The 103,573-nt window shown below is 42.5% G+C and overlaps 3 protein-coding genes and 1 pseudogene across 4 annotated transcripts; 1 reads left to right on the forward strand and 3 right to left on the reverse strand.

Annotated features, from left to right (window-relative positions):
* Window positions 1-42,028: 42,028 nt before the first annotated feature.
* Window positions 42,029-50,227, forward strand: ifngr1 (interferon gamma receptor 1). Its single transcript, XM_068321197.1, has 7 exons — window positions 42,029-42,271; window positions 44,664-44,781; window positions 45,061-45,242; window positions 45,317-45,465; window positions 46,224-46,386; window positions 46,989-47,113; window positions 47,213-50,227. Exons 1-7 carry the CDS (start codon window positions 42,208-42,210, stop codon window positions 47,591-47,593), a joined length of 1,182 nt encoding a protein of 393 aa, XP_068177298.1. The 5' UTR covers window positions 42,029-42,207; the 3' UTR covers window positions 47,594-50,227.
* Window positions 50,228-50,378: 151 nt separating this feature from the next.
* Window positions 50,379-74,785, reverse strand: ltv1 (LTV1 ribosome biogenesis factor). Its single transcript, XM_068321196.1, has 11 exons — window positions 74,637-74,785; window positions 73,468-73,599; window positions 73,109-73,297; window positions 72,737-72,824; window positions 66,420-66,552; window positions 65,733-65,952; window positions 62,591-62,718; window positions 62,313-62,452; window positions 55,905-55,957; window positions 52,491-52,691; window positions 50,379-50,754 (listed from the first exon to the last, which is right to left on the reverse strand). Exons 1-11 carry the CDS (start codon window positions 74,637-74,639, stop codon window positions 50,644-50,646), a joined length of 1,398 nt encoding a protein of 465 aa, XP_068177297.1. The 5' UTR covers window positions 74,640-74,785; the 3' UTR covers window positions 50,379-50,643.
* A 5,318-nt stretch (window positions 74,786-80,103) lies between these two features.
* Window positions 80,104-83,014, reverse strand: LOC137599933 (zinc finger BED domain-containing protein 4-like; annotated as a pseudogene).
* Window positions 83,015-84,809: 1,795 nt separating this feature from the next.
* capn9 (calpain 9) lies at window positions 84,810-103,273 on the reverse strand. 2 transcript variants are annotated; one of them, XM_068321184.1, is made up of 20 exons: window positions 102,994-103,273; window positions 102,176-102,245; window positions 101,961-102,079; window positions 101,247-101,380; window positions 100,176-100,344; window positions 100,005-100,088; window positions 98,816-98,901; window positions 98,409-98,486; window positions 97,852-98,012; window positions 97,574-97,731; window positions 96,933-97,141; window positions 96,762-96,798; window positions 96,599-96,679; window positions 96,407-96,464; window positions 93,048-93,112; window positions 92,848-92,916; window positions 87,129-87,207; window positions 86,592-86,708; window positions 85,652-85,710; window positions 84,812-85,444 (listed from the first exon to the last, which is right to left on the reverse strand). In XM_068321184.1, the coding sequence occupies exons 1-20, from the start codon at window positions 103,198-103,200 to the stop codon at window positions 85,418-85,420; spliced, it is 2,067 nt and encodes a 688-aa protein (XP_068177285.1). In that variant the 5' UTR covers window positions 103,201-103,273; the 3' UTR covers window positions 84,812-85,417. The 2 variants fall into 2 exon arrangements, with proteins under 2 accessions (XP_068177284.1, XP_068177285.1); XM_068321183.1 differs by having other exon boundaries at window positions 84,810-85,444; window positions 100,005-100,344.
* Window positions 103,274-103,573: the final 300 nt, after the last annotated feature.

Below are 103,573 nucleotides of genomic sequence, written 5' to 3' on the forward strand. Positions count from 1 at the left end.
ACGCCCACCCAGCCTTAGACAGCAGAAGCCTGAGGAGGAAGAGGAGGAGGAGGAGACGACATGGAGGGACAAGCCCCTACACGGCATGTACCACCGTCAGATAGAGGAAGTGGCTGATATCAAGAAGACCTACCAATGGCTGAATAAAGCTGGACTGACAGAGAGCACAGAGGCACTGATCATGGCAGCACAAGAACAGGCCCTAAGTACAAGGGCAATAGAGGCCAATATCTACCACAGTAGATCTGACCCAAGGTGCAGGCTATGTAAAGAAGCCCCAGAGTCAGTCCAGCATGTGGTAGCAGGGTGTAAGATGCTCGCCAGCTCAGCATACATGGAAAGGCACAACCAAGTAGCTGTGATAGTGTACAGGAACATCTGTACCCGGTATGGACTAGAAGTACCCAAATCCCAATGCGACATGCCACCGTCCAGCTGATGCCAACATCAGGAAGAAGGAACATGAAAAGATTGAGAAATATCAAGGGTTGAAAGAACAGCTGGAACAGATGTGGAAGGTTAAGGTTAATGTGGTCCCCGTGGTAGTAGGAGCACTTGGGGCAGTGACCCCAAAACTGGAAGAGTGGCTCCAGCAGATTCCTGGAACAACATCTGAAGCCTCAGTCCAGAAGAGCGCAGTCCTAGGAACAGCTAAGATACTGCGCAGAACCCTCAGACTCTCAGGCCTCTGGTAGAGGACCCGAGCTTGAGGATGACACACAGATACCACCCTGAAAGGGTGAGAGGGACTTTATATATATATATATATATATATATATATATATATATATATATATATATATATATATATATATATATATATATATATATATATATATATATATATATATATATATATATACACACACAGTGATACCTCTGTACTCGACCATAATCCGTTCTAAGGTGGTGGTTGAGCACCGATTTGTTCGACCACCGAAACCAATTTTCCCATAAGAAATAATGGAAAGTATTTTAATCCATTCTTACCATTTAGAAAAATACCTAAAATATTATAAGAACGTGTATCTAAACAACAATGAATACGTAAATGTGCACAAGCAGTACATGATAAAGATAAAGCATTATAAACCATTTTGTATAATTTACTTTACGTTTTAGAGAGTGGTTGATGGCACTAGCGTCATCATGGAAGGGGAATCCCTTCCATGATGACGCTAGGTAACGCGCCTTCAGGGGTTTTCTCCCTTCTCTCTCTCTTCCGTGGAGGTGAATCTGGCTGGGCAGTAGCCTTCCTCTTTTCTTAAGAAGGAACCTGTCCATTGTCAGGTGCTTCTGCTTCTAGATAGTGGAAATGGCTCGTACACCACTTTCATATTTTGCTATAATTTCCGTACGTCTTTGCGTACGTAATTTGCGTACTTAATTTGCGTACGTGTTACTCCGCTGGCGGTCTGAGTCGAACTGACGCTTACCCGCTGGCCGAGGAGCGCAGCCGAGGAGCGTGTTCGGGTCGACTCGGCTAGTCGAGTACCGAAAATCTGTTCGGGGTCCGATACATTTTGTACTCGAATTTTTTGGTCGAGCACCGATTTGGTCGAGTATAGAGGCGGTCGAGTACAGAGGTATCACTGTACATATATATACATATGTAGCCCAGTTGAGAAAAACGAGAGGTTTAATCTAAAGGAGCCGTAAATTTAATAATGTAGTATTTAAGGTCCTAAGGTAGTCATTTTAATATTAAAAAGACTGATTTAAACAGAGATTACGGAGGGTGGTCGAGTGTGGTATGAGTGGATGCTGGGGATTGGTTGTGAAGGTGTTCCGTTCCGTGCCACCTGCGGGCATTGGCTGGGGGGGGCGGAGGAGATGGCGGGAAAAGAAAGGAGGAGGAGGAAGGAGAAAAAAAAGAGGAGAGATGGATTGTGGGGAAAAAGAGAGAGAGTGGACGAACTACTACTCCTAACGTTGAGAAAAAAGTTACTTTTGCGGTGGGCAAGTAGCTCATTGTTTTGTGGAAACGGTAACAGTGAGAGGAGTAAACACAGGGTCCCGGTGTGTCAGCGTGGATCAGCGGAGCGAGAGGTGGACTGGCCGGACGACCCTCGCATCTACGAGACGTCAGTTTGGAGGAGGTTGTCGCGGAGAGACTGTTTCCCTTCACGGTGGCCGTTGGACACGTTTGGCGCAAGTACAGTACAGTATGGAGAGTTGATGCTGCAGTGTCTACGAGAAGCTGTGAGTTGTTCGGTAACTGTCGCATGCTACTGAGGACCGCGTCATCACCACACGGAGCGACACACAGGCCTGCATCGTGGGTGGGGTGTGTGTGTGTACGGTGTGTGTGTGTGTGTGTCTGTGTGTGTGTGTGTGTGTGTGTGTGTGTGGGCCCACAAAGTGTGTTAAAGGTGTAAAGTTATTTTTTCAAGTCCATTTCAATGCCATTATACAATTTATGGGTTGGTAATATCATTCCTTTGATTGAGATAAAACAGATTGTGTTCAATCTTTAAGGTTTTAAAGCCTTGGGTCATATACTGGGCATTTCATCGTATCTTTGCATGTCATTTAATATTTTATTTTATTACGTTCCATAAGGGAGTTTTCTTTTTAATTTTAAAACAAAAAACCAAATATAATTTCAGTAAAGAGATTCCTTTAAATTTAACAGCTGTTGTCTGGGTCAGTCATTTCGTTATTATTCGAACTCAACCCACCCCATGGCTACATGGGGCGCTACACATATATATACATATTTATACACACACACACGTCGATGTGATCGAACATTTCTTTGTGGCAAATGGCATCACAGACACTGGAAGAAAGCGGGCTATATTGTTGAGCTCAGTTGGCAGCCAGACATATAGTTTAGTGAGGAACTTGTTAAGTCCGGAAAAGCCTGGTGATAAGTGCAATATGAGTTGAGTTAAATCAAATGCTACAGTTGTACTACAACCCGAAGCCAAGTGAGATTGTCAAGAGATAAGATAAACTGAAAGAGATAATGCACGACAGGCTGATGTGTGGAATTACAGACGACCACATCAAGTGGAGATTGTTGGCGGAGCCGGAGCTGACTTTTGAGCGGGCATTGAAAGTCGCACAAGTCATTGAGACTGCAAATAGGGACTTGCTGGACCTACAACAGAAACAGGACAGTAATGCAAGTAAGCCCTCAGCTCAACTGCCTGTGCACACTGTGAAAGCAGGACAGAAGTGGCAAGGAGAAACGACTAACATGCTACAGATGTGGAGGTGAACATATGGCACGGGACTGTAGGTTCGTCAATGAAAAGTGCCATGGCTGTGGAAAAACGGGGCATCTGAAAAAGATGTGCAGATCTCCACCTCCTCCAGGGCAGAAGCTGAAGGGGGGAGGGAAACATAAGCAGTTTGTAAAGGGGGTAAAGAAGGATTAAAAAAAACATGGCATCTCCTCATATTCAGCGATGGGCTGTAACGCTGAGAGAGTATGAGTACGAGATTGTCTATAAACCCAGAAAACATCATGGTAATGCTGATGCCATGAGTCGCCTACCTTTGCCACAACCTTCAGCCAAGGAAGAGCAGGAGGAAAGAGTGCTTATGATGGAGACTGCAGCTGTTGTGTCAACAAGGGAAGTGAGCAGATGGACAACCAGACACCTTGTATTGTCCAGAGTTACACAGTTTATCCAACATGGCTGGCCGACGCACGATTTAGATCTAGGTTTTCAACCGTATGCTGTGCGGAAAACAGAGTTGAGTGTACAAAATAAGTGTGTATTGTGGGGGTCACGTGTCATGATGCCACCACCAGGGCGGGAGGCCATGTTACAGCAATTGCATCACACTGGTGGATGAAAGCTTTGGCACAAAGTTACCTCTTGTGGCCAAAGTTGGACGCAGACATTGAGAATGTTGTCAAGTGTTCTGTCACATGCCAAGAACACCATAACCTTCCTGCTCCGGCACCACTTAACCCATGGGAGTGGCCAAGCAAACTGTGAGATTGGAAAAATGGAAAAATGTTATGTAATTGCACATAAAAACCACAAACATGCTGATCAAATTCATTTTGAACTCTAAAAAGGATGCCATAGGCTTCTAACATAATTTTATAGTTTGTGTCATTTGTGCCACTCTTCAAAGGAGTTTTTTTGGGCCCAAATAGACACAAAGTCAAATTCGAAAGTGGAACAAATTGTATTTTATTGTACATAAAAACCCCAAAAAATGCTCATTGAATTTGATTTTGAACTCAAAAAAGGTTGCCATAGACTTCTAACATAGCTATATGTAGTTTCTGTCACTTGTGCCACTCTACAAATGAGTGCTTCAAAGTAAGAGTATGCGCATGCGTCATGCGTAAATCGTGCGCGTAATGGTGTGCGTCATTCTGATGTTTACGTCACGTAACAAGATGCACCAATCATGGTACGTGTTTGCATCACATGACAAGCATGTACGAATCGCGAAACATGTTTACATCACGTGAATCACTTGTATAATGGCGACTACATGGAGAGAAACACGGCGTCGGCCGCCTGTGGATAAGGAGCGCTTTGAAGCGCTTTCCTTTGTTCTTATGTAAATGATCAGATCTCCGGTTTTCCGGGGTCAATCGGCTCCAAATAAAAACCGGAAGAAAGTTTCACATCTATACTGTCACGGAAACATGACCACAGCAACCCACATGACAGACTTCATTAGTTAAGAAGGGTTTAAAAACACCATGCGCTCTGATCACGCCGGCGTGATCATCGGGCTTTAAGGGTCTACACATCATGGAGCTGAAAGGGACTATCTTTCAAGAACCAGCTCAGCCAAACGACGATGACCGGCGGAAAAATGCCGACTGCTACGCCAAATTGGTAAGGCTAATTGATGATAAGAGCCTTTCGCTAATCAGACATGAGGCTGCTGAGGATGGCAGAAAAGCAATCAATATATTGAGAGAACATTACGCTGGAAAAAGCAAACCGCGAATCATAAACATGTACACATCGCTTACGAAGTTACCCATGTGTGAAAAAGAGACTGTGACAGACTACCTGATAAGGGTAGAGAATATTGTTACACACTTCAATGAAGTCATGAGTCCATAGAGGTGTGGTTGGATTTTGATTTTACTGGACAGTCTGCAACACAATTCGTACGCATACACCATGAGACACGTTCTGTCCAGCCATCTCACTCAATACAACTACCGCGCGTACTGACTTCTTCATTGAGTGACTGAGTGACTAACTGGACAACACTAACAGTTATCAAATAGTATTATTAATCTATTATGGCATATCACCATCACGGTGCGTTTTTACATAACATTAATATTACACACATACACACTGTTCTGCTTAGGGCCGGCTGCAGTTTACCTTACTGTTAGCATTAGCTGGCTAACCCGCTAGAATGAAGCTAACTGCAGTACACTAAAAGATACTGTGGGCACCGATGGCCATCCTTCCCACTATCCTATCCTATGCCCCTCTCCTGCAGTATACTGTTGTATTTATTTATCTAGATAAACCCACTTATATCTGACCTGCAACACAATTCGTACGCATACACCATGAGACAAGTTCTGTCCAGCCATCTCACTCAATACAGCTACCGCGTACTGACTTCTTCATTGAGTGACTGGCGGTAATCTGCTACTCACTGGGGGTATCGCCCTCTTGTGGCTCAACGGTGTTATAGCGTTATGTTCTTGGCAGGGAAAACATAAGAAATACTATTTGACTATAAACCATTACATAAATCACTTGCAAGAACTGTCATGCCTTTTAACTATTTTTAACTTGCGATCTCCTCGTGAACCTGAGCGGGACCAAACACAATGACCCAAAACAAATGACCATAAAATAAACACACACAAAAAATAGGGGGTGGCTTTGCCTTATCTTACAATATCATTACAGCGTTAAGAGAAGCAGGTGAAACCCTGAGTGATGGACTGATTGTGGCCATGGTACTAGGCGGGCTACCAGACTCATTCAAGCCACTAGCTGTGCATGTGACACAGAACGAGGACAATGTCACTTTTGCCGACTTCAAGAGAAGACTGCGAGTTTATGAATAGTCTGATATAATAAGAATGACTGAACCCAGTACAGATAACGTGATGAAAACGCACGCAAGACAAAGCAAAGGCCAAATCAACAGAAAAGATGAAGATGCGGATATCACGTGCTTACAAGTGTGGGACAAAGGGACACATGGCGCGAAAATGCTATAGGAAAGTGTGGTGCAATTACTGTAAGAATGCCACGCATGCAGAGTCAACGTGCAAGAAGAAGAATGGACGAGATGGCGCCAGAAAGTTTGTGGAGAAGCAAGACGGTTACCACGATTCCCTCTTCATGGCCAAATACGTCCAGAAAGAAAGACCACTGGATAATGTCAACATGAAAGGGATTATGGTGAACGCAGGAGCAACTTCACACATCGTGAACGACATCAGCAAATTTGAGAGCTTCAACCACTCGTTCGAGCCAAGCTCTCACTCCATGGAGTTAGCAGACGGAAGCAAGTGCAACGGGATGGCGCAACAAAGAGGCACCACGGTGATCCACCTGCTAGAAAGCGATGGACAGCAACGCAGAGCGCAGCTACGGGATGCGCTCTACATGCCTTCATACCCACACAACATCTTTTCAGTGTCAAGAGCAACCAATGGAGGTGCGACGATGATTTTCGAGAAAGGGGACAGTTGCATACTTACCAAAGATGGTCGCAGGTTTGACATGCATGAGAGTGGTAACTTGTATTACTTACCAACTGTTGAAAATTATGCTGACCAATGTAAAGTGTGCCATGACGTACAGACCTGACATCAGATATTAGGTCATTGTAATTATGAGGATGTGAAAAATTTACAAAGAGTGATGAGAGGTATGGAGATTAAGGAAGGTTCACCTGGATTGAAACAGTCATGTGAGGTGTGCACGCAAGGAAAATTGACACAGACGCGAAATAGAGTGCCAGATAGGAAAGCAAAGAAGCCCCTAGAGCTAGCACACACTGATTTAGCAGGCCCCATGCGAACTCTGAGCATGGAAGGACATCGATATGTGCAGTGTTTTACAGATTATTCTGGTACTATGTTTGTGTACTTTCTCAGGTCCAAGAGTGACACAGTCAAGGCCACAGAAAAATTCCTGGCAGACACAGCCCCATATGGGCAAGTCAAGTGTATTTGTTCGGATAACAGCACTGAATTTAAATGTCACGATTTTCAGACAGTGTTAACCAAAAACAGGATTAGACACGAGACGTCGGCGCCTTACTCGCCCCACCAAAATGGTACTGCAGAAAGAGGTTGGCGAACACTTTATGAGATGAGTAGATGCCTACTAATTGAAAGCGGGTTACCTGATAACTTGTGGAACTACGCTGTTCAGACCTCTGCATATGTGAGGAATAGGTGCTACAATAGACGCACAAAGAAAACAGCATATGAGCTGTTCACAGGTAATGTACCCAACCTGTCCAAATTACAGAAATTCGGACCTACGTGTTTTGCTTACAAGCAAGAGAAAGGCAAAATGGAATCTCGATGTGAGCAAGGAGTTTTTATAGGCTATGACAAAAACAGCCCAGCGTATGTAGTGTACTACCCAGATGCAGAGAAGGTCCAAAAGTATAGGTTGGTGAAATTCACAACTAAAGTGACAAATGAAAAGGGAACGCATACAGCTGAGTCACAAACAGCTTATGGGGATATATATACCATGGTTGACAACACTGATGAGAGGGTTGATGAAAAACCTCAAAATGCACAAGGCCAGAGTGTTCAGAGTGGTGGTGTTAGTGCTTCACCCAAAAAGATTGAACAGATGCAGCCAGGTGAAGTCACAGATATTGTAAACAGAAGGAACCCACCAAGAGTCAAAAGGAGACCAGCTCACCTACAGGACTATGAGACAGGTAACACAGAGGACACTCTAAACACTTGCATAGACTTTTGTTACAGGGCAGTGTGCGATTTGCCTCATACTTACCAAGACGCTATTGCGTCAACCAAAGCAAGACAGTGGAAATCTGAGATGGTAAAGAGAGATGATAAAGAAAGATGGATTGTGGTTATCTCCCAGCCATCGCTGGTGTGGTCTGCTCTGCGGGCTTCCTCCTCCTGCCGCGTGCGACACCTCGATCCTGCTCTCTGGTAGGTAATGTTTATTTGTAACTTTTGTTATTTTATAACCTCCTATATCCATATTTTAATTAGGTTAACTTGTTTATTTTGCAGTGCGCGGCCGTCATTGCCGTTGTGAGCCTCGCTGCTGTTTTGGCTCTTTCTTCGTTCTTCTTTCTCCTTCGTCTCTGTGTGCTCTGGGGTTTGGCTCGTCTGGAGACTTTGGTCACCGTAATTCGGCGCTGACTAGGCTCGGCATCCACAAAAACTTTCAACATGAGCCAAGAGAAGGCGTCCCGACCCTCTCATAGACGCTGAGCCATTACCTCTGGAGAGTGGCAGCGGTTCCCCTGGTGGTGGTTCCTTATTCACGATTTTTTGGTTTGCTGTGTCTGTGTATTTTTGGATCTCTCCCCTTTTTGTTACCGCTGTCGTGGTAAGCCCCAGCCCTGTCCCTTTTTTTGGTAATTCCTCATAACACTCCTTATAATCATATTCATTAGTATTAATTTAGTCTGTTCTCATTTTAAAATAATTGTTTAATAAAAGTCTTTTTATAATTGGAAATCACACTCTCGTCCTGTGGAATTTTCTCGAACTGTGTGCCTTGGACCAAATTGAAGCCTGGTTATCTGTAAATCTTGTTTATGTCCTGTGGTGAATGCCCCCAGGTGGTGTTGTCAGCAACTGCTTCACACCGCTTGCCTTGCCACACTTACAAAATAAATAATTTAGGTAAAACATAGAAGGCGCTATATGAGAAACATCCATCTACAGTACCTGCTCAGTTCCCTCCGTGCGTCAGCTCTATTTTCTCTTGTCACTTTACCTTTCCGATCGTATACGCACTGAAAGTAGAGGTAAGATCTTAAGCCCGAATCCAAGCCCAGAATTCGGGCCGGGTTGGGCTCAAAATTTCAATAATTACATTCGGGTCGGGTCGGGCTTTAATACCGTCGGGCTCGGTTCAGGTAGGGCTGGGTTGGGCTTCAATAACCGCCGTTATTGTGTGCTTTATAAATGAAATTCAAAAGAAAAAAGGTCAAGCACATCAGCAAACCAATTAGGCCAGGTGCATTTCTCAAAAATGGAATACAAATACAGTTAAATAAAATAAATAAAATTCAGAAATAAAATAAGGCTGAGTCTGAAACAGGCACATAAGCAGACTTTCAATCAAAATGAATACTAAAGCTGACTCAATACAGCAATTCAAAATGAATTGTATTAGATAGATAGATAGATAGATAGATAGATAGATAGATAGATAGATAGATAGATACTTTAATGATCCCAAGGGAAATTCAGGACAAGGGAAATTCAGGTTAGTATTAGTATTATCAGTATTATTATTACATTATTATTATTACTATTAGTATTACATGCCTCTAAATAAGGCAGCATCAATAGCAAGATAACATTTCCTTTAAAGGGGTAAGCTAATGTTACAGGAACTGACCACAGACCTGTGTCCTTGACATGTTTTGCATTTAAATGATACGTTTGGCTGGAGCTGCTTCGGTGATACAAAAGGTACAAATCACTGCGTTTTTGTTGATAGTCCCGTCTTTGTTCTTTTTATAAATAAACTTTCCACTCAAAGGTCTGAGTGGACTTGCCTCGCTCTCCTGTCCATCTCTGTTGTCGGTCACCCTGCTTTTGACTAGCGGCGCAGGTACGAAGTGACGTGCCACTGCAGCCTACGGGTCCCTCAATGGGCCAAATTTAAAATGCTTGCGCATTGACTTGCCACTAATTGCGCATAATTGCGTTAAGTTTTATAGCGCGTTAATTTGCAGTGTAATTAATCTAATTAACACGTTAAACTGACATCTGTTTCTTTCTTTATGAGTCATAAGTTTATGTATTTATTTATTCATTCATTCATTCATGTTCCTCGCCAAAGACGACGACGCCAGTTCTGGGTCAGACCGGGATGCGCTGGCTGCTGGTCGGAGAACTCTGGTGGGTGCACTTGGTTTACAATACCAATACCTTTGTTTTCATATGTGTTGTATGAAGTCTGATATTGTTTTATTGTGGAATTTCCACGGGTTCCCGCTATAGTGTGTGTGTGTAGTGCGTACACACACACACACACACGCAGGCTGGCAGCACGAGTTATTTAGTTATGGATTCTTCATAGAGTGGAGTAAGGTAGAACATGAATCCACGAGCCTAGGCTTGCCTATGATGAACTTAACGGTAGGAGGCGTCTCACTTCCTTTATGGTTGATACCGGCACTCGCTACTCCATTGTGCAGGCCCTGCCGTCTGGTTCCCTCCTTACCGGAGATAACATTCCTCTCGTTGGATTCAAGAGTGAAGACATATCCCTGCAATTGACCTGTCGAGTGACTGTACATTGTTTCTCTCAAGTTTTTGATCATTGTTTTGTCCTTGCACCTAACTGCCCAGACAATCTGCTAGGGACATTTTGATCGCCACATGCCCTCTCATCAAGTGTGGCCCCGATGGACTTACATATGATGGGAACTCATATGCGTGTTCTGTCACTGACTCCTCTTGTCCTACAGTACAGATGCCTCTACTGGAAGATTCTCCTGTCATGTGTGCCTCCGCTGACATCTACTGGGCCTAAGTGAACGTTGAGTAGGACAGCTGGTGTCTAGCTGAAAACATTTGTGTAGCATGGTCGCCTTGTGTCCACAACCTCAGGCCCTATGATATGGTATCTGACTCATTGAATTGCACACAGACATGGTGATGAAATCTATCGAGATGACTTTCAAAATGTTAAAGGTGACATGTGGGTATTGTGCATAGGTGACCTCTTTGTAGGTAGACCAGGTGTTGCATTCCATGTGGATTTGACCTCAGAACAATCTAAATGGTACATGATGAAGGATCCTCTTGATCCCACTATGCCTCCGTGCCATCCACATGCCTCACTAATGGTCTCTCCTCAGCACACACAGAAAGATCTCGGTCCCTTTGTAAAAGACTGTTTCGACGCTACTGATTGGCAACCCACTTGTCACTCTGAATTATTTTTCTCGCCTTCCTTGGAGGCCTATTAGCTTCAATCTCAGCCATTTGCCCCTTTCAGGAACTGAGTCGACTGTTCTACCACTGGGGCGGCAGTGGCTCAGCTGTAGAGCAGATATCTCGTAGACAGATCACTCCTGCCATGATGTCACCAGGAGTGTGAGCTAACGGTGGGAGGTGTCAGCTCACCTCCCAGCCACTGCCGAGGCGCCCTTAAGCAAGGCGCCGTCCCCCCTACAAGCTGCTCAATTGGGGTGCGTTCCAGAAGCCACTGCCCGTCACTCTGCCTCCTAATGTGTGTAGTTTGATGTGTATGTATTAACTGCATGCTTACAGGCCCCCTTGTGTACTGTGTTCAGGGAGCCTGTATACTGTTAAAAATATACTAACCTGAGTGACCATGAAATTTCTCCTTGCGGGATCAATAAAGTATACTTCTTCTTCTTTCTCCACTCTCTAAAACCATCTACTTGACAGACTAGACGTGAAACCGCTGACAGTGACCATACTTCTAACTGATTGACTCCCTTCCCTCATCTTTGTGGGCTATTGATTCTACTGATGTTGGACGCTGTGATGTTCCACCGGTCACGTTTCAAATGAAGCCTGGTGCAATATACGTATGTTCCCCAGTACCCCGTCAAAGAGGTTGGGGTGATTGGTGTTTCTGAAACTATCAACGGACCTCTAAAAGCAGGGGTCTTGACCGAAATCGCTGGATCCGAGTTTAATACCCCTATCCTTCCGGCCGAAAATAAAGGCACAGGCAGATTTAGGATGGTTCATGATTTAATAATAATAATAATAATAATAACAATAATAATAATAATCATCCTTTATTGTCCCACAGTGGGGAAATTTGTGTGATTGTGGCAGCGGGGGAGGGGGGTCATACATAAATACTTAAATAATACATATTAACATATGCAACATATGAAATATACATATTCACATATTGTAAACATATTAACGTATCATATCAGAAATTTAGTTATATTTACAAAACTATACACTACAGACTGCAGAACTGCAGATTACACTGGTCATCCAGATTTAGAACTTTTGTTCTTTGAGTTCTTTGAGGTCTTTGAGTGGTCTGCTGGGAGGATTTCTGGATATACAGTCTGATGGCCGTGGGCAGGAAGGACCTGAGATAACGTTCCTTCACGCATCTTGGGTGAAGCAACCTATTGCCGAAGGAGCTCTCTAGTGATCTTAGTGTGCCCTGCAGAGCGTGGGAGTGGTTCCTCATCATCGATGACAGCTTGGCTGTCATCCTCCTCTCCACCACCACCTCCACTGAGTCCAGGGAGCATCCTAGGACAGAACCCGCCTTCCTAATCGGCCTGTCCAGTCTCTTCCTGTCGGCCGCAGTGATGCTGCTGCCCCAGCAGACCACCCCATGAAAAATAGCTGAGGCTACTACTGTGTCATAAAAGGTCCTTAGGAGTGGCCCCCACACTCCAAAAGATCTCAGCCTCCTGAGCAGATAGAGTCTGCTCTGACCCTGTTTATAAAGTGAGTGTCTGTGGGTACTCCAGTCCAGTTTATTGTTCAGGTGAACACCCAGGTACTTGTAAGAGGACACCACCTCGATGTCCATACCCTGGATATTCATCGGTTTGACCGGGCAGAGTGATCGCCTGCGGAAATCCACCACCAGCTCCTTGGTTTTACCCGCGTTGATGTAGAGGCGGTTCCGCTGGCACCAGTCCACAAAGTCCTGGGTCAGTTCTCTGTACTCTCTGTCGTCCCCATCGGCGATGAGGCCGACGATTACAGAGTCATCAGAGAACTTCTGCAGGTGACATGTGGGGGAGTTGTAGGAGAAGTCCACGCTGTACAGGGTGAACAGGAACGGAGCCAGAACCGTTCCCTGTGGTGCCCCCGTGCTGCAGACAACCGTTTTTGACACACACGAACTGCAGGCGATTGGTCAAGTAGTCCAATATCCAGTCCGTGAGGTGATGGTCCAACCCGGTGATCTCCAGTTTGTCCCTCAACAGTGCCAGTTGTATCGTATTGAAAGCACTGGAGAAATCAAAAAACATGATCCTCGCAGTCCTCCCTGGCTTCTCCAGGTGAGACAGTGCTCAATGCTGAAGGAAAATAACAGCATCATCCACCCTGATGGCAGGCTGGTAAGCGAACTGGAGTGGGTCCAGTGATGGGCTCACCAGGGGGTGGAGATGACAGAGGACCAGACGCTCCAGGGTCTTCATAAGGTGGGATGTTAGCACCACCGGCCTACAGCTGTTTAGGTCCTTTGGGTGCGGGGTCTTGGGCACGGGAACCAAGCAGGATATTTTCCACAGCTGTTGAACCCTTCTTAGCTTCAGGCTCATGTTGAACATGTGTCCAACAATCCCACACAGCTGGTCTGCGCAGGATTTCAGGGGCCTGGAGCTGATGCCGTCTGGACCCGCAGCCTTCCTGGTCTTAATCCTCCGGAGTTGGTTTCTCACCTGGGATTCACTGAGGGACAGGGTGGGGCAGGGGCACTGTGTGCTGGGGTGTGTGGGTGAGGGGGGTGGGTTGAAGAGGTGAACCGTAGGGGGTGGCTGTAACATGACCTGAGCAGTGATTGTTGTCAAGGGGGAGGGGATGTGGTGTGGTTGGAGAGGGGCAAGGGAAGGAGGAGGGGGCTGCAGCGGGCTGGGCTGGGGGAGGGGTGGATGCCTGATCGAATCTATTGAAAAATTTGTTCAGGTTATCTGCCCACTTCTGGTCCCCAGTGACCTGGTGGTCGGGTCCTTTATGGCCTGAGATGGTCTTCAGGTCTCTCCACACCCCGCTGACATTGTTCTGCTGCAGCTGGTCCTCCATCTTCCTCCTGTACATGTTCTTCCCCTCTCTGTTTTTCCTCCTCAGCTCTTTCTGGACAGCCTTCAGCTCGTCCTTGTTTCCAGACTTAAAGGCCCTTTTCTTCTCCTTAAGAAGGGCCTTAATGTCAGGGGTGATCCAGGGTTTCTTGTTCGGATAACACTGTACAGTCATGGTGGGTAAGGTGTTATCCACACAGAAGTTAATGTAATCTGTGACGGCGTTTGTGAGACCGTCAATGTCATCCCCGTGAGAATCACAGAAAAACATCCCACTCTGCTCTGTGGAAACAGTCCTTCAAAGCATCTTCAGCCTTGTCGGCTGTGAGGACCATCTCCTCACAGTGCGGGTTGCCTTTCCACAAGAGGCTTTTAGACGGGCAAGAGATGAACCAGGTTGTGGTCTGATTTTCCCAGTGGGGGGAGGGGTGATGACATGTATGCCTTCCTGGTGTTGGCATAACACAGGTCCAGTATTTTACTGTCTCTGGTGAAACAAGTAACATACTGGGTGATGGTGGGAAGAAGGTGGGCATTGATTGCGAGCAATCAATGCGGCTGTCCGAACACAGACTCTCCCAGTCCCGAATCCCCACTCTGCACTGTCCCAAATAACCTCCTCTCACCTCTACTTTACCTGCATAAATCTGGCTAATGCCTTCTTTAGCATTCCACTTGATCCTTCCATGCAACAATTGTTTGCCTTTACCTGGAACGACAAATGTTATTCCTACACTCATCTCCCTCAAGGTTTTGTTTTTTCACCTGGATTGTTCAATGCTCATTTAAGGCAGCGCTTGTCAAGCCTGGAGTTTCCCCCCGGTGTCCTGATGGTGCAGTATGAAGATGATCTCCTACTGGCCGCACCCTCTGAGTCATCTTGTCTTGAAGCGACCTACTCCTTGCTGCTTCATTTGGCCAAAGTTGGTCTGAAGTGTTCAAAATCCAAACTTCAAATAGTCAGACCCCAAGTTTCTTTCCTAGGCTAACTTGTTTCTCGACATGGCACAGGAATGGCACAGAAGGCACAGAAAGCAACATCAACTCAGCCTCACAAAGCAATGTCTTTCCAACAGCGATTAATAATAAATTTGACCAGAAATAACCCTTGAAAGGAATAACAAAATGAACATTAATAAAATTCGGACTCTTCTCAAGAACAGATAAAGAGGTGTGCAAAGATGCCCGCCTAAATGGACGGATCAAAACAACAATGTACCAGAATAAAATAATTGAAATTGATTTGTGACATGCAAAGTATGTATTGGTTGACAATGTGCTGTAATGAGAGAGATGTTGTTGATTTTAGGGGACGGGAACTTTACCCGTCTTCTACCCGTCAACCCTTTTTTTTCTTTCGGATGATGTTGTTGATGTCTCAACACTGATGAAAGTAAAATCTGTTGCAATAACATGTCTGGAAAGAAGAAAATAAACTGAATAAATAAATAAATAAATAAATAAATAAATAAATAAATAAATGTCTCCTACTTATAAAGATGACATCCTTCACCATCCCAAACCTGTCATTGTGAAGCAGATGCTCGCATTTCTTGGACTTTGCAACTACTCTTGTCACCATGTCCCGGACTTTGCTGAGTTCACCTGTCCCTTGCGTGTGATGGTAAACAACCAAGGCATGAGGAATTTGTCCAAAGCCCTTCTTTGCACTCTTGAGGCTTCATTGCGTTGAAACAATGACTCTCTTCAGCGGCTCCTCTTGCTGTTCCTGATTATACTTCCATGTTCTACCTTGACGTGTCTGAAAAGTCCAGCAGTGTTTCTGCTGTACTTTATCAGAAGGGGGAAGGAGGTACAAGACAAATTTGCTTGTATGCGCCAACCCCACTTGAGAGCTACGAAAAAATACATCCTCTTTGTGCCTCTTTTGCATCGGCACTAGCCAGACTAATACAGAAAACTGCACACATCGTCCTGCATCATCCTTTGACCATACGAACATCTCATAGTGTGGTTCAATATGTCTCCAGTCAGATGTTCACAATGACTGGGGGAAGACAAAGAAAGATTGAAACGGCATTACCGCAACCACACATTCTATTCACTCATGAAGGAGTCAACGTGGCGGAGAGACTCCTGGAAGGAGAACCACTTTGGTGTTCTCAAAAGGTTCAAGAAAAGAACTGTATGAAAACACCTCTTACATACCCAGACTTGATTCTGTTCACAGATGGATGCTGTTTCAAAGGAACTGACGGGTTGCAATCTGGCTTTGCCGTAGTTCAACAAACAGAAACAGGATTCGAAGACATGTGTGCTGAAAACATCACAAGTCCCCAGTCAGGACAACAAGCAGAGATAGTGGCAGTTACAGCAGCACTTCAACTCGCGGAAGATAATAAGGTGAACATTTACACTGACTCAGCCTACACACATGTAACAGTGCATGTGGCACTGAGTGAGTGGCAGAGGAACAACTATCAGACTGCAGCAGGAGGTCTAATCAAGCACTTCGAAGATATCATGAATCTAAAAAAGCACTGATGTTACCTAAGGCAGCAGCCATTGTTAAATGTAAAGGACATTCACGATTGAACGATTTTGTCTCAGCAGGAAATGAAGCCGCGGATCGGGCAGCGAAACGCGTTGCGGGATATCGACCGGCACTCCATCTTTCAGTCAGTGAAGCAGGTAACAACCGAGGTTGTACGAGAATGGCAGAGACAGGCGAGCCCAGAATAAAGAAGCATGTGGAAGTTGAAAGGGTGAAAGAGATGAGAAAGGTCTATGGGGAAAGGAAGGTAGACATCTGATCTCAGAAGGCCATGGACCATACCAACTGATGAAACACTGAGACGACTCAGTTCCTGGTGGAATCCGTTCATGAGAACAATTGTGAAAAGTGAACTGCAGGACTGCAGTGTTTGTAACAGGTATAACAGTATGCCAATGACAAAACCACCACAGGGAGTTCACGATCCGGACATGAATGCTCCTGGATAGGTGATTTCGATGGATTTCACCGACATGATTAAACCAGTTTCAGGATATCGTTACCTTTTGATGATTGTTGATTCGTTTTCAGGATGGCTGGAGGCATATCCCTGTAAATCTAAAAACAGCGGCTGCTGTTGTGAAACATTATAAACATTAAGTGTAATCATAATATTCTAACTCATGGTTTTCCCGGAAAAATCAGGTCAAACAATGGAACTCATTTCAAAAACAAGCATCTACAGGCAGTTGAGAAAATGTTGGGCCTGAAGCATCATTTTGGGTCTGTCTATCATCCGCAGTCTCAAGGAAAGGTAGAGAGAATAAACAGAAACATTAAAGAAAAGATGGCAAAGGCTTTAGCCTCCTTTACCCTGAACTGATTGCAGGCTCTTCCTTTGGCACTAATGAATATTCGAATGTCTCTGAATTCTTCCACAGGCTGGACTCCTTTTGAATGTCAGTGTACGCACGATGCCGGAACTTTTTGAAAACGCAACTTTTTTGTTGCATTTACGCCTTCTGTCCACACGACAACGCAGATATCCGGAACGAAAACGCAACCTTTTGAAAACTCTGGCCTAGGTGGATTTTTTTTTAAAACGCTGGGTCTGCGTTGTCGTGTGTATCCGCAACTTTTTAAAAACGCTGACATTTGGCCTGCGACGAAAACCTCTGTGACGTCATATTTATGGGCCCCTGTTTTGTGACAACAAAACACGGAGGATTCCTATTGGATAAAATTTGACTCAATACTGCCACCACATGGTTTGGCATGCTTATAGCCATCTTCGAAAACGCACTGATGCGTTTACGTGTGGAGGGAGAATTTTTTGAAAACGCTGTCGTGTGGATGCTAATCGTTTTTGATGCGTTTTCAAAAAAATCCGTCATCGTGTGGACAGGGCCTAACAGACCTTTTCCAGCCCCAATAGCTCCACTGACGGTGACTCCAGAGACCCAAGGCCTGCCTGGTCTGAGGCAATTAACGATCACTTTCTCCCATCTCACAGAAAAACAACCCAAGGTCTCCAAGGAAATGAATGCATGTGAGAGTGTGTGGTTGAAAGTAATTAAACGAAAGTGGTCTCAACCTAGGTGGACGGGTCCCTTCCAGGTGACTGAGTGAATGGGAACTGCAGTCCGTTTACTGGGAAAGGGGGACACGTGGTTCCACATCTCTTCGACCCGACCTGCCAGATCTCCAACGGGTCTGGCCATTCCTCCACCGGCTGGTGAAGGACAAACTCCAGACATCGGTCTGGACGTAATCGCTGAGAACTACTGAGCCAAAGAAAGCTCCTCACTTGAGGAACCAACGCTGGCAACTGCTTGCTGATGACGTCAGCCGACAGAGGTTAATTCACTTTAAGGCAGAATAATCCTGTGAATAACCTGGGACCAGGCATTCCATCCTAAGGTCCTGAAGAAGCTGACATCGCCCCAGCTCGACTCCACTCAACTCTTCTCATTTCATCCCAGAGAAAAAGGTGCAAGACCTCCCTCTTAAAAGAATACCCGACATTGCAATGAGACTCTTGGCAAAACCCAATGTTTGACAATCATTTAGTGCTTCGCGTGGCACCTAACGGTAATATAGAAATCCGTCTAGTCCAAGTCACTCCCTGTCCTGGCCCAGCTTCTGTCATAACTCATCTTGCGCCGATCTATCAAGGTAGTTACCATTACAAGCGTCTAGGTACCCTGCGTCCTGTCCCTGACTATCTAGCAATCCTAGCATTCCGACACACCGTCAGCGATAACAATTGGAACTCGCACCAATAATGACGATTCTCACATTGATGCTCCTCTTAGCTGCAGTACCTGTACGATGTGGTGGTGCTTCTTCCTTCACTATTAGCACAAAGTTTGGACTCAATTTAGATGTCCCAGGTAACACCAAGGTCACCTTTGAATTTGACGCCTGCAAATTTTATGCATGTTCTTGGGCTCAGAATCATCACTGTTATTTGACTTCAGCAGTCTGGTATTATTCATCAACGGTGAGTTGTTCAGGATTTGATTGGAAGGGTTCATGCTGTTCATATCCTTATCCCACAGAGTGTAGTCAGATAGCTCAAGTAATTGACCTTGTGCGAGTAGGTCCACTGGGAGCAGGTGATGCCCGATTTAGTTTTTCCGTAGATTTGACTTCCCCTCAACATTTCATCCCTCAAGATGGCAAATTGCTTTTTTGTGGAAGGCCTGTATGCCTGCATCCTTCAGGACGCAGTTTATACTTGTGGCTAACCCCATATACCAGAGGAGTTGAGTTCACCCCGATTAAACTTTGTCAGCAGGTTACAACCACACTACCCAACCATAGACCAGGTCAAATAATTACAGGCCAACCTGAGGGGGTAGGTGCTCAATATACAGAAGATTTGTCAGTTGCAGACTCCATTGGATTTGATTCAGGTGTTAGGAACATAGGCGAGCAACTCGTGGATGGAGAGAGCCGCTGCAGCTTGCACAGCATATCCTGATGCACATTGCATGGTTTGTATGATGGCTCGCCCTGTAATGTTATGGATTTTGCCACCTATTGACTCACATGCCAACTATTCTTGTATCTTACCCGTAATGTCTCACGGCGTTCCCTCCGCCCAGTGTTCTTCTTGGGATGCTGTCCACCCTTTGTCGTCCGCAACTGCTGCAGTGCCCATTTTCTATGCAGGTCATGTGTCCTTAAATGCCACTTGTTTCTATAACATTTCCTCAGCGCTGGATCACGAGGTTAAGGTAGGCTTGTTAGATAGAAGACATTGCAGGACTGTCATGATTACTACCCGACAGGATGGCTCGGAAGCCCTAACTAAAGGTCTTGCGGATTTTTGGTGGTTTTGTTGAGGTGTGACCTTGTACAATATCCTGCCCTCACATTGGACTGGTTTATGTGCACTTGTATCTGCCATTTATCCTACTGTTGTAACCCCGATTGGACAACATACTACCTTACAGGCTATAACGAGCCAGGCAGTAAAAAGACGACATCGTCTTTCGTTAAGTGAAAATCACCCCTTTTTTAACGCGCCCGTTTATATTGATGCTATTGGAGTTCCCCGAGGTGTCCCTGACGAATCCAAATTAGCTGATCAGATTTCCGCAGGGTTTGAAGGCCTCCCACTTATCACTTATTTTCCTGTGACCCCCAATAAGAATGTCGATCGTATCAACTACCTTCATTACAATCAACAGTGTTTGGCCAATTTCACGTGCGATGGCTTTCAGGTGGTGCATGAGCAATTAGCAGCTACGTCACTGATGACCTTACAAACCAATATGGCAGTAGACATGCTGGCTGAGAAAGGAGGAATTTGCTCTATGTTCGGTGAGCAATGCTCTACTGTTATCACCAATACACCCGCTCTAGACGGATCTTTGACTATCATCCTCAAGAAATTAGAATCCCTCTCTATTGAAATGAAATCCCACTTAGGTATTGACTCTTCTATGTGGGACAGTGTGCTTAATGTCTTTGGTAAATACAAGGCCCTTGTAACCTCCATTCTGTTTCCATAGCTGTGTTCGCGGCTCTGTTAACCCTATGTGGCTGTTGTTGCATCCCATGTATCCGGTCTCTTTGTCAAGCGCCTTATTACCACGGCCATTGAAAAGAAAGACATCAACGGTCCTCCTCCAGCCTACATGATGGGAGAACTTATTGCGCCGCCAGGTCCTATCCTTGATGTTTCACTTATCCCCGATGATGATCCTGCTGGCGCTTTTCTTTAATTAAAAAAAAAAAAAATTATAATAATAAAAAATAATATAAGATAAAATGAAATAACTCAAATAAATGCTTTTCTTTCCAGGTGTTGGACTCTGTCGAGTCCAAAAGGGGGATTGAAGTGTGTAATTCACGGTATTTTGCTGTGTGACTATATTTGATATATTTGTGTAATTTCCTCATGTTTCCAGGAGAATTGTATTGAGCGACAGATGTTCACCTCTAGACGACCCTCGCTTGCGAGACCTTGCTGATATATGGAAATATCACTTGTGAAACTGTGGTTACACCTTGAGTGAAGAACCAAGTTGTATGATATTAGTTGGAACCGGTTCCGGTGGAACGGAAGTTTATTACCTAATGGAAAGTCTCAAAGATTGTGCAGTGGTTTTCAGTCCCACCCATTTGAATGTATAAGTACTGTTTGATTCCTTCTAAGATGTTGCACTTAAGCTCTGTTAGTCTGCTTGTAAGACTTCTGTGCCCAGAATATTCTGCAATAAAGCTTCGAAGAACTGTTCATCCGTTTCCAGTCCTTATTCGTGAACCAACATTCTCAAAACCCGAAATCAAACAAACACGCAGAGGACGGAGAAGAGGTTCGCCTTCAACAGCGGGTTGGCTGCGGTGGGCCTCTGATAGGGCTGCCTGGGATGGCCGGCGGTGTGCCGGGGCTGGCTGACTCTGGTCAGCTTTCCTCTGTGGGCGGCGACGCTGGGGGGCTTGCAGCCTGCTGGGGATCTCTGCTGTATCTGGTGGGTTGGTGTGGTCCCTAACTGGTCTACCCTGACTTGCGGGAGGCCTGACATGCATTTGGGGGTGCAAGACCCTATACTCGGATTGGGGGAGGCTATGGAGGGGGTTTGGTCACATGTCGCTCGGTCACTGCGGCTGGCCCCATGGGCATTCCTGTCTACTGGGGTTGGGGGTTAGTGGGATGTGGGTGTGGTGGATGGGGGTGGGGGAAGTGGTGGTGGGGCACCTTACACCATGTCCCTTGGCCCTGTCCCGTGCACCCTTTGCGGTGGCAGCCGCTGCCTCCTCTCGGTCTCCGAGTCTGAGTGTTTCTCGGTACCGCCGGTGGCTCTGCGGGTGATGGCTTCTGGATGCTCCTGGCTGGCAGGGTTACGGTTTCTCAGCTAGCGTGGCCCTGTTGGGTTCTAGTAGCCTATCTGGGCATTGGTTTCCACCACACATGTATGTTAGTTTAGGGCTTACCTGCTCCTGTCGAGTCCTATTATTGAGAACCATTGGGTCCCGTCAGAATGTGATGAGTCTCACTTCAGACATCACAGTCTTTTGCCCTCTATCTTCCTCCTACACTGTTTTCTTCTGGTGGCCTTTTCTATACTGTCAGGACCTCCACTAATCTGGTGTTTTATAACATTGGTATTAAGGTACCAATTTCAGAAAACATATGATTATACATGGTTGAATTAGCCAGTAGGCTAGTTTTCATCTGTAGTCCCCTGGCCATGATGTATAAAAAGCAGTAAAATAGTATAATCAGTAAAATACATCTACAATATAGCAAAAATATACATAGTCAAACACTTAATGTACAATTAAAAGAGAATAAGGCATCACACATAACACAACATAACATTTGATCACAACATCAAAACATAACTGGCCTGTCGTTTATTAGTTAAATTTTAAGTTACATCTGGCCCTTGGAGGACAACCATTATGCTGATGTCGCCCTAGGTGAAAATGGGCCCGTTTCACAAAGCCGGCTTAGTGGAAAACCTGGGTAAGTTAACCCTGAAATCAGGGAAAACCAGGCTTTCCGGTTTCACAAAGGAAGGTAACTTAACCCAGAGTCAGAGGAGTAAACCTAGCATGTGTTACTAATGCAGTAACTAAAGATTAGCACAATAATTCACTTGTCTGCATCGTTTAATCAACTCTAATGAATCTACTTTCCATCACAGGAGAGTCTGATGGTTGTTTTCTGCGGTACAGGGGTTACCCATGCCAACCGAGGCTGCTAACCCCTTACTAACCCAGGCCTCCAACAGAACTTCAAATGGGTTCACTGCAGGACGAGAGCCCGGTTGGAGATGACCATAGGCCTGCTGAAAGGACGTTTCCAGTGTCTATGACACCTCAGGATGATTCCTGAGACGACCTGTGATGCAGTTCTGTTCTTCATAGTATTGCCACTATCAGAGGAGAACAACACCCTACTCCACAAACTGAACACCCCGATAATGACCCCATCCACCTGCCAGCTATCAAGGGTGGCAGAGCAGTGACTCAATCTGCCAGACTCATTTCAGAGTCTGTCTAACTCACCATCACCACAGCGGGCAATAAAAACATACAATATACATTTCATTTGGTCATCTTTATCACTTACAAATACAAAGTTATTTCTTAGATCGTTTCAGTGGTGAACATTCTAATATTCAACATGATTCACTTGTGAACAACACCCACCACTAACTTGTGCTCCACAATTTGTATGTTCAAATCTGCCCTCCTAATCTGGAGGTCCAAAGAAACCATTTTCTATCTGTTGTCTGTATTTCATAGAAAGTGAATTCGATAAACTTCTTTAACAAATAGCTGGAAATACATGAGGAGGACATCAAAACGTACAGTTGCATATGAATTCCACAGAATGAAACGCTGGTGTTCACTGAGCCTCTATCTGTTCAGTGGATGTGACGGACTTTTCAGCTTGCTCTGTTAAAAAAGGATGAGAAAGTGTTGATCCTTAAGTGGAGGCTAAATGTCACTTTATTGCACCAGAATGTTAAGCAATAGGAATAATTGGTAACACAAAATATTTGACGACCTTTCTTTTCTTCAATTTCCTGTTCATTTCTTCTTCTTTTTATCAATTATGTATTATTTGACTAAAAGACACAGAGAATTAAACATGGAATGCCTAAAACCAATTCTAAGCAGTAAAATGCCACCGTTATTGACGTAAGAACTGAATTAGTTGTACCTATTACTGTGTCAAGGAAACCATCCAAAAGGACTAGATGTCAGTTCTTCATGTCCGTTCTTAGACAATATAGGTATACGCGACGGTATGACTATTCTTTTTTTCAACTGTTTTTATAACGTGCATATGCCGATTTACTGTTTAAATTAGCTAACATGAAAACGTTTAAAAACATTTCCTTATTTAACAGAACCTGATTTAGATGAGAGCACATTTTTGTGTGTGACAAGAGCGTTCTGTTGGCGATAAAATAACTGAAAAGCCGAACGTCCACTTATTATTTACTGTACAATGTCATTATTCTATAATGAGGAAGAGGAGGATCACTAACGAGATGATGCAGAAGTCTGACCTGTGTGAACGATGTTTTTAAACTTCGTTCTTGTATTGTAATGTTATTAATGAAAAGTCTCACAACTTGTTATCAGGTTCAGTACTCTTTACTGCCATGTGAGATCTGACGTACGTTCATTACAGCAACCGTAAATCATACCACACCCCGTCACTTTATGAGTTACTGATATCAGTACATCTTCCCCCTTTAGGAACACAATATATATATACTTTTTTTTTTTTTTAAATGTCCCTCTCACCCTTGTGGGGTGGTATCTGTGTGTCATCCTCAAGGTCGGGTCCTCTACCAGACGCCTTGGAGTCTGAGGGTTCTGCGCACTATTTTATCTGTTCCTAGGACTGCGCTCTTCTGGACTGAGGCTTCAGATGTTGTTCCAGGAATCTGCTGGATCCACTCTTCCAGTTTGGGGGTCACTGCCCCAAGTGCTCCTACTACCACGGGGACCACATTAACCTTGACCTTCCATGTCTGTTCCAGCTGTTCTTTCAACCCTTGGTACTTCTCAATCTTTTCGTGTTCCTTCTTCCTGATGTTGGCGTCAGCTGGAATCACCACATCTATCACCACTGCTCTCTTCTGCTCTTTGTCCATCACCACTATGTCCGGTTTGTTAGCCAGCAGCTGTTTGTCGGTCTGGAAGCTGAAGTCCCACAGGATCTTAGCCCTGTCGTTCTCAACCACCTTCGGTGGTATGTCCGATTGGGATTTGGGTACTTCTAGTCCATACTGGGTACAGATGTTCCTGTACACTATCACAGCTACTTGGTTGTGCCTTTCCATGTATGCTGAGCTGGCGAGCATCTTACACCCTGCTACTACCACATGCTGGACTTACTCTGGGGCTTCTTTACATAGCCTGCACCTTGGGTCAGATCTACTGTGGTAGATATTGGCCTCTATTGCTCTTGTACTTAGGGCCTGTTCTTGTGCTGCCATGATCAGTGCCTCTGTGCTGTCTGTCAGTCCAGCTTTATTCAGCCATTGGTAGGTCTTCTTGATATCAGCCACTTCCTTTATCTGAAAGTGGTAGATGTTATCTAGGGGCTTGTTCCTCCATGTTGTCTCCTCCTCCTCTTCCTCCCCATGCTTCTGCTGTCTGAGGCATTCACTGAGCAGTTCATCTGTTGGGGCCATCTTCCTGATGTACTCTTGGATTTTTGATGTCTCATCCTGAACAGTGGCCCTGATGCTCACTAGTCCTCGGCCTCCCTCTTTCCGCTTAGTGTACAGCCTCAGGATGCTGGACTTGGGGTGAAACCCTCCATGCATGGTGAGGAGCTTTCTCGTCTTGATATCTGTGGCTTCTATCTCCTCCTTTGGCCAGCTTATGATCCCAGCGGGGTATCTGATGACCGGCAGTGCATACATGTTGATGGCTCGGACTTTGTTCTTGCCATTCAGCTGACTTCTCAGGACTTGCCTTACTCTCTGGAGGTATTTGGCTGTGGATGACTTCCTTGCGGCCTCCTCATGGTTGCCGTTAGCCTGTGGGATTCCAAGGTATTTGTAGTTGTCCTTGATGTCTTCTATCCTGCCCCCTGGTAGGTCAACCCCTTCAGTTCTGATCATCTTGCCTCTTCTTGAGACCATCCGGCCACATTTGTCTAATCCGAATGACATCCCTATGTCGTCGCTGTAGATCCTGGTGGTGTGGATCAGTGAGTCAATTTCTCGCTCATTCCTGGCATACAGCTTGATGTCATCCATGTAGAGGAGATGGCTGATTGTTGTCCCGCTTCGGAATCGGTATCCGTAGCCACTCTTTGTGATGATGTGACTGAGGGGGTTCAGGCCTATGCAGAACAGCAGTGGTAATAGTGCATCCCCTTGGTATATGCCGCACTTGATGTTAACTTGGGCAATTGGCTTGGAGTTAGTCTCCAGGGTTGTCTTCCACTTCCCCATTGAGTTCTTGATGAAGGCTCTTAGTGTCCTGTTGATCTTATACAGTTCCAGACATTCCAATATCCACGTGCGTGGCATTGAATCGTAGGCTTTCTGGTAGTCAATCCAGGCGGTGCACAAGTTGGTTAGCCTATTCTTACAGTCTCTGTGTACTGCTCTGTCCACCAGTAGCTGGTGCTTGGCTCCCCTGGTGTTACTACCAACTCCTTTCTGTGCCCCACTCATATATTGATCCATGTGCCTACTCATCTTAGCTGCCATGATGCCTGACAGGAGCTTCCATGTTGTACTGAGACAGGTTATTGGCCGGTAGTTGGATGGGGTAGATTCCTTCTGTGGGTCTTTCATGATCAGGACTGTCCTGCCTTCAGTCAACCATTCTGGGTGCGTCCCATCCCTTAGCAGTTGGTTCATCTGTGCTGCTAGGCGCTTGTGGAGTGCTGTCAGCTTCTTTAGCCAGTATGTATGGATCATATCGGGGCCCGGTGCTGACCAACTCTTCATCTTTGACACTCTTTCTTGGATGTCTGCCATTGAGATGGTTACTGGTTCTTGTTCTGGGAGGCATCTGTGGTCAGTCCTTAGGTCCACTAGCCACTGAGCATCGGTGTTGTGTGATGCTTTTCTTTCCCATATGCCCTTCCAGTATTTCTCCACCTCAGCTCTTGGTGGGTCTGGCCGGATGCTATTTCCCTGCCACTGAGAGTACACCTTTGCTGGTTGAGTGGAGAAAGTCTTGTTTATTCTCCTGGCCTCAATCTCCTTGGTGTATCGCTTCAGTCGGGTAGCCAGAGCCGTTAGTCTCTGTTTGGCAGTTTCGAGTGCTTCAGGTATGGAGAGCTTGCTGTATTTCCTGGGTGCCCCTTTATTCACCATGTTCCCCTTCTGTAGCTCGGCTAGCTGGCTGACTTCTCTCCGTGTCGCCTTTATCTTGGCCTCTAACCGTCTCTTCCATGGAGGGTATTGTTTGTTATGCCCTGTGTTGATCTTATATCCCAGCATGTCGAGGATTACTGTTGCTGTACTGTGGATCAGCTTGTTGGTCTCAGTTATGTCCCCTGTGGGGATGGTTCTTATTGCATTATTCACATCTTCTAGCAGATCTTCTGAAGGTACTTGACAACTTAGCTTCGGTATTTGTCGGAGGCTCCAGGTTTCCATTTGGGTCACGATCTTCCTTCGCAGGTCAGCAGCTCTTGTATTGAGGCTGTCTATGTCTCTTGGGGCTTGGTACCCAATCACGGATTGTGGGGGGGGTGATATCCCCCCGCTGACCTGGCGTCCTGGCTCCCCCTTGCCGTAGCATTGTTGTTGTATTTCATCGATCTGTAGTTGTGACAGCAGTTTTCAGTTACGGATGTTGGAACACTAGGCTAACAGCTGTTTCTTCGTTAGCCTTGATTGTGGGTTTCAAAGCATCCATTGGTCCCACATCCGCCCCATATATCCCCTCTCTCTGGGATTACTTGTGTAGTAGCATATATATATATATATATATATATATATATATATATATATATATATATATATATATATATATATATATATATATATATATATATATATATATATATATTTATAGTCAACGACTGTTCCAGTCTCTGTAGTCTCAATTACAGGTCGAGTTTAACAACAGGCTTTCTGGCCCTCTCTGATTTGCGTAGCTGCATAGACTGTTCCATCATGTTGGATGTGTCCTCTATCATCCCACCAACATGTCTTTGGGGTTCCGTTACAGTGTCACTTCTGTGTTCTTCATCTCTTCCCCTTATTTCCTGCTCACTTAGCCTGTTCTCCTGCCTCTGGTCATCCTGTCTGACCACCTGTGGTTGCCATGGCTCTGTGGTTTTCAACAGATGTCTGCTGTTTCTGTGATACACATCACCATTTTCAGCGATGACATCATATGACCTGGGAGCAACTTGCTATAACACGACAGCTCTTCTGTCCCACGACCCAGGTCCCTCAATGCGAAAGACATCCTTTTTCCGTAGTGGCACCACAGCCCTGGCACTGCGATCATGACACGCTTTTTGTCTTCGTTGTAATCTTCTGGCCTTTTCTGCCCACACCTGATCTCTGTGTTCAGGTGTACGTGTGATGTGACTGGGCAGTCGAGTACGATTTTTCACCCCAGCAACAGCTCAGCTGGTGATTTGCCACTTTCCAGTGGGGCTGCTCTGTATGACATCAGAGCCAGGTGTGGATCTTTATTGCTGTGCGCTGCCTTCTTAAACAGTCTTTTCACAATCTCTACTCCTTTCTCAGCCTTACCATTGGCTTGTGGGTATAGGGAACCGAAGGTTACAGGGTTGAACTCATACTCTGAAGCAAATGCCTGAAACTCATGAGTTGATCAATGTCAGAGATCATTTTTGACCAGAAGAGGACTTCACATGCTCTCCTCTTTGATTTTTCTGCACCCAGGTGCCCTTCGTGTATTCTAGTGAGCATTTCTCTGCGCATAGATGTGGGTATGACAATCCTGTCACATTTAAGCAGCAGTCCATCAACCACAGAGAGCTATGACTGAATGTGATAATATTGTTTACAAGACCCCTTTTTCCACCCTTCTCCTAGATTTTTCATCACTTTCTTTAGAATGGGGTCCTTTGCAGTCTCTGCGGCTATCTTTAATAGCTGTTTTGGAGTGCCTTGCAACGCTGCACAGACCATGTTAACGTGTTGAACCACATCGTCTTCCTCATCAGTGTCCTGAGTGACATTATAAGCAGCTCTTGATAGTGTATCTGCAATGAACATCTGAGTGCCGGGTACATATGTGAGTTCATAATCATATCGCTGCATCCGTGGCGACATGTCACAAAGGTTTTTCTTGGCAATCCTGAGCAAGGGCTTGTGATCTGTTTCAAGGATAATCTTAGGGAGTCAATAAATATACGTATGAAATTTTTCACAGCCAAAGGCCAGACCAAGACATTCTTTTTCTATTTGTGCATATCTGCACTCTGTTTCTGTAATTGAGCGTGATGCATACGCTACTGGATGCCATGCCCCCTTGTCCTCCTGGAGGAGGACGTCTCCCAGACCGTCTTTTGAAGCGTCTGTAGAAACTTTTGTTTTCTTTTCGGGGCAAAAGAACTTCAGTAGGGGTTCGCTAGCTAGGACACTCAACAGTTCCTTCCATTCTGCGTCATGCTCATGTGCCCACTGAAACGCTGTCTTATGCTGTTACAGCTTTCTTAAATTAGCAGTTTTTACAGCTAAGTTTGGCACAAATTTCCCCAAATAATTCACCATCCCAAGGGCTCTTTGCACCCATTTTCTGTCCTTTGGCTTCTCCATGTCATGTATTGCTTTTACTTTCACCTCATCTGGTTGAACTCCGGCTGCAGTGATGTTGTCTCCTAGGAACTTGATTTCACAGATACTGAACTGACATTTTTCTCTGTTCAATTTGAGGCCATACTGCTGTATCCTCCTGAGTGCCTTGTCCAGTCTGGTGTTATGCTCTTCCTGTGTGGCACCCCACACAACCAGATCATCCACGTAGACCTGCACGCCGTCCAGCCCCTCAATAATTTGCTCCATTGCACTGGTGAAAGATTTCAGGGGCAGAACTAATTCCAAAAGGCAAACGTTGATATGAGTACCTACCAAATGGAGTATTAAAGGTGCACAGCTTAGCGCTCTTTTCATCAATGTTCAATTGCCAGAAGCCATGTGAGGCATCCATCTTAGAGAAATACTTTGCTCCAGTCATTTCACTGATTATTTCTTCCCTTTTTGGAATTTGATAGTGTTGTCTTTTAATGTTAGCGTTAAGGTCCTTGGGGTCCATACAAACACAGTTTGTCATTTTTATTTGATTTGACACAGACCATAGAATTTGCCTAGTCTGTGGGCTCTTCTACCTCTTTATGACAGCCAGGCTCTCCACACAGTCTAGTTCTGCCTTTAGTCTGTCACGTAGAGCTACTGGAACTCTTCTGGGTGCATGGATTACAGGTTGTGCGTCCCCTCTCAGTGTGATGGAGTATGTGAATGGAAGTGCTCCAAAGCCCTGAAATACATGTGCATATTTGTGTATTATGGCATCCTGAGACTGATCTGCATAGCTTATCGGGGAACGTTGCACATTTACCATTTCATTGATGGCATAGACTCATTTAACCAAGCCCAAATCCACACAGGCTCTGTCTCCCAATAATGTCTCGTGTCTATCAGGTACGGCAGTGAACATCAACTGGTGAAGGCGGTTCTTGTGCTTAATCGTCAGCCTGCATGTTCCTTTCATCTCTATTCTCTGTCCATTATATGCCTTCAAAGCTACTGTTTTGGTTGATATCTTGGGTCTCACTTTGAGATTTTGTGCATCACTCCAGCTTATTAGGTTTACCTTAGCCCCTGTGTCCAGCTTAAAGGACACTATGGACACTATGATTTTTTTCACCAGCAGAGCAGCAGTCCAAACATCACTCTCTAGTTTCACTGCGTGCACTTCTCTTCCACCTGCAGCCTGTTTCACATCACTTTGCACTGTTCCAATTGACAGATCTTCTTCTGTGTCAACAGCATGCACTGTTTTCTTACTCTCATATTTTTCATCTTCAAGACCAGGGCTTTGAACCGGTTCATGGAACGAAAACGATAACCGGGAACTTTTGGTATTTTGGCAGGAACAAAAACGAAAACTTTGTATTTTTTAATGTTCTGGAACAGAATCGGAACTGAAAATAATTGTAAACCGGTTAATACCGGGTTTTTTTTCGTTCTTGAAAAAAATATTTGACCTCATGTTTTACTTTCTGTCATTCACTCGACGCGGGATGAGAGCAGGGAGAAGTAGCGGCCATCAGCAGCAGTTAAGAAAAGGGCAGTCTCCCAGTCACCATTTATTCATAACAGGTAATAAATTATGTCAATCTTAAAAATGTGTGATTTAGACATTAACTCATTGGCTGCAGTCATTTTCAGAGCAGTGTGTCCCCGTACTGTCAGCGCTTTGTAGCAATATTGAGCTATGGGAGAAGCACAATGAAGATCTACTGTTCAGCAATAAATGACTTGGCGGAAGTTATTCTTGTCTTATTTCATGTAGTGTCTAAGTAGGAGGCATAAGCCTTAACTACAGTGATATAACTTGCATAAAGCAGGGGTGTAGGGCTGTGGTGCCGTTTACTGTAGGGTAGGGACATATCTATAATTATAGTATATAAACTAATTGCTTTAGTTGCCAATTTAAAAGTCATTAAGTTAGCGTATTTTGCGCACTAGTCGGCTCATTGTATAAAGAGGCACAGTCAAACTAATGTACTTTAACAAGACACACGGCGCACCTTATTGGTCGGTTCATGTTAGCTAACGAAATCAAAAAGGTGAATGTGATTGAACAGTGTTGTACTACGTATTTAAATTTCAAAAAATAAACCGACATTATTTTTTAAATATGTTTTTATTTCTTTATTTTTTGATAAATCTGCTAAATCCTTCGAAGTCCTCATCTTCGGTCTGCATTGAATAGCTCGGCAATTTCTCTATCGCTGACCGTCTGGTTTCCAGGTGTCTGATGATGCCGGCTTTTGGGAAACATTGGACAAAAGTCGAAGCAGACACGTTAGTCCAGGCATCCGCAATCCACCACATATTGTGGGGGGTGTAACCTGCGGTGTAACTTGCTCGGCACTGCCTCCAGTCCAGGTAAACTTGCGTTCACGTCTCTCATCCATCACTCCACGACGCACGCAGCTTAACTTTAAAGGCTCTGTTTACACCGATGTCCAGTGGTTGGAGTTCTTTCGTTAATCCTCCCAGGATGATGACCAGCTCCGAATTCAGCTGCTTGACGTGGTTTTTTACAGAAGCGGTGTTATGGGTGTGCATGGAGTCACAGATCAAGAGAGATGGCGAAGCGTGAAAAAGCCACCCGATCTCTTTACGTGAACCGGAACAACCGGAACTGATAGCCTGGAGTTTACATGTTGCGTCTTGAGCGTGTCTCTTCGCTGACGTCATTGTCGGGGGTCTTTAGCCAAACAAATACGGTTATGCAGCATACCTGCGTTACAGCACTGGCATACACTGTACTGTATACCGGTACCTACAGGAGGTGTGCCGGACGTAGCCACACGTCATGTTCTCTAAGTGGTCTATAGCTGCTGGTGTACGTAGTGACGTAATACGTCCTATGTCGGCGGACATTGGTCGAGCTGGCAGATCGCTTACTGAAGTCACACAAAAACATTTTTACAGATTTTGGAATTCAGTGTACACATAAGACGCTTAATGTTAAAAGGCGCAGCGTTGATTTTTGAGAAATTTTAAGGCTTTTAAGTGTGTCTTATGATGCGCAAAATGCGGCACCTACATATTTATATTTACAAGGAACGTTATTACCCTGTTCAGGAACTTTATTTTTTTGTTCTAACCGGTTCAGGAACGTCAATTTATGGGTGGAATGCAAAACCGGAAACGGTATAATTCCGTTTCTGTTCGGAACGAACTGATTGGCAAAAAATTCTGGTTCAAAGCCCAGTTCAAGACATATCTTAGCAAAGTGATTTCTGCACATATTTTACCATATGCCGGACACCGTCGAGCTGTGTGTCTGTTTCCGCACCGTCTGCAATCATAGGACATAATTTTCTGTGGCTCTGCACGTCCTTCCGTGTCCTTTTTATTTATAACATCTACAGGGATGTCCTCCTGTCCCAGAGTGCTTAAACTGGCCGCTGTGGTGTTACTCTGTCCAAAAGTTTTGGCATGCATGGCAGAAAGTTCACTGGCGTTGCACATTTTCATGGCGCCGTCTACAGCGAGATTATTGTCGCTTAACATCTTCTCTCACCCGCTTGTCACGCACACCACACACTATCTGATCTCGTATCATGGAGTCTTTAAGTTCACTAAATTTGCATGTTCGTGCCTTCGTCTTCAGGTCAGTTAAGAACGCTCCTTGCTTCTGCATACAAGATCGGAACATGTACCTCTCATAAACTTCATTTTTTCGGGGTGAACAGTAGCCATCGAAATGCCCCAGCACCGTGTTCAGATCATCTGTCTTCTCCCCTTCCAGAAACGAGAAAGTATTTAACACCTCTATAGCCTGCGGGCCAGCCACTGTTAACAGCAAAGCAACATTGCGTTCTCCTGAATCAGACGCAGCCCCAATCGCAGTGAGGTAGAGAAGAAACCGCTGCTTGAATGTCCGCCAATTTTCGTCCACGTTTCAATCCAGCTGCAGGTGACCGGGCGTTTTTTATCCCCTCCATCATCTCAGTTTGTCCTTGTCATAAGTTCGTCAATTCCTGGTACCATGTATTGTTATGTTATTAATGAAAAGTCTCACAACTTGTTATCAGATTCAGTACTCTTTACTGCCATGTGAGATCTGACATACTTCCCTGCAGCAGCCATAAATCATACCACACCCCCTCACTTTACAACAGTTACTGATATCAGTACAGTTCTCAGGTGTTGAAATGTGCGCTTCTCCCCTGCTGGATTGCATCTACTAAAATATTTTAATAAACTATTATTCAAGCCGTTTACCTCCGTAATTTTACCATGAGTCCAACGGACTACGTTTAGACTTGAGCAGCAGTCTCAAGTTATTTATTTATTTATTTATTTCAGGCAAGGCAAGGAAAAACAAAACAAAAAACAAACAAAGACAACAACAAACAAAACAATTAAATAAGCAAATAATAAGCAAAGATTATAACTCAACAATACAATTCTGCCTGAAAGGGAGTGGGAAGAAGAAAATGTATGTAATCCCACCCCAGTTCCTGATTCAGAGATCAACACACTGAGCTTCACTGCTACTTCGAAGATTCAAGGATAACCACACAATAATTGCATCATGATGGCATCACCATGGGCAACAATGAAATTATCACATTGCAATTTCAATTCCACACAACAATGTAAGGAAGGCACGATATACCAACAATGGTAACTTACAATATACCAACAATGGTAATGGACAAATGCCAACAATAGTAATTAACAAATACCAACTATGAGCAAGAAACACTGAGCACATGTTAACAAACAGAACATCAGTTTGAGTTAACGACCCTCATCTCTATATTTTGACCAGAGACGGTGTTTATATAACAGTTTGAATTGATTAGTACTTTGGCATTTCTTGTGTTGTAGTCCAGATTGTTACATAGTTTCACTCCGCACACAGACACACAAAAACGTTTATGCGTGGTTTGAGCTCTCTGCAAGGAAAAATATACAAAACCTCTCAAGTTATGAGCCCTGACTGGAGTTATAAAAAAATCGTTGGAGGTTTGGTGGTAATAATTTGTTGAATGCTTTATATAAAACTATTGTACTATTGAACAAGATCATGAAATTTTAGCAACTTCGACTGCGTAAACAGGTTATGAGTATGTTCAAGAAAACCAACCTTGTGAATGATCCGCACTGCTCTTTTCTGTAGTATGATCAGAGGATTAATTGTGTTCTGGTATTTCCCCAAACTTCAACACAATATGTAAATATGGGAGGACCAAGGTGCAGTATAAAGTACAGAGTGCATTTCCATCAAGGTATAGTTTTGTTTTATTTATAATTGAGAGGGTTTTGGAGATTTTTGTTTTTATGTGTCTGACATGGGGTTTCCATGACAATTTACTATCAATTATAACTCCTAAAAATTTATTTTCACTTACAAATTCAATTTGAGTGCCATCAATACTTATTTTCTGTTCAGACATTATGTTGCGATTTCCAAACATCATTACCTTGGTTTTATTTATATTCAAAGATAATTTATTTCCATCCATTCTTTTATTGTGTTTAGTTCCCTGTTTACTGTGTTTACAAGCTCAAAATAATCATCACTACTGTAAAATATATTTGTGTCATCTGCAAATAGTATGAGTTTCAGGACTTTGGTTGTGTTAAATATGTCATTTATGTACAGATGAAACAGTTTGGGCCCCAACACTGACCCCTGGGGGACACCACAAGCAATGCCAAGTACATCTGATGAATGTTGACCCATTTTTACGAACTGTACCCGCCCTGTTAAATAACTTTTTAACCAGTCCCCAGCCAACCCCCTAAATCCATATCTTTCCATTTTATTTAGTAATATTACATGGTTAATAGTATCAAATGCTTTTTTCAGATCAATGAAGAGACTAACAGCATACTTTTTCTGCTCCAGTGCATTAGTTATTTCTTCAATAGCTTCCGTTATTGCCATTGATGCAGTTCTTTTGGTTCGAAAACCAAACTGACCTTCATTAATTATGTGATGTTTCTCAAGAAACTTTTCAAGTCGAGAGTTGAAAAGTTCCTCTAAAATTTTTGAAAATTAAGGCAAAAGTGAGATTGGTCTATAATTATTAAATGCATGTTTGTTTTCATTTTTGAAGAGCGGAATTACTTTAGCAATTTTCATTTTGCTTGGAAAACAGCCAGTCTGGAATGACAAGTTATAGATATAAGTTAAAGGTTTGACAATTTTTTGTATAATTTTTTTAACCAATGACATGGTAATGTCATGACAGTCGGTGGAGATCGTACACTTCTGCACGATCTTTGTCACTTCCTGCTCATTTGTAGCTGAGAGGAAGAAAGAAAAGGCATTGTTTTCAATAGCTGACTTTGCAATTCCACTATCAAGAATACCAGCAGCCAACTTATGGCCAACATTCTCAAAAAATTTGAAGAACTTATTTACTACATTATTCATATTATAATCTTCACCATTTTCATCAATAAAGTAATCAGGGTATGTCAACTTTGAGGATTTTTGTTTGATTAGGCTATTCAAAGCATTCCAAGTGCCTTTTATATTGTTTTTATTTTCATGCAACTTTTTTTGATAGTATAATCGTTTGCTTGTTCTTATGTTCTTATGATTATTAATTTATTTTTGTACTTCTTATATCTTTGTTCCACTTCTTTTGTTTTCATTTTGAGAAAAGATTTGTAGAGATTGTTTTTCTTTTTGCAGGCATTGATTATTCCTTTGGTAATCCAAGGGCTTTTGTGATGTTTTCCTTAATAACATGATCTTTTACAAGGCAGTGATTATTATACATGGAAGTGAAGATGTCTAAAAAAGTACAACAAGCACTGTCCACATTAGGGTCACTGCACACTGAAGTCCAATCTTGGAACGCCAAAGTATTGTTTAGGGCTTAGATCGTTTAGATCGTTTCATCAGTTAATATTCGTTTGGAGATTTTCGGCATAATGTCTTTAGTTTTCTTGAAATTACCATTATACAAAGTAAAAACAGGTAAGTGGTCAGTTATGTCACATATAAATAGGCCACTAGGGATTTTTCCCATAATATTAGTAAAGATGTTATCAATGATTGTGGTACTATGTGACGTTATTCTGCTCGGTTTTGTTATAGTTGGATACAGAGATAAGCTGTACATTGTGTCAGTGAAGTCATCAACAGCTTTGTGCTTGGTTGGATTTAACAGATCAATGTTAAAATCACCTCAGATAAATATGTTTTTTTGTTTGACAGTTGAAAACAGTTCACCAATCCAGTCAGTGAAAGTTTCTGTATCTGAACCAGGTGCCCTGTTTACACAACTCATGATGATGTTTGTCTTTTTATCATTTAGAATTTCTACTGTTAAACATTCAAATAATCCCTCCACAGCTGTTGTCATATTAGTTAAAACTTTGAATTTAACAGATTTGTGAATGTATAAGGCAACCCCCCCTCCTGTTTTACCTACTCTGTTTATATATCTTAATTCATAGCCATCAAGACAAAAATCAATACCTTTATCATCATTGAACCAGGTTTCAGTTATTGCAATGATGCTAAATGGACGAGTGAAATGTTGCAAGTAGTCTTTGATAGGCTCAAAATTCATGTACATGCTTCGACTATTAAAACGGATTATTGACAGGCTATCTGCTGAATCTACACTGTTTTCATAATATTCTTGGGTGAAATAATTGCAGTTTTTGACAATGGCAGAGAGGAAATGATTATCAGGGTCTATTTCAGTGTCTGTGGTAGTATGCTCTTGATACTCAGTGCACCTCGCGTTGAAACTTTTAGAAGAAGAAGAAGTACACTTTATTAATCCCCGCAGGGAAATTACATAGTCACTCAGGTATTTTTACATGTTCTTTGTGTTAGTTTTATGACAATCAGTGTATACACAGGCCCCGTGAAACACAGCACACAGGGGGGCCTGTAAGCACGCAGTTAGCAGTTAGTACACACATCAAACAACACACATAGGGAGGCAGAGTGACGGGCAGCGGCTTCAGGAACGCGCCCCAATAGAGCAGCTTGTAGGGGGGATGGCGCCTTGCTCAAGGGCGCCTCGGCAGTGGCTGAGAGGTGAGTTGACACCTCCCACCGTCAGCTCACACTCCCTCCGAGGATATCCTGGCGGGAGCGGGATTTGATCCGCAGATAGTTGGGGCGATCTGTCTACAGGATATTTGCTCTACCGCTGAGCCACTGCCGCCCCAAGTTTACCCCAGTTTTTCTATTTCCCTGGTGATAAACTCGTCAGAATCATCAAGGAGGAGTTCCACAGGATTGCAGGTGAATGATGTAGAAATCTGATAAATGAATTTCAAATGATATTCTCTTAATGACATTGTGCTACAACCTCAAAATTGGATAATTAACTTTAATTTCTTTTAGGATTTCGCAATGTAATTGGCTGCACAGATGGTATCCACATTCCCATCAAGGTACATGTAGACTGAACACTGTTTCAACATGTAAAAGACTGCATCACAAGTAACATCTGTCAAGATCATGTGTGATGCTGGAGACTACATTTCTGATGTGGAGGTCTGGGTCTGTTCCTGACTCTTGGATATACAGTGATACCTCTAATTACGAATGTCTCTACTTACGGAATTTTCTACTTACGAAATTTCTCAGCAGGAAAATATTACCTCTACTTACGAAAGAAATTTCGATTTACGTAACGTAAAACACAGTATTAGCTGATACTCAAATCTCCCACAGGTTCCTGAACACAACATTCTCTTAGCTGCTCTGCCATTGGCCATTGCCTATTACGTATCTTCCTGGCATCCCATTGGGTAAGAGGGATGCCACTCCTCCTCTGTGTGGAGCTAGATCGGTGCTTATGGAGTGTGTTCTGCATTCGGCACTCGACCCGTGAGGTGTTCTGATAGTTTTGCACAAATATAATAACTTTTTGAGTACGTATTCACTATGGAGCCCAAGTAAGTGACGGAGACAAGAGGAAAAGAAAAGACGAAGAAAAGAGTTTTAGAGTACTTGGTGTGTCATCTGGAAGGAAAGTAGATAAGGAGACTTGGTGGTGGAATGAGGAGGTACAGGAGTGTATACAGAGAAAGAGGTTAGCCAAGAAGAAGTGGGACACTGAGAGGACTGAGGAGAGTAGACAGGAGTACAGGAAGATGCAGCGTAAGGTGAAGGTAGAGGTAGCAAAGGCCAAACAAGAAGCTTATGATGACTTGTATGCTAGGTTGGACAGTAAGGAGGGAGAGACTGATCTATACAGGTTGGCAAGACAGAGAGATAGAGATGGGAAGGACGTGCAGCAGGTTAGGGTGATTAATGATAGGGATGGAAGTCTATTGACAGGTGCCAGTAGTGTGATGGGAAGATGGAAAGAGTACTTTGAAGAGTTGATGAATGTGGAAAATGAGAGAGAACAAAGACTAGAAGAGGTGACTGTTGTGGACCAGGATGTAGCAAAGATTAGTCAGGATGAAGTGAGGAGGGCATTGAAGAGGATGAAGAGTGGAAAGGCAGTCGGTCCTGATGATATACCTGTAGAGGTATGGAAGTGTCTAGGAGAGGTGGCAGTAGAGTTTCTGACTGGGTTGTTCAACAGGATCTTAGATAGTGAGAAGATGCATGAGGAATGGAGGAGAAGTGTGCTGGTGCCCATTTTTAAGAACAAGGGAGATGTGCAGAGTTGTGGCAACTACAGAGGAATAAAGCTGATGAGGCATACAATGAAGTTATGGGAGAGAGTAGTGGAAGCTAGACTAAGGGCAGAAGTGAACATTTGTGAGCAGCAGTATGGTTTCATGCCAAAAAAGAGTACTACAGATGCAGTATTTGCTTTGAGGATGTTGATAGAGAAGTACAGAGAAGGCCAGAGGGAGCTGCATTGTGTTTTTGTAGATCTGGAGAAAGCTTACGACAGGGTGCCCAGAGAGGATCTGTGGTATTGTATGAGGAAGTCTGGAGTGGCAGAGAAGTATGTTAGAGCACTGCAGGACATGTATGAGGACTGTAAGACAGTGGTGAGGTGTGCTGTAGGTGTGACAGAGGAGTTCAAGGTGGAGGTGGGACTGCATCAGGGATCAGCTCTGAACCCCTTCTTGTTCGCTATGGTGATGGACAGGCTGACAGACGATGTTAGACAGGAATCCCCATGGACTATGATGTTTGCAGATGACATTGTGATCTGTAGTGAGAGCAGGGAACAGGTGGAGGAGAAGCTAGAGAGGTGGAGGTTTGTCCTGGAAAGGAGAGCAATGAAGGTTAGCCGCAGCAAGACAGAGTACATGTGTGTCAATGAGAGGGACCCAAGTGGAAGAGTGAGGTTACAGGGAGAAGAGATTAAGAAGGTGGAGAATTTTAAGTACTTAGGCTCAACAGTCCAGAGCAATGGAGAGTGTGGAAAAGAGGTGAAGAAGCGTGTACAGGCAGGATGGAACAGGTGGAGGAAAGTGTCAGGTGTGATGTGTGATAGAATAGTTTCAGCTAAAATGAGAGGAAAGGTGTACAAAACTGTGGTGAGACCAGTGATGTTGTTTGGCCTAGAGACAGTGTCACTGAAGAAAAGACAGGAGACAGAGCTGGAGGTAGCAGATGAAGATGCTGAGGTTCTCTCTGGGAGTGACCAGGAAGGATAGCATCAGGAATAAGTACATCAGAGGGACAGCACATGTTAGAGGTTTTGGAGATAAAGTCAGAGAGGCCAGACTGAGATGGTTTGGACATGTCCAGAGGAGAGATAGTGAATATATTGGTAGAAGGATGCTGAGTTTTGAACTGCAAGGCAGGAGGCCTAGAGGAAGAGGTTTATGGATGTAATGAGGGAAGACATGAAGGTAGTTGGTGTGAGAGGATTCAAAGGACAGGGTTAGATAGAGGAAATTGATTCACTGATGCGACCCCTGAAGGGAAAAGCCGAAAGGAAAAGAAGAAGAAGAAACAAAGCAAGAGATAATAGAAGAGCATGCGGATGCGTTTGGTTGATCTTGCCAAAGAATATGGCCAAAAATCTATAATCGACACGTTATTAAAACAAAAAGAAGTTTAAGGAGTTTAAGGCATCACATGGGTGGTTGGAGTAGTTCAAAAGGAGGACTGGAATTCACTCTGCAACATGAGATAGGAGCGCATGAACCAAAGAGGACAAAAAACAGTGGGGACAGCTGTTAAAAGGTAAATGACCGTCATTATTATTCTTTACTCTATTCTTTGTTTTTTATGTTATGCACAACTCTCATTTATTGTGTAATAATCTAATCGTAACGTATTTGTTACATGTTTCGATGCATTTTTATGCTCTATAAAACATTTATGTTGGAGTTTTTGTGGGCTTGGAACGGATTAGGGCATTTGCATGGAAAACGCGTCTCTATTTACGTAATTTTCTACTTATGTAATTTCTTCCGGAACCAATTAATTTCGTAAGTAGAGGTACCACTTTATGGTCTTACCCGAGCAGCAGACTGTAGTGTGGTCAGTAACCTAAAGATTTGCACAATAATTCACTTGTCTTCATTGTGTAATCCAGTCTAATTAATCCACAATACATTACAGGACAGAGCCTACACACCTCAGGATGATTCCTGCTATCCAGGACGGCAGAGCAGTGACAAACACCATCTGCCAGAAAAATTTCAGTCACCATCATCACCATCACAGTGGGCAATAAAAATATACAATACACATTTCATGTTGTCATCTTTATTTCTGACAAATACAAAGTTAGTTTTTGTATTGTTACAAAACTTAACATTCTAATAGTTGACATGATTCACCTGTGACTATTACCCACCTCTAACTTGTGCTCCAGTATCTCTATGTCCAGATCTGCCCTCCTAATCTGGAGGTCCTAGATAACCATTTCTATTTTTGGTACTTCTTTAGAAAGTAAATTCTATACACTTCTTCAGCAGATAGGAATACATGAGGAGGACACAATGCCACAGCCACTGATGTAAGAACTAAAGCACTTTTGGCTGTTACTGTATCAAGGAAACACTGCAAACGAGCTACATGTCAGCTATTGATTTCAGTTCTTATATAATATAGGTGTACGCAATGGTATGAATATCCTTCTCAACTGTTTTTGTGACGTGCATATGCCAATTTACTGTTTTATTTACTCAACAACGAAACGTTTAAATATATTTCCTTATTGAACAGAACCTGATAGATGAGAGCGCATTTATGTGCGTGAAAAAAGCATTATGTTGGCGATAAAACAACTGAACAGTCAAACGTCCACTTAATATTTACTGTACAATATCAAACACAATGAGGATGAGGATGATCCCTAACGAGATAATGCAGAAGTCTGACCTGTATGAACGATGTTTTTATACTTCATTCTCAGCTGCTGACGTGCGCTTCTCCCCCCACTGGATCGCACCTAAATAAAATAAATTAATAAACTATTATTGAAGCTGTTACCTACGTATTTTTACCGTGAGTCCAACGAACTACGCTTAAACTTACGCATCGACTTGAGCAGCAATTCACTCCCAAGACATCTCGCTCTTTTTTACAGCTGCAATGCTGTTCTCTTTCTTTTGAAAATGTCCTCAAAGTCTTCATATTCATAAATTAAAATCTGTACTCCGACTGCCGTAAAGCGCGCCTCGTCCGTCGTCATGGTGAATCGTCGAATCGGGGCTCCATTGATGATGGCTTTTTTTCGAGTTGTCGTGTCTGTTAAACTGCGGGTCAACTTACTCTGGGTTAGAAAAACTAACCCTGAAATGCGTCTGTGAAACCGAAATCCCTGGTTTTTCAAAGTTCAGGGTAAAGCAACCCAGATCCACAGGTTTACCTCAGGGTAGGTTAACCCTGCCTTCGTGAAACGGGCCCAATGAGTTGGACGCCCCAGCGGCTTATTTTGTTTTCCTGTTTCGTTACAATTCTATTCCACTAGGTGGCGGCATTTCTTAACAACATGGAAAGGTAACAAAGGCTATGACATCATCAAGGTGGGCGAGTAGGTAAAGGAATGTCTGCCCACATACGTTGGACCTTGTGACTTCAAGCAAACAGGCATAATTTTGTGGAAATCAGAAAGGAGGTGATAAAAAATGTGATCAACACATTTGCAATGACAGATACTGTGATTTTGTATTTTTGTTCTCATTTCACATGGTTTCGTTCATGCTGAAAAAGAAGCCGGTTCGATAGTTTCAGCCATGCTACCTGTGGACGTTTGGTTTCTTGTCTTTGTCCTAATCAGTGGAGTTTCTTCTGTAAGTGGTAAGTACCTGGATTCAGAGTTCAGACAGGACGTAGATTTCATCAGACTTCTCGTTGTTTGAAAAGTTGAATCGGAAGTGGCTGGATTGCTTATTATTATGGCGTCATTCGAGAGATTTCTCCGGTTTTAACTGACAGTGATTGAGGTCACACTGTTAACAGTCGAGTCAAGAGCATTATTATGGTGTTACACATACTGAAAACATGAAGTGTTTCGGACGTTTGATGTTCAGAGGGGCCAGAAACGGACATGAATGGTCAGGACTCACGTGATGTCATTACCAGATCTACAAAAACCTGTGAAAATCAACATCAATCAATACCAACATTATACTTTTGGAAAAATTATGATCTTATATAGATCATTTAGATTTAGAAGATATAGAAACATTTATTTTTGTTTTTACTTAATTTTCTACGTGGCTCAAGGTATTGCAATGAATAGGAAAAACTCTAGTGGTGTTGTCAGTATGTTCAGGGTCCAGGTTACATCCATTTATCATGGATCAAGGTTGTTTCCGCTGTTTTTATGCCTATGTCATAAAGTTTAGTCAGATGTTAATAAATAATTTTGTCTGGGTATTTTTTTCTCGAAACATAACAAAACATTTCTCTCCCCTTTAATTCGTTATTACAGAATACTGTATTAAATATCTGGCACTCCCCTAATATCAGATTGGATTTTCATCTGTTTTTTCTTGTCCAACTTTTTCTGTGTCATTTACATGTACAACAAGAACTCCACTTTCACCCCCCCCCATACAGGAGCAGCAGTGTCCTTCCCAAAGTCTTAACTATTACATTAGAAAGAGAAAAAGAGATCATGTGACAGTGATTATAGTGGAATTGCTCGTAATAGTATTAACTCTACAATGAGTAGAGGACAATAAAACAACACAATAGCTTTAAACAGTATGTCAGTACTCACAATATTTCAGACTGGAAAAATTATGTAAACAGACTGAAAATGAAATACATAAGTCAGTCATTTTCTTAACCCGCTTACGCAGGTCGTGGGGGAGCCGGTGCCTATCCCGGCAGTCTCAGGGCGTGAGGCGGGGGACACCCCGGGCACGACGCCAGTGTACCGCGGAGCCACATAGAGACAAACAATCACTCACACACACACACACACACTCACTCCTACGGTCAAGTTGGGACCAGCCAATCAACCTGAAGCACATGCTTTTGGGGGTGGGAGGAAGCCGGAGAACCTGGAGAGAACCCACGCAGACACAGGGAGAGCATACGAACTCCGCACAGAGCGGGACTCGAACCCGCCGTGTCGTGAGGCGACAGCGCTACCCACTGCGCCACCGTGCCGCCTGAAATACATAAGTGACATACTCAATTAACACAGTTTCATTGTAGATGTTTCTTTCCTGTGGGTTCCTGCCCATGTAGGGGCATGAAAAATACACAGAAAAAGAACATGTGTGGGAAAAAAACTCTGGCAAGAATATTGTGTTAAGAGGCACACAGGAAGACCCTTTAAAACAGTTTGTTCAAAGTGACCAAACTCAAAACTTTCTTTTTTTCTAGATTATCATATAGTTTGTGCTTGTGTGGTGGGGTTTTCGTTTTTCTGAAGGACAGGAGACAGTGTAAAATACAAGATATTTGTCAATTCAAATCATGTATAGGTTGAGTAGCAGTACAATAATATCATCAATAGGTTGAGTATGAGTCCAATAACATCATCGATGATATTGACAGACAGATAGGTTCAACAAACAGACAAGTTCAACAAATACTTATCTAAGCATGATGAGAGCTCTGGAGATGATGAAAAAGTCCTCCGGTGTGTTGTTGCAGAATACTCTGGGTACAGGAAAAAACTTCAAGTACAAACTAAAAAATGGATCACATCTATTTTTATACTCTAAAGGCGTAACTATGGGAGGTGCGAATCAGTTGTTTAACTTCATTCCCTCTGCTCTCCACTAATCTTTCCCCCAGTTTCAGTAGGTACATCATGACCTCAAGAAGTTAGCAGAGACATCTAGTCGACATTTTCACATGGCTGATGACATAACCTAATCAGTCACACGGACATTTAGTGCAGACAAAATTATTAAAATATACTGACATTTACGCAAACACTTCTACAAAGAGATTAAATTCTTACAGAATCTTTCATGACCTCAAGACTTCCTGGGGCCGTTTCTCCCAAGTGCTGAAAGATTTGACACACACACTCTAGATTTTTGGGTCAAGAAATTATATTATTTTATTATATTATTTTATTGTATTATTTTATTGTATTAAAAACTTTCCACCACACTTGTATGGCTGTTGATAGTATAAGTCAAATGTCAATGAAATGACAAATAATTCAACTCTGTGAACAATCAGTTATATTGATGCATGTTTCACATTTAATTGCTTGCAGTTCTGCCTCCAACCAAAGTGAATGTGAGCTGTGCAAATGTTCACGTCACAGTCAGCTGGGAATATGGCAACCATCAACCACAAACCAGCTTCAGCATAGATGTCAGAGGGGTTGTTGGGTAAGACTTAAATATATTTAAAAATTTCTCTAACTTGATAATACTTACATTCTTGCAAGAGTTAATGCAAGAAGTGTTTAACTCTACATATTTGCAGAATGATGAATTGTTCTTAATATGTCGTTTTTGATAACTTAAATACGTTTTTTGATTAAAATGTGTTTTCTTGATATGAAGAGTTTCATGATTTAAAACAAGCAGCCTTTTGTTTTTTGGCTTTGAAGGATTAATCTGTTGTACTTTCCATATAAATGCATGTATGCATGTAACATATTCAAGGCAATCTGTGTGGAGAACCACAGACCACCACTTTGATCTGACACCCTTCATCTGGACGTCTGAAAACTACTATATGGACAACTTTTATGTTACTGTAAGAGCCATACAGGGAGAAAACCAGTCTGAACCAGTCAAATCGAAAACATTCACCTTTAACCATGTCAAGACAACTGACATCATCTGTAAGTACACCGGAAATAATATAAATTGCTCAATTCCTGTAAATCACCCAATAATAAAAAAAATCCCCTCACAGGCAAATTAGATTTCCCTCCCGTTGCTCTGAAGACTATGGAGTCTGGAGCTACTGTGAATTTTAAAAATCCCTTCCACTACTACAAAGAACTGCAGCCAGCTTTGAAGCCCGGCACTGCCAGCTTGAGATTCAGTGTCTCTACGGATGGTGTAAGTACAGCCATGGTTTTAAGACCTAACTACATACATCTTTAGAAGATTTTACAGTGTGGCGGTGATATGAAAATGCAGTTGAGGAAGGCTGAGTACCATTAGCATAGAAGAATTAAAAGAATGTTTACAACTCTGAAAATGTCTGAGTAATTGAGTTAAGCCATGTATACTGAGGTATCAGATCACACCTCATAGTTGTAGTACTTATTGAAAGCCCTTCCCAATCAAAAATGTGCTGGTTCTTGTTTTTACTTTTTTTTTTTAAAATTCACTGTCTCAAAGGATATGTGCAGTCTGCCATGAAGCCGTTTTCACTCATTTTAAAGAGATGGAATTCCTTTCGCTGCTCCACATAGTGGACAATTGAACTAAGGGTTTATGTTGAGAATAATCTGGCTACTCTGTATTAGCTCTCATACATTCATGGAAGAAGGGCCAGCATTTCGGCTCATCGGTCGCACAGTCAACACTGAGGTTGTGTTGTCCAGCTTATAAAAGCATTTGACAAACCGACCTATCAGTTCTCCCGACCCTGACCTGTGCTAAAATGTTGCACAATATAGTGGCATTTTTCAGTGGCCATACAAGCTCTGAACTACACCTCTAAAATAGAAATTTTAGGGATAAGAGATTGGTGAAAAGTGTGTCACTGAGTTTTCTGTCTACACCTTACAAGATCAAAAGCTAGTTTTCGGACTGTAATAATATCCCAGAAAGATAAAAACAGCATTCTATCTCTGTTCTTTCATTTTCAGGGAGATGAAGATTTTGGTTGCGCATTAAATGAAGAAAACTGTAAACACGATATTACATATCCTTCAGAGTGCATCACGCTCAGTGGAATGTTGTTGGATAGGATCGGTGTTGGCCAAGTGCTGTTCAGAAAAACTGGCCGAGTCTGTATTCCTGAATCAACTGGTAAGTGTGAACTAGGACGGTTTCTTAAACACTGAAGTAAAAGTCTATCAGCTAAGTGAGCTTACAGTATGAACTTAGAAATACTCAGTGTGCAGCAAAGCATTATAATTTGAGTAGTTTTCCAGTTGTAGTTGTTTAGAAGACTGCTCTTATATGTTAATTTTGAATTGCTGAATGTAGATTTCTCAACACTCTTCAAAGGCAGCCATAATTAAAAGACATAAATTGGGCAAAAAATTTGCTTTTTATCTAAATATTTTATAGGATTTCTTCAACTTTGACCTAACTTCCTAAACCTTTAGGCTCACCTGCCTCAACATCTGTCTTTAGACAGGCTGGGTTCACATTTTTGTTAATGTCCGCAAATGTATAAATTGGGTCAGATGTGTTGTATTACATCTTGACGTTTTTAGTGCTTAAAACATAGACTGACTTAACCTCTGCTTGTCTGCATCATCAAAGCAGACATCAAGTAACTAATAAAGTTGACAATAAGTTCAAAAATGTTGGAATTTGTGCCAAATTCATGATTTTGTAATTTTTCTAAATCTGGAAACTTTCAATGAATACAACACATCAAAAACAACATTTTTTTATTGCAGAGGTTCATATCCTAGTGCCTGTTATATTGTTGTCCACTGTCATCACCCTTGTAATTGTGGCAGCAGTTGTCATCTGTAAAGTGAAGACGTCTATAAAGAAACCTCAGTCTCCACCAACATGTCTGGTACGCCGTCCCATCAGATAACAACATTGTTAAATATGTGGCTTTAGTTGGTTGCAACTTCTTGTTAATCAAACTCTTCACCTACTCCTGACTGCACAGCTACCAAACCCCAGGAAACAGGGATTGAGGTGTGACACTCTGATTGACATTGATATCTCTGCTGTTCAACTGGTCGTCAGTTCCAAAAACCATGCAGACAGCTCAGTGACGGAGAAAAACCCTACTAAAAGATTCTGGGACAGTAGGGCGGAATTATACACAGGAAGACAACAGGCAGAGTTCAACAATGAGAAGCTGGAGGATTTGGGGTTGATGGCCAAGGGACACTGGACAGATGATAATGATGACTCTGTGAAACCAGACTCTGATTGTATAAATCTGGACAAAGAGGAAATACAAATGTCGCCCTATGACTGCCCACACGTTCCGAATACGGACATGGGAGATGGAGAAATGATCATCGCTTACGGTGGGAGGTAAAACAATTTGAACTTCAGGGAGATCAGTGCCTTGCTCAGAAGACATCTGAGTGAAATTGGAAATGTTTACCTCCTTCTCCTTTTGGCGTTTCCCTTTAGGGGTCACCACAGTGAATAAGTTGCCTCCATCTAACCCTGTCTTCTGCATCCTCTTCTCTCACCAACTACCTTCATGTCCTCTTTCACTACATCCATAAACCTCCTCTTTGGTTTTCTCTAGGCCTCCTGCTTGGCAGTTCAATAGTCAGGATTCTTCTATCAATATATTCACTATCTCTCCCTCTGAACATGTCCAAACCATCTCAGTCTGGTCTCTCTGACTTCATCTCCAAGACCTCTAACATGTGCTGTCCCTCTGATGTACTCATTCCTGATCCTATCCTTCCTGGTCACTCCCAAAGAGAACCTCAGCATCTTCATCTCTCCTACCTCCAGCTCTGCCTCCTGTCTTTTCGTCAGTGACACTGTCTCTAGACCAAACAACATCCCTCGTCTCACCACAGCTTTGTAACCTTTCCTTTCATTTTAGCTGCAACTCTTCTATCACACATCACACCTGACACTTTTCTCCACCCATTCCATCCTGCCTGCACACACTTCTTCACCTTTTTTCCACACTCTCCATTTCTCTGGACTGTTGGCCCAAAGTACTTAAAATCGTCCACCTTCTTGATTTCTTTTCCCTGTAACAACACTCTTCCATTTGGGTCCCTCTCATTCACACATATATACTCTGTCTTACTGCGGCTAACCTTTATTCCTTTCCTTTCCAGGACATACCTCCACCTCTCTAGCTTCTCCTCCACCTGTTCACTGCTCTCACTACATATTACAATGTCATCTGCAAACATCATAGTCCATGGAGATTCCTGTCTAACCTCGTCTGTCAGCCTGTCCATCACCATAGTGAACAAGAAGGGGCTCAGAGCTGATCCCTAATGCAGTCCCACCTCCACCTTGACCTCCTCTGTCACACCAACAGCACACCTCACCACTGTCTTACAGTCTTCATACATGTCCTGCACTGCTCCAACATACTTCTCTGCCACTCCAGACTTCCTCATACAATACCATAGTTCCTCTCTGGGCACCCTGTTGTAAGTTTTTTCCAGATCTACAAAAACACAAAATGCAGCTCCCTCTGGCACTCTATCAACATCCTCAAAGCGAATACTCCATCTGTAGTACTCTTTTTTTGGCATGAAAGCATACTGCTGCTCACAAATACTCACTTCTGCCCTTAGTCTAGCTTCAACTACTCTTTCCCATAACTTCGCTGTATGGCTCATCAGCTTTATTCCTCTGTAGGAAATGTTTACCTACCTTTATAAATTAATTTTATTTTCACTTGTGGGTTCTTTTTTGGACTATTTCATAAAGTAATTTCTTACAATTAATTTATAAATGTTTACCTACCTTTATAAATTAGTTATAAATACCCCAAAAAGAATCCACAAGTGAAAATCCAGTCACTAATTTCTCGCCCACATGCAGGTAACAAGTAATTACCCCTGGAGGTACAGCAAAACACGTAGTAGCCTGCCTATACATTGAATGTCTAATCTCCAGATGCTTCTATAAAGTTAAGTGTAGGATATAGAGTCTATATCCTACACTTAATTTTTTTTAAAGTTTCCATTTCCCCCCATTTTTTGAGGCTGAAATAATCACTTTTGTGGGTAGTATTGTTGCCTCACAGCATGGTCCTTTGTTTGATTCCACCTGGGGCCACTCTATGCCAAATTTGCATGGTTTTTCTGTATGAGTGAGTTCTCTCCAGCTTCATCCTACCACCAAAAAACATGTAACATAGGTCCAGTTCCTCATTGTAAAAAACTGGCTCATCAGCTTTACTCTTATGAATGCCTTCATGAATGAATGAAAGGCCTTTACTTAAAAGCAAACTGAATTTTGAATGTGAAACTTGTAACTGTGCCAAACACTTTGGAGTGATGTCAGTCTACTCATGAGGTGTGTATTTATTTAACAATGTTTTCTGTCATTCCAGATTATTATCAGAACGGAATGTCGATGTTGTTTTGCTAAACATTTTCTGATCCGAGTAGCACCTCACACCCTGAAGCAGGGTAACCACTTCATTCAGGCAGCTTTTGGTGTGACTTCTTGATTAACATTAACTGTATTTCACCTAGCATATACAGTATGTTACGGAAACTTCAGCTGTACCTCTAAACAAAAAGTTATCCAGTAATCTACATTAACATTGCACCATATAAGTAACCTAACTGCATCAGAATGCTGAAGATAAAAATACTGATTTCCCTGGATGCTTATAATAATTTGTATGTTGCCATTGGGTTAAAATCATAAGTACTCTTTCAACGCTATAGCTGATTGTTAAGGTTTTTTAAAAAAAAACAAAACCTGAACTACCAGGCAGGAGGCATAGAGGAAGACCAAAGAGGAGGTTTATGGATGTAGCGAAAGAGAACATGAAGGTAGTTGGTGTGAGAGAAGAGGATGGAGAAGACAGGGTTAGATGGAGGCAACTGATTCACTGTGGCGACCCCTGAAGGGAAAAGCCGAGAGGAGAAGTTTCCCAAATACTGTACATGTTGCTGGTAAGTAGTGGTAGTGTGAATTTAGTTAGGGTTAGCTGGGTTCTGCATCTTATCTTACTCTGAACAAGAAATCAAATATGAACTTTTCCAAAAATGTAAAACATTTCTTTAACAAATTTTTATCAGGGTCTGATCTAAAAATCGCAAATAGATTTTACAATAACATTAGACAACTTGTGATACACAAAGAATCAACATATACAGTTTTCAGTTTTGCAGACTTTAATGCTGTTGACCATAAGATCTGAACTGTTTTACTGTGCAGTAGATAAGTTAATTCAACCTTTATAATCACCTAAATGAAGTGAAGTAAATTAACTTTTTTTTCTGATGATTTGCGGCAAGTTGTCCAAAACCCAGAGTGTCTCACCACTCCATGAGTCCTCTTGTTGGAGGCTGTGTGTGATCCTTATAGCTCCACTGATGTCACCTCTGACATCTGGAAACTGGGCAGTTTCAGCAAGGGCAACTAAAGTTTTATACTTTGAACATTTGTTCTCAGGTTCAACAACTGTTTCTCCTGTCGAGCTTTTTCTTCCTTGAATGCCATCTTATTGGCTTTCTTTTCTACTCTCCTCTCCTGTAAAACACACAAGTACAAGAACGGAAGGCAGTTATGTAAACTGAATTGAAACAAAAAAAAATAGGTGTGCTCCAGCCTAAAAAGCACGAAACCTAGGTATATTTTAATTTGATTTCAATTAGTCGGTCCAGCAGGTGTAAATAAGTAAACATAGTAAATAAGATAGTCTTGAACTATAACAATTATTTTTATTTAGGACTGGTAATGAGCTAATCCTTTATCAGTTCCACAAATGAAATATGCATTGTGACAACAGAAAAGTAAAAAAGGATGGAAGAACACATTAGAAAAATACAGCAAACAATATAACTTAATATTGCATATAAATAGGCCCCTTTCACATCTTTTTGAGTTTTATGTTCACCTTTTATGTCATGGTCATTTGAAATTATTTTTTAATTTGTTTTTGCATATTTTTTTCCTTTAAAATAAAGTCTAATGTAGTTGTAGCACTAAATGTTTATGGGGGTTATATAAATAAAGAAAAGTTAATATTTGGTGAACAAGCCATTTAGCTTATCAAGTTTTTATGTGAGGTTATTGTCAATATAAGGTATACAATGTCAGTTTTACTCATCTCTGCTCTCTTGTGGAGAGACAAACCGGAGAGGGAGGAGGTTAATAGCTCTGTGGGTACTTTGCACAAATGAGTCATTTTCACAGTCATGACAGTAAAATGCTTGTGTGATAGTGTGATATACACAGCCCGGCCAAAAAAAAAGCCACCGTTTGGGTTTCAATAAGCTAATTGCAGTGTTATGATCAGGGGTTGGTCAAGTCTAGGCTCAGTAATATTATTCAGCAAAAAAGTCAGCTGAGTATTTCCTCCGGGATTAATAAAGTATCTATCTATCTATCTATCTATCTGAATGTACTGAATGACCAGGCAATCCCATAAGTGGATTTTTTCTCCTGGATGGCACGATCATATTCCAGGACAACAATGCCAAAATTTATCGGACTCTAATTGTGAAAGAGTGGTCCAGGGAGCGTGAGGAATCATTTTGACACATCAATTGGACCCCACAATCCTGAGCTTAACCCCATTCAAAGTCTATGGGATGTGCTTGAGAAGACCGACCTTGCAGAGTGGTTTGAGTCCTATCGTCAATACAAGAACTCGGCCAAAAATTAATGCAATTCTGGACAGAAATAAATTCTGTGACGTTGTACGAGGTTGTCGAAACAATGCCGCGGCAAATGTGCACCGCAATCAAAGCTACAGGCAGTCACACGAAATATTAGAGTGTGTGTGACTTTTTTGGGGGCCGGGCAGTGTATATTTCATGTCAAACTTTTTTTTATTAATTAGTAATGCTGCTATAATTTTTTTTTACCAAGTTGATTTGTTCGACCAAAGAATATCCTTTCTTGCTGTAATACCTTCAGGCAAAGTGTAGCAGCATGCTATAAAGTTTACCGATTCATCTTTTCTTCGTGTTCATTTTGTTTGAAGTGTTTTACGTTGAAATAAATACCAACCGATTATCAGCCATCCACTCAATCTCTATCAGTTCTGGTTCATCTGACTAATTCATTTTAAAACAATTTTCCATCCTGTATTAGTGTTTTTGGGCTGAAGTGAATGAGGCTGCACTAAAAGGCTGACAACTTATCAGTCAGGTTTAAAACAAAGCACATACAAAGAATATCAAACAACTTTATGTCATCTAAAGACATGATCAATAAAGTGTCATCATGATTCTAAATAGAATTTTACATCTCTTTCTCACCTTGCGCTCTTCCTTGATGGCCTGTTTCCTTGCTTTCCTCTCTTGTTTGCTTTCCTGCTTATTGCGGGGCTGGGTGGAGACGCGAGGCAGGTCCGAGTCATTAATCCTAGTCATGCGCTCAGCCTGCTTGGTGGTCAGGCCTCTGGTGGGGAGGACATCCAGTGGAATACCGGTCTTACTAGACACATGGATCAGCTTTGGCTAAGGACAAAGGGAAACAAGAGAAGGGTATGATTAAAGTAATTTCAAGTCAGACTGGATCAGTTATTAACGTCTTGGGATCGGTGTGGTTGTGCTCTACTTTTGAGAATCAGAGTCTTTATTTGTCATGCTGACACACATTTTCACATATGACAGTACGAAATACGTCTCTGAAGGTCCCAGTAAGCCCGGTCGATAAATAAGATAAGTTGAGAAAAACATGAAAAAAAGGTTAAAAATGTAAGATAAGAGAACAGAGAAAAATTAAAAATGTGAGATACAGTATATAAAGTGTAAAGTGTAAATTGCAAAGTGTCTGAACAGCAAAAATGTATTTACAATGCAGCAGCTTGTGTAGGTGCTCCATCTATTGCACCTGATGAAGCACCATATTGCATCAAATCCCGTGTGTCTGTGGTGACATACGGGGCGTCGTAAGGGTGACTACAGAGCACCACAGGAGTTCAGCTGTCTAACAGCCTCTGACAAGAAGCTGTTTCTCTGCCTGGTGGTCCTGCTCCGGATGCTCCATAGTCTCCTGCCTGAGGGGAGGGGTTGGAACAGACAGTGTACTGGGTGGGTAGAGTCTGTCATGATGTGGGTGGCCCTCCTTCTACACCTACTTGTGTAGATTTCTGTGGTGGTAGGTAGGCCACCCCTACAGTCCTCTGTGCGGCCTTCACCACCCTCTGCAGAGCTTTCTTGTCTGCTGCAGAGCAGCTGCCGTGCCACAGTGATGCTGGTGGTGAGGATGCTCTCCACTGCACCCCTGTAGAAGCACTTCAGGACGGCACTCCCTAGTCCAGCATGCCTCAGCTTCCTGAGGAAGTAGAGCCGCTGGTGGGTCTTCCTGAAGGTAGGCAGTGTTACAGCTACAGGTGATGTCCTCAGTGAGATGAACCCCCAAGTACCTGTAGCTGGAGACCACCTCCACAGCTGCTCCTCCGATGTGAAGGGGGGGAGGGGAGTGTCTTTTCCTCCTGAAGTCCAACACCATCTCCTTGGTCTTCCCCACTTTGATGCAGAGGTTGTTGCGTCTGCACCAGTGCACCAGGTGCTCCACCACCTCTCTGTATTTGGATTCATCATTGTTCTGGATGCGTTCCACCACTACTGTGTCGTCTGCGAACTTTACTATGTGACAGCTCGGGTGTTTTGCCGAGCAGTCATACAGTATGTCAGTAGGGTGAACAGGAGGGGGCTGAACACGCAGCCCTGTGGGGAGCCGGTGCTGAGGGTGATGGGGGAGGAGACGGTGCTGTGTATGCTGACAGTCTGTGATCTGTCTGCCAGAAAGTCCAGGACCCAGTTCCCTTTGGTTGCAGACAGTCCCAGCTCTGACAGCTTCTGCACCAGGGTCTGTGGGATAATGCTGAGGTGAAGTCCAGGAAGAGCAGGCGGATGTAGGAGTCCCTGCTCTCCAGATGGGTGACGGAAGTGTGGACCATGGAGGAGACGGCGTCATCAGTGGAGTGGATCAGTGGAGCAGTTCCTCCTGCATATTGGTGGGGGTCCACCGTAGGCATATTGGTGGGGGTCCACCGTTATGTCGATATAGTCCTTGATTTGTGCCATGACTAGCTTCTAAAAGCACTTCATGACTATCCGGGTGAGGGCCACAGGCCGATAGTCATTCAGCTCCTTCACCGAGTGGCCTTTGGGGACCGGGACGATGGTGGCGGACTTCAGGCAGCTGGGGACTGTTTCTAGCTGCAGTGAGGTGTTAAAGATGTCTGTTAACACCTCTGCTAGCTGGTGGCAACAGTCCTTCAGTACTCTCCCTGGGACGCTGTTGGGGCCTGCAGCCTTGCCAGGGTTAATCCTTTGCAAGGTCCTTCTCAGATCTTCTGTGGTCATACTGAGGGGCGTGTCATCGGGGGGAGGGTGTTAGTTTGGTACTGGGGGGGTGTTGGGGTCCTCAAAGCGGGCATAAAACTTATTAAGGGCATCTGCTAGGGAGGGTTCTGTCGGGCCCTGTGCATTCCTGGTGTTAAAGTTAGTGATGCACTTGATGCCCTGCCACATGCTCCGTGGGTCCCCTGAAGTCAGGTGACTCTGGATCTTTTGAGCATAGGTGGATTTGGCCTCCTTTATGAACTTATCCAGAGCCCTCCTCGCTGCCCTTAGTGCCCCTGCCTCCCCCGCCCTGAACGCAGCATCCCTGGCCTTCAGCAGAGCTCTCACATCTGCATTCAGCCAGGGCTTCTGGTTCAGGTAGACGGTGATCGTTTTGGTGTTGGTCACGTCGTCCACACACTTGGAGATGAACCCGAGGACGGAGGAAGTGTATTCCTCCAGGTTCACCTCTCCCCCCTCTGTGGCTGCCTCCCTGAACATCTGCTAGTCTGTGTGCTGGAAGCAGTCCTGGAGCACCGGGGCTGCATCCTTGGGCCACACAGTGACACTTTTCCTCGTGGATTTGAGGGATTTCACACAGGGACGATATGCTGGAGCCATCAGGATGGAGATGTGGTCTGATAGGCCGAGGTGTGGTCGGGGAGGGACCTGTATGCGCCGCATAGGTTGGACTATACACAGTCCAGAGTGTTGTCCCCACGTGTGGGTACGGTGACGTGCTGGTAAAAGCTAGGCAGTGTGTCTGTTAGTCTTACGTGGTTGAAGTCTCTTCCTACCACGTAAAACACCTCCAGGTGCCTGGTCTGCAGTGAGCTGGTGGTGTCATGCAGCTCACGTAACGCTTCGTTACCATTAGCGTTAGCATTAGCACACGGCGGGATGTAACAGCTGTAATCCATTGATCTGGTTAAACATGCTGTTGTTTAGCCGGGTCTCCGTCAGGCAAACCACACAGCAGCTCCTCATCTCCTCCCAGACCCTCAACCGGAGACGAAGCATGTCCATTTTATTGTCCAAAGAATGGACATTGGCCAAGAAGAGTGAGGGGATTGGTGGTTTACTGGATTTTAGCTGGGTTAGCCAGCCAGCCCTCTTTCCTGCCTCCGGGCACAGCGCTTCCTCTTGGCTATTGCTGAGTATCCCCAGTCTGCCGAGAGTAGCTTTCACCGTTGGTGGAATTGATGCCGTTTGGTTGTTTCTGATGGAGTACAGTTCGGCTGGGCTGTACTTCACATTTGTTGCTAAGCTGCTGTTCAGATTGTTTCTTGGACGATAAATACACAAATTAGGCAGGTGAACCAGATAATGTGCATCTTACTGTAATGGAAAATAAAGCAAAAGAAAGCATTTTCCTACCGCTGCTGGTTCTTCAATGACTTTTGGTCTGTTATATATGTTGGAGTACGTGCCTAAAGAAAACAAGAAACATTACACAGTAAAACCTCAAACCTTCGACATACTTAAGCTCTTTTCATCACACAATTTTGAGACACTGGAAAAAGTAGATAATATGCACAAATTTGTAAATCATTGAATCCCCATATGTAACTGAAAATAACACAAAGACAATTCCAATATGAAAATTTAATGTTGAAATTAGGGCTGTCAGTTTAACGCGTTAGATTAATTACGCTGCAAATTAACGCGCTATACAAATTTACGCAATTAATCGTGAGTGGCAAGTCATTGCGCAAGCATTTTAAATTTGGCCCATTGAGGGACCCGTAGGCTGTACCTGCGCCACTATTCAAAAGCAGGGTGGCTGACAACAGAGATGGACGCGACACAGGAGAGCGAGCAAGGCAAGCCCACTCGGACCTGTGGGCGGAAAGTTTATTTATTTATTTATTTATAAAAAGAACAAAAACAGGACTATCAACAAAAACGAAGTGATTTGTACCTTTTGTAAAAGAGAATCTTCATATCACCGAAGCAGCTCCAGCCTAACGTATCATTTAAATGCAAAACATGTCAAGGACACGGTTGTCTGTTGTCAGTTCCTGTAATGTTAGCTTACTCTTTTAAAGGAAATGCCTGTTGGCATCTTGCAATTGATGTTGCCTTAGAGGCATGTTATACTATTCATTTTGAATTGCTATATTGAGTCAGCTTTAGAATTAATTTTGATTGAAAGTCTGCTTATGTGCCTATTTGAGACTCAGCCTTTTTTTAATTTCTGAATTGTATTTATTTTATTTAACTGTATTTGTATTGCATTTTTGAGAAATGCACTTGGCCTAATTGGTTTGCTGATGTGCTTGACATTTTTTTCTTTTGAATTTCATTTATACAGCACACTTAACCAATAAAAATGTGGATTTCAAATCTTCTCTTCTTGGTGTGTTATATTGATTAGTCATGCACTACAATTTTGTAATGTCCTGGAATTCAAATTCTTTATTTGGGGGCCTTTAGGAGGTATGAGATTAAAAAAAAGCGATTAATTAGATTAATTACACATCCTATAATTAATTAGATTAATTTTTTTAATCGCCTGACAGCACTAGTTGAAATGTAAAAAAAATTACGTCCTAATTTAGAATTTGATGCCAGCAACATGTTTACAAAAAATCGGGATATTATCATCTTTATGACTGTGTTCATCATTTTAACAATATTAAAACCATTTGATAATCGGAGGGATAAGTGGAACAATAACAATTTATAATATTTTCACCAATGCTATGCTTAGTGAGACTATGAGCGGACTACTGATCAATGACATAAGTGATCACCTCCCAATATTTACCACCTATGACTGGAAAACAAACTGTGTGTCGGGAACAGGTCCAAACATTTTACAAGAGAGTCAAGACAGAAGAAAGAATGAATGCACTAAGAAATGATCTATTAGCTCAAAACTGGTCTGATGTTTACACTGCTGATGATGTTAATACTGCATAGGGCTATCTCATTGATAAAACAGAAAAAATGTACAATTTGTAATGTCCAGTGGAGATAATTTATCTTAAAAAAAAGGAGTGAAGAAGCCATGGATGACTATGTCACTGATAAATGTGTCGGGAAAAGAATACATTATATAAAAGGTTTATTAAGCAAAAAACAGAACAAGCAGAAGCTGAATACAAAAAATATAGAAATAAATTGTTATAATAAGAACATGTAAGAAAGAATACTATAAGCAGAAAATAAGAATTACACCAGAAAACTACATTGTTAACAATGTTTACAGAGGAATAAAGCTTACAGAGGAATAAAGCTGATGAGCCATACAATGAAGTTATGGGAAAGAGTAGTGGGAGCTAGACTAAGGGCAGAAGTGAACATTTGTGAGCTGCAGTATGGTTTCATGCCAAAAAAGAGTACTACAGATGCAGTATTTGCTTTGAGGATGTTGATAGAGAAGTACAGAGAAGGCCAGAGGGAGCTGCATTGTGTTTTTGTAGATCTGGAGAAAGCTTATGACAGGGTGCCCAGAGAGGAACTGTGGTATTGTATGAGGAAGTCTGGAGTGGCAGAGAAGTACTGTATGTTAGAGCGGTGCAGGACATGTATGAGGACTGTAAGACAGTGGTGTAGGTGTGACAGAGGAGTTTAAGGTGGGGGTGGGACTGCATCAGGAATCAGCTCTGAGCTCCTTCTTGGTGATGGACAGGCTGACAAACAAGGTTAGAAAGGAATCTCCATGGACTATGATGTTTGCAGATGACATTGTGATCTGTATTTAGAGCAGGGAACAGGTGGAGAAGAAGCTAGAGAGGTGGAGGTTTGTACTGGAAAGGAGAGCAATGAAGGTTAGCCGCAGAAAGACAGAGTACATGTGTGTGAATGAGAGGGACCCAAGTGGAAGAATGAGGTTGCAGGGAGAAGCGGTCAAGAAGTTGGAGGATTTTAAGTACTTAAGGTCAACAGTCCAGAGCAATGGAGAATGTGGAAAAGAGGTGAAGAAGCATGTACAGGCAGGATGGAATGGGTGGAGAAAAGTGTCAGGTGAGAAAGAAGAGTTTCAGCTAAAAGGAAAGGTGTACAAAACTGTGGTGAGACCAGCGATGTTGTTTGGTCTAGAGGCAGTGTCACCAAGGAAAAGACAGGAGACAGAGCTAGAGGTAGCAGAGATGAATATGCTGAGGTTCTCTTTGGGAGTGACCAGGATGGATAGGATCAGGAATGAGTACATCAGAGGGACAGCACATGTTAGAGGTTTTGGAGATAAAGTCAGAGAGGCCAGACTGAGATGGTTTGGACATGTCCAGAGAAGAGATAGTGAAAATATTGGTAGAAGGATGCTGACTTTTGAACTGCCAGGCAGGAGGCCTAGAGGAAGACCAAAGAGGAGGTTTATGGTTGGAGTGAAAGAGGACATGAAGGTAGTTTTTATGAGAGAAGAGGATGCAAAGGACAGGTTTAGATGGAGGAAATTGATTCGCTGTGGCGACCCCTGAAGGGAAAAGCCGAAAGGAAAAGAAGAAGAAGGCCAAATCATCCTATCCAGAATATTTTAATACTAAAAATACAAAATTAGAGGACATGGATAAAGTAGCTAATAAATTTAATGAATTCTTTGTGTCTGTTGGGCCTGAGCTGGCAGAAAACATTCCTGTTTCACACTTGCACTGGGATTATTTTGACAACATTGGAGGAAGGAACCAGAAATCAATGTTTCTGGCGCCAGTGAAGGGCACAGAGATAAGACACCAGGTCAGCCAACTCATAGCAGAAACTTATACTGATGTGAATGGATTTGATCTGATGTTAATCAAGGACATACTGGATGGAATTCTGCAATCTCTTACACACAAATATATAACTTGTCATTTCAAACTGGAGCTGGCGTTTTGTGATTGCGCGCCAGGGCCAACACATCAAGGGTGAAACACTGTGTAGCTAAGAAGAAACGGTCAGCCTCCTCTGCTAGAGCACGGGGTTCCGTAATGGTCGTATTGGCGAGCGCCGTCTGCACGTGCGGCGGCATGTGCCTCAGGAAAAGTTCAATGAAGAGGAAATTCGGTTCTTCCTCCCCCAGTAGGGCTAACATCATTTCCATGTGTTCTGAAGGTTTGCTGTCTCCCAAACCTTTAATGGCAAACAAACGCCTGGCTCTCTCAGGTCGTGACAGTTCAAAAGTTTTGAGGAGATATGACTTTAATGCTGGGTACTTATCACTTGCAGGGGGGGATGTGATGAAACCCACTGCCCTGGCTGCAGTAGAGCTCCCTAGGGCCGCGACGACGTGGTAGTAGCGTGTAGCGTCGTCATCCACGCCGCGCAGGGCGAACTGAGCCTCAGCCTGCGCGAACCATGCCACGGCGGACATCTCCCAAAACTCCGGCAATTTCAGGACGATAGCGGATTATTCTCGGAAACTTCGTCAAGACTGACGTCACCACCAATGTGGTGCCGAAGAATTCGAGTCAGAGGCGGAGTATCGAAAGGAGCAAAAACTTTACTGCTGAACACTTGAGCAGGGTAAAACGAAAAAAGGGGTGCAACACATTAACCCGTCCGCGTAGGAACCAACAATCTACACCCAAAGTACCTGGGTGAATTATGTAACCCCACTACAAGGTCAAATATTTTTTTCGAGAACTAAAAGAAACCGGTATTGACCGGTTTACAATTATTTTCTGTTCCAATTCTGTTCCGGAACATTAAAAAATATAAAGTTTTCGGTTTCGTTTTCGTTCCTGCCAACATACCAAAAGTTTCCGGTTTTCCTTTTCGTTCCATGAACTGGTTCAAAGCCCTGGTTGATGGTTGATATAAACAAATATAACTTGAACCTTACAAAAACTAAATATATGTTATTTGGGAAGAAAAGCTGCAAACACAAAATTAATATCAAGGTGAATGAAGTAAATACTGAACGGGTTGCTGGATTTAAAATGCTAGGAGTGATCATTGATGAGATGTTAAATTGGAAACCTCACGTAAAACAACTGCAAAAAAAGTTAGCCAGAAGTGTATCCATACTCTGGAAAATTCAAAAACTATTAAATCAGAAGGCACTCCATATAATATATTGTGCACTAATCCTGCCCTATCTTAACTGCTGTGCAGAAGGATGAGGAAACACAAATAAAAGCAGCTTACACCCTTTATTTCTGATCCAGAAAAGAGCCATAAGAATTATTCACAATGAACATTATAGAACTCATACAAATCAATTATTTATTAAATCTAAACTACTGAAAATACATGACATCACAAGCTAAAAACTGTACAACTTATGCATAAAGCAGCCAATAACTATTTGCCACAAAATATACAATCACAAATACAGATTAATGAATCCAATTACCAATTGAGAGAAAACACAGCATTTTTACAGAAGAAAGCAAGAACTACACTAAAAACATTTTCATTATTGTTTACTGGCATCTAACTTTGGAATAAACTGGATAACGAAGTTAAGAGTCTAGGAACTCTATCTGCCTTTAAAAAATCTTCTAAAAACATTATTTTGCAAGGTTATACTTCTGACGCAAATGATGGTTAAATGACTACATTGTTATGGCTAATTGAACTTCATGTGTCATGCTTGTAAAAAAATGTCACTGTAACCTTAGTGCAGCAACTGAGACGTTGACAATACTACAAAAAGAACATTAACAAAATTGGACTCTACTGAAGAACTGACAAACATGTGTGCAAAGATGAACGCCTATTGGACTGAATGGACTATTTAAAACAACAATGCACCAAAACAAAATAATTGAAATTGAAATGTGACACGCAAGGTATGAATTTGGTTGACAATGTGTTGCAATGACAGAGATGTTGTTGATTTAGGGGACGGGAACGTTACAAGCCAATGGCTTCTACCCGTCAACCCTTTTTTTTCTTTTCGGATGTTGTTGATGTTCCAACACTGATGAAAGTGAAATCTGCTGTAATAACATGTCTGGAAAGAAAAAAGTAAACTGAATGAACTAAACTAAATATTAAGAAACAAAAATTGAAACCGTTGTACTATTTCAACCCCTAGTTACATCAGAATGACTCCACCTCTCTGCATTGCTCTTTCTATTTTCAGTAATGTTACTACTGTATTTTTACGTATTTATTTTACAGATATTCAGCAGACTTGGATAGTTTGGACACAACCAGAGATGGTGAGTACAGTGCGTCCTAATTCTTTGCGGTTAATGCATTCCAGGAACCACACGCGATTAATGAATTCTGCGATAGAGCGACAAACTATTTATCTTATTATTTGCGGTAATTTAAACGTTTATGACCCCATACTGATATTAAACCACTTTCTATCTATATTATCTTTTCCTACACTCTTATCAACTGTTTAAAGCACTTTTGTGTCTCACGTAAGTTCAACACCCACAGAACTAAGCGCACTTCCGGATGCCGTCAGCCAATAGAATGCATGTACAGTATTACGTGACTGCCTACCAAAAATCTGCGATGAGATGAAGTCGCAAACTTTGGTGCGCACTGTATATTGGTAAAAGGCTGTTGTGGATGGAGCTACCAGACAAGAGGGCAAGACCAAAGAGAAGGTGGGTGGATGTAGTGAGGGAAGACATGAGGGCAGTTGGTGTTAGAGAGGAGGATGCAGAACATAGGCTGTTACGCAAAAGGATGACACGCTGTGGTGACCCCTAAAGGGACAACCAGAATGAAAATAAGAAGATGATGTTACATTCAACCAACAAAACACATACTGCAGTGGTTACCATCAAAACACACACACACACACACACACACACACACACACACACACACACACACACACACACACACACACACACACAAAATTGCAGCAAATTTAGTGTAAATGCAACTCACTGATGATGGTTTCACAGTCCCACTTCTCTTCTGGCACAACCACGACAACTGTTTCCAGGTCTTGTTCCTCCGTGTCATCGTCCTCTTCCTCCTTCAAAATCGGAAGTTCCTTGGGACCCAAGACATTAGGCTTCTGACATCTAAACCACAAACAGAAATTTGTCAGCTGGGATATTCAAAACATCTAATGCTGTATTAATCATCTGGAATCCATAATTTTATTAAATGCTTAATAAAAGCAAAAGTAGATTGACGGTGGAAAAACAATATTAACTCACTCCCTTTCTTTCTGAATGAAGTAGTCTTTGATAATTTCCTTCAGGCGCATGCTGTCTGGTTCAATGAAACCTTCCAACTCTGCATTGTCCAGAGCACCGATTTCAACATCATCAAACTGTTCGTAAAACTAAAACAGAACAAATGCAGAACGAAAGAAGAAAAATGTTTTAAGAAAAGTAAAAAAGCAAAACAATAAAAAGCTTGAGTCTCTGAGGATATGGAAGTGAGAGCAGGAATAATATCCCTTGTCAATTCCTATGTGGAACTATCCATGGACACATTTATGGATACATTTATGGATATTTTATACACTTCATTCAGAAAAAGGTGCCAAAATTCTCCTCTGGCAGTGATAACACTTCTTCTGGCAGTCCTTTCACTTCCTACCTAGACACACCTAGAGATCTCCTGCAGGGCTCGAAATTAACTTTTTTTCTTGGCAGCACTGGTGCTCCCAAATTTGGAAGTTACTAGCACCAGCAAAGACTTTAGGAGCACCTACCCAAAAGCAAGGCAGTGGAGTGAAAGAGACCGCTCCATCCATCTCAGTTCCACGCGCCTCTCTCCCTCACCCAGGAGAGCAGCCACAGATGGGCTCTCATTGTTTCGTGGCAGGACCGCGGTCCTGCTCAGACTGTTTCGCGCACATTCTCCGGCAGGTCCACACTCATGTGTCCGCATCAAACAAACTGTCGCTGTAGTGCATTCCCCACACAAAACTGTATGAGACGCTCACCTGAGGATGCTGCTTTGGTCCACCTCTGGGTCAGGGGCCAGACCGAGGCACTACCTAGGTATGGCTTAAATAGCGCATTGTGATGCGCTGTCAGGCCAGCCCGGTACCTGGACTGAACCATTTTGGTTATTATTGGATTGTTTTGTATTTTAAAACATCACTAAAAGATGTTTTATGTTGTCTCAAACTCCACCATGCCTTTAGTGAACATTCGTTTGCAATTTTCTCATTTTGCCCTCAGCTCGGACTTCAGGGGATAATTCTGTGCAAAAGATCTGTGCTTTGTTTCATAGTGGTGCTTCACGTTACCATTTTTAATTCATGCTACATGTTCAGACCATATGAGGTAAAATGGGTTTTAAACTGCGTGACGGAGCTGGGCTTGCGCCAGCCATTCACCGCTTCGCCATAGGCGAAGTAAATTCCAGAATGGCTACAAGGTTTTTAGACTGTGTAGCCACAGTGGCGTTCTTATTTTTACGGAAAAAAGGCTAAAACTTACAACTTTTTCGCTTGCTAGCGAGCGGCGCTACTTCCTCTAGCGAACGGCGCTAGCGAAAATAGCGCCGCTATTTCCGCATGCCGACGGAATTTAGCCGAAGCATGCTGACGGAAATAGCCGAAGTGACCCGAACGCTCCCGATCATTAAATATGCACTCAGGTCATGACCTCCTCTCGTCCAATGAAAACAAAATATTGTTTTTTTACAAGCTGAACCCGTGAATTGGTGTAAGACAAGGTGAGGATGATCGATCAAAAGAATCCAGTGTTTTATAGTAGAGTTTGTGTTAAAGTCCTCATTAATAAACAAATGGTGAATGCTGAGAGGGGGGAGGAGTGGTGACAGACCGATCAGAAAGTAAATGAAAGATATTATCAATACTTGTTTGTAGTCTTAAGACTTTTGATCCCTATGACCAGCAGGAATGACCAGCAGGAATAACCAGCGATGCATGTAAATGTGTATTCACCTCGCTTGATAACCAGCGATGCATGTAAATATGTATTCACCTCACGTGATATTTTTCATGCCTTTTTAAATTGAAATGAAAAGTCATGTTATTGAATTAAAAAATAAAATAAAATAAACTATGACATACCAATGGTCTTGGTGGTGGTCAAACTTGAAATGTCTTCTAGTCTAAGTAAAACTTACAAGTAAACATTGAGTAATATTTTGTATGACTGTATCTTCACATTGTGAATGCAAGTTTTCAATTGTTGAATCTCACATTCATACCTGCATAAAGTAGGACAGAAATAAAGATAGTTCAGCTTGAACTGTTGACTTAAGTGTATTTTTGTAGGTAAACTGAACGGAAGATTTTGCCCTCAGAGTGCAGGAAAACAACCCCATTTTCTAAAAAATTTCCCGGGGGAGGCCCCCTGTACCCCTCCACGCCTCCACGAGCGTTGGTCGTCCGTGCGCTGCGCCACTGTCTTGGACACAGAGTGTGGCTTTTTGTGGCTGGCTCAATTCTTTTACACTGACCCACAGGGGCTTAGTCATACTAGCTCCTAGTGCAAGCCCAGCGGAGGAATAAACATAAATTTTGTCCACTCATTGTTAACCAGCGGTTTTCCTCGTTAACCTCTTTTTGTTTGCAGCTATGCTGTCTCCCTTCTTCTGTGCTTCGCTGTAGCGGTAAACTCACAGCAGTAGCGGCAGCGAGCTGTCCCACTTCCTGGTACGTTGACGGGGTAGAGTAGACAAACGATCTGATTGGCTGAACTGAGTGGCGCTATTACCGTATTAACTGGAGGAGCAGCGCCTGCCGTCTGTAGCCACGAACTGCAAGTAAAAATGCACCAAGAAAATCTACTCTCGTGAATTTATCATGGAGCGGTCACGGATCCGGACAGAACCATCACCGCGACCCTTGCTCTATGGAGAGAGAGAAAGAGCGAAAGAGAAGAGGGAAAAAAAGTCCACCAGATTTTTTCCCCAAGTCGCACAGGTGCTCCCGAATATATTTAATAGTCGCACTGATAAAAATTTGGGTGCATATGCGGCCAAAATGGTTGCAATTTCGAGCCCTGCCCTGGATGAACTGGAAAGTAGATTCAGGGGGAAGTAGCATGTGAAATATAGTACACTAGTTATCTGATCTCTATTAAGCCTGTAATGTTTCAATAGCAAAATAACTCTGAATACAGTTTATTAATAATCATGTAATCATTATGTAATGATGTAACCATCATTACACTGCTAACAAGAAACCTCTTGATCATCTAAAGCAAATGTTTGTGGTTTTATGCATATGACTCATTGAGAAGCACTTCTGTAATACTAAAGTAAAACTTGTTTGCATATAATATTTGTGCCACTCCCAAAATCTTTCTGAAGTACATTTTTAATCAAAATGTAAGGAGTTCCAGAGAGCACAAAAACAACAAAGTTTACCTTTTCAAAGCGGTCATCCAGTAGGGTGAGCTGATCGTTCCTCCTCATCACAGATGATGTCAGTGAGTACTCTGTGAATCGACTTTTCGTCTCTTCGTCCATGAACAGAAACTCTCCGTCTTCATCAATATCTTCATCGATGGAAAGCCCATCCTCAGAGTTGCACTCCTCATCTGTGTCCTCCCACTCATCACCATCATCATCATCATCATCATCATCTCTATCACAGGTTACAGACAAAGCTGATTACAGACAAAGCAGTAGATTCCTTGATACTGAGATCGGTGTAGTCATGAAGAAATTCAAGTGGAAAAAGAAAACTTGAATTATCACTGTTACAAAAAAAGTTTAAACTTCTAAAGAAGACATATCCCTAATCCTCAAATAACACATTCATCCCAACATGACATATTCTAGGTTTGGCGAGCAGTTTGTCTTGGTTTTAAGACATGCTGATGAGAATAATTTTTTTTGTTTCTGTACAAATAACAAAAACAATTCTTGCTTTACATCAAGAATTTACATCATGAATGGAGTTCCTGAGATATATTCCAGAAAATTACTATTATCAATGGATGATTCCCTTGTACTTTAGTTATTGGGGAGACAAAAAAATCATGGTAGAAAAAGTCGATACAGAAGAAATCATGATACCTGCTGGAAATAGAGGTATATTTCAGTTCTTACTCTATGTCCGCTGCTCCGCGTGAACTGTTTGCTTTGAGCATAAAGTCATCTTCTAGGATGTTTTCAGGGTCATCGTAGGCAAAGTCATCATCAAGAGCCGCCACAATGTCGGGGTCCATGTCAAGACGGGGTCCTGAAAGAACACATAAAATAATGGGCAAGAGGATAAAATAAGACTTTAATGTCTGAATCTCAGGGTAGCTTCACAAGGTACAATCACAGTTTTATTTGCCAGGATTACTTGACTTGAATGTGTCACAAAGCTTTTTTTTACCACTCAATTTGGCTGCAGGGTGGAGTGATTAATCGGGATAAGAATGTAATCAATGTGTCTGTCAATGTGTCTGTCATTGTGTCATCCTCTCTCCTTCATTCTATTCAACAGGAACATGGCGAGCCTTATATGCAAGGAAAAAGTCACTATTTTAAAGGACTTACAACTTAAGACCCAGTACTCATCTAAACAAAAAGAACTGAATGTGAATATACAGGAACACAAGAGGAGAAAACATTTTTTGCAAACGACAGAATCATGCTTCCATTAATTATGCTAAATAATCCTAAAGCATCAAAAGGATCCCCATAAAATTACACTCACACCTCCATGTATTCCCGCGGTGTACTGGCGTCGTGCCCGGAGTGTCCCCTGATAATACGCATTCTCAAAGTCCACAAAACACATGATGGGCCCCCTCTAGGATCTTTGTGAGAGTAAAAAGCTGTTTCCGTTGTTCCACGACCAGGATGAAACCCACATTGTTCCTCCTCAATCTGAGGTTCGACAATAGAAGACTCTCCTTTCCAGCACCTGGAGAAAAATTTCCCAGGGTGGCTGAGGAGTGTGATGCGCCTGTAGTTGGCACACACCCTCTGGTCCCTCTGGACGGGTCAGTTGAGGTAGTTGGATTCAGGAGTTCCTCAAAGTGGGCCTTCCGCCGACTGACAACCTCCTTAGTCGAGGTCAACATCTTCCCTCGACTGAGGGACGCTGTTGACCTTGACCATCCTTGCCGTATACAGCTTGGATGGTCCTCCGTTTCCCCCTCCTGAGGGATAGTCCTCTAGAACAACTTTGGTGCCGTCAGATAGTCCTTCTCCATGGCCTCCACGAACTCCTCCCACACTCTCTGTTTTGCCTCCATCACAGCCGAGGCTGCAGTCCTTTTGGCTAGTTGGTACCCTCCAACTGCCTCAGGAGTCCCCAGGGACAACATGCCCCTGAAAGCCTCCTTCTTCAGTCGGACGGCTTCCCTGACCACCGGGGTCTACCACGGTGTTTGAGGGTTACCGCCTCTTGAGCACACAAGACCTTGATACCACAGCTCTCAGCTGCAGCTTCAGCAATGGAAGCTTTGAACAAAGACCATTCAGGTTCGATGCCCCCAGCCTCAACAGGGATGCACGAGAAACTCCTTTGGAGGTGTGAAATGAAGGCCTCGCGGACAGTCCTCCTCCAGACGTTCCCAGTTCACCCTCACTCCTCGCTTGGGCTTACCAGGTCTATCCAAAGGTTTCCCCCGCCAACAGACCCAACTCACCACTAGGTGGTGATCAGTTGACAGCTCTGCCCCTCTTCACCCAAGTGTCCAAAACACATAGTCGAAGGTCGGATGATACGATCACAAGATCGATCATTAACCTCCAACCCAAGGTGCTCTGGTACCAGGTACACTTATAAAGCATCCTTGTGTTCGAACATGGTGTAACAATCCGTGACTAGCACAGAAGTCCAACAACATAACACCGCTCGGGTTTAGATCAGGGAGGCCACTCCTCCCAATTACACCCCTACAGGTGTCTCCATCATTGTCGATGTGTGCATTGAAGTCCCCCAGGAGAACAATGGAGTCCCCTACAGGGATAAAAGGACCCAAGAGAAAAGCAAATATAATAACTTTTTGAGTACGTATTAACTATGGAGCCCAAGTAAGTGACGGAGACAAGAGGAAAAGAAAAGACGAAGAAAAGATTTTTGTTTGTCCATACAAAGCAAGAGATCATAGAAAAGGATGAGAAAGGGATGCGTTGGGTTGATCTCGCCAGAAAATATGGCCGTAATGCATCTACAATCGCCACGTTATTAAAACAAAAAGAAGTTTAAGGAGTTTAAGGCATCGCATGGTTTGTTGGAGAAGTTCAAAAGGAGGACTGGAATTGACTCTGTTGTTTGGCATGGTGAGATAGGAGCACATGAACCAAAGAGGGCAAAAAACAATGAGGACAGCAGTTAAAAGGTAAATGACCATCATTTTTATTCTTTACTCTATTCTTTGTTTTGTAGCCAAAAGAGGACACAAGCCAGTGTCTTATTGTGCCAGTCCCAAGCCCGGATAAATACAGAGGGTTGCCTCAAGAAGGGCATCCGGCGTGAAACTTTTGCCAAATCAAAGATGCGAATCAAACCTATGACTTCCATACCGGATCGGTCGAGGCCCGGGTTAACAACGACCGCCATCAGCTCTGTTGACCTACAGGGCGCCGGTGGAAATTGGATTACTGTTGGTCGAAGAAGGAGAGGAGGAAAGTGCGTTCGCTCGAAGAAAGAGAAGAGGAACACCAAGAGTATAGGACTAAGAGTAGGGACGTTGAATGTTGGAACTATGACAGGAAAAGGTAGAGAGTTGGTTGACATGATGCAGAGGAGGAAGGTAGACATACTTTGTGTCCAGGAGATCAGGTGGAAAGGTAGAAAGGCTAGAAGTTTAGGAGCAGGGTTCAAGTTGTTCTATCATGGTATAGATGGGAAGAGAAATGGAGTAGGAGTTATCTTGAAGGAGGAGTTTCTTAGGAATGTCCTGGAGGTAAAAAGAGTGTCAGATAGAGTGATGAGTCTGGAGCTAGAAATAGAAGGTGTGATGTTCAATGTTGTTAGCGGGTATGCTCCACAGGTAGGATGTGAGCTGGAGGAGAAGGAGAAATTCTGGTCGGACTTTGATGAAGTGATACAGAGCATGCCTAGAAGTGAGAGTTGTCATTGGAGCAGACTTCAATGGACATGTTCGTGCAGGAAACAGAGGTGATGAGGAGGTGATGGGCAGGTTTGGTATCCAGGAGAGGAACGTAGAAGGACAGATGGTAGTTGACTTTGCAAAAAGGATGGAAATGGCTGTAGTGAATGCTTTCTTCCAGAAGAGGCAGGAACATAGAGTGACCTATAAGAGTGGCGGTAGGAGCACACAGGTAGACTACATCTTGTGTAGACGGTGTAACCTGAAAGAGATCAGTGACTGCAAAGTAGTGGTAGGTGAGAGTGTAGCCAAACAGCATAGGATGGTGGTATGTAGGATGACTCTGGTGGTGAGGAAGATCAAGAGGGCAAGGCAGAGCAGAAGACAAAATGGTGGAAGCTGAAAAAGGAAGAGTGTTGCATGACATTTAGGAAGGAGTTCAGACAGGCTCTGGGTGGTCAGGAGGTGCTTCCAGATGACTGGACAACTACAGCTAATGTGATCAGGGAGACAGGTAAGAGAGTACTTGGTGTGTCATCTGGAAGGAAAGTAGATAAGGAGACTTGGTGGTGGAATGAGGAGGTACAGGAGTGTATACAGAGAAAGAGGTTAGCCAAGAAGAAGTGGGACACTGAGAGGACTGAGGAGAGTAGACAGGAGTACAGGGAGATGCAGCGTAAGGTGAAGGTAGAGGTAGCAAAGGCCAAACATGAAGCTTATGATGACTTGTATGCTAGGTTGGACAGTAAGGAGGGAGAGACTGATTTATACCGGTTGGCAAGACAGAGAGACAGAGATGGGAGGACGTGCAGCAGGTTAGGGTGATTAAGGATAGGGATGGAAGTTTATTGACAGGTGCCAGTAGTGTGATGGGAAGATGGAAAGAGTACTTTGAAGAGTTGATGAACGTGGAAAATGAGAGAGAACAAAGACTAGAAGAGGTGACTGTTGTGGACCAGGATGTAGCAAAGATTAGTCAGGATGAAGTGAGGAGGGCATTGAAGAGGATGAAGAGTGGAAAGGCAGTCGGTCCTGATGATATACCTGTAGAGGTATGGAAGTGTCTAGGAGAGGTGGCAGTAGAGTTTCTGACTGGGTTGTTCAACAGGATCTTAGATGTTGATGAGCCATACAATGAAGTTATGGGAGAGAGTAGTGGAAGCTAGACTAAGGGCAGAAGTGAACATTTGTGAGCAGCAGTATGGTTTCATGCCAAAAAAAGAGTACTACAGATGCAGTATTTGCTTTGAGGATGTTAATAGAGAAGTACAGAGAAGGCCAGAGGGAGCTGCATTGTGTTTTTGTAGATCTGGAGAAAGCTTATGACAGGGTGCCCAGAGAGGAACTGTGGTATTGTATGAGGAAGTCTGGAGTGGCAGAGAAGTATGTTAGAGCAGTGCAGGACATGTATGAGGACTGTAAGACAGTGGTGAGGTGTGCTGTAGGTGTGACAGAGGAGTTCAAGGTGGAGGTGGGACTGCATCAGGGATCAGCTCTGAGCCCCTTCTTGTTTGCTATGGTGATGGACAGGCTGACAGACGAGGTTAGACAGGAATCTCCATGGACTATGATGTTTGCAGATGACAATGTGATCTGTAGTGAGAGCAGGGAACAGGTAGAGGAGAAGCTGGAGAGGTGGAGGTTTGTCCTGGAAAGGAGAGGAATGAAGGTTAGCTGCAGTAAGACAGAGTACATGTGTGTGAATGAGAGGGACCCAAGTGGAAGAGTGAGGTTACAGGGAGACGAGATCAAGAAGGTGGAGGATTTTAAGTGCTTACGGTTAACAGTCCAGAGAAATGGAGAGTGTGGAAAAGAGGTGAAGAAGCGTGTCCAGGCAGGATGGATCGGGTGGAGGAAAGTGTCAGGTGTGATGTGTGATAGAAGAGTTTCAGCTAAAATGAAAGGAAAGGTGTACAAAACTGTGGTGAGACCAGCGATGTTGTTTGGCCTAGAGACAGTGTCACCAAGGAAAAGACAGGAGACAGAGCTGGAGGTAGCAGAGATGAAGATGCTGAGGTTCTCTCTGGGAGTGACCAGGATGGATAGGATCAGGAATGAGTACATCAGAGGGACAGCACATGTTAGAGGTTTTGGAGATAAAGTCAGAGAGGCCAAACTGAGATGGTTTGGACATGTCCAGAGGAGAGATAGTGAATATATTGGTAGAAGGATGCTGAGTTTTGAACTGCCAGGCAGGAGGCCTAGAGGCAGACCAAAGAGGAGGTTTATGGATGTAATGAGGGAAGACATGAAGGTAGTTGGTGTGAGAGAAGAGGATTCAAAGGACAGGGCTAGATGGAGGAAATTGATTTGCTGTGGCGACCCCTGAAGGGAAAAGCCGAAAGGAAAAGAAGAAGACTCTATACTTTGTTTTTTACGTTATGCACAACTCCCATTTATTGTGTAATAATCTAATCGTAATATGTATTTGTTACATGTTTTGATGCCTTTTTATGCTTTATAAAACATTCATGTCGGAATTTTGGGGGCTTGGAATGGATTAGGGCATTTGCATGGAAAACGCGTCTCTACTTACGTAATTTTCTACTTACGTAATTTCTTCCGGAACCAATTAACTTCGTAAGTAAAGGTACTACTGTATCCCCACACCTGCCCTGCGCCTCAGGCAACTCCAGAGTATAACAAGATCCATCCCCTATCCAGGAGTTTGGATCCAGAACCGTGGCTATGCGTGGAGGTAAACCCCACCAGATCGAACTGGTAACTCTCCATGCCCAACGACCACCCTGTGGGTGGTGGGTTCACAAGGGTGAGAAGCATCCACGTTGCTTTTTCGGGCCCGTGGCAGACCCGGCCATCAGGTGCTCGCTGACGGGCCCTCCGTCCAGGCCTGGCTCCGGACATGGGCCCCGGGCTTCCTAAGGCCAGGGTCACTTGTTTCCCTTCTCATTCTTTCATGGGATTAGGTAGTTATCAGGTATGTCTAATCCAGCTAATCAATAATGCTATTCTGTAGTATTGTTTTAAAATTTTGTTTCTTTGAGAATTCACATACTTTTTCACACAGTCAGACACAAGCAAACATTGTGAACAAACAAATATGATACCAATTTTCATACTGTGTGGGTAGAGAGTTTTGAGCGGCAGGTAGTGTCTTGTATAGTAGCAGCAACATTGCTATACGAGTGTCTATGATTGGGTGAATACTGGCTTGTGTTGTAAAAAGCTTCAAGTGGTCAGTCAGACTCCAAAGGTAAAAACTTCTGTAAAAGCAGTAGTCAGTTTAGCATTTGAATACATTTTGGTGCCTACCGGTACTGATATTAAGTCATGAAAATAAGCAAAATTAACAGAGATTGCTTATTAATAAACATTTCTGAGTTGATCTGAGAATGCGAGGCTTTTTACCTGAGATTGGGGCGGCTTTATTTAGAAGTCCCACCTCCTCTTCAAACGCTGAAGCGAACACTGACGATGGCAGGTTGATGGAAGCCACCTGATCATCAACAAGACAAAGATCACTTCACAACCTGGTTCCACACGAAGCACCAACTTAAAAAAATAAAAAAATCAACCTCCAATTTCGTTCAGTTTTGTGAACATATCAAGTGGAAGCGTAGGGATAAAAGTGGCTAACATCTGACCATTAAGGATGATAACTGTTAGTTTAGTTTTTAGTTGACTTTTTAAATTCTGTTTCCCTCGACAACTTATCAAAATAGCTAATTTATTAAGTGTTTCATTAAAATCAAGCTTATCTGTCGGAAAATTTCAACTTACAGGAATGGTCTGGGCCACATCCCCTTTCTCTTTGTCTTCATCATCCTCACAGAGACTTAGAGGTTGCCTGTCAGCTGCCACTAAATCATTTGGGCATGATGACTCCTTCAGGTGCTGCAGGTAATCATAGTCGTCATCAAAGAACACACCAAATTTCCTCTGTTCCTCACGCCTCTTCTCTGCTTCCCCCTGTGAAATATTAACAATTTAATGTTCATTTGAATGGTGGTATCAAATTGAGTGCAAAATAAATATGATAGGCTGCAAGGATTAACAAGCCAGGAAAGAAATGTCCAAAGCAAAATCAGGAAAGTTTTATTCTCCAGCTTTTCTTTAATTAATAACTTTGTGGCTAATACTTTGGAGGTAGGCAGGAGGACATGTTGTGGGGCTTTCTCATCTGCAGCCAGTGGATCCCTCTGACTTCTGTGGACGAGGTGAAAGGTTACAGCCTTCTTCTTTTCAATGAATGATTTCTTCTTTCGATGAGGCTGAAAGAGAAACGCAGTAGTGAACACTGGGAGTTTTCCATCCATCCATCCATTTTCTGTCGCTGTATCCGCCGTAGCGGGTCACGGGGAGCTGGAGCCTATCCCAGCTGGCATAGGGCGTGAGGCGGGGTACACTCCGGGCACGACGCCAGTGCGGCGCGGAGCCACACACAAAGACAAACAACCACACACACACTCACTCTTACTGGCAATTTGGGAATGGCCAATCAACCTGAAGCGCATGCTTTTGGAGGTGGAAGCTGGAGAACCCGGAGAGAACCCACGCAGACCATGCAAACTCCGCACAGAGCGGAACTCGAACCCGGAACCGCCGCGTTGTGAGGCGAGAGTGCTACCCACTGCGCCACTGGTTAATGCTGTGTGTATGTGCTGTACATACACACAGCATTGACCAGTCTCTCCAACACCTGCTGAAGACACAAAGCTTGTTCTCTAATATAACTTCATAAATGCACCCTTTATCTGATAAAGGACTCTTGGTTTTATAACTTAGTGTCAGTTGAACTATTTCATTTCAGCATAAAGCCATAACACGTTTATGTTATCTAATCCATTTTGCCATAAACTTGTTATTGTCCTCAACTATACGTTGTCACTTGTGTTTTCTGAACGATACTATGTGTTACATCTTGTTACTCGGCTACTCAGTCCATACTGAATACGGGCCAATTTATGCATCTATCGTACATATTTATATGGAGTTAGAAGTCACGCCCTCAGTCGGCTGGAATAGGCTCCACAGCGGATGTGAAGGTGATGAATGAATAGAAGCAATTTGAAGCGTCAATAAACTGGAGACGGGTCTCTCTAGTTTACCGTAGACGATTGAGTAACCTGTTACCAGAAATTAAATGTTTTACCAAATATATTTCAGTGTTGAGCAGGAACAAGCCGAAAAAATGTATCTACGTTAACATTAAAGGACTAAAGCTGTAAGGAGAGGTTGTATGTGAGCCGAAAGTATTCTAAATAAAATATGAACCAGTCAATATTTCGCATTTTAAAAGTCTGCTTACCATTTTGAAACGGAATCCCTCACTTTTTGGTATATCGGAAAAAACCTCAAACTACACCGAACAAGTGAAAGAATTCACAAGTCAAATCCAGACACTAGTGTTGTTTATCCACGTTGAGTCTCCTCAGCCATGCCACCACGGCCATTACCGGAAAGACGTACTCCAAGGATATCTTTCAGGAATGCTGCCACCTACTGGGCTGGAGTACGGAACTGGATACTTCTTCTTCTTTTCCTTTCGGCTTTTCCCCTCAGGGGTCGCCACAGCGAATCAATTTCCTCCATCTAGCCCTGTCCTTTGAATCCTCTTCTCTCACACCAACTACCTTCATGTCTTCCCTCATTACATCCATAAACCTCCTCTTTGGTCTTCCTCTAGGCCTCCTGCCTGGCAGTTCAAAACTCAGAATCCTTCTACCAATATATTCATTATCTCTCCTCTGGACATGTCCAAACCATCTCACTCTGGCCTCTCTGACTTTATCTCCAAAACCTCTAACATGTGCTGTCCCTCTGATGTACTCATCCCTGATCCTATCCTTCCTGGTCACTCCCAGAGAGAACCTCAGCATCTTCATCTCTGCTACCTCCAGCTCTGTCTCCTGTCTTTTCTTCAGTGACACTGTCTCTAGGCCAAACAACATCGCTGGTCTCACCACAGTTTTGTACACCTTTCCCTTCATTTTAGCTGAAACTCTTCTATCACACATCACACCTGACACTTTCCTCCACCCGTTCCATCCTGCCTGGACACGCTTCTTCACCTCTTTTCCACACTCTCCATTGCTCTGGACTGAACTGGATACGGTTAAAATAAAATAAAATAATTTCAATTCAATGTTTTTATTTTATTAACTGCATTGATTGCTGTATGGAAAATATTAGTCCACTCTACACACACTTGTTAGGAGCTTCATAAAAATGTATACAGTATATTGTAATGTAGCCACAAGAGGGCACAAGCCAGTGTCTTACTGTGCTGGTCCCAAGCCCAGATGAGTAGAGAGGGTTGTGTCTGGAAGGGCGTCCGACGTAAAACTTTTGACAACTCAAACATGCAAATCAAATCTATGACTTCCATACCCGATTGGTCGAGGCCCAGGTTAACAACGACCGCCATTGGTGCTGCTCATCTATAGGGTGCCGGTGGAAATTGGACTACTGTTGATCAAAAAAGGAGAGGAGTAAAGTGTGGTCTAGGAAGAGAGAGAAGAGGAACGCCAGGAGTATAGGACTGAGAGTAGGGACATTGAATGTTGGAACTAAGACAGGAAAAGGTAGAGAGTTGGTTAACATGATGCTGAGGAGGAAGGTTGACATACTGTGGAAAGGTAGCAAGGCTGGAAGTTTAGGAACAGGGTTCAAGTTGTTCTATCATGGTGTAGATAGGAAGAGAAATGGAGTAGGAGTTATCTTGAAGGAGAATGTACTGGAGGTAAAAAGAATGTTAGATAGAGTGATGAGTCTGAAACTAGAAATTGAAGGTGTGATATTCAATTTTGTTAGTGGGTATGCTCCACAGGTAGGATGTGAACTGGAGGAAAAGGAGAAATTATGGTTGGACTTTGATGAAGTGATAGAGAGCATACCTAGAAGTGAGAGAGTTGTCATTGGTGCAGACTTCAATGGACATGTTGGTGCAGGAAATGGAGGAGATGAGGTTTGGTATCCAGGAGAGGAATAAAGAAGGACAGATGGTGGTTGACTTTGCAAAAAGGATTAAAATGGCTGTAGTGAATACTTTCTGCCAGAAGAGGCAGGACCATAGGGTGACCTATAAGAGTGGATGTAGGAGCACACAGGTAGACTACATCTTGTGTATACGATGTTATCTGAAGGAGATCAGTGACTGCAAAGTAGTGGTATACGAGAGTGTAGCCAAAGAGCATAGGATGGTGGTGTGTAGGATGACTCTGGTGGTGAGGAAGATGAACAGGGCAAAGGCAGAGCAGAGGACAAATGGTGGAAGCTGAAAAAGGAAGAGTGTTGCATGACTTTTAAAAAGGAGTTAAGACAGGCTCTGGGTGGTCAGGAGGTGCTTCCAGATGACTTGATAGCTAATGTGATCAGAGAGACAGGTAGGGGAATACATGGTGTGTCATCTGGAAGGAAAGTAGATAAGGAAACTTGGTGGTGGAATGAGGAGGTACATGAGTGTAGAGAGAGAACTGAGGAAAGTAGACATGAGTACAGGGAGATGCAGCGTAAAATGAAAGTAGAAGTAGAAAAGGCCAAACAAGGGGCCTGTGATGACTTTTATGCTAGGTTGGACAGTAAGGAGGGAGAGACTGATCTACACAGGTTGGCAAGACAGAGACACGGAGATGGGAAGGACGTGCAGCAGGTCAGGGTGATTACGGATAGGGATGGAAGTGTATTGACTGGTGCCAGTAGTGTGATGGGGAGATGGAAAGAGTACTTTGAATATCTAATGAAAGAGGAAAATGAGAGAGAACAAAGACTAGAAGAGGTGGCTGTTGTGGACCAGGAAGTAGCAAAGATTAGTCAGGATGAAGTGAGGGGGCATTGAAGAGGATGGAGAGTGGAAAGGCACTCGGTCCTGATGGTATACCTGTGGAGGTATGGAAGTGTCTAGGAGAGGTGGCAGTAGAGTTTCTGACTAGGTTGTTCAACAGGATCTTAGATAGTCAGAATATGCCTGAGGAATGGAGGATAAGTGTGCTAGTGCCCATTTTTGAGAACAAGGGAGATGTGCAGAGCTGTGGCAACTAAACAGGATAAAGCTGATGAGCAATACAGTGAAGTTAGGACAGAGTAGTTGAGGCTAGACAAAGGGCAGAAGTGAGCATTTGTGAGCAGCAGTATGGTTTCTTGCCAAGAAAGAGTACTACAGATGCATTATTTGCTCTGGGGATGTTAATAGAGAAGTACAGAGAAGGCCACAAGGAGTTGCAACGGCAGTTCGTGAGGCTGGGGAAGCATTTCTCCGACACCCGGACTATCAGCACTGGATCCCTTCAAGGCTGCATTCTTTCCCCTCTGCTCTTCTCCCTGTACACTAACTGCTGCACATCTGGTCACCAGTCTGTCAAACTCCTGAAGTTTACTGACGACACCACCCTCATCGGCCTCATCCCTGATGGGGATGAGTCGGCCTACAGAATTGAGCTGGATCGCTTGGTATCATGGTGCAGCAGAAACAACCTGGAGTTCAACGCCCTCAAAACAGTGGAGATGATAGGGGACTTCAGGAAAGAGCCTCCTGCCCTCCCCCCCGTCATCATCTGTGACACTCCAGTGACCCCTGTGGAGTCCTTCCACTTCCTGGGCACCACCATCACCCGGGAGCTCAAATGGGAGCAGAACATCAGCTCACCAAGAAGGCTCAGCATAGGATGTGTTTCTTGCGGCAGCTGAAGAAGTTTCACCTCCCTGTGAAGATGCTGGTGAACTTCTACACTGCCATCATTCAGTCCATTCTCACATCCTCCATGTCAATGTGGTTTGCTGCAGCCAAGGGAAGGGACAAGGCCAAGCTGCAGCGTGTCATCCATTCTGCGGAGAAGGTGATCGGTTGCAGACTCCCACATCTCCAGGAACTGTCCGACACAAGGACCCGCAGTCGTGCTGACCCCTCTCATCCCGGCCACAACCTGTTCCAGACCCTCCCCTCTGGCAAGAGGCTACGGTCCATCCGGACCAGGACCTCACGCCATAAAAACAGCTTCTTCCCCACTGCAGTCAGCCTCATGAACAATGCCCCCCCCCCCCCGGTAACCATCCGCCCCTCACCACTCTGCAAAGACAGTTTACTGTTTAGACTTATTTTCTTCGCCTGCAATCACCATCCTTATACAGTATCTAAACTCACCGTAATGTGAATTGTAAATAGTTTTTGTATTCCTATTCCTCATTCACTACTATTCTCTTCCGCCTTTCAATGCACCGACACGTCAAGTTCCTCGACAGTAATTTTTACTGTACTTGGCAATAAAACCTTTTCTGATTCTGATTTTTGTAGACAGGGTGCCCAAAGAGGAAGTGTGGTATTGTATGAGGAAGTCTGGAGTGGCAGAGAAGTATGTTAGAGCGGTGCAGGACATGTATGAGGACTGTAAGACAGGAATGAGGTGTGACAGGAGTTCAAGGTAGAGGTGGGACTGCATAAAGGATCAGCTCTGAAGCCCTTCTTGTTCGCTATGGTGATGGACAGACTGACAGACAAGGTTAGACAGGAACCTCCATGGACTATGATGTTTGCAGATGACATTGTGATCTGTAGTGAGAGCAGAGAACAGGTAGATGAGAAGCTAGAGGTGGTTTGTCCTGGAAAGGACAGGAATGAAGGTTAGCTGCAGTAAGACAGAGTACATATGTGTGAATGAGAAGGACCCAGGTGGAAGAGGGAGGTTACAGGGAGAAGAGATCAAGAAAGTGGAGGATTTTAAGTACTTACGGTTAACAGTCCAGAGCAATGGAGAGTGTAGAAAAAAGGTGAAGAAGCGTGTACAAGCAGGATGGTACGGGTGGAGAAGTGTCAGATGTGATGTGTGATAGAAGAGTTGCAGCTAAAATGAAAGGTGTACAAAACTGTGGTGAGACCAGCAATGTTGTTTGGAGTAGAGACAGTGTCACTGAGGAAAACACAGGAGACAGAGCTGGAGGTAGCAGAGATGAAGATGCTGAGGTTGTCTTTGGGAGTTACCAGGATGGATAGGATCAGGAATGAGTATTTCAGAGGGACAGCACATGTTAGAGGTTTTGGAGGTAGTCAGGGAGGCCAGACTGAGATGGTTTGGACATGTCCAGAGGAGAGAGAGTGAATATATCGAAGGGACTGAGTTTTGACCTGCCAAGCAGGAGCACTGGAGGAAGCCCAGAGGAGGTATTTGAATGTAGTGAAATAGGACATGAAGGTAGTTGGGTTAAGAGAATAGGATGCAGAAGACAGGGTTAGATGGAGGCAATTGATTCACTGTGGGGATCCATGAAGGGAAAAGCTCAGAGATGGACAGAGTACTTGACCCCCGTACTTGAGTAAGAGTACAAATACTTCTGGTCAAAATTTACTCCGCTACAAGTAAGAGTTGCCCAGTCAATACATTACTTGAGTAAGGGTAAAAAAGTACTTGCTTTTAAATGTACACAAGTATTCAAGAGTAAATGCTTTTAAATGTACTTAAAGTAAGAGTAAATTCCTATTTTTTTTAATCTTTGATGAGAATGGACCTGACTGTCATTTTACAATTTTATATATAGTACCTTGTATCTCTGGTTTCAGAGAAAACTCTTTGAAACTACCTGCACTGATGTGCTTGCCTGTAGAACCATTATATTATACTGTACCAAGCCTTCCCCAACATCTATAAAATGAAAATAAAATTAATGGAATCATCAAAGAGGACAATTATGTCATTTTCACATTTTATGAAACAATTGCCCCCTTCCATACACACACTAGACCAAATGGAGCCGTATAGGCCCAACCAGCTCATTTAACTGGTGTTAGGTAAACGGACTTTTATCCCAAAGTCCACCCAGAGCAGTTGTGCGTGTTCAAAACCGGAAGGAAGAACAAAGAAACAAACCGTCTCATTTATCAAATATGTATTTTTACCCTAATACAATATTTCTAAGCAGATCTGGGTTCTCTGTCCCTAACACAAAATCTGGTGTTGTCTAAACCATGACAAAGGGCAGGAACAACACATTCCAGAGAATCTCAGATATTTATTATACCCGTCTCTAGGCTCCACCTTAAGGATGAGCCGCTATACATTAACACATATACATCGTGTCGTTCTCTGGCTGGTTGTTTTTCCCTTATATGGTTCTCCAGTGTCAGTCACCAGTATCAGTCTCCCGTACCAGTCTCCAGTGTCTCCACCTACAACAAAGAGCCAAACAAATTACACAGCCGGCGTCCACCGCTAAACGGTGGACGCTCATTACTCAATGTATTTAGCTATATCATTATCAGATGAACTACAAAGTAAATACAAAACCTGAGAATATATTTGATTGTATTTTCCTTCACTGGGGACCAACTGGAACCCCTAAAGGACACACTGGTGGACTACTGGTTGAGAACCACTGCTTTACAACAAACTAAATCTCTGCTTTTAACAACTAAATGTTTACTGGAAGGACATATCCCAGGACCACAATATTTGTCTCCCCCAGACTGTCTCCCCCCACCTGTCTGCCTGTCTGTCTGTCTCCCCCCCCAATCTGTGTGTCTTCCCCTGCCCCCCCAGTCTGTGTGTCTCTGTGGCCCTGTGTCCGCCAGTTTCTGTTAAGTCTGTAGTGATGTAAAATTAAGTGACAAGAGGTCTCTAGGTGTGACTTTTGTCAGCCTGGTCAAACTATTAAAACTTGAAGAAATCCTTATTCAACTTCAGTAGTAGCTGGTTTTCCAAGTTCTGTGAAGGAATTCTGCCCCGTCTTGGGCTGAAGCGCAGTCAAGCTGCGCTGAAGAGCCTTTCACAGGCAGCAGAAGCGGGTAGAGCTGTGTTTAACTTGAGCGACAGTTTGGCCACAGCCGGGCAAGACTCAAAAATGTCCATACCACCAGCTGTACATGCCAGGTATGTATCCAGTTGCTTGGTGGTACTGGTTTCCTGGCTGTGTGCGCTTCATGCTGGAAAAGAAGTCATCTTCATCAGAGGTGCTTGATGACTCATTCGGCTGCTGAAGAGGTCCGGAAGATGTTCCTTAATGTATCCAAGGCCTGAAAGACACAATCATTATCATCATTCATTATACCAATTTTAATTGTATTGGCCATTTTCAGGATTTAACAATTTTACTTTTAAGGAATAACTAGGCTAGATCCTAGACTGTGATCCATCTGGTCTGAATGACATACTTGTGTTTAACAAAAATAAAAATGAGAACCTGACTGAAGGAGAGTGATGTTTTCTCACCTAGTTGGAGGACATCATCAGTCGTCCAGGATGACTTGAACTTTGGGTGAAGAATTGCTGCAGCAATCAGTTCTGGGTCAGACATCATTTCCCCAAACAGTTTTTTTCACCCCACCTAGGAGTGCATCAACCAGCGGCTTGCAGTTTTTGAGCGATCCTCTTATTTTCTCAAGCTTGGAGATGAGAGTGGTGATTGTAGGGAGAAGACATCCAAGGTGAATGTTAGATTCTCCCTGCAGTATATCCAGTGACTTTGCGAGTGGAGCCATGGTGGTGACATATTCACCCAAAAAGGCGATTTCAGCTGGACTGTACCTGTCAGACAGAATGACACATATAGACACAGTGCTTATTAGGTACTATGGAGAAAACTGGGCCCCATTTTCTCACACATGCTTTACTAGGATTTTTCCTACAAGTTCAGCAAAGGGTATTTGTATTATAGTGAGTGCAGGTAATGAAACAAACATTTCCTACTTACATTGGCAGATTGAATGCAGCACAGACGGCTCTCACAGCACCCTCTCCTTGGTCTTTAATGATCCTCAGTATTCGTTCTACAGCCACGTAGAAGCGGTTCCATCTTGTGGCATTAGGTTGCACGAGCTGGAGTTTGTGCTTTTTCACGACCTCTGCAGCAGCTGTTGACCTTGATATCTTGTTCCACAGAGCCTGAGATTTGGCAAAGGTGGACCTTGAAAGTTCTTGTATTGCACGGTCTTGTTTGCCTCATGGACATCCACTGAAGACACAAGATTTAACAGATGACAAGCACAATGATGGTGCTTTGGCAGCTCGCACTGGAGACCATCACCTTCAGCCAAGACAGCATCAACATCAATTAAGTCCACCTCCTCCTCAGTCTCTGGGTCATCAGGCTCATCTTCTTCATTAGTGGTCTCCTCAGCAGCAACATTGTTGTTTTCATCTTATCCAAATACACGGAACGCTTTGAGGAAGTTTGATCCATTATCAGTTGCGGTTCTTACAATTTTCTCACGGATTTCATACTCTGAGTGTATGTCATTTAGCGCACCTGCCAGGACATAAAATGTGTGAGAGCCCTTCAACTGCCTACATGCAAGAGCCTCTTAAAGCTATGTGGATCCAGCCAGTGTGCTGTAATTCCAATAAACTTCTCCTTCTAGCAGACCAGCAGTCCGTTGTTGCAGCTATGTACGAAGCCTTCCTCATTTCTTCCTTTATCTTTTCTTCAATAGCCCTGTGGCATTGGCAAGCTTGCGCCGGACAGCGGTTCGAGACATAAGGGTACTCTTTGGCTGTAGATCTTTGACAAGGCTCTGAAAAGCTGGTAGCTCAACAAGAGAGAAGGGCAGGAGACCTTGGACTATGAAGTTGAGTACTGCATTGTCAACTTTTTTCTGAGATATTTGCTTGGTTTCTTCAAGCTTCATCTGTTTGAGATCCGTGGAAGATGTCCCAGGCTCTGATTTAGATTACCTCTTCAAGGATGCTGAAGTCAGTTGTGAGTATTCACTCAAGTGTGCTTTATGGGACCTCTGTGGGACCTCTAAAAGGCAAAAAGTATACTTCATTTAAAATTGTAAACACAGATTAGCATCATAAGGTGACTGCTCAAAAATAGATACATTTAACATTGTCATTTTCATTCCACCAGGAGTATTTCACCCACAAAATGAATTTTTATCTATTGATTACTCATGCCAAGGAGACTTGAGTTCAATAATATTAGTTTGAATTGTCACATTCATAAAACAATAATTTTAATAAATGTACAATGGGGGGATTGATTCCGGATGATTTTACCAATACCACATTTCAGCCTAAAAACGTTGTTGTGGTGTTCATCCTTTTAGTTGACCTTACTGTACTGACATGAAACTGTATCTTTCCTATGCTGACTTCTAATACAAATATCAGTCAATCAATCGATTAACTATGGACCCGTGTCAGTGTCATAACAAGGCAAGGGGGTAGAGAGGATAATTTTGGTGAATGACTAATATTTCAATCATATAACGTTATGGGCATTTTATTGATCGGCCATCGCATAAAACACACGCACACGCAAGCACACACGTTTGTGAAGATCAACACAATCACATTCTGACAAGTCAAAACAGGTGGCAATGGACTGTGAGATATTTTCACACATGGTGAAAATCCGTCGTTAACTTACGCCAACGTGTTTCTTCAGGTTGGACGTGGAGTTGTTGAAAGCAGAGGGGTATTTTTTCTTCGGCAAACAAAATAAGCATTTGAAAATGTACTTTTTCTTGTCTGAGTCCGCTTTGTCCTTTTTCACTTCTACAAACTCGAACATAACTTCAAGATGAGGCCATGGGTTTTCTTCTTCCGCCTCATAAAACTCCGGCTCATCATGTTCATCAGATTCAACGGAGACTTCTTCGGCAGTCGCCATTGCCACCGCGGTCTTGTTTTGAGCTGATTGGGTAGGGAATGACGTATTTCCGCTTTTATGTAAATACCACTTGAGAACGTGTACTCTGATAGGTGTCCTTCTTTGACAAACACTGCGTGTGGCCAATTGCATTTAAGGGAGAGGGAGGAACAAAAAAAAAAACCATCAACAGGAAGTAACGAGTACTCCATAAGCCTTCTCAGAAATTAACTCGAGTAAGAGTAAAAATCTTTGCCTTGGAAATGTATTCGAGTAAGAGTAATAAGTATGAAAGAATTATAGTATTTGAGTGAAGTAAAAATCCTCAGAATCTGTACTTAAGTACAGTACTTAACTAAATTTACTCCGTTACTGTTCACCCCTGATCTTGTAAAGGAATGTGCAAGAGCTTCATCTGCATGTTCAACAAAACGACAAAGTGTGTGTGTGTGTGTGTGTGTGTGTGTGTGTGTGTGTGTGTGTAGGTTAAATGCTGTGCAAGGGGTTCAACTAAAGTTTTTCAAAACCCTTAAGTTTGTGAAGTCTAGATAATGTTTAAGTATCCTCTGCAATAAACCTAAACAACAACCCTGGGGAACAAACTTAAGGGTCAGCTAATGGTCAAAATGTTTAAATACTATTCACTTATGAAGACTAGGAGAATGAAACTGATATTCTGTCACTTTCTACTTAGATTTAATACTTGCTGCTTTAATGAAAATTATCTGATTTTGGCATGCAAAAATTGCTTGATTAAAGAAGTAGTTCTTGATTCTTTTTATCAGTTTAAATCCATCGTCCTTGCACATCTCTTAATGCTTAAAAGCAGTGATGGGTAATCGATGAAATAATCACCCACTACCCAGCTTGATGTTATTTCATAGACAACAGATTCTTATTGGATTTACTAAGACAGCAGTTTATTACCTCTGCTCAGTAGTCTGTCTTTCCTTGTGCCAGCTCATTAGCCAGATTACACAAAATGTTTGAGAGGATTTTCTGGACCTTGGTGAGAAGTTCTGGCATGTAGCATAGTTCCAAGGCACTTATATCCAATTAAAGTGAGATCCAGATAAAAGGGGGTAAACCCTGGATTTTATTTTACATCATTTAACAAGAGAACCTTGCAGGCAGCCATGTTCACACAATTGTGCAGAAGCTGTTCTGAAAACTGTTCTTTTTCCAAAATCTTCTGTGAATGTAAATCCTACCCAATCACAAAGTACATTCACATCAAGGCCAAAGGTTTTATGCAACATCTTTACATTCATGCAGAGAAAATAAAGTAGTTTGCTCAAAAGCACCAGAAAGAAAAACAAAATAAATGTCACTACCTTAATCACCAGTGTAATAACTGCTTAACACACATTTCTTGCTATTATTTGCAGAAACGTAGTCATTAAAATGTGTCTTCATATTCATCATTTCTGCTTGACAACTGAATACCCCACACTCAAAAACCGACTGTTGTGTTTTTGTTCTTCTGCTGGATCCTGGTTCTTCCCATGGTTCCTACACATTCATTGACAACATCAGGAACTGTGAGGTAAAGGAGAAACAAGTTTAGTTAAATGAAAATAAATGAAAACAACTTTGACTTTTACAATATGTATTTCATTAGATGTATCAAAAACATAATAAGCCAGGAAGACATTCACATTCATAAATAGTACACCACCATTACATCAGGTGTAGTAGAACAACAACTGGAGGCTTATTTGCATACATTAAATTATGTAATCTTACCTGCATTAAGTTTAATTTCACACGTCCCATCTTGTATTTATCCATGGCCTTGAAAGACCCTGGTTGAAAGAAACAGGTTCTGTCAGCTCATAGTGGCAAATATTTCTATGACACCACCAATGGAGAGACAAACGATTAGTTCAGACACATAGGGTGTGATTTGAAGTGGGCCTTAAATGTGCATGGTATAATTAAAATGAGTTGAAACACACTTTTTAAAGTGTAAATGTTCCAGGTCTTAAAGGATGAGTTCACCCTCATATGATGGATGTAGATGTTTAGTTCTTTAGTCCCCAAAGCGTTTATAGAGCATGTCTGTAAAATGCATTTTAAGCATTTACTGTAATAACTAAGGAAGGCCTATGGGGGCACATGGCACACATACCATGTACAGAGGCTGCAGTCCTCAGACGGTAGCCATAGGTTAGATTCGTGCTCATGGCCCTTTGCAGCATACATATCTGTATCTATCTAGATTTATGTTTCAAAAAATAGTAAAAGAAAGTCAGATTAATGTAGGGCGACACTGTGGTGCAGTGGGTAGCGCTTTCGCAACACAGCAAGGTGGTTCTGGGTTTGAGTCCCACTCTGTGTGAATATTAATACAATAAACGTCCTTACCGATCTGGAGAATTTATATTACACAAACTGTATTGAGTTTTTATGTTTCTTGTTAATTTTTGAACAACTTTACATTATCAACAGTTGTTTAGGAGAATGCGCAATGCTATTTTACTGTGAAGCTCTGAAAATGTTTTGTGGACTGAGAAACTATCTGATATTTGTTAAGCTTGCTGGTGAGTAGAGTGGGACTGAATTTTCAAAATGCCAACTTCTTCCTTCTAAGATCTCACAGCAATGATAATATCATTTTTCGGGCATTAATGTTGTTATTTTAGACCAACTTGAGGGTTTTATATGAATGTCTTTTTTCACATACTGAACATGTTCTCCAGACGAACTATGCAGGTGAGGTAGTTGTCAAAGTCAATGTCGTAGTTGGCATCAGCAAACCTCAGGCAGATCAGCTGCAGGAGATTATTGTTGATTTGTATTCCTTCATGGAACAAAGAAGCAACATTCAGATGAAAGTACTCAAAATTTACACCCAAACACAAAACCATTCTCTAGAGATAATGTCTCACACTGTGCTGTTGCATCCTCTATTAAAAGTTGCAATAAGACTTTAATCATTTTAATCGTCAATGTATTTGCAATAAATGGTAGAACAGAAAGTTTCACAACCTTGGTCCCACTATCAAAACAACATTAGTTAACCTTCAAATGCCATTTGCCAGAATCCACCAAGCATGGATAGAAACCCCCTGAACTGTTATGATTAAGTGTTGCTATACTTATTTGGGCAGTGTAGTTTTATACACAAGAAATGAAAATTACAACATATTAATGGTCTTCAATTTTTCTTTTCTTTCATCTTCAAATTAAATTAATAAAATAAATGTTCATATATGCCGACCTGCTGCTCTGAGAGCACTGCGAAGCTCGTAGGATGACATCTTCCCTGACCGGTCAGTGTCAAAGGACAAAAAAAGCATCTGCAACAACAGAAGTTGGACAGACTGATGAACCACATCAGAACATGAAACAGATGTCCCAAGATCACAGACTTATTTGAAAGGATTTTAATTACATTCTTCTATAATATGACAAGTCTTGGCCTCTGAGCTAAAAGAGGACAACACACAAATTGATGATTTTGTAGCAATAGGTGCTTTGTCAGATAAAGCATGGTGTGTATATTGATATAGTATGGTATACTATACTATACCATACTTTATCAATATTATACTTAGATGGGTTTGGCGGCAGTGGCTCAGTGGTAAAGCGGGCGGTAGAGCGGGTCGTCCTATGATTTAAGATCGGCGGTTCGATTCCCGCTCCCGCCCCCCCAAAAATACCCGGAGGTGAGCTAACAGTGGGAGGTGTCAGCTCATCTCCGGAGCACTGCCGAGGCACCCTTGAGCAAGGTGCCGTCCCCTTTACAAATTGCTCATTTGAGGCGCACCAAGAAGGAGCTGCCTGCCACTCTACCTCCCCTGCATGCCTACAGGCCCCTTTGTGTGTGTGTGTGATACAGGGGCCTGTACTCACAAATATGTATGCATGCGTTTGTAATCAGTAGCTAGAGTGTGCTTTCTTAATTTCCCTTCGGGGATCAAACCAGTATATAAAATTAAATTAAAAAATTTAATGCCACCTTTTGCTTAGAGTAGTGGTTCTTAATCTGGGTTCGATAGAACCCTAGGGGTTCGGTGAGTCGGTCTCAGGGGTTCGGCGGAGACGGAGATCAAGACAAAATAGCCGAAACGATGTGTTGGGTGTTTTTGCCGAACATACATGAATCACTGTGTGTCAATTCATGATGACACCCCCCCCTTAGCATCACTGCCTGCAGGTGATCATGCTACATCCATTAGCCTACCTGTGCTACATGGGATCGATACAGTCATCGATTTAATTTGTACTTTTTTAAAATTTTATATACTGATTATAATCCCCGCAGGGAAATTAGTCGCACACTCTAGTTAGTTCAAATCAAATCATGTATATACATGTATATGTGTGTACAGGCCCTGAACACAAACACACATGGGGCCTGTACGCATGCAGAGGAGGTAGAGTGGCGAGCAGCTCCTTTATTGGTGCGCCCCAAATGAGCAACTTGTAAGGGGGACGGCGCCTTGCTCAAGGGCGCCTCGCTCAAGGGCGCCTCGCTCAAGGGCGCCTCGGCAGTGCTCCAGAGGTGAGCCGACACCTCCCACTGTCAGCTCACCTCCAGGTGTTCTTTTTGGGTGTGAACAGGAATCGAACCGTCATGATGGTACTGTATAACGGAACGTGATGGGAGTCAGCATTCGGCATGATTTGCAATGTCAAGTTGAGCAACTCTAGTCTGGCAAAAATAAAGGAACACTTTCTTAAGCTGCATGGGAAACAAAAGAAACAGACCTTGCTGTGAAAATGGCATAAGAGTAGCACTTGCCAAGGTGAAGCCATGCATATATGAACTGGCCTCTCAATAACAACAGCAAAAGTCACTGATTTGCTGGTAGGTAATTTCATGTGAGTTCATGCACTGTCTCGGTTTTTCTCTTTGGAAAAGGTGACATTAATGCACAATTCATTAAATACACCAATAAAACATATACAGTATTTTCTGCACTATAAAGCGCACCTAAAAGCCTATAATTTTCTCATCATCCCGTAGTGCGCCTTATAATCCGATGCGCCTTGTATATGGATTATATTAATATTAGTATTGGTTAAAAACAAGATCGCTGAAAAAAAGCCGGCAATCATGCTTCACTGTGTCACCAGGGACACAGACAGTATTCAGGCCGTACTACGCCCCCTAACAACGGTAGTCAAGGGGCCTCGCCGAAGTGCCGACTCTCACTCCTGCTGTTTGACGGCAGAGCAGCCTGCTGAGAAGAACACCGGTGACCGGCTACGACAACATAGCAAAACATTGAGAATTTTCAACAACTCTATTAATAAAGTTTGACTGACTGATCTCAGTATTTCCCAACTACTGTGGCGCCGGAAATAACCCACTTTAAAGTTAATTGGTCTAAAAAATGCTATTGAGTGTCAGTACTGGATTCTAGTGACGGTCAATTCTATTAGTTTGCGGAAACACACTGAGAAACTGGCACTGGGGCGGCAGTGGCTCACTGAGAAACAGCCACTGGGGCGGCAGTGGCTCAGTGGTAAAGCGGGCGGTAGAGCAGGTCGTCCTATGATTTAAGATCGGCGGTTCGATTCCCGCTCCCGCCCCCCCAAAAATACCCGGAGGTGAGCTGACAGTGGGAGGTGTCAGCTCATCTCCGGAGCACTGCCGAGGCACCCTTGAGCAAGGTGCCGTCCCCTTTACAAATTGCTCATTTGAGGCGCACCAAGAAGGAGCTGCCTGCCACTCTACCTCCCATGCATGCCTACAGGCCCCTTTGTGTGTGTGTGTGATACAGGGGCCTGTACTCACTAATATATATGTATGCATGCGTTTGTAATCAGTAGCTAGAGTGTGCGTTCTTAATTTCCCTTCGGGGATCAAACCAGTATATAAAATTAAAATAAAAAAAAATTAAAGGCTAATGAAAGACCCTCAAAGCTGAACTTCCAGCCTTTCCTGAAATATCAAGAGACAACGGCACCTGGTGTGCTGCACTGATTTGCAAATGTAGTTGATAGCTCTGGGCGGGCGGCGGAGGGGCGCATTCAGGCTTGTGTCTGGCAGCGACGTGCGGTGAGATTCACGCCGGTGAGACGCTGAAGTTAAAGTCAGTTCTATGAGTAAAACAGCGTCACATTTGCCAGTAAATTAGCAGCCTGACATTAAAAACTGGTTAAAAATTGTTTAGACAGCAAATAGCTGCACCTCACCTCTGACTGGACTACCGATCTATCGAAACAATATTTAATAAACGAAGACGAACGTCGCTGCTTCAAAGTTCAGATGCGGAAATATCTGCCCTGTTCGAACTGAGTGGACTCAACCTGTCAGGTTTTTTAATATGCGTGTTGACTTCCTTCTAAGGCCCCGTCCACACGATGATGGATTTTTTTAAAAACGGAACTTTTTAAAAACGCATTGAAAACGATTCGCGTCCACACGACAGCGTTTTTAAAAAATCTCCGTCCACACGTAAACGCACCAGTGCGTTTTCGAAGACGGCTATAAGCATGCCAAACCATGTGGTGGCAGTATTTAATCAAATTTCATCCAATAGGAATCCTCCGTGTTTTGTAACAACACAAGGGGCCCATAAATATGACGTCACGGCGGTTTTCGTAGCAGGCAAGACGTCAGCGTTTTTAAAAACTCGCGGATACACCGTCCACACGACAACGCAGACCCAGCGTTTTTAAAAATATCCACCTCGGCCAGCGTTTTTAAAAAGTTGCGTTTTCGTTCCGGATATCTGCGTTGTCGTGTGGACGGAGTACACACAACAGAAAAGTTGCGTTTTCAAAAAATCCGTCATCGTGTGGAAGGGGCCCAAGATGGCAAAGTGATCAGGTTTCCTTGATGAGGCTCAGAATGGCTAATTGAAATAACAATAGGGCCATTCAGAGCTGACTAAAGGTAGTCACAGTCATGAATGCTCTAGCTAGTGGACGGATAGCGCAACTATAGTCACTAGTTTTTTAAAATCTATTTTAATTTTTTATTATATGCGCCTTATAATCTGGTGCGCCTCATACATGAAATATATAAAATAAACAATTCATTAAAGGTGCTCCTTATAATCCAGTGCGCCTTATAGTGCAGAAAATACTGTACTTATGTCTTAAATTTGAAAAAAAAAATTTTTACTAAAGAAGGGTTCGGTGAGTGAGCATATGAAACCGGCAGGGTTCGGGATCTCCAACAAGGTTAAGAACCACTGGCTTAGAGGTTACAAGATAGATTTCATCTTAAATTTTGTGTTAGTAACTTCTTTTCTTTTCGGCTTTACCCTTCAGGGGTCACCACAGTGAATCAATTGCCTCCATCTAACCCTGTCTTCTGCATCCTCTTCTCTCAAACCAACTACCTTCATGTCCTATTTCACTACATCCAAATACCTCCTCTTTGGGCGTCCTCTAGGGCTTCTGCTTGGCAGTTCACAACTAAGTCCCTTCTACCAATATATTCACTATCTACTCTGGACATGTCCAAACCATCTCAGTCTGGCCTCTCTGACTTTACCTCCAAAACCTAAAACCTTTCATTTTAGCTGAAACCCTTTTATCACACATCACACCTGACACCTTTCTCCACCCGTTCCATTCTGCCTGTACACGCTTCGTCACTTCGCCTCTTTTCCAGTCTCCATTGCTCTGGACTGTTGACCCTAAGTACTTAAAATCCTCCACTTTCTTGATCTCTTCTCCCTGTAACCTCTGGGTCCTTCTCATTCACACATTTGTATTCTGTCTTACTGCAGCTAACCTTCTTTCCTGTCCTTTCCAGGACAAACCTCCACCTCTCTAGCTTCTCATCTACTTGTTCCCTGCTCTCACTACAGATCACAATGTCATCTGCAAACATCATAGTCCATGGAGATTCCTGTCTAACCTTGTCTGTCAGTCTGTCCATCACCATAGCGAACAAGAAGGGGTTCAGAGCTGATCCCTGATGCTGTCCCACCTCCACCTTGAACTCCTGTCACACCTCATCACTGTCTTACAGTCCTCATACATGACATGCACCACTCTAACATACTTCTCTGCCACTCCAGACTTCCTCATACAATACCACAGTTCCTCTCTGGGCACCCTGTCATAAGCTTTCTCCAGATCTACAAAAACACAATGCAACTCCCTGTGGCCTCCTCTATTAACATCCTCAAAGCAAATGCTGCATCTGTAGTACTCTTTCTTGGCAAGTAACCATACTGCTGCTCACATATGCTCACTTCTGCCTTTTGTCTAGCTTCAACTACTCTGTCCTATAACTTCCTTGTAGGGCTCATCAGCTTTATTCCTCTGTAGTTACCAAAACTCTGCACATCTCCCTTATTCTTAAAAATGGGCACTAGCACACTTATCCTCCATTCCTCAGGCATATTCTGACAATCTAAGATCCTGTTGAACAACCCAGTCAGAAACTCTACTGTCACCTCTCCTTGACACTTCCATACCTCCACAGGTATACCACCAAGACCGAGAGCCTTTCCGCTCTCCATCCTCTTCAATGCCCTCCTCACTTCATCCTTACTAATCTTTGCTACTTCCTGGTCCACAACAGCCACCTCTTCTAGTCTTTGTTCTCTCTCATTTTCCTCTCAGTACATTTTCCTCTAAGTACTCTTTCCATCTTCCCATCACACTACTGGCACCAGTCAATACACTTCCATCCCTATCCGTAATCACCCTAACCTGCTGCACACCTTTCCCATTTCGATCTCTCTGTCTTGCCAACCTATTTTGTGTTAGTAACATATTTTCAAATGTAACTGGGATCTCAAGGTAAATTTGAATTAGGTCATACGAGTTGAATGGATTTATCTGATGTTTGTTTCTTCCTATTTCCTATAACTTTGGGAGACTTCTGAAACAGCAACTTGGGAGTGAAACTATCAATGTATCGATGTTTTGTAAACCAAATTCATCCATTTGTCCTTCGCCATGTAGAAAAAGAGATAATGAGGTGAAGGGGATGAACAGTATTAAAACATATCAGCACATACAATCCACTTCTTCATCTTTTCCCAGAAGACCTTAAATTCCTGGAACTCCATCATCCCTGAGTTATCCACCTGCTTTGGATCAAGGACAAAATTTTGCATTGCGGTATTCATATTTATTCTACAACATACAAATGTAAAAGAGTGAGATAGATTTAGTAGTCACGAGTTAAAAATAGTCAGTTGGTCCTGCAGAAGGATACATCCATCAAGTTGATAATGCTGTGACAGGTGCTGAGAGTCAAGCACTCAAATTCAATCTCTTTTCCTGAGGAGAAAATAGAAATAGTGGAAAATAATTTAGATATAAAAGATGAAGACATACAAAGAAAACATAACACATGCTAACTTGCAGATAACTCTTAATGTTGCATCACGATTAAATACATTGCAACATAAACATAGTTGGTATGTTGGTATTGGTATAAGCTGGTATACTGAATCATGGGGCGGTGTTTTCTTCTTCTTTTACTTTTGGCTTTTCCCTTCAGGGGTCGCCACAGCGAATCCGTTTCCTCCATCTCACCTTGTCTTCTGCATCTTCTTCTCTCACACCAGCTATCTTCATGTCCTCTTTCACTACATCCATAAACCTCCTCTTTGGTCTTCCTCTAGACCTCCTGCTTGGCAGTTCGAAACTCAGCATCCTTCTACCAATATATTCACTACCGTATTGGCCAGAACATAAGACGACGCCCTCTTTTTCAAGACTCAAGTTTGAAAAAGGACTTTTTGAACACCAAATTAAATTTTTATACAGACAATAATTACAGTACATCTGAAACAAATGATTATAATAATATATTCAATATATTCAATCCCATTGTAATTGTTTGAAGACTGCCTCATTTATCAGCATCATCTTGAAGTTTGTATCATTAACTTCTCCTCAGCTGCTGATCTTCAACCCACTTTTCTCCAGATTGTTGCCACGTTTCTTCATTTTCTGTTATCTTTCCTCTTATTGTCTCCTCTTTTCTTTCTTAACTCCCAGGCCAAAGTGAACCCGTCAAGAAAATAAAAAATAGTGTTAAGTTCAGCATTCGCTTTAAAGATATCTGGCACCATCTAGCGTTGTGTATGGGTATAATGTCTAGACCCCGAATGTAAGACGACCCCCACTTTTTCATTCTTATTTCAATGCAAAAAACACTGTCTTATATTCGGGCAAATATGGTATCCTCCTCTGGAGATGTCCAAACCATCTCAGTCTGGTCTCTCTGACTTTATCTCCAAAACCACTAACACAGTCACATGCGGTGAGGTTCATAAATGGTGAGGCACTGATTTCATCATAATTAGATTCACAAAAATATGAACCTACAGTTAAGCTTATTCACCAATTAATTAGCAAGATGTCATTTTTAAAATCTCAGAGCAGATTTACACATACAAACTAACACACAATTAGAACATTTGATTAAAAAAATGTTATGTTGTTTCCTACATGTTTGCTTATATGTTACGTTTGCTTATACAAGCGTTTTCGAATGCTTTAGACAGCAAACAAATCGGAATTTGACCATTTGAATTTTTTTGTCTTAGAAGTTGAACAAAGTTTGGAAGTCGAATGAGAAACGAACGGTTTTTTGGGGGCGACCGTGGCTCAGTGGTATTGCGGGTTGTCCTATGATTTAAGATCTGCAGTTGGATTCCTGCTCCCGCCGAGTCTTTTGTCGATGTGTCCTTGGGCAAGACACGTCACCCTCCTTGCCTCCAGTGGGGCACTCGCTGCTGTGTGAATGTGTGTGATTGTTCCGCTGGTGGTCGGAGGGGCCGTAGGCGCAGATTGACAGCCACACCTCCGTCAGTCTGCCTCAAGGCAGCTGTGGCTACACACGTAGTCTACCATCACCAAGTATGAATGAGGAGTGAATAATAATGGATCCAATTTAGAGTCTTTGAGTGTCCAGAAAAGCGCTATATAGATCTAATCCATTATTATTATTATCATTTCGCCGCCAAGCGCGAGAAAAGTTGAGAGAAAACGTGACAGTAATGTGCTTTTTATTTTAGTTTACTATATTCAATAATTTTTCACTTAATTTGTGTTCCATTGCCTATGGTGCGAGTAACGGCGCCGTAAACTTCTGTCCAAAAGACAAAAGTAACTCATACTTTAGGCTAACCTGATTACGTTGGGGTTTTTATATTTTTCTTTCTTTCTTTTTTTCTTTCTTTCTTTCTTTAGATCGAATCAGAGAAAGTGGCAGCTTTTAAATTTTATTTCTGGGGAGGCAAAACTTGCAATTTATGTGACCAGGAAGAGGAAAATTGAAAACAATACCGTTCAAGAAGCAGCTACTGTTTTTTGCTGTAACATCAGATGTCGCTTAAAACTAGAATTTGGTTTCTATAAATTGACAAAAGACCTGAATAACTTTAGGAACATCTGGTGTTACAAAAATGTCCTATGCACTTTAGTTGATGACCACCTCACTTTTGCAAACTTCCTGTTATAATGCACTAATTTTTATATTGTATTTCCCTTTGTTTCTTGGTGCTTAATGTTTTTGAGTGTTTAGTGTTTTTGAAATTTCATCTAATGAAAAATTGTAAAATGTTCTAAATGTTCTAAATGTTCTAAATGTTAAATGTGATTGGAGTTTGTTTGGAAAAGATCTTCTGAGGCACTTAAATGCTTTCATCTAATGTAAAACTGCAAAATGTTTGAATGAGATTAAAGTGTTTTTGCAAAAATAAAATCTTTCTTTCTTTCTTTCTAAAATTCTAAATTTTACCCTGACCTTCTTGCATAGGTCAAAGCTAGTGCTCCGACCAATTTCATAGATCAAAGCAGTAGCTTTGATCTGTGGTCTTACACTGTCCTTCTCCCTCCTCTAATCTGGTTCCTGAGTGTACGAAAGTTAAAATTTGACCTTGACCTAGTTTTCTCAAGATCAAGGTCATCATCTCATTTTCATCTCCTTTGCTGCCCAAATAATGTACTTTTTGTTTCATCTTTCTATTTGCGACGGTTGCACAGATATTTGGTGGACTAACGGATGGACGCACGGACTTGATGGACGAACACACAAATGCTGACAGTTACATCACCGCTTTGAAGCGGGATGTAATTATATCCTGTCTAGGAAAGGGTGATGTATCTCATGTTTCAAACCAGTCTTGATAGAAAAATGGCCGCAGAGGTTGTCTGTGACCAGTAATTAAAGTTATTGCTGTTATCTCGTAGCTGGAGCAATTATGACAGAAGCCAACTAGAACCAATGCGAAGATATTTGGTGGACGGACGGATGAACGAACGAAAAAACAAATAAACAGTTCGTACAGTTTCTGATGTAGATAACTTGAATGAATCCATTTTTTACTACTATTTTTTCTACTACAATGATATATTTTTGAACAATTAACTAGACATAGCCTGCATTTCAAGTTCTTTTCACTAAATTAAGCTAACATATTTAACATATTTAATTTTTTATCTAAAATAGGTTCCACTAATATACAGTAAAATGTATGTATGCAATAACTTCAAAAGCAAGAGTGAGTTTGAGACAACTTTACAAAAATCATAAAAAATGCTCAAATGACATTCACTTACGTCTGCTGAGAACACCATTTAACATTTGCTGAAGCTCTCTGACAGAGATAGCGCTGTCCTGTAAAAACATTGTGGTTTGAAATCTTTAAAATCATACATAGAGCATACTAATACCCAATACAGCAACTGCATACTCCACCGACAAAAAAAAACAAATCTGTACTGTTGAAGGCAAAGCTGTTGTTTTCTTACATCGCCAGCCAGCTGTTCAAACAACTTTCTTAAGAATTTCTCCTCTCCTGTTTCTTCCTCTGGAAGACTGGGTGTGGGTGGCTGGTGGAAACAACACAGCATCAGCCACAGGGCACAGGAAAGGTGTATTCATTCATTTTCAAATTATTGATGATATACATACATCGGGGAGGTCAGCATCAACTTTGGTCCCCATCTCTCTGTGTAAGACCAAAAAGTGAGTGTTTGCTGATGTTTTGTACTGACTGCTCTTATTTTTGAAGAATATTTTGCGAAACTAAAGGATTTTGTTTTTCCCTCCATATTCATACTTGACCTAGTAGTGAACACTCACAGAGCTCCAGCCTTCTTCTCAGTGAACATCCTGACAAGGAAGTCAGCTTCATGGTGGGGCTGAAAGGTAGTAGGGACCAACAGGTAATCCCCAGGTGGCAATATGAAGCGCTCTGAGACCTCCCGCATATTAATGTAGGTTCTGCTGCGAGCCTTTGATGCATGGTAACGGAAATAATCCTTTCCAGTTTGGTCATCGTTTTTTGGTGCCTGAGCAGATAGGCCAAGAAAGTGTTAAATGTTGCCTTTCTGGCTTTTCTGAAGTGTGTGATCATCAATAAGTGCTCTTCACCAGCAGTTGGACTTTGTGATTATAACCGTAGATTTATGTATTTAAATTTAATTTCGTCAGTATACTGCGCTTTTGTTTATGTGTTTACTGTTTATGATACAGTAGTAGATGTGACAATTGAACTCACTGTCTGAGTGTCTGTCTAGCTTATTGATGACTTTTATTTGAAGTGAGTTGATTTTAGTTGACTTAAGCAAATCAAGTCTTCATTTAAAAGAAACACTAATCTGACATTTTGCTTTACTTTAACTTGTGTTGATTTTTTTTACAAGTTGCTTCATAGAGAAAAAAATCTGAAGCCATAAAAAGAAAAATACTTGAGACATGAGTGTGTCCAGTTCCTTTCTGACCTCATACACTGCAAAACCGATGGTCTCTAAATCCAGCCCTTCTTTCCTCAGCCTTCGTCTGTTCTTCTGCATGAGAGCTATCACCAAGCTGCACATATCATCATCATCATCGGCATCCTCAAGCTTCACCTTGAACTGCGGGTTGGTCCAAAATGTGTCTGCAGGTTAAAGATGCAGTTTTACAGGGCACTTTGGATTGTATGTATATATTTATACTAAATGCCATATACATTAAACACTATATAAAGTCTTGAGTTGTGTAGATGTGATGGTCTTGCCAATGTAGTTCCTGCAGCCTCCAGCCGTAGAACCACGAATCCAGCTTCCCTCGAACAAGTTGACCTCCCAGTGGCGCTTTGTATTGTCAGTCAAGGAATCAGGGGTCATGTTGCAGATCTCCACCTTGTCGTAGTTCTTCTTGAAGTCCTCAAATTCCATCCTGGATCAAACACAAACACCAAATTCATCTCCATTTAAAAAGACACCAGCTTAAACCATGACAAGACACACGGTATACTTGTCTAGATAGCTCTTCTGTCATTGGATTTAATCCACTTCTTGACAGCGGATTGAACAGATATATGAAACTAATAAAAACATATTTTGTAGTGTTAAGGGTTCTGTAAAACATTCAGAACTACATGAACACAATGTTATAAGTATCCCTCTACTTAAACTGATCGTGAAAATATTTATAAAAACCAATGTAATGTATATGTCATTACATCCCTGTATTCAAAGAGTATGTAGTCTATACAGGTTATTGCTGAAGGCAAATGAATAAAGAATATTAACTCATTATCTTCAGTTTGGACCTTTTTTTTTGTGAACTGACCAAAATTCTCCATCATCCGTTGAGTTCTGCAGAATGCGTTTTTTGTCCGCCGGGTCAATATTACTCCATTCTCTGGAACTGAAACATTAAAACATAAAATCATCTATCAATGACAGAGAGCCACTGACATTACCAATTTATAGTAAACATTATTTGTTTTTCACAATCATCTTCATTAATTTATTCTTGGATGCTTTCAAAAACATAATTTTCTTAATTTCCCTTTTTTATTTAAAACTTTTTTTCCTTATCTTTCTTTGTTGTGTTTCAAATACAGAGATTAAAAAAACAACACAGATGAGAAAGGAGGGCTATTTGCATGTCTGTCCACCGAGTGCATCATCTCATACAGTATTATTTCATCAGTTTTAGTTAAACTTTTTTTTTTTCATTTCGTTCATGCTTACTTGTCACTCCAGGGGCCGTTCCACTCAACCTGACCCCAGGGGTTTCTGACCCGGATCAGCTGCACTGTCCTACCTCTGTAGTTTACCTGAAAACCAAACGTGGCATTAATTCACAGTATTATTATTGTGTGGAGGGATGGGCTTGTGGTCCAGAAAGAGTTGATGAAATTTTGAGGTTGATTTGGACACAAACCTGTTTTTAAGGTATGGTTCTGTTAAGATCACTTTGACATTTTTGAAATGTCTATTATGATTAATAAATGTGAATAATGTCAAATAATAGTGATAAATTCAGTTCTGCTTTTATGTGTTAATAGCATTATACAAAAACTGACTAATGGATTTATGCGACATTTTCACCAAATTTCACCTTTTTCACATCCCTGAATACATTTTTGTCATTATTAAGGTTGAGAGCTTCATAAAGGGAGTATCGTCTTGTCATTTTTATCCATTTGAGGTAAAACATGAAAGCAATGTTTAATTGCATGCATGTAACACTTTTAATTAAAATCTATTGTCACTAAACCTCCATGGTGCACTGGCATCGTGCCCAGAGTGTAACCCGCCTCACTCCCCCAGTCTCCTGGGAAAGGCTTCAGCAACCAGCTGGACAACTATAAAGAGCTTCTTCCGCTGTTGCTTCCTCCGCAACACCGGTAGACACGGGTTGCTGGAGTTGATGGAATGAATGTACTGCCACTTATTGCATGGAAGACATTATGTGAATAATTTTGCGTGAAGTAAATGGATGTTTTGCATTATGATAAAATATTTTTTTATAATTGATTAGGGCTATTTTTCTTGAGAGGCGTGGCTTGGGGTCTATTGTCTGATAGCTGACGTTTCGATGACAGTGGCATTGGCAGAGGCTAATTACTATGTTTTCAGAAACTCACAGTCTTCATATTTCTTATAGAAGTGGCTTGTGTTCATTATCCAAGCAGTGTTTCAGCCGTGTCCATTGAATTTGTATTTCCGTTAATAATTTATTGTTTTGTTTTATTTTGTTTTTACTTCTTGAAAACTTCCTTTAACGTAAAATAATTTCTATTGCAGCCTCTTTTCTCAAAAAAAAAAGAAAGAAAAGAAAATCAGTGTATTTGAAATTTGACAAACGCTAATGGTTATTCCAGTCAGAAATATATGAAATCAGATTTAGGCAATTTTGAAGAGGTTGGGCTCATACCTGCTCCAAGCCTGTGATGGAGTATGCATGTCCCTTCACCAGGCCAGTGCTTGTCTTGGCCTCAGACTCTGCAGAGCTTGTGATCTGGAGAAAAAAATCCCCAGACAGATTTAAAATAGAGCTGATGCTCGAATATGAATAGCAATGCATTTTGGGGGTAATAATTCTCACATCAATAGAGCATCCCATCATGGAGCCTCGATCAAGAGCCTTCTTCATGATTGAGAACAAATTGTCTGGAGCTTTCTTTGTTTCAAAAACTTCCCCCACACCACCAGTAAAGTCCTCCATAGCCTCCATTGTGCTACCACCCTTCAGGGATTCATAGCTGCCATATAATCTAAAATAAATATAACAAAGGGTTAATATGGACTTAAAATATGTACTACTTCATGTTAAAACATATTTAAGGCAACAGTTGAATTTTTCATTTATTCATCGTCAGTACCCGCTTTTCCACTGACCGGGGTTGCGAGGTTGCTGGAGCCTATCCCAACGGATTTGGGGCGTGAGGCAGGGTACACTCTGAGTGTGATGCCAGTACACTGCAGTCAGTTGAATTTACATTTCTAAATTTGACTGGAAAAACTAGGATGAAAAATGTTTCCTGACCCAAAGGACTGCATGACGCAATGACTTGATGATGCCACATTGTTAAAATATTCCTTTCATTAACTGAGGTTTAATTTCCTGTGCTGCGCTGGTCAAGGTGGGTTGTGGTCACTAACAGCCCATTTTTCCAGTGGAGTGCAAGTCAGTGCAACAGGAGATATGGTGAACTATGTACTGTATCATGGATAAAGCTAGCTAACTTGACATAGAAATTGGTGGTCCAACCTGGGCATGGGGGCTATAGACTGACTGAATAATGAACTAACAGGATGAATGGCGCTCAGAGTCTCACATTTTTTTCTGGTAAAGCCAATGATTAAAGATCTTTGGGCAGAAACCATCTCATGATCCATAGTAGAAGATGAATTATTGATTGAAAGTTTCACATAACCTAAACATTAGCTGCTGAGACTCACTTCACTCCAAATGACAAGTCCCGATGTCACAATAGCAACTTTTGTACTCCCTTGAGGTTCTGAGACTTTTTATTTATCTAAAGTTTCAGAGACATATCTGTAATTTTGTGTCAAAGAAATCAACATTGAAAAACTTAGTGGATGCAAAGCTAGCTGGTTTTTTTTTAAATTTATCTCTCACTCTGGTAGAATTAAATAAAGAAAGTATAGTTACTTAGCATAAGCCTTCTCCAGCAAGGCACTCCAGAATTCATTGTTGGAGGCAGAGTGAAGCATGATGAGATGATTTCTCACAGATGGCAGCCTGTCATCCACCACAACATCAAGCCACTTGTTGTGTTGCCAGAACTGAAAGAATATGTTGTAAAGCACTTTATATAGTGAGTGCCTGTACAGCAAGTTATAGTCCATCTCTAACATGCAAACCTTCTATGGCTATACTTTGATTCTGAAAAAGAGATAAACATGAGAAAATGTTCCTCTGGTCATCTAAAAGGATGTACAAATGAAGAGAATGATGATGATCATCATGATGATCATCATCATCATCATCAGAGGTATCAGATTGGATAAGGAAGCATTTTCCTCTGACATCTGGCTCAGAGCGGGAATTCAAATGCTGTAATGTTAGACTGCTGTTTTATGGTTCAAAGTGTGTAAGTGCACAAAACATTGCAATGATATTATTTCATTGCTTCCTAGCTGGAATGCAATAGTGTGACATTTGAGCCTCCACCTCTGAGTGTTAGATTTTTAAAAAATGACTTAATACAATTCCATCCAATTGGAATTTATTGGGGAGTTTATATGCATTTTTCAATGATAGCTTTACTTTTTTAATTGATCTGAACTGCATGGGATCCAGCCAAAGGGCCAGCCAATACACCATCTTGGATTCAGTTTTGCATCCAATCATGTATCAGTGTACCTGGAAGTGAAAGATTCCAGCATAGGTGTGGTCAAATTCCTGGTCATGGGGCACAACTCGAGCCAGAACATCTTTTTTGAGGGTCAAGGATGCAATGGCTGCTAGTAGCCAGCAGTCCCCTGTGGTGGCACAAAGTTCATCAAGGATAAATGAGTGCTGTGTTTGCATATCAAATGCAGTACATAAAATGATTCATGCAGCTTAATTATACCAACCAAGCTGTCCTTGGCAGATATCCGTCCTGTCTGCATTGCCTACGATAAACTTTGGATTGTTACAGATCTCCTGTTGAACCGATGACAGAAACAGGTTATTTAAAAAAAAGTGACAGGTGAGAGGTGACACAAGCCTCTTCGATAGGTGTGTTCACATTCCAGACATAGTCTCAATCCATAGTCACAGTAACAATAAAAGACACACTACATGCAATTCACTGAAGCATTCTTATGGAGGGAACACCCAAAAGAGAAATGTGTAACCTATTTACAGAATGCAAGCACTGAGTTTTATTCAATTTGTCTCTCCATGTCAGCATTTGGCCTACAAACAGTCATTTACAGAATAAAACGCCATAACAGTTAAAAACAAAGCAAAAAAAACCCAAACAGAACTACCAAAACAACATGTTAAACCTTTAAAAATGACATGGAAAAATCGAGAACCTGTAAAAATGTCTGGATATATAGTTGAGTACTGAAAAACAGCTTAATATAAATATACAGTCTGCAGTATGGAGCGAAGTGTGACAAAGATGCCCCTGAACTTGACTGTTTGCAATAGTTTCTTGCAAAACTGGTTCTGCAGCTACAGGTGGTTAAGTGTTGGACTGTTTTATTTGGTCTTCATTTTAGTAAAACCAAATTTTGACGACATTTTCACTGCAATCATTCATCTATTTTAGCGATTATTGGATCACCATACACTAACTCAACTTAATTTGTTTTGATACCCCTGAAGCAGAATTAAGACATCAGTGACAGTTCCAATAGAATAGTACATTTGCGTCATCAGAACAATACATTAGACCACATACCTTTGGTCTTTTCCATTCAATCTGTACAGGGACACTCTGGCTGTAGTAGAGCGAGGAGTCTACGGCAGGGAAGTCTGGATCCTCAAACAGGACACCTTTCTGCAGACACTCCTGCCTCAACTGCTTGAAGGATTTTCCATCCCACTGTGTGTCCACTGCTTTGATGGAGCTGGAGGTCCCACCAGACAAAGTGCTATGGAGGGGCATCTCTTTTCAGAAGAAGATCGGTGGATGAAGGAGAAAGAGATGCGAGCTTCCTGAAGTGTGATTGATGACAAAGTCGAGCTGGTCAGGTTAGTAGAGGAAGGAAAGGACACACCCACCACACAAAAACTGGTTTATCCTCCTACGAATGGTGAACCTCGCCCCTACTGACTTAATCTATGTTTGGGCTTGGTCTGCAGATAATTCTAAGAATTCATTCCTGTTGGATTGCTAGCAGACAAATCAAACAACTGCAGGACCAAATCAGCTAAACTTAATACAACAAGTGTAGATTAGATTAGATATACTTTAATGATCTCAAACTGGGAAATTCACAAAACCATGTATCTTTAGATATGCTGATTCTGAATATTTA

The sequence above is a fragment of the Antennarius striatus genome, chromosome 8 (genome assembly GCF_040054535.1).
Source record: "Antennarius striatus isolate MH-2024 chromosome 8, ASM4005453v1, whole genome shotgun sequence".
Taxonomy (NCBI): Eukaryota; Metazoa; Chordata; class Actinopteri; order Lophiiformes; family Antennariidae; genus Antennarius; species Antennarius striatus.

Bases quoted from the DNA above. Each gene is read 5' to 3' on its own strand.
- ltv1 (XM_068321196.1), bottom strand. The intron at 65,953-66,419 runs GTAAGAACTGAA...AACCTGTGATAG, and splicing joins CGCGGAGCAGCGGACATAGA to AGATGATGATGATGATGATG. The intron at 50,755-52,490 runs GTGAGAAAGAGA...TGTGTTTTACAG, and splicing joins CCATCAAGGAAGAGCGCAAG to GAGAGGAGAGTAGAAAAGAA.
- capn9 (XM_068321183.1), bottom strand. From the start codon at position 103,200: ATGCCCCTCCATAGCACTTTGTCTGGTGGGACCTCCAGCTCCATCAAA. The intron at 98,487-98,815 runs GTAAGCATGAAC...TTAATGTTTCAG, and splicing joins AACGGCCCCTGGAGTGACAA to TTCCAGAGAATGGAGTAATA. The intron at 85,711-86,591 runs GTATGTGAAAAA...TCTTTCAACCAG, and splicing joins TCGTCTGGAGAACATGTTCA to GGTCTTTCAAGGCCATGGAT.
- ifngr1 (XM_068321197.1), top strand. From the start codon at position 42,208: ATGCTACCTGTGGACGTTTGGTTTCTTGTCTTTGTCCTAATCAGTGGA. The intron at 45,243-45,316 runs GTAAGTACACCG...ATCCCCTCACAG, and splicing joins CAAGACAACTGACATCATCT to GCAAATTAGATTTCCCTCCC. The intron at 47,114-47,212 runs GTACGCCGTCCC...CTGACTGCACAG, and splicing joins AGTCTCCACCAACATGTCTG to CTACCAAACCCCAGGAAACA.